Source organism: Strongylocentrotus purpuratus, unplaced genomic scaffold, assembly GCF_000002235.5.
Source record: "Strongylocentrotus purpuratus isolate Spur 01 unplaced genomic scaffold, Spur_5.0 spur5_scaffold_16, whole genome shotgun sequence".
NCBI classification, from domain to species: Eukaryota; Metazoa; Echinodermata; class Echinoidea; order Camarodonta; family Strongylocentrotidae; genus Strongylocentrotus; species Strongylocentrotus purpuratus.
In genome coordinates this window covers 27,683,691-27,803,987 of record NW_022145601.1, presented here as the reverse complement: position 1 = coordinate 27,803,987, position 120,297 = coordinate 27,683,691, and the positions used below count along the sequence as shown (strand labels likewise).

Below are 120,297 nucleotides of genomic sequence, written 5' to 3'. Positions count from 1 at the left end.
CCGTGGGAAGGTAGGACTAAATGTTAATTTTAATGTTAATTTTAAATGTTAATGCAGCAGCGGATCCAGGATTTTCCAAAAGGGGGACCCGAAGCCAACGAATGCGCAATCCCTTCCGGATGGGGTCCAGGAAACCGCCTTATAGGACCCCCGGACGCTCTCGAATGATATCAGTCAAAGCCCCACTGTCCTACTTGTAGCCGACTTGCTCCCTCTATATAGAAAACTTCCCCAATCGGTGCCTGTTTGTCCCCCATGATCCTCCTTTTCTTATGTTAGTTGAGAGCTGAGTTAATGAAATAGCCATCTGTCAGTGACCTCGCTGTGTGGTCTAATCCCTTCTGGCCCAGTAGTGCTGACGGTCTTTAAGAACCTTCTAGATCACCGCCTTGAGCAATAAAAACACGGGTTGCAGGGACAGAGCCAAGCCGGAGGTCCAAGGGGTGGAGCCCTAGGATCTTAGCAATCCAGAATCTTCAATAGACATCTTTAACGATAGAAACTCAAAATTATCCCTTTAAATTTGCACAATTTTCGTTGGAAATATATATTATTGTTGGAATATGTACTAGCACACATACACATTACACACACTATTAATTTTAATGAACAAAGGATTGTCTTGGGAGTCAGTCTTCTTTCTTGACGGATGGGGTCAGAACTTAAAATTTAGAACCTTAAAGATGGCCGTCAAGAGCAACAGAAAATTATTTATTACCCCCCCCCCCCCTTCAAATTTCATAGCCCCTATCGTTTCATTTTAGATTCATCTCTCTTTCTCAATGTTATAGAACATTTTGTCCCCGTACTGTATAGGCACATGTCGATCCATCTCATCGGCAATGTAATCTGTGGGTAATCTGTAGGCTTACAAAAAAGGGGGAGGGCCGCGGACGAACCCCCCCCCCCCCCCCCCCCCCCGCCTCGATACGCCACTGATTCATACATTTACGTAAGAATTTTCTTTTGTAACCTTTTCTCTGTCTTTTCTCCTTTTTTCTTCCGTCGCCCTCTCTTATTTTTAATTAAAAAAAGAAAGAAGATATTTGTCTAGCCGCCAAGGGGGGGGGGGGGGCGGTTCGGTCCCCACCTGGATCCGCCACTGTATTGTACTGTGTATATCTGGCCGTGTCTGAAAAAGAGTTGCGATTGATTTGAATAAATGATATCTCAGGTTGAATGGTTAATATTGTGTGATTTGTGATTGATATGAGGGTCTGCCACGGATTCAGATCAGTCGCAACGAAGGCAGGACACTGGTACAAATGATTTTAAGAGACTTATATTGTCAAATTATTCCCAGATCTCTCTCTCTCTCTCTCTCTCTCTCTCTCTCTCTTTCTCTCTCTCTCTCTCTTTATCTCTCTTTTTAATGCATGTCATTGTCATATGAATTCGGAACACGCAACGCCCCTACCCCCCTCCCCCAACAAAAAAAGCCATACCAAGCCGAGAGAGGGCGAAAAGGCAAACCATGGAATTACACATTGGATTCCCATGGGCTGGTGAGCGTATTTTGAGTTGGATAATTATAACGTCATCTTCGGCGGCTTGAATACGAAGGACTGGTCAGATTCTGGACTAGGAGAGAGAGAGAGAGAGAGAGAGAGAGAGGGAGAGAGAGAAAGAGAGAAAAGTGAGCTTGTGAGAGAGGGAGAAAATTGAGGGAGAGATAAAGAGAGTTAAAGGCAGGGGTTTTAGGCATTAAATTACCGTTAGATGAGCATCCAGGGTGGGGGGGGGGGGGGGGGGGGGAGGGCCCCCGGAAGCTCAGGTTTTAGGCACTTAATTACGGTCAGTTAAGCATATTTTGATACCTTATTTGTGACACTGGTAGGTCACTAATTGGTGTGGGGTCCAGGGGCGGAGTCCCCAGGAGCATGTAGGGCTCTAAATAAGCATATTTCTTGCCTGACCTTAAATTTGGGAATTTCCTATGCCAGGTAGATAAGGATCGCGTGCCCTATCTCGTTATTGAAAACAAGTCAGAAAAAACCTTGGTACCAGCAGGATTTCAACCTGCCATCTACTGCTATCACCACCGGACATAACTGGTCCACGGCACAATCACGACGAACTGGAAACAAATACATCAGCTCTCCTGACTCGTTCTGACTTTTCAATATTCATCAGTCTGCCATTATCACAATAATATTGCTTTGAATGTTAAGGCATCCTAGAAGAGGATTTTTTCAAACTTGTTTTCAATTACAAGATCGAGAATGCGATCTTTATTTTACTGGATGCAAGCCAAACAACAATATCTATCAATTCAATTCAATTTTATTTCGCAATATAAAAATCAAAATATGCAAAGTAACGGTAAATTTTAACTATGTTTACAAAGGTTATATGCGGGGCTTTCCATGAATACAGTACAATTAAAGATAATAAGAAAGATATTAATTTAATTTAAACCTGAAGTGGTATTTTGCAATCCATCCGTGGGTACAAAGTCCAAGTATTGGGACAAATTAATGATTAGTCAAAAACTCGAACCTTTCGCTTTAGATTGTTTGACCTTTGTCATTGATAATGGATTAACACAGGAGTCGAGTGACTCTCAGCAACGTGATAGAATAAAGGTTCTAGTGGGATCAAGAACCTCCTCATGCCTTGCTAGGAGTATGGTTGAATTCTTTATTAGCTTAATCATCATTGTTGGTCGATCGCAAATGTATTTATATTTCAAATTTATTTTCTTTCACTCGATAAAAGGAATGAACATGTACATCAAACCAAAGCATTTACAATATATTAATATGTAAATACAGAGTAGGAAAAAAAATACACGATAGTCCAGGGGGGACCGGCATTACAGAACGAGCCCTAGCAAGCCTGAGAAGAAGAAGAATGAAGAAAAAGAAGAGGGGGGGGGAATATAATTTGAGAAAGTCGTTCTGCTTTTCTAGAACAAGAAAATAGTCAAAGGACTAGAGTATGTGTAGGGCCAGAGAAAAATACACACTTGAAATTAAAAAGATATAAGGAGAAAAGCAAAGACTGCATGAATAACCACATGACAAGACTTATTGTTTGTAGGAAGGCATGCAATTCCCTTTTCCTGTGTTTAAAACTATTTAATGATGAATAGGTTAGCAGGAAGAGAATATCGATGTTTGTTTCATGTATCATAATTACGTTAATGAGTCAGCAATATTTATGTGAGTAAATAACTTATTTTATTTCGATGCAGAGTAGTTCGATTAAAATAGGACAAAGCAGGTTTATGATGATATGGAGGTTATTGAAAATGAACGGGGCACCACCTTACAATCTTTAACTCAACCCACCATCTACCCGGTTAATCTCCTATTACAAACAAATAAACAACCAAAACTAAAACAAACAATAAAAAAAACAAAAAGCAAAGCTATGGTTTGATATAATTATAATGTTGAATTGTGTTCGTTTTTTTTTATTAAACAAAAAAAAATAAAACGAACAAAATACAACATTAGAATAGAAGTGAATATCGTTTATAATTATGCGCACAATACTATGCAAATTTTGCATAATATTACGTGCATAAGTATACACGATATTCACTTCAGGTATCGACAGATAATCATTCCCCCAGATCAGCACATGCTCACAAAAGAATTGCATTTTTTCATAACTATCCTCCACATTACCTTTCTTTTCCTGGTGATGCTACAGCACGTCTGACATGTCATAGCTACTCCTATGTTAGTATTGTATGGTCTATTGTAAACAGGTGGTCAGGTGAAGCTACATACCACTGTCTCTAGTTAGCTCACTTATGATTGACAGATGATGTCACAAGATGAATGAGATCTGGAGCATTTTTCATCGATGAGCCATATTGTGTTTCATTCTGAAAGGAATTCGAGATTTGACATGTAACAAAGGTTTCATCTTGAAACAAATGAATTTGTTTTCAGACTTCAGTATTATCTGTATATTTTTGAAAGATAATAATAATAATAGCTAGTTCTTATATAGCGCTTTTCAGGACCGAAGGCCCTCCCAAAGCGCTTTACAGATATATATATTATTACCCCGGTCATAGGATTCAGGCTTACCCGCACACAATGTATGCACATTCTCCACTCCCTGGGGAGCATTCCAGCCATCATCATCATCATCGCAGTTTATTTCCTTTCCTTCCGTTCAGCAATTATATATAGATTACTTATAGTTTCAATGGATAGACAAGAAGGAAATACCCTTTCGCTAATCATTCGACTCTTCGAGTTTACAATATTTCTGCTCCGTCAAATTATCTGTGGCCCGCTTTGAAAACATATAATGTCGTTATCTATTCATTCTTTTTCCTTTCTTTTAGCCCTAGCCAACATTTTCGTAATGAATTGAAATAAATTATTAGTCAAGATTATGACGTCATAGATTGATGGGGGAGGGAGATCTGAGGACTTGTGTATGTGATGATTATGTTGGTCATCTGTGTGTGCGTAGGCGTGGTTTATGCATGGTAACCAACGAACAGTAGCTGGAAAAATAGCGGATAAGATTATGCATGCATTCATCGTATGGCTTGTGTATTGTGTGAGCGAAGCACTCGTGCGTTTTTAACTTCACCACACCAAGGCACCGTGTACGTTCAAAGTCCAATACCACAACACACTACAGAAGCATTCAGTGTTGAATGCACGCGCGGCGGCGAGACAGTGAAAAATTCGCCGGTTGGATCGGGGTAACCGCCCCTCCATGTTTTAGGATATCATTTTCATCATCAAATGTGGAATAACACGAGTTGTGGACTATATCAGCAAAAATGACGACTAACAATACCAAAAGTACCTACCAGCCTATGACTGCGAATGGCAACGGTACGGTGAAAAACGGAAAATTAGACCACACGTACACCTTGGAAATTAAAAGGTAAGACAAGAAGATCGTAGAAATACCCGAAGCAAAACGAACGCGACCGGCTTCTATTTGTTATACTTCAATCATGTGTATGGTTTTTGTATACGGACCGGGCTTCTTCGTTGTCTGTAATATATGTTGACGAGGCGAGGAAAGAACATTTTCTTTGTCTACCACTATTTCGGGAATTTCCTGGTAGAGTAAATCGGGTTGTACATGTAATGATGTCCTAGCCTAGCGACTATGAATATGATACATAGGGGATACATGAGAGTGATGAGAGTGATGAGACCGAATCAGTCCATTTCGTTCGGTGATATATGTTCCCGCTAAGACTATGTCTCGCTTTACCATAATATCCCTGGAAGGAAAGCTTTCAAAATATTAAAGATAAACATAAAATACATTTTGTTAAACTCCTCCAAGCAGAAGGGTTTTTCTGTCAAGAAACGCTACACTATTGACTACACAATATATGACCGAATATATACACGGCCACCACTGTACCGACGGGGAAGTATTATGCACTCACGATCACACATGTACATGCGACTTATCACGGAGGACAGTGTGCATAATAATATAAACCTACCTGTACACTTATACCATGGACCTATTACACCCATGTACTCTATATTCGCTTTATATTTAATCCTCGTGATAGACGGTACTTTAGCGCACGTGTGATATCGATAATAACATTAAAAAAGAAAAGAAACAAAGAGACGAAGACCTTAAACTTTTGACTGCACACTGGTTTCTGCTTGATAGTATAGTGTCGTTATGATGATGTAGTTTTTTAAATGACTCATGCATGCTTGCTTGTCATTTCATCACATGAAAATACACACATCCAATAAACCTTGTATTTGGTCACTCATTTTTGTGTGGAATGTCATAAATAATTGTATGTAATAACAATAGTTAAACATGCATTAATGATGATAATGATAACAACAGAACCAATAATACTGTTGATACCAATTATAATGATAATGATAAGATCATGACAAATAATGATCGTTAATACTTATTAGACCGTATAATTTTGTCGTTGTTTTGTTTTGGTTATTGTAACGTATATTTAATGAATATTTATATTTACTAATGTTATTACTATTATTATTATTTATTATTTATTATAATTATTGTTGATTTTTTTATTATAGATGGATGTAATCAAAATGTTGAATAATGTTCCATATCAAAACATGTTGCGTATCAATCAACATTGCTGAGAAGTTTCCATTTTTGTATGAACCCCAATCAGGCTGAGTATACGGCATCTGCAAGAATCTTCAGTATTGAAGGAGGCAGATTATCTTGAAGAAGAGAAGAAGAAGAAGAGAATATGTTTTTATTTGTCATATACTAGCCTATATACTTTACATGTATGAGAAAGTCTAAAGTTATACTCGGACTTCCAGAAAATACACAAAACTACAAAGAAATAAGTATTCTTCGTCCACAAAAAAAATGGTATCGTACACACAAAAAAATGTTTTACCAATTTTTCACCCTTAGGACTTTGTCAAGTAATAGTTGTATTTATTATCTCATGACGGTTAATGATGGTATTCATGTTATTCATTCCTGGATGACTTTGTTTACACTATAGAGTGAGTGTGACTAGACACTGATTATTTTATTTAGACCTTGATCTATATTTCATCGGACTCAAGACAGCCCCCCCCCCCCTTCCCTCCTCCGCTGTTAAAGGCATAGTAGCTGAGATACGTGTACTTGGCCTTCATGTAGGAGCACTGTCGTATATTGGTGATAACTTTTGACTCTTCTTTGAGGGGTCCTTGGTTCGATCCTTGCACGGTGCTTAACATCCTTGGACAATGTGCTTTTGGTCCACATTTGTTTCTCTTGACCAAGGTGTACATGTATATACATGTACTTGACAATGCTGCTGCGAATAATAACTCTGGTATGGCTTCCCTGTCTGTATGGGTTACTATTAAGACCAGCGTTATCATCCGGGTTGCACAATTCATTATTAATTTACATAATATAGTTATATGATTAAAAACATTTTTTTTAAATAACGTCGATCTTGTGAGAACCAAATATTAGAATTAGAAACAGATAGAGATTTTCATGAGGAAATGCATTTATAAGATAATAAAATGTCTTTCTTCCTCGCTCTATTCGCTTTCTCGCAACATTTAGAAACATGATGATTGCTGATTTCAGACTGATGTTGAAGTTTGTGGACTGATTACAAATATAATCTAGAATTTGCGAAGAGGTCGCTATGATATGAGACTAATTTTTCAATTTGAAGCACATAAATTGATAAAATCAACAAATTTCACAATTTATGACTGAGCAGACTTTCCATACGGAACTATTAAGTTCTGAAAATTGTACTTTCTTTTGCTTTCTGTTTCACCTAAACCGTCCTTTATTGTTCCATTGTCCTTTAATATTTTGCTTTTTATTTTTTGTTTGTGTTGCGTTTTATCTGACAATGATTGATAGGCTGATTTGATTTACGACTCACGTGTTCTCGTTCAAATAAAGCAAGGGTATTTCTAAACTTACATGTATAAATCGCGGAAATGAAAGTCGACGCAGAGACAGAGTTACTCTCATTTGGTTAATCATTAGCTTGGACGTGATGTTTTTATGAGTTTATTTTTGTGGTAGGTGATAATTATGTACATAAAACTAAAGCAATAAGGAATGTGTTCGCTCGCGACAGTGGGACTTTCGTTTTTCATTACAGCTGTAACAATGCCTCTGCTACCGAAGATAATGCCGGGAGGCATTATAAATTAACATTTTAGTTGATTATTCAGAGATCTCCAAAACGTGTATAATATTATGTACAGCTTTCTTACTCTTTTCATCGAATCAAGGAAGTTTTCAAACTTTTACGTAGCTGTTTTCTGGACTTTTGCTTTTATTAATAATGTCAAATTAGTTCGAGGTGGACTTTCCTTTTAAAAGTCTACTCTTTTGGGGGAATTTTATTGTATAGATTTGTATGAATGCCAAACATTTTCCTTTGCCCAAAACAGAATGATTTTATTGATGTCATGGCGCAATGACCTGTTTGTACCCATTATTCAGTTATAATCTTTGCCCACCAATAATCAATATTTAATGTACATGGTTCAAGTAATGAATGTGCCTAATACAACTATGAGTAAAGATTGCCAGTGATTGCATGAACATGATAAAGTCACTTTTATTTACATGAATTACGTTGATTGTACAGTATATGAATTCTCTGTTATTTGAATGGTAAAATATAGGATTTAGGAAACTTTTTAAACCCTCCTTTTCTAGTAGGATGGTTAATCAAATTGTATTGTGGGATTGTGGGGGAGTGTAGCTGTGATTCTTCAGTTAACTACTTCCTGTGTTGGTTACGTAGTATCTTCCTGTAGGAAAAGGTCTACAGTTCAGATACAATGGTTTCCTACTTTCCTTTTATCGGCATGACCAATATCCGTCCACTTTATTTGATTGTAACTGTGCACTTTTAAGCTTGTTCTGGAACTACGCATTGTGCCTGCATTACACGTTCTTATACAGGTACATACCCATGTATGTCCGGGGCGTCTATTCACTTTCAGTTTTAAAAAAATTGGGGGGGGGGGATGAACTCATTGATCTGTCGCTTTTACGCATACGTTTCCTTGATTTCTTATACCCCAATCACACCCACGAGGCCGACTCCAGACCGACAAGAGACCCAACCAAAAATTACAATACATTGATTACCCCTAGTACATGTAGCTAAGAATTGGTCGGTTCATTTTAACTGTGGATGTGTGAGGTGCATGTGTATAGCATTAGGCTAATAAGTAATAATATTTCACTCAAGTTGACTTCAATTTTCAATGCCTACACTAGAAGACCGTGCCAACTTTTCATTTAGTCTTGAAGTTTCTACTGTGATCTTTGTCAACATGGACAGCATTGAACCATTCAGATGCTATAGTCATGAAGGACATCATTATCATCTTTTACACAGATTCAAGTCGGCTCCGTGTCTTCATCATTATGTGACGTACTTATTAACATTAAATAGTCCTATGCAAGGTTGCGTGCAATATTATCTATTGATCTCAAGAGAATAGCCTGTTATACCAGTCGGATCCGTGTAATACGGTAAAATCACATATTTTGTATGTGTATTGTTTAGACAACACAGAAGGTAAATGTGTATGCAAAGAAAGCACTATGTGGAGATGTTATTAGTGATAAGAGATTATTAGATGTCGAAAACATTATGTACATAAGAATGTATCCCGTGAAGCATTATCCAATGAATCAATGCTTTGAACTTTCGCAAGGATATTTAGAAATATGTTTTTGGCACATTGAACATTTTGTAAGCAAACGTGTGTATAGGGCTGTAGGCTTATTATGCATTAAGTCGTCGGCATATACAACCAACGGGACGTATTTTGAGGCGTAGCTATTGGTTTGAACTTTGAAACGATTTTAGGGCCACGTGGACAGATTATATTGATGTCAACATGTTCCACTATTTAAATCAATATAAACATACCCCCGTTGGCCCGTTTAACTATAGTGGGCAAATTGCTAATATACACTCTAAAAACTGAAATGTTAAATCACCATTTAAAAGGGCCGAGGAGTGACCACTTTTTCAAAATGGTAGATTACCACTTTGAATATGCTGGATCCAACACTATAAAGGTTGAATCTAGCATGTTAAAAGTATCAATCTGACATTTTGAAAGAGTGGTCACTCCTCGGCCCTTTTAAATGGTGATTTAACATCCTCTTCTACCAAAATTAGTTACACTCTCGCATGCCATCATTCAAAGTGCGATCTGCATTATCATTTATAATTAATTTACAATAATAAATCCATATATGTATAAAGGGCATCATATCGCTTACATCCGCAATGCGTGAGGCGATCATCACGTAGACATTATCCTGGATAATATGATGGTCCTACATAATACCTTTACGTCACTCAAACCATTCAAAGGATACCCACACCTGGGTAGAGAGAGAGAGAGAGAGAGAGAGAGAGAGAGAGAGAAGTGTGGAGTCGATATCCTTTCTAAGAATATTAGTACGCCACCACCCAGCGGGCAAACATGATTCAAACCCCTTATTGGATGTAAAGTGACTAAACCATTATACCAAACACTACCAAGTACAAAGCCAGAAAATAATAGTGAGAAATGATTAAAATATAAATAATGATTGTAATTTCATATTTTTAAATTCATTTTGTAAACAGCATAACTTATTATACTAATATCTTGCTCATTTTTTCCTGTATATCCCGACAAAGAAATTACTCCTAAGTCCCAAGACTCCAAACCTCAATATGTTATTTAATATCAATTTTGTTACCAATGACAAAATTAAAATGGATTAGCCTATAGCCCTATATAATTATACATGTATCATAAAATGATATCAAAACCCATCGCAAAGAATGGTGAAGGCGTTTAGAAAGAAACAACTTGTGACATCCAAGCTGTCTGTCTTCTTACCAACAAAGTGCCCATTCACCCGCGCGGAGAGGGGAAAGTGCCACAGAACATTATACACTGTAAAAAAGAATTTGTTCATTGGTAATTTTTACGTATTTTTTCCATGTAGAATTTACTTGAAAACATTAGTTTTGCCACTTACGCACTAAATTTAAGTCTTGCTAACTCAAACTTTCAATTTAGTAGAACATACGTGGAATATTTAAGTAAAATCAAATACATAAGAACTTTAAGTAATTTCAGCTTGTATTAATTTAGTAAGTTTAACTCAAAATCAGAAATTATACGTATTACTCAAACAATTTATGTTGATTATTCTTATCTTTTTAAAGTAAGGACCGATGCAGTGCGTTATAGAAATATTTACATAATTTATGAAAATTCATTAAGACCAAATAAAACTCTTTTTTAAAATAAAACAATTCTTTTTTGTGGTTGAATGAAAATTTAAGGACTTTAGAACATTTATTAATTCATTTAACATGGCTAAGCAAAGACAAGACAATTTTTAATTGTTACCCAGTTCAAAACAAATCAAAACTTGATATTTCAGGAAATTGTCAACCAATTTTCCTTTTAAGATGCTACGATCAAGTATATATAAAATTTGGAGCCTTTCAATATGTGTCGAATTGAAGCGTATGTAATAGTTTGTGATGGTGGTAGATATATATATATGTATATACGGTTATATCTTAAATAGAAGTAGTGTTAGTGATTAGTGATTAATCTTAAATAGAAGTAATGAATGATTAGTGGATGTTACTTGTTAGATTAGATGGGTACCAAATCGTGCAATATGTAATCCTATCATAGCTTTTTTTTAATTATCTAAAATGATTACAATACTTAAATTATTTACGTTAATGTAACTCGATTTAACTGAGTAAAAATTTATTCAGCAAAATAAGTAAATTCTACTTAAGATGCCGTAGGTAATATTTACTTAATAAAAATAAGGCATTTCTTTTCCTCAATTTTATTGAGTTATTTCGACTATTATTTTTTTACAGTGTACACGCCTAATAGATTTTGTAATGAATGGACTCGACATGTCAAGTTCAGTTCAGATCAAAACAAATTGACCATCGATAATGTTTTCTGACCGATGCATTTTGGCTATTATAAAGACATAATTTAAAATAGCAAATTTGATATTTTGATATGCAGCTTGAAGTTTATATTACAACCTTGTGATGTTATTGATTATTTTCGACCTTCAAGGAACAATGAGATTTTGATTAGGTTAGTTAAAAAGTCACTAATTCCACTAAATTGATTAATATACCTGAGATCACATTTGCAATCATAATTATTCATAATGTGCAAAACATCATCACACTAGACTAATGTATTTCAGCTAGGTAGAAAATTAGTTTGGCTAGAATGTAATTAATCAATGTAGACACTCCAGTATACACTGGCGTGATCACAGTCATGAATATAACATTTTATAATTAGGTGATCTGCAGAAGATACATGCATGTATACAGCAGATCTGCAGATCACCTTTTGATCATTATAATCAGAATCTTTATTCCGTGTAAGGTGATCTGCAGCAGATCTGCATCACCATTCACCCAATTTGATGCTAGTTCATTAAGATCATTTCACACTGATTGCATGTCATTACACCGCAAAGCATGCATGTTCACACCGACTCCAAGCCGAAAGATTCGTGGCCTTTCCGTCATTGTCGTTTGGTCTGTCGTCGGTATGGTATCGGTCTCGTTGATGTGACCGAGGAGATAACTCCTTGGTGTGATTGGGGCATTAGTGTTTCTTTATGGCCCCTCATAATTTTGATTGCTTATCCATATTCCATGCACACTGGGTTGTCCGTGTGTTTGAGCTGATAAATATTTCTTGCATTAAGATATGGATAGGCCTATACCTAAACTGATATGACAGCTTCTTGTTACCGAAAATGTTCGTCGGGCAAACTGATTTAAAAAATAAATAATTTAAAGGACCTAGTGACCTACTTCTTTCTTTGTCACGAATATTTGACTGAGACCCCTGGGCCAAAATCATAGAGATTTTTGATATAACTTAAAGAGTAACATGAAGGAATTTAGAATTATCATCATTCATCAGTCATCACCCAATCCCTATTGTTACTCTTAGAACTGACTTTACGACATGCTCATATTTTATAAGTAAAGCAGTATTTTAAAGTACAAAACTACAAATTAATCAGTAGTTTTAGTAACTAGTGGCTCTATACAATTTGATGATTATTTGTTGATTTATTGATTAGCTTCTTGAATTGTTTAACATTGTTGTTAATGGCAGGGTGGGAGTTTTCAGATTTAGCACAACGCAAACAGTTTCATTATTGAATAGCAATTCTTGTACACATTATATTATGACAAAATGATTTGGCCAGAAGAGGAAATGAAACAGTTACGACATTTCTATAGCAATATATTAACCCTCCTCATTCACATGTACATAGTTCTTTTGACATCCATCCTTGTAGAAATAAAACTGTGATATAGGTTTATCTGTAGCTCCATTTTTATGTAAAACAAGGACAAAACAAAACATAGCTTTGTACTGAACAATATGAAGTCCTAAGTCAATTTCTTTGTTGGAGTGTTAATACAAACATTGCCGCTGCGCTTCTCGAGAAATATATTGGTTATGAAATGCTAATTTAAAAAAAATTTGTTGTTTATTCTATATGGCATTACAACGTGCCATTACCATGGTTGTCACGATGTTGAGATAAGTATCGCAATCATGTACATGTAGGTTCAAAGTAATACGGGCCAGACAAATACATTACTTGCTTTACCATTGTTCTCGTTTTCTCACCCCTTCTCTCTCTCCCTCTCTCGAACTTTGATACTAGTTCAAAATAATAATTGCCGTATCAGTATCGCAATCTTTCACTTTCGTTGGCATGATTGTTTCTTGTATCTATGGACTTGCGTTCAAGTACCCTACAATATGAATTAATCCACTGTAGCCTTACAGTGTGTATTTAAAAACAAAATAATACACATCGTTCTATCACGAGGCTATTAGGAACTTAGGCCATGCTAGATTAACCCACTCACTCCTGTTTTCACTATCGGCTAATATTATCTTCTACCTGAAAACGGGTAGGCTACATGGAACCTAATTAGCAAATTAGTACTTGTAAACAAGTCATGTTGAACATGACTTTGTGTTTCCCATCGTATACTCGTGAAAAAACATGTATTCTGCGAATTGACTCTACAGTGTGAAACATAGCTTAAAAGAAAAACGGAAAAGTGTACGGTAGTCCTTAGAAATACTGATAATATTTTACCATTGCGTTAATATTGAACCCCATACTTCCCCCAAAGCTACACAAATACCGTCCCCTTTAATCTTGACTTATTTCACCTCCATACGTCATTCATCACTTTAATGGACTTTCTATATTTCATTCACATTGCATGGGTTATGGTTATAGCTCCTTACTATAAAAGAATTCATTTTTGTTACGGATAAACTTGTCCATTAAGAATGTGTAATGTAAGGTTATAGATGTGCTTTGTTTAGAAGTGATTATACAGTTTTATGTTCAATTTTTATATTCGAGACTTTTTGAATGTCAGTTTGTTTAGCTTTCCCTTGTTGTCCTCGTATAGCATCGTTTGAAGTATTGATTCAATATTCCGTACGCCATTACAACTATTCCATCCATCAACAAAGTTATCCTTTTTGACGTTTGGCGTGCATACATGTATACTAAATTTGATACTGAATGGAAAAGATACGTGTAAATTCATTTGATACTGAATGGAAAAGATACGTGTAAATTCATTTATATCCGTGCAATTCGACCCACCATATTGAATGGTACCTGAAGACAATCATAATATAGCGACTGAAACGCAACAACGAGGATGTGTTGTTAGTCGTAAATATTTACTCCTGAATGATAAACGCCTATAAACCTAAACAACAACAACATTGACCTCAATACGACAATCACGTAATCATTGTGGGCAAGCCACCATGCTGCTCAGAGAGTCCTATAATGTACAGTAATAGTATAGTACAACAATGGAAAACTATCCTAAATGGGAATGTTATTGTTACTGGAATTCATTTATAATTATAATGTTATAATTAACAATTATTTTTTAGTTTTGTCTCTTTAAAAATACTATGTATTTCGAAAATTTCTTCCACATTTAGCTATGAACCAAGTCGAAGCTATCCAGTTTCGTTTCATGGAAAAATAAGTTTACGTGCGCTGCGCAATGTATTTTGGTTTGATAATTTGTGATTCTTGCAGGTTTTGTAATATATATTCTTCCTTGCGAGTGATTATTCATTTTAAGCCCAATGAATATCCGGGAAGAGTTCTTCAAAGCATTCATATTTTTTAACGACTTGCGATCATGCAAAGTATAGTTGGCATATTAGTCATTACTGTCACTATAGCAACAAGCCAAAGTTTTTCTTCTACTTCGAGTCAGCAATAATACGTCACGAAAAGGTTTAGAATCATATGGAGTACAAACTATTGTTGAAGAAACATCTTTTATTTATTTATTTATGCATGCATGCATGTTCACAATTTCACAATTCATTGGAGTTAACATCACATAAAAAATAATATAATATAACAAATCATTTGCAATTTTACAATCCATTTAAATTGACTTCACATAAAAAAGAATATAACAATGTTTTATCAAAGACAGGTCAACTACAGTTTAAAGAATGAACATCCACAAGTGATGAAACATGCATAGAGCTTGAATCGCTACAACACCTTTCAAATATTTAATATATGACAAATAAAATTCCTAAAGGGTTGTTAACTATTTACACCATTTACCAAAACAAAAAAAAGTATATTGTACATGTATATAGTTTTATAGATCATAAGAGAATTACATTTTTGTTCGGAATAAGGGATTAATATGGTGCTTTATAGAAATATTATTACCTTGGTCATTGGATTAGTACATGAATATTGTATACCCACCACACACAATAACATAATAAAGAACATAATGTTTCATTCATTCAATTACTTTCTCCGTCTGTTCTCTGTATATAGTCGACTCATGATTAGGAAACAGAACATCCGCCTTTATTAGTCGTGAAAAGTGAAGGGTAGAAAATGTCTGTTAACAGTAGATGTTAGCAAACACAATGATGAGGGATGTATTACCATATTAGGGACTTTTAGATTTGCGTGGACTGATACGTGTGACGTCCATTAAAGGCAGTGCAATAAAAGGACGTCGGTCGTAGCAATCCACGTTGTCGTTGTGCAAATCTAAAAGTCCCTATTAACTGGTGATCTGACGCGTGCTCTGTCGACGTGCTCTGAGCTATATTCTGTCAAATACAAAACATTAAGGGGTTACAGTCCATCTTTGATTTTCATGTTAGGTTTTTTATACTTAGGTTGAGCTAGGTTATTGGAACCTTCAACCTAATGTAGTGAGAGTTTTTCCACGGTCGCCGGAGCTTGTATCGCTCGTTCACTGTGTTTATAGTTATATCAAGAACTCAGTAAGCTATATAGGTTTCAAACAAGGTAAACACCAAGCGAAATCGGTGTTGTGAATTAATGCGTCCACGAAAGTAATTGTTGATTGATTGATGTTAGTGCAGAAACTCTAACTTCTCATTTATACTGTCACACACACACACACACACACACACAAACATTATCGGCACCACCTTCTATTTCATAATCATACGGAATAATGACTGTAGGATACGATATTTATACGTTATTATTATGGAATGGTTTACTCGTTAATGCCAAATTTTATTTTTGAAAAAACTCCACCAAGGATACACTGAATAATTATGATGAATGAGAGTGACCGTAATGCAATCTATATCTCTGTGAAGAGTGTACATACAACAAATGAGGAAGTGCAAGTAGTAAAAAAGGGTCACATATTATGGCGGGCTGTAAGCTGTGAGCATGGACCTACTATATTTTTTAAATGACAACCTCTGCCTCTCAGCACGTGTAAGATTTATAGACGATTAATGCATGAGAATTTATGTACATGTACCTGATAAGTTATGAACACCTTACTAGCCTACTCTATGTGATGTCTAAATGCTCTTAGCAGACTTAGCTTTATATCATAACAGAAATACTTGGCACCCATTTATTTCAATACTGCTGACGCACATTGTTGTCACTCTAACATTCGCTTATGCAGGGAGACCACCCTGCTTACATTATACACAATGATAAATATGTCTCTTTCGTGATGTATATTCCGTTCGCACCTATATACTCTAGTAAAAAGTTAGGTCCTTACTTTTTGTAATGATCACATAACAAAACAAAACAAAACTTCTTTGAAAGCAGGGTACATGTAGTCCTGTCATGTACCTTCTATTCATAGACCCGTTCTCCTACCACCGATATGATACTTTGGGCATAATAGTATTCTCTGCTTAATTATACTGTATACCTCTAGATACTGGATTATGTTCTTTTAGGAACAAAAGAGAAATTTGGCATATACAAAACGTTTCCGGATTACTGAGAAAAAAACGTAATCCATAAATCAGATATGAACTAAAATGTCTTTAGTTCATCAAGTTGATTGTCAGTGTAATCGTAATGTGTAGGCTACCTGCTTTTTTGTGCATCAGCAATTTTTCACATTGTGATAATTATTGTATGTCACAAAGCTCACGATACACTTATTCTCCTACCCCCTCTCTCTCTTTCTCTCCTTCTCTCTCCCGCTCCCTTCAGTTCACTCTCTTTTTCGTCAGTCTGTATGGCTGTGGTACGTAGCTCATTCGCGGTCGTTTTCTCATCATGCAAATTAAGCTCTGTGTGTGCAAGATGGAGTGTTTCCAGACAATACTAACAAAGCATGTATTATACGGACAAATCAATAATGTACAATCGGCAAACCCAACGTTATTCAGCCCCTTTACAGTGATCAATTATTTACTTATTACATCATACAGCAAAGACTTATTGATTTCTGTAGGGTTGGTGTTTTACCGGTACTGCCATGATTTGTCATGTCAGTGCATTTTGAGAGAGTTTAATTCTACTTGATTCATCCCCCTTCTTTAATACCCTCCTCCCGGCTACACCCAACCACACCCCACTCCACCCCACTCCTTTGAATGGTGGTGGTGGTTATTGTACCTGACTGCTAAGAAAGCATAAAAATGCTTGTAAGCATAACTCCATGTTGTAAGTAAGCAACCAGACGGCCGACGGCTTTAGGTCCTCTCCGAGGGACCTGGTAATGAAGAGTATAACTGCCTTACCAAAGGGCACTGGCGCATCGCCTTGGTTTCGAACCCGGGTCCCCGGATTACGAGACCACTGCTCTATCAAAGCCTTGTTGAATACATGGTTGACTATAATTTCATCAGTTGAATTGCAAAAACAAACTATAATACTGTTTGCGTTTTTAATGCTATAAAGCGCTTTATAAGAAACGGATATTTGTTACTGTTATTTTCATAACATTCTGCAAAACAGGATCAAGTCAGTATTTTGTTCTTGAGTGCTAAGTGCTACCAAGTGCAACTTTATCATATACTCTGTTGTTCTTTATACTGTCCAAGTGTTTCCCGATGTATCCAGTATAACTGCCTTGTGTTACTGGGGCATCTTGAAACCAAGTGCATCAGCGTTTCAGGTACATCCTGCACACCTTGTCATCAAAATCTGATAGTAGGGACCTTTAGATTGATGTTTGTCTATGGCAAGCCGTTTTAAAATTTATTTATATATATCTTGATACCAATAATTCAATTCTTAATATCAAGAATTACCATTGCTTTACAACAGAAAATCATTTCTTGATATCAAGAAATAGGAATAAGTGTTAAAACGGCTTGCCATGGACACTCATGATCAGTGGACGCTAACGCCGTTCTCGTCCACTTAATCTAAAAGTCCCTAAAAAGGATTGATACATGCCCGAGTTTTCTGTTTCATCTTTGAGACCAACAAACTTCAACCATGTATGGGTATCCTTTTTGTTCACAGAATGCCGATGTGAATGTTCCTCATGGTGGCCATCATGTAGGCATTTCGCCTTAAGTTTTTCTTGTTGTTCTTTTTCTATAGAACGTTTCAATTTGACTTTCTCCTTTTGGCGAAACGGTATTAATGTCAGCTCAAGTTTCTTTTCCAGAACCCTTAAGGCTTCTTGACTGGATGAGCAGATATGGTCATGGTCATATTATCATTATTAGAAATATTATCATTGCTGTTGTTATGGGTGCTGCTGTACAGTGCTGTTAAACAATCTTAAAGTATCGAAAAGCTGTTCTGAATATCATTTTTCTTGAAAAATTCGAGTAGGTAAAGTCAGTCAGGATAGTATTCTTGACTGTTGAGTATTGTGTGGGTTATAACTCATCAAAATTATATCAGATTTATTATTAATCTTGCCATAAATCATGAACAATAGAACACAATTTATTGATGCATGAACGAGAAATGAGATGACACAACATACGGTATATTAGGTTGGGATTCATTGAACGTAAACAATTTTTAATCATTTCACGTGCAATCCTTTTTGCTATGGTTTTCTTCTAAGAAATCAAAAAGAGAAAGCTATGCGTTTCACAGAATTTCACCTGCACGAGAACTTGCCCATATACATGTACATGTACATAGGGCTAAAGGTAGGGTGTCGGAGAACATGCTACAGAGCATCTATATCAAAGTTTTATATGCAGAAGGTCATTGAGTACTGCTGAAAGTAGCCGCCTCATTTTGATTAGATTGAGTGGATACACAGTGTTGTGATTGCATTATCCTCATTATTTGATTACCACCAGTATGTCATAGCATGGAGATTCTCCATGGTTATAGTGAATGGTGCAGTGAAGATGCTGAAGAGATTATTGGTTAAGATAATAAAATGGGCATAACGAGGACAGCAAAATACAGAGATATTAAGAAATCGAATTTAGGAAAGGAAAGGGGAGATGAGCTTATCGGAGAGCATGCGCTGCGAAAGGGAAACAAGGATAATGATTATGATATGATATAGATAAAAGATGGGGGAGACAGGCAGGACTGTCGCTGTATAGGGGTGTCACACCTTTCCTTGTAATAAATGATATTCCGCAAACATTAACTGTACAAATCCGAGCAACTTGCAAAGCGTTAAGAGAAGGGGGAAAAAAAAAGGGGGGGGGGGTATACTGAATTGAAAATCGAGTATCACTTAGTGCGGATGGGAGAGGGAGAGTGTCAGGCAAAACCATTATTAAAAAAGTCTGCGAGCAAATGGTTGCATATATTATTTGAAGTGCTCGGTCGCTTATGAAGTTATGACTAATGGCTAATCTACTGTTTGGCTCTAAAAGTAAAATGAAAAAAGTAGTAGTATAGTATAGTACTAGTTAGTAGTAGTAGAAGTTGAAGTAGTAGTAATTATTTTGCTCAAACACTGACCTGTTGCGCTTATTTTCTGCTTCTATCAAAACCAACTAGATATAAAGGTGCATGAATTCCCATTTTACTGATAGACTTTTATTTCGTACATAAATCGTAACTCCCATATTTCTGGAGCAAGACCATATTCACTTCAATTTTCCATGTCAATAATTGCTGACAATTTGCCAATTTTCTAATCCTCCATCCTTATCAAAACAATTTTCCTGTTTTGTCACACGCTTCTTCGCAGAATTTTAAACAATGATAACAGTCATGACCTGCTGGCTCTCTTGTGTATCATTTGGCATGTTAACATGTACTTTGCTTTGGCAAATATCACCCATTATTATCTATAATAAGTTTTTCAAGTGGTACAATACATCAGTGTGTTCAATATCTATAGCGCAGTGCCCGGATGACTGACCAATATTGTTTTCGTATCAATTGCTCAGTCACCCGGGCACTTCAACTATTTCATGTACAAGCATTTATTTTTTTTGTTTACTTCAACAGATAAAGCGTTTATGAAAGGAAAAAAAGGAATGTGAAATGACTAAGTGTTTAATCATTATTATTATTTCTATTATTTTTTTAATGAAGAAGGAAATGTATGAAAGAGTTGTTTTGTTTAGCAATTGATGATAAATAGGAATGATACTTTTGAATTGTATTTTGATTATTCTGAATGTGATGTCAAGTCAGTATGATTTAAATTGCATGCTTTTGATTATAATACTGGCTCTGGTATTGAGAAAATAAACACCTTATAAATATTTTGAAAAGCCATATATTTTTTTTTTTTAATTTTTACCAAATTTTGAAATTTCGCTATTCAGCGTGATATAGATAATAATTATGATAATATTATATGGCTTTGTGTTCGTGTGATATATTGCTCTCGCTATGACAATATTGGACTTGTCTTTGACTCGTCCAATATTGTCATACGTGTAGCTCGAGCATTATATTCTTGTATCACACTCAAAGCCATCTAATATTATATAAATGATCTTATTTTCGATATCGAGGTTCTTTAAATGGCGTACATTAGTCCATTTGATCAAGCCTCTCCCCCGGTCCTCAAACTATTGTATTAAAAAAATGTTGCTCTATATATCTTATTAACGGTCGCCTTAATAGCAGCAGGGACTTTTCTAGATTTTTTTTTTTTATTGGAGGGGGTGGGTGGGTAAAACCAATTGGGCAAAGGGATTTAGCCACACCGATTTAAAAGAAACACAAAATGCTAAAACATGTACGGACTTACCCATATAAATGTTTTTTTCCCTCCCCCTTCCAATGACATTTCTTTATACATTCTAGTAAATTTGTAATTCACAGAGAAGAATGATGTTCTCTGGTTTCTGCGTACTAATCACATATATAATGGTACCACAAGGGAACTTGTAAACGTCGTGTAAAGTGGGAACCGAACGTGTCGTTGCTATGGTTGCACACAGATACTCACGCTTGAGTTGTGCACACAATTATTCTGCAAAGAATAGCGGATGTACTTGCTTGTTATCACAACGAAATGTAATAAGATTTTTGTTTTTGGCCCTGATGATATATGATGTTTGTTTTTGGATATTTACAAACAATCCGTTTAATGATATTGATATTGATTATGATAATAATCATGTCCTTCTCGTGCTGTTCTAGTGGACAATTAACCATACTTACAGTTTTTGGCTTATATATGGAATTATATTATTTTCATGTTAAAAATCTAGCCTCTCTTTTCCATTATGACCCGATACAAGTTTATATCAGTTTGATTAAGCTTTTGCTTTGTGAGGATGTTAGTTTTTTTTTCTTCCAATATCAACAGATAATTCGTTTACAATATGGCGTGCTAGTATTTATGATTTATGATAACTTCAGAAGCTACTCTAGCACTCGGCACACAAGGCTTGCTACTTGTGTTTCCCCAAAACATTGAAGAAATTGTCAATTTAATAATGTTAAGTTTGTTCGATAACCCAAGTTACACGGTAGTCGTACTTGTTTCACGATTCTTATCTTGTACCTGACATTGTTTACATACAGTGTACATGTATACATTCGTTGATTTACGGTACGTTTTTCGCCTCCGTGGCCTTCCGCCATGGTTGTCTTGGTGATAGTACTTGATGTCGTATATTAGAAGAAAAAAACAGTCGATTGTATATGAGAAATAACTTAATCATAGAAAATCCATTCAAATTGTGGTCAAATTATACTCACGTCAGTGAAGCCAAAGCGAATTCATTTGAATAGGGTTTGGAGGCAGCACTCTTTGTTAATCAGATATTAAATTGTTGTTAACTACCTTTAAAAAAAGCTATACTTCGGATAGTGTTTAAAAGGTAGGGTCTATATTTCGGATGTAATTCACTCATGCATAACCCTTTTTAAACAACAACAAAATTAATGTTATGAAAACAAAAGAACTACTTGAATTGTGTCGCTTTCATGTGCACGTGACATGTAATGTTTTGATGATAAAGTAGGCCTAAGTGATCATCTTGCTTGTATGGATTAAGAATCATGTCGCTTGAATGGCACGGGGAAACATAAGACCTGCTTTTATGAAAACGTAAAAGTTGTCATTTCTAATTTGCTAGTTCTTCCCATAAAACACACTTTCCTGCTATTACCTACTGTTGTTTCCTATACTGTAGATGACTGTCTCTATTTAACAACTCGATAATGACAAGGATTCACCCACTCACCCTCCGTTGGAAGGTAGCGTTCAAAACAGTGACTCGCTATAAAGAGAGATTCAATCCTAAAGAAAATTGTAATCACTATATAAAAGATAAAATAAAAAATAAAATAACCTTTAATTACTTTGTTTTCTTTGATTGACAACTTGGTCATTGTAATTTGGATGTAGACGCGACTGGCCTACATTAATTAAACATATTATTAAGTATTCATTGTGAAATATGTCGGTTAATTTTTTTTTTTTAGAATAGATGTTGAGGCTTAAAATAATATGGGCTTTATTTGTTTGACTCACATTTTACATTGTGGAGAAACTACTGCCAATTGATATTATGAGCATCATGCCACGCCCACTTATGAAGCGGTATCCCCCCCCCCCCCCCCCCCCCCCCGTCTAGGTATGGAACAGTTTGCAGGGGAAACCCTGAAGCTACCGACCATTACCGAATTATTATTTTTGCTTTGGTTCTTTTTAATACAATGATTGATTGTAGGCCTAATTAGGTAATATACATATTATGATAAAAGACGGCCTGTTTCAGCACAATGAATGCTAATCACCGGGAAGTGCTAATTGTGTGCGCATGCAGTTCCTATATACTGTTGAAGATGTTATGTAAGTAAAATGCTATGCTTCTGTCTGTTGTATCTTTCCTGCCTGTTTCGCATGCATAGCATTCTAAAGGGCATCACCTTTTTAGAACGTGTCAATCTTATATCACATCTATTCGATCATTATGCTCATTTAGTCTCACTTCCAGGCTGAATTAGGTATGATATGCCGATGAGTTCCAAGGTGCAATATTCTGATAACTTTGGTTATGAAGTGAATTCAAGTGATGATGGTATAATATCACACATCAATTAGTTTAGCCCCTTTATATTGAGGTTAAAAGAATACATCTCTCTCAATATTTATTGTAAGCCAGCCCGGTATATATCAGACAATACATATGGATCTGAACTTTGAAATCAAATTTGATTTATTACAAGATATATTTACTCTGCACAAAACACTGCAGAGTCGGCAACATTTTCAAGAGCCGCCAAGCTTCGCTTTTATAACTATTCAATGCAGTTTAATAATGTAGCCCATCGAACTGTACAAAAGGATTTGTAAAGCTCAAAGAAGCGGTTTTGTTGTTGTTGAAATTTTACCATGCATGTCGTAAAATAATTATGCAACGTTTACATCTTTGCTTCATTCTGATAACAACAAGTATAATTATCAATGACTATTTCATTTTGTTTTTCTCGAAAGATTTTACTTTCTCCTGGGAGTCATGGCATGCATGTCTAGTAATACTGGTAAAGAATTATATTTTATTTTGACTGGACGAATGACATTTTAATTAAAAGACAATACTTTAGATTTGTTTAGATTGTACCGTAGCAATCTGTCTTTGTATCCGTGCATGGCTTTATAACCCATGTAATTACAAGAACATGTATATTTCACATTATACTGGTTATTTATGGCCCCAGATATTATGCAAGTTGTCTTGAAATAATAATTGGTCCTGCTCTCTCTCTCTCTCTCTCTCTCTCTCATATATCTCTGGAATATAATTCATCATGCATGATATACAAAGCCGCGGCTAATTGATTCATCGACACTGCGTATAGCAGCGGGAAATTTCATCCTCACAATGGTTTTAATGTACAATTTTTCTCTCTAGCGCGCAATAAGAGGTTTTATTTTATAATAGCCCCTTCAATGTACAAGGCACAGCAAGACAGATCAATCACAAGGGTTAGCCATTCACACGGTTTCTAAATACACTATGGGTTGTGGTGCTGAAGTGATTATAGAATGTTTTCAAGGCAGACTATTGTGATTCATGTGAATACTGATGAAAGCAGGGCCTGTGAAAGATATCGGGGAAAAGGTGTGTGTGTGTGTGTGGGGGGGGGGGGGGTAATAAACGTTCCGTTTAACCAAAATGGATTGTGGCCCATGCTTAGAAGACTTCGGTAACCTTTAGAAGTACTATACAAATGGGAAAGAATGTTCGGAGTGATATACTTTACATTAATTGAAATGACGATGATACCATTAAAAAATATATATAACTACATGTACAACGTGGTCACAAACTGAGCTAATAATAGCGAAATTGACAAGATATTAGCGAAAATGTATGGAGCTTCAGTATTATCTATAATATCTACATTATTCACCACTTCTCGTTGTAACCCCGGGTACACCGCCACACCGAAAGCGGATTTGTACGTTGTTTTTAGTTTTTTTCATTGAAAAGGGGAAACTTAAATGGAAAACAATGAACGCAATATAGCCTTTATTTTATACTTCGCTTAAGAAATCCAGCCATCTGATTGGTCGAAATTGGAGTCGTGATTTTAGCCATTCCCGTAAAGCAACGAAAATTGCCAAAAGTGAGATCCCTCAAAATTCCGGTTACCATGCAAATAGTTAAATTTTGCTGCGATACCCATTGGTTTACGTGTTAGAATGTTCTTTGAGCGAGCGCGGACACCATACAGTGCCTTTTGTTTGCAATTCCTAACCATTCGAAAATTTCAGTCATTTTTCCAGCAAAGACAAACAGACAGTTTCTCAGATTTTCCGTGATGTATTAACCAATCTTTACTCAATAAAAGGATAAGGTAAGAAATTCTTGGTAGATTTGTGTTTGAATTCGGCATATAAAAGAGGTCTGGCTGATTTATAGGCTCTCTAGAACTTGCACATCTTGCCATGACCCCTCGGCGCGCCTGGGTAAGCGCGTTCTCTCGAGCCCATAAAACAGCCAGGCCTCTCGAAGCAGTCGGTATCTCTATAATAATGCAATGCATGGTGGTCTACAGCGTAGCTTTAGAATAATCACAATATTGTGACTGTATAATATTTTCGTTTTATTAGGAACATCGTTCCAACTTCCCCTTCGCCCTGTTCCCCTATGGTGATAACCTTAAAGTAATCAGGGATGGAAAGAAATATCCAACTAGAGACTCGCATACAAAATCGATGATCAAGATGTGACTATTCCACAGTCACTGTCATGCTTTCCACTGACCTGTCCCTGTACCTACCTTTTAGCAGATGACGCTATGCATCTTGACATAAAATAATTGAGGCAAATATTTGGAAACATTTTATACGGCTGTCAACGTCTGCTCAAATTCACATCAGGGTTTCTTATGGAATTGAACTCTGAAGAGGTCATCACGACAAGCCCTACTTCACCATGAATCGTCTTATAATATAGCCTACCTCAAAGGCTAAGGGAGTGTTTTTTCAACCGAGACATGGAAATTGTTAGGAGTGATAAAGCTTCCCAGGGGCGCCGGAGCGTATTTCAAAGAGGGGGAAGGGTGGCACCAAAAAAGGGGCACTTTCTGAATAAAAAGGAGCACACACAAAGGGTACCTCAAAGAAAAAAAAAAAAAAACAATTTTGTAAGCATTGTAATTAATACATTATGAGGGAGAATCTTCAAGATTTTCTCTTTACTGCCTCAGCACCATACTCTTTGCTGTTGTGTTACAGCACCATACTCTTTGCTGTTGTGTTACTGATGACGATGGTGATTACAATAATAATATTTTTTTAATAATAAAGGGGTCATATTATGTCCGTCGTATGTTCCTTTCCCTTTTTCACGTGTTTCTGTTGATTTGTCTCTTTCTTTCTTTTCATTATCTATTCGAAAGTCTTCTTATAGCTATATGGCTGGTAACAAGGCATCGTTACCACTCGTACCATGACCCTCTATGAAACCTTTGATCATCTTCAACGAGATTGTTGTCCATTGTGCCAGCCAGTTATCTTGAAAACACCTTGTTGGTAGAAATCTTTTCACATACCAACACTTCATACAGGCTTAAAGGATGTGCAATGACATGCGTGGAAAAAAAAAGATTCTACCATATGATTTCAGTAACAACATCTCTTACGTTCTTTTATTATTATAGCAACCACCTGTTTCATTTCAATTGAATTGAATTTAATTGAATTATGAGCAATAGATATAAATGTACATTTCAGAGCAATCTTGTCTTTCATGGCTTTAAATCTCTTTTTGTTTCCCCCAATATGAATACCCCTTCTCTTCTCACCTCTCTCTCTCTCTCTCACTCTCCTCTCCCCACCCCCTCTCTTTTTTCACCCCTCTCTCTCTCTCTCCTTATATTACCCCATTTTCCTCACTCTCCTCTCCCTCTTTCCGAACCTCACATTGCCTCTCAGCTAGTGTCTTTGGTAAGCCGACAGTCATACACATAGTTTTGTTCGTTGTATTATCATTTTGCATCTATACAGGTACCTTACTATGACGAAATGGAGCCATTAGAAAATATAATCATGAACATATTAATTATGGTGGGAGCATATAAAATACCAGGTAGCAGTCATAATACATCATTGTCATACATAAATTATAGAGTATACATCCAATTTCCCAAATTAGATCTATCGCGTATAACGAGAAGAGAGATAATATTTCGACCAAGGAGAGCATGAACAAACCTTAATAGTTGAAATCTAATTAGAGGAGAAATCACATTCATAATGATTGGACTTCCATTAGAACGATATTACAGCAAACCTGCAGAATATAAAGCTCTCCCTCTGCATGCATGTTCTTGTTTGTTTGTTTGTAAGGATTTTAATGTATAGACAAGCCTTCATCAGAAGATTACCAATACAGATGTCATTATTCGTGTTTTCGTAAGTTTTTTTTTAATTAACTAATGAATAAACTCATTCATTTATTCGTTTATTTATTATTATTTTAAAAAGAAACTAAACAACAAAACAAACAATAATAACTAGAATAACGACGATACCTTGGTCATTAGTTGAGTTTTAGTGAATTTCCAGTTTATAAACGTTTTATGTAAATGTATTATATATATACTAAACGAAACGTGGACAATAAGCAAAAAGGAGGAAGAGATATAGAACATAAATGTAGTGAAGTAGAAGAAACATATCGAGGAAGAGATAAAGAGAGAGAGAGAGAGAATAAAAGAGAGAGGGATAGGGAGAGAGCGCGCGCGAAGGGGAGAGAGAGATCGAGAGAGAGAGAGAGAGAGAGAGAGAGAGAGAGAGGTACAAAGAGAAATGTGATTTGTATTGTATTTAAATAAAGTGTTTATACTACCAGGAAAAGTATAGCAGCTGTCACTTGATATTATTTTAGTCATTTTTGTATACAAAAGAGAACGTGACGAAGCGAGCATAGTGCTGTTTAGATCAATAATTTATACAACCATAGTTACAATGTGCAAACAAGCTATTCATTTCACATGAAAAATCTTAAATTTCATGGACCGGAATTCATTACATACATTTACATTAAATTCCCTGACTGTTGTCAAAATCGAATTTAAAATAACTAATTTATAGTAAAGAAAATGGAAAAAGAAGAAAACCTGCCTCTTTTAAAAAAGGACGAGAGATTAAATAGGTAACTTTTGAGAGTATACAACACCTGTAATGTAGGAAATACGTTTTTAAAATTGACTACCTCTTTATATCTTTAGAGTCATTCCTCGCCTTTTTAAATAAGAAAAGTAAAACAAAATGTTCATTCTCCCCCCCCCCCCCTAAAAAAAAGTATTATTCTTCCCAATCGTTAAATGTTCTTGTATTATAGAGACTCTTTAAGGTGTTGAATATTGGCCTTTAAGAAAAAGACGAACTAGCATGCATTAGGCCTACTAAGCATTGATATGATTTTAAAAAATAGGCTCGTAACCGCTTTTTGTTGTTGTGGCTTTTGTAGTGAAACGAGAGTACCCCCTCTTTTGTTACTAACTTTGCAAGAGCAAATTGTATTTATATTTTGTTTTTGTTAATTATATAATAGGCCTAAAGTCAAAGTTTTAATTTGTATTTATATTATTTCATGCCCGGGATTTTATGTTCACCTTCTCTCTCTCGGCGAGGAAGGAAAGGAAAAATGTAGTGTAGCACTGCACAGTAAATGTATTGAGTCTCGCACCCTGTTCTTGGTCGACTCCTAAATTATTGCCCACACCATCGATTGAACGGAAGCTGTGAAATTCACTGAATCAATATTTGAGCCAGAAAAAAAGAAACAGCGCCATCTAATCATCATTGCCAGGCCGAAAAGTAATCTTTTTCATATACAGCCTAAAAACCCAACAACAACTTAGCTGCGATCTTATTTTAAATTTTAACCCCAGCACTAATCTACGTCGTGTCTAATGAAGTTCTTGTTCGAGTAAGGTATGCCAACTAGAAATTGGAAAAATGTTTGCCAGAGATGACAATGCTGAGAGACGTTCGTTATTGGAAAAACACAACGGAGGAGTAAAAAATCAACATGAAGGAGTCGGTACAGGAACCAAATCTGAGAATGTTGATGTTGTGGGAGGGTCGCTGGACCCGGCGAGTTTGGGTGCGGCTGCCGGTAGTGATGGCGGCAGTGGCTCAGCCGTGGCCGTGCCAACTATGGGACCTCCGAGCGATCGTGCTCTTGCCGGCAAATCTGTACTTGTAGACGAAGCTTCAGATTTAGTTATCCATTCTTCTCGGTTGACTGCGGCATTGTATGGTTCACAACGTCCCGATAGGTTAGGTCGAAATCTTTGGTTATACTGTGGGAAGTGATAATGGGTGCAGAAAATTCATTTTGTGATCATTCAATTCAATTCATAACTTTACTTAATGTGATCATTCAATTCAATTCATAACTTTACTTTAATAGTTTGTTCTAACTTTAAGTTTTAACAGCATTACCATTGGATCGATCACTCACTTGTCATACTTGTACATGTAGTCTAGTTGTAGTAGACTACTGCAAGGTCTAAATTTGAACTAAACCGACTATTTACTGTTAATCTCAAAGTAAAAAGTTATTAAATCAATCATTCATTCATCCATTTAGTCGGTTACACATGAAATCATTCAGTCATGCATTAATTCATTCATTAAGAAATTACAGCATAGAAATTAGAATTTGATCTAACTTTTATTTTTAGGTCTTATAGGCCTAGTATATAACATATTTAGATTTATAATTTAAATTTGACATGACCTTTCCATTTTGTGTCTAGAGGTGGATCAAGTTCATTTTATTCATTTGTTACAAAAAAGTTACAAATTATATCAATGTAGGTCTTGAATCTACATGTAGACCCTAGTCTACATTAATTAAAGGTATAGACCAGTTTTGGAATGCCCCCCTATTAAAAAATGAAATGGAAGCTCTTATTACCAATCATAAGAAAGAATATGTTTTTACGTGATGATACAAATTTTGCCAGAAAAACACCTACTAGATCTATTATTGATATGTTTGGTAAATTATCATATCGAGCTAGCCTGCATAGAAATTGCGAATGCACTTTTTTGAAAATTTAGGTTGAAGTATTACCATCTAAACCTCTGAAGGCAATATTTAAACAATATTGAATGGATATTTTGCACCCAAAACCCTTGAGCCGCAATTTTACCACTACAGGTCTACTGTACAGTGTATATCTTTAAAGGCCTTGTGTAAAAGTTTATGTCCAGTAATTATTATCTTTTTAATAGGAACATGCATACTTATCTTTCTGATAAATATTAAAATTAAAAGTTATTGCACTATTGAGCATTTTTGTAATAAATATACAATATTTTCTCATAAACTATTCAGTGATGGGCTCAGGTTAATTTATATCATATCATTCTCAATTTTGGAGCCCCTGAAGAAAATTGTATTCTAGGAAACTAATGTCCTTACCCCCTTCTCCTTTTACCCACTGCAATAGTCTTATTACTTGTAAGTTAAAAATAATGTACAATATTACTTATTAAAGTCCTTTAAAGCATAAATGCACATGTACATATAAATGACTCATTTATAAACATAAATATTGTATACTCATAACATTTGAAGGTTGTAATATACATGTAGAGGCATAGTATGGTTGGGTAAGGTATTGGCTGTGGGATGGAACTACATGTAGTCCAATCATGTTTTTAGCATTCCAAGCCCACATAATTCATTATTGAGTGCTTCAATCATGTACAAGAGTAAATCAATCATCCATATCATACACAAAAGAATTCCATAAATCTTTTCCTCAGAATTGGACATACTTGAGTAGATCCAGTTATTTTGTATGTGTTTGTCAAAACTATGAGAATCCAAACTGAGCTGATCTCAAATGGATTCAGTGGGTTGCTGGCAAGATACATGTAGCTCCAGCAACATTGGAAATGTAATTTATTGACCAAAGTAGGAAAAGCCTGGCTACTCAAATGAAGACACTTCAGTTTTTTTCCACATTAAAAAAAATATCACAGTCTGTGTTTGACTGAATATAATCCTGTTGAAAAATAAATATGGAAATTGGTTGAAATAGCATGTACATTGCACATATAGGTACTGGTAGTTGAAAAAACTTCATGGTTTGAATGATGGATTCTTTTTTTTTTTAAATCCATGCTCATGCATTTAATCCCTTCTTTAAACTAGATCTTTATGTACATGTGTAGCTCAGAAGGATGCTAAATTTCAGATACTAACAATTTATACCTTAAGTATTCAATTGTTTCAGGTACTACAATGTAGCTGGAAAAAAAAATCAAAAAAGCAAAGTAAAATAAAACCAGAAAAAAGACATACATGTATTTGAATGCTTTTTGTAAAAAATTCAAAACTTGTATCAGACTGATATTTACACAATGTAAATTTGAAGAATGTGAAATTTGTGTAGCAATTTGCATTCTTTATACATGTAAGTACTCAGTTTACAAATCAAGGTGCCAAGTGCCACAGAATCTGTGTGTATCAATACTTAATTCAAATTATAACAGTACTATTATATTAATGGTGCTTCTTTAATTATCCATGACTCTAAATTAAGAGAGGTACCCTAATACTACAGCTGCAATGGATGGAATACTTGTTTTTAATTATTAATGGTACACAAAGACTTGTGGCTTGATTGCTTTCAGAAATGTAAAATGTGATTAAAAATTGATGGCATTATTTTAAGAATAAGTACATGTATTTGAAGAAATAATATAGTGTACTGAACTTGAATTTAAGAGAATTGTTAGAAGGGGTTTACATTCTGTGAAAAATCTGTGAAAAATTTGTGAATGTATTAAGGTTGTAGCCAATATTTCTTCACTTTTCTGTACTTGCACTGATAACATCACTACACTTCATCTGACCATATTTTTGTTCATTTTTTCTTCTTTCAGGCCGCAACAAAACAGAACTAAAGTACCTCAAAAAGTTCCCTTTCTTAGTTTGGTAAGTATTCACATTACTTAGCAGTTAAAATTTTTAATTTAAGGCAATGGATAGTGGATAACTTTTAATGAACGATATAACTGGTATTGTGTTTTAGTAGTGATTCTCCAAAGAGGAAATAATTAACCAGTCTTATAGATTATTGTATAAAATCTGAAAATAAGACTGTATACTCATTGTTGTAGTGAGATTTAAAAAAAAGAGTAAATCAAACGATATTAAAATTGTATACTATGTGTATGTTTCCCAAATGTTATTTTATGTTTATAAACAGTTGTGTGATCCTCATTTAAAAGGCAAGAAAATATGGCAAATAGACTACTTCCAAAGATAGGGTTCAAAGAATACATTTACAGATCAAGTAATAACCTTTCAAGTCATAAGGGAAGTCGTTAGTGAAATTCACGATCAAAATCAAAATTCATCAAAATCCATTTCTAACATTTCAGTTATTTCTTGTGAAGATCGTTCATAAAATGAGATTAACTTCAAGTACATTTTTCCCCACAGAATCATAATCCATTGAAATCCAATTAAAATACACATATGTGATATGATTTTGTCCCCATACTCTGGCTTTGTAATTAGATAGATAAGGCTATCTCATGAGACCTTTACATAATGAAAGCCTAATCAATCTGTTGGGTTGACCTCTCTTAGCTATTATGTAACCATTGTATAATTAGAAAAAAAACGGAAATTGCTTTTAAATTATTTCTCTTCACATGTAGTGCAGGTTGCATTTCTGTGAATGTCATTCTTTTAAATCCACCCTTTGCTATCCTGGTATAATCTCCTTAAAATCATATCGTATACCGTAAGCAATTTTGTTGTTGTTGTTGAAATTTAAAGATACATTAAGTTTTAGTAATGGTCATGTAATTCCATTGTAAAAGAGTCTACCGTACACAAGTTATCATGAGTGGTTGATCTTGTTGTGAATAGCAATAAGTGTCTCTGGTTAAAATAATCATAACAATACTGATTTTATTACATCTTGTGAAGATCTTAAGGAATGAAAACTACATGTACTGTACACAGTGCATATCGTTGTAGGTATATTCATGTATAGGACTTCACTAATAAACATCAAAAACAATGTTTGGTCAAGAATTATAGAAGTTTTCTTTTCTTTTCATGTTTTGAATATGAAGACAATTTAATACAAGCCTACAGTAAGACTTACATGGCATAGTGTATGTGGTACAGTTTTACATTGTGGCAGATGAATTGATACATTGGGGCTGGCATTGCTCTGTACAGAACAACATAACAACAAACAAACATTGTAAATACATGTATGTAGCAATCTAACCTATTGTCTATGGGAGCCATTCGGTCCCTGTGTAAAGTCAGTAATCAATGGGTTGAGTAAAGGAGCTCAGTGACTAGTAATCATAAAGTAAAAATTGCTGGTACTCCAGATGAATGGAAGGACATGGACAGGCATGTACATGTAAAGTATACTGGTAGTATACCGATACTTGTAATATACATGTATGTAATATAAACATGCACATCTTTAAAGTGGCCTGATAGTAAGTGACCATAATGGCATAAAACAAATGATGTATGACGTACATGTACAGTATCTGTCATTCTGTCTTTCTTAAAGCCCCATAAATTTCACCAAAGTTTTTTTTCTATCTTGTTCTCATATGTACAGGTTTGTATGTGTCAATATCACTTATCTGTTTAAAGGTACAGTTGAATTCTTGACGTGTGATAAAATCACCATAGAGACTATCTACATGTAGATATAAGTTCTTGGAAAGGTTGATTATAATTGATAGGAAAAATTGTGTTTTGTGGGGTTTTGGAATCATCAAAATGATCAAACATGGACTTACAGTAATCTTGCTGAAAACTGCACACAGATATACATGTACATGTTTATGCAAGAATACTTACACATGTGACATCAGAAATTTAGGCTTAACTTTTGATAGAACTAATATGATGGCACTGTATAGCAAGGGTTACACATTAGCTTTCATGAACATTTACTAGAGTCATACTGATACTTCCATAATGTGGTCCATCTTTATTCACATTATGTACATGATGTAAATAGTATTTGTTTGGTTGTGATCATGCTGTGCTGATATGTATCCCTCATTCTTGTCTCTCACTTGACAGTACCGATATGCTACAGAACAAGACTGGCTCCTCCTCGTCTTGGGTGCTGTAGCGGCCCTAGCCAATGGATCAGCATGGCCTATCCTATACCTATTCCTGGGACTCATGCTCGATGATTTTATTATGTTCAACACAGCCAATGTAACGCTAACAGACTTTGATAATGCAACCATGCACACTACAAGAACGTTATTACAATTTCCTAGTGGTGCTAATGAAGATGTTCTTATAGTGTCAGATACATTTGAGCAGGGCGTTCAGGAGTCTTGTATACGTTTTGCCTTGGTTGGTCTGTCTGTTATGATCTCGTCATACATCCAGGTAAGTTCAGTGAACAATCCATGGGTTCTTTCAGAGTTGCCATACAAAGTATCTCTTAAAATAAATGGATTTTAACTTTAAACTGCATTTTTAAGACTTGTGTTTGGAGGAGTATCCAAATTGAATTACAACTGTATATGTACATAGGTACAGTATGTGTATGTTTGAACCCATTTAAGTCAGAAGCGTATCCATTCCTTAGAGACAGTGTTGACTCATTTTTGTCAAGGTGTGTTTGTTTATAATCAGACTATATTGACTCAAGTCCTGATATAAAATGGCAATGGGCCTAGATGAATGATTAGTACACAGTAAGCAGCCGCCCACATCCTTGTGAATAATACGTACAGCTATACATCTCAAAAGGGTCTTGTGAGGAACAATCTATTAAAACACAAGCATATGGGTGCTTGTGAAATAGAGGTCATGCTAACTTCTTTTCAGTCTACCCTACTCACATAGGTTTGCTAAAAGAGCAAAGTTATGTTATACCAAAAATTAACTTGGTCTACATATTATAAAGTCGAGGTCAATAAAGGTACTTAGTCCTAGATTTTCTGTCCTTCAGAACTTCAGATTATTTATGAAGGCCAACCTTCACCAAAGTCAAGTAGACCAAGCTTAAAACCAGCATAGTTCACACTATGGATTTCCATATAAGTTATTAGTCTCTTACTGTAGATGCAATAAGACATCAAAGGCATGCGTTAACTGGACTTCTATTTTTCACACAATTTTAGTGGTACATCAGATGTGTTCAATTTGTTCTCATCATCCAAAATGACTTCCAAAATTGCAGAATACACTCAGAGATACAGAAGGGCTGTTAGTGGACTGGACATGTATCCATGGTTTCTCTTTTCTAACCTAAATTTCCTTGTAGAGTCTTGGTTAATTCAGTGTTGGCATTTACATGTATAATAATAATATTCTGTGTTAATCAAGAAAATTTGATTTTAGTCTCTGATTTAAAAAACAATATAAAGCCATTAAAACCGCTGCTTTAAACCAGAGTTAGATTTTCTTTTGTGGCTGACCATGGACGGTTTAGCTACAAAAAAGAAGATATTTTTAATATACCTGTTTATGAAAATTCACATGTTAACAAGTAGAGATGGAATCATTGTGAGTATCGCTCACTGTTCATGATAAAGTGTAGCTTTTCATAGCGTTTGCTTGATTGCGAACATGAAACTTTAAAAGTTGATTTCAAATTTATTGGTAGAAGAATAATGTATAAGAAATGGTTTGATAAGTAACTTTTCAATATTAATAACACATCTGTCAACCATGTACATCCCAGGGCTTCACAATTACATTTTAGATGGGGTCCAGATTGAACTTTTTGTGTATTTTGTTTTGTATAGCACCTTGAATAAGTTATTTATATTATTTATATTTATAAGTATTTATTATTATTATTATTATTATCAGGGAAAAAATTTAATATTCATTTTTCGGGGGCTACTTTTCAACCTTGCCTGCATAAAAAATAACATTCTTAAATTTGTTTTGCATTGAACTCTATGCAAATTTTCAGGGGCTCTTTTCTGATTTTCGGGGGGCTCTTTTGGGCATTTCAGGGGCTATTTCGCCCTGAGCCCCCGTTTATTTTTTTCACTGGTTATTATTATTATTATTATTATTATAATGTGTTACAATAAAGTTGATCCTGTATTTGTGTGTTTTATATTAGACTGCATCATTTGGACTGACGGGGGAACGGCAGACTAACCGTCTCAGGAAGGCATTCTTTCATGCTATCCTGCATCAGGAAATCAGCTGGTTTGATTTTCATCAGACAGGAGAAATCACCTCAAAGCTTTCAGAGTAAGATCAAATCAAACAATCACTCTTAAAGTTTAGCAAAAAACATGCAAAATAATTCCTAGAACTCATCTCTTCTAAACATACAACACTTTTCCATCTTGGAACTGTGAAAGATACTTAAAGGACAAGTCCACTCAAAAAATAACTTACCGTACTTTCAATAAAAGAAGAAAAATCAGACAAACCAATCAAAAAAAGTTTGAGCAAAATGGGATAACTAATAAGAAAGTTATGAATTTTTGAAAAAGTATGTAAAACTATGGAACAATGAAAATCATAACACAAATTGCCAAGATGGTTATCAGTTTGTGACGTCATGTCCTCACTATTTATCAATTGCTCTATATGGTTTAATCGCATTAATTTCTCTTTTTATTCCCCAAAACTTGATTTCCCCATGCCTTTGCCCAGGTTATATGATTTGTATCATATTGCGTGCATGACATTTCACAAAATCTTTTATGAACTTTGGAGAATTTATACTCTTTTCTTAGTATTGTATGTTCATAATTATTGACTTTTATATAAAAATTTTATCAAAATTCAAATTTTTCATGATTTAACTGGAAAAAATTACTCTATATTAATGCATCCAGACAAAAACATATTACTATTAATCTAACTCGGATGCTGGCATGAAGAAATATGATTCTTTAGGAGAAAATAGGAGATTTATATCATCAATATAAAGAAAATAATTAGTGGATAGTGAGGACATGACGTCACAGACTCATGAGTGAGTTGCCAATTTGTCTAGTGATTTTCAAAGTTTTTAATGTCATTCAAAATTCATAACTTTCTTATTAGTTATTCGATTTTGCTCAGACTTTTTTTGATTGGTTAGTCTGATTATTATGCTTCTATTGAAAGTAAGTTATTTTTGGAATGGACTTGGGCTTGGCTTTAAGAATCATGAAAGAGTATTTCAAATTCTTTCAGGAGAGAGAGAACAAGGTCAAATCTGGTAAAGAGTACATCACATATATACATGTACATCGTATATGACAGACAATAGTGACTGGAGGCTATTCACCCAAACCGCCTTTGTAATTTCTTTTTCATGATTGTTGCAGATTTAGCAGTTTTTACCACAATGAAGCGTTATGAGCCAGTGAGCATTCTGTTAAACCAGGTCACAAAGTGATGTTTACTCTTGTCTGTAAACCTCCAAGTGCCAATGACTTACAAACTGTACATGTACAACATACACATATATACACATGTAGATGTCAGTGGAATTGACAGTAAAAAAATCACTGCCAACATATAAATCTTAAAATTACATTCTGTGTATAGTTGGAAGAATCTATAGCTGAAATTTATTCAATATCAGTTTTGAGAAAGTTGGGTTGTTCCTGCATTTACTTTTAATGTGCATGGTGCATACAAGCACTTATACCACATTTATACTAAGGACCCATCTGGCTTCAGATGTGGGTCCGAGGCCAAACTGATGCTAAACGGTTTTCAGTTTGAAAGCTCCTCCCCCGCACAAGGGACAGTTCCATCTGGCCTTCGACCTGCACAAAACAGAGGCGGTTTAATAGTCAATCTAGAGAGGCTCCAGTCTTGGTAAAACCGAGACTGGAGCCTCTGTATATATGAGATATCATAGAGTCATAACAAAACAGGATATAAAACAAAGAGTAATCATAGCCGACCATAGGTATTCCCATAGGATTTTAACACAGAAGACATCTCACTATCTGAATGCCTGTTCCAATCCACAGTGTACATCAAACATCTAGGGCTTCTAGGCTCATATTGGGCTGTATACATGTACATGTTTAATTATACATGGAGCTCCTAGAACTACATGTAGTACAAGTACTGTATGCATTAATTCAACACACAGCTAAGAGTTCATTTGTTGAAATTAATGCATGGAGTAAAATGGCAATTCTGGACTTACTGGCAGTGTTCATTTCCAGCAATGCATGAAACCAGAGCGGTGTTTCATTTGTTTTTTTAATTTTCACGAATAAAGCAAATATTAAGTAACTAAAAGTCATTATTTCTCAATTTATTTACCAATCGAAGAGCTGCAGTCCATGACTGTTTTATGATACACATAGGGGGCCTACAAGTCCTTGTTTGTGTCTTTTCTAAAACACACTACCGGTAATCATTTTCATTTTATTGTCTGCCATCACTGTCACCTGCTGGTAGGGTGCAGATCAAATTCCAATTCCAATTATACATACTCATTACTATTTCCAATTTGATCTGTTGAATACCAACTCATAGATAATTCCAGCTGAAGTGCTGTACATACGTGGGAAATGTGTAGTACACTTGTATCAGTTAACTTACCGGTAGCTGAAATAATTGAGTGGAATTTCTATTTAAAAAAATAGAAGAAAGTATAGATGATGTGTACATGTATGAGAACATGTAAATGTATGAAAATTAAAAAAATTGTACAATTTTGATTTTCATCATTAGTTCAATAACTATTTATAACAATCCAAAATGTGAATGTAATGTTAAAGGGTTGCATTCTCTGAACTTTTTCATTTTAAAAATGAACTGTATTTCTTGTAAGAGATATCAAATTGTTTTATCAATACCATGGAAAAGAACACATTGATAATGGAATTGATTTTCCATACCAGTAGTTTGCTCTTTCATTTTAACACATGTACAAATGGTGAACGCCGACTTTACAATCTGTTTAAAACATTACAAGATATTCAAAGTTGCAATGAAAAGTTATCTCCCTCATATATATGATTGGGACATTAATCCAAGAACTCAAAGCTTTGTAGATGTAATTAGAAAGTGCTCTCACTTTCATCTTCTTTTTATCCTCTTTTTCTCTCTCTCTCTGTCTCTCTTTGTTATTCCTCTCTTTTCCTCACTTTCTCATCTCTCTTTGTCTCTCTTCATCCTCCTTTCCTGTACATGTATATGTACATGTATGTATATGTTTCTCATTTCTAAATGTTTTCCCATCATGTAACTATTACTTATCTTTCCATTTTGACCTCCTACAGTGATGTAGAGAAAGTGAAGTCGGGTTATGGAGAGAATGTAGGCATCTTTCTTCAGTTTTTAGGACAAATCATTGCAGGTGAGTTATTTTCTTGAATCTTTAATTTACATGAAATTTTTAAAGACTCTTTGCTTACAGAAATGAAACTTAATAATTGGTAACATATAGCATTTATTTATATTTATCTGGTTATGTTATTGAATCACCATTGACTTCTTCTTTTTGACTCTACCTTTTTCCCTTTGAAATTTGTCCTTTTTCTTTTATAAAACCTTTTTCAATATAAATCATGAACATGTACAAGATGATAGGTCTATGGACAAATAAACTAATAATTTTATCATTTCCGGTATGGTGCTGGTAAAAATATTTATAAATGTATGTTTATTCAAGTCAGCACGTACAGTACACCATATGGCATGCTCTTCATGAATTAAATGAATCCTACAAATATCCTGATTTCTATCCCAGGTACAGAACCTTAACGTACCGTCTGTCTGTCGTCTCAGAGTCCATCTCTATTGACTATCTGTGTTTGAATCATAAGCTAGGATGAAGCCAACAGCTTTTGGTTTGTAGTTTCAATGTGTTTAAATGAACCTTGAATCATTCACACAAGTTTATCATGCACTGTTCTGTAATTCATACATGAACAATTTCATTCTTTAAAAAAAAAGCTACATTCTACAGGTCATATAATTTGAGTAGATGAGCTTGTGTAGTTGTAGGTTTTTTTTTCTAAGTGAGTTATTTTGTACACTGTAGTTACAGTATATCAGGGACAATATTTATTGGCATTGCAGTAAATTTCTTGAAGGCGCCATTGAAATTTTGAAAACAAAACACAAACAAATAGAAACAACACAATAGAACAAAGACCACCATTTTGAGTCCAAAGTCTAAGTTGTTTTGGGTAACAGGGTTTACATGGTTGTGGCTATGATATGAGATTCTTTGAAATTTCTCCTCTAGATATGGTGACATCTCTAATGGTAGAATGATTATTTTGTACAGAAGTTTAAGATTTTGTACTTGTAGTTGAAAAATGGTTATCGATTGTCCCTTGGTATTTAGTTACATTTGTGTTTTTGGGGGGGGGGAAGGGGAGGGGGTGGTATTACTCTTACACAAAGTTATCTACATCTACAATATGACCAGGTAAACTGTTAACTAATACCTTCAATATAATGTGTCCTTTGAATTAAACCATACTTTAGTGTACCAGCATAATTCTATCTCATTTTAGGTTGAACGGGTGTGGCGTCTATGTGTCCTTGTTGTAAGCTAGACATACCAGCCAATACATTAATGTCTAATCAGTTTATAGCATATTGGGTCTAGCATTAAAAGAACTACATTACTGTTTGTGTATGAAATGCTTACACATAGCTACTGTATATGAATACAAGCATTTAGAATAAAGAGTGTGTTGATAACCATAAAATGTGATGTATTTCACCTTATATAAACATTTACATGTATGGCTTTTGTGCCCCATGTGTACATGTATGCATAAATCTGAATAACTGCCAATTTTTGTTAACATTTACCACAAAGTATGGCAAATAATCTTGACATGATTGTACTCTCATACATGTTCATACTGCACATGTACCCCATCAGGGGTAAGCTCAACTAGAACCAGTACTTGTAGCATGTGCATCTTCAAAGATTATGTAATCTTTCATTTTCCAAAATTAAATGAACTGGACAAATATCACTTTTTGGAGTAAAAATAGCAAAGCCTTCTATAAATGCATTGCTTTTGTAATGATTTAAAAACATTTTGACTGTATACATGCATGTATACCTTGGAATATCACAAATAGCATTTCAAGAATGAAGTGATTACATTCATGCAGACGTGAAATATGAATATGACATGTTTCATTTTAATTCATATGGATGATATTATTTTAATAAATTGTTCTGTCTTTTTCCATATCAGGTTTCATACTTGCCTTCAGTGTTAGTTGGGAACTAACTATAGTTATCATGGCAGTACTGCCTGTCTTAGTCCTATCCAGTGGCTTTATGGCTCATGTAAGTATTACTTTCTACCTGTACCATTCCTTCTTTCAGAAATGATGGCAAACTATCTCAAAAACTACAGCAGCTTAAGAACCATAAAGAGATCCTGTCAGAAGTGAAAATTTAAAAAGATGAATCATATATCAATGGAAAGCTTATACGCCATAGATTACGTTGACTTCAATTATGTGCTATTTTAATGTCTGTCGGATGAGTAAGAGTTCTCTGAAAACTAGAAATCTAAAGCTTTGACAATCAGAAGTTGTTGACTTGATGTCATCTCATGTGGAGTCTGCATATTCACAATAACTTTGCACGGCTCATTGCCTCAGCCATATAGGTGAGCCGATCGGGTCCACATGTTACCCGGTATGTTATATGTTTGCATTCCATGTTCATTAAGCTTTCCATTGATATAAGGTTGTATTTTCATCGGATAGGGTCTTTAAATGAATGACAGGTCACAATTTGTTAGAAGAGAACCAAGCATTTATTGAGAAGAGTAGCCATTTAACCTCCACCTCTGCCTGGGTATGTATCTCATCTGCTGAGAGACAGACAGACCCATCTCATTTTACGCAATTAACTTTATTCTGACTTTATGAATTCTTTATTCAGCACACAATATGTAAAATGAACATTGAAGAAACTTTGATTCTGTTTACATTTGTGATGACTCATTTATGGTTCACCATTGGTTTTTATTTACACTTTGGATTTAATTTCTTTGAGTGCATCGTGGAGGTAGTCTGAGATTAACATCATAAGTGCATGTCTTGAAGTCATTGAGAGTTGCTTAGTGCTGTAAACCCCCATAAATCAATAAAGATAAAGACATGTTACCAATGAAAACATGAATGCTGTAAAATGAAGCAAAGTCTGATGTTGTAGTATTAGATATAGGGTTGTTTTGGCTACAATGACCCTTACTCTAAATAAAATCTAAACACATTGCTAGGCTTAAGCTTTTGTTCATAATTGGGTTAAGCAAAGAAAGCTAGTCTGAGATCTAAGTGTTCCTTTGTTGAATCTTAATTAGTAGAACACGGACCATTGTATTTTGTACTTGTGTGCTCTTGTTAGCCAGTACAAATGATGAAATGGTTTTCATAAGTAACCCTTGTTAGCAAGTTTTGAATTAAGTGCTATTCGCACATGTTAAATTTCAAGTCAAATTTGTGTGTAAGCAAGTTTTTGTGCATTGCAGCCCGTTGACAGGAAATGTATACCATGTAAAAGTGGAGATGGTAGGGCATATCAGCCACATTCCTGTTCTATTTTTTTTTTGCTGGTTGGTAGGATTATGGCACATGCAGTTATGGGACTTTTTGGTTTTCAATCAATAGATCTGATGACTTAGATAGGTTAATGGCTCCTCCTGCTAACGTGATAACGTTTTTTTATAATTATTTTTAGTAAATCATAACAATTGTATGCCATTTGATTTGGTTAAGACTAACAGAATATAATCAAAATTAAACAAAATAATATACAAAACCACATTCATGTACTCTGAAAAGCACTATAATGACAAGATAGTTTATTCCTTAATTTATCCAATGCCCTTCTCTTAGATAGAGGTTAAGAACTATTTTAATAATTCTAGGTGGTCAGGTCAGACTTCAAGACTTCTCATGAGCTTAAAGTTACTTCTTTGAATGTGGCAGAAAATGAAGAAAAAACTAACTTGTTGAAATAGAATCACACTCCTGGACCGGTGTATCCATTTGTGAGATATGATCCAGGCAACTCTCAGGACTATGTCTGTGTCCGTATGTATGAAATACTGAATATATTCTTTTCAAAACATTTAGACTCCCAAAATGTCCTAGGAAAGGTTTTCTCTTTGTTTTTTCACTTCACGTTGAATATGTTAAAGTGTTTGAATGCAAATCGTTCAGTTGGGTACTTAGTTCATCTAGATGGTAACCCTGATGATGATCACCTGAAGTGCAAGAGACATATCTTATTAATATTTATCCTGTAAGGTAATACTGTTGTATGGCTTTGACAGGTGATATCAGTGATGACCACACAAGAAATGCAGGCATACTCCCAAGCTGGTGGTGTTGCTGAGGAAGTGCTTTCATGTATACGCACCGTGATGGCATTTGGTGGGCAGAAGAAGGAGCTGGAAAGGTGAGCTCAAACATCCTACATTATATTCCTTAATCATTAGGGACTTTAAGATTCGCGTGGACTGATACATCTGACGTCCATTCAAGGCAGTGCATTAAAAGGACGTCGTTCGTAGCAATCCACGTTGTCGTTGTGCAAATCTAAAAGTCCCAATTATAAGCATCTGACACGACTACAGGGGGGTGGGGGGGGGGGGGGTTGTACCTTTTTTTATAGGTGATCTTACAATATGTGAATGTGTTGAGAGAAAAGGGTAACTTAAATGAGCAATTTAGATTGTGAAGCAGTTATGATGCAATAATGCTACATTATCGTGCTATAAGCAATGAGGTTACAGTCTTTTCTGCACTCATTAAGTGATCATGAAATATAAAAATGATAATAATATGTCTTGTTTAGGTAGGGTAGCCTCATCAGTATTATTACTGTTCTCCCTGAGTGCCCTACAACCATATTATTACCCTGGTTTTAGCTGAACTATCATGATATAGTGCTGGAGCACTCAAGGAATTTCTTCCTACCAGGTACCTATTTGCTACACCTAGGTGGAGAGTTGCAAACTTACATTAATATCTTGCCAAAGATCATTAGTGCCACAGTGGGACTAGAACCACCAACCAACGTATTCACCAGACCACAAAACAAAATATGAATTTGGTACATAGAGCTAAATTATTTTTGTCCTCATATTTGCCTGCTTCTCTTAAGGTTTGCAGCAGCTTTAATCATAAATACATATATAGTACTAGAAATTAAAATCAAGGAAATGTGACGAAATGGATTTGGAGTTCCCTAGAAGTGTTCATGGTCCTTGTGAGTTGTTTGAGGACTAGTATGTATTCTATCTTGGTCCTTGTGAGTTGTTTGAGGACTAGTACGTATTCTATCTTGGTCCTTGTGAGTTGTTTGAGGACTAGTATGTATTCTATCTTGGTCCTTGTGAGTTGTTTGAGGACTAGTATGTATTCTATCTTGGTCCTTGTGATTTGTTTGAGGACTAGTACGTATTCTATCTTGGTCCTTGTGAGTTGTTTGAGGACTAGTATGTATTCTATCTTGGTCCTTGTGATTTGTTTGAGGACTAGTATGTATTCTATCTTGGTCCTTGTGAGTTGTTTGAGGACTAGTATGTATTCTATCTTGGTCCTTGTGAGTTGTTTGAGGACTAGTACGTATTCTATCTTGGTCCTTGTGAGTTGTTTGAGGACTATTATGTATTTTTATCTTGGTCCCTGTGAGTTGTTTGAGGACTAGTATGTATTCTATCTTTGTTGTAGATATGAGAAGGAGCTGTTGACTAGTATGTATTCTATCTTGGTCCTTGTGAGTTGTTTGAGGACTAGTATGTATTCTATCTTGGTCCTTGTGAGTTGTTTGAGGACTAGTATGTATTCTATCTTTGTTGTAGATATGAGAAGGAGCTTGTGACTAGTATGTATTTTATCTTTGTTGTAGATATGAGAAGGAGTTGTTGACTGCGAAGGCTGCAGGAATCAAGAAGGGGATCACCAGTGGATTAGGCATTGGGATGAGCTATCTCTTCTACTCTTGTACTTATGCTCTGTCACTCTGGTAAGTTTAAGCTTAATTCTTACAATTAAAGGAATTTGTTGTAGAGAGTAGTGATCTATTTCCACACTGTATTATCAAAATGGGAGCTGCTACCAATAAATTTTTTGAACAGAAAGTTATGCAAGATTCCATTTTTCTTTATTGCGAAATGTATTATTTTACCTGTGCCTGGCAGATACTGTTGTAACATGTGTAGGCTTTTTATCCTTGAAAAAAATAGGTTTGTTCTGTAATCAGCTATCATGGAGCAAAAGAGTTTTGTTTTTATAATATTTGAAGAAAGAACAAATTCCATTTTTATCAGCATTAATTTCTTGTAGCGCGCTATCTGGGCCACCAAGTTTACAAACATGTATGACAAATTTGATATCATGAAACAGGTTTTCAATCATGTAGGCTTCTGTCATTGTTCATCTTAATAGACAAATCTTTTCATGATTTAACACCTCTTTTTTTTCTTTTTACCGGTAAACCCATATTAAATTTCATGAAGAAAGAATGAAGAAAGACAAGCTTTTCTCTAGTCTCCAAAATTGTATACAACATTAAAATGTAATGGGTTCAAATGGTCACACCAATGAAAGGGTTAGTAATGTAGCGAATGTTGTTTGTTTTTGACAGGTATGGTCCTAAGATGGTGAGTGAAGGTCGTATCTCTGGTGGTGATGTTGTGACTGTATTCTTCTGTATCTGGTCAGGATCAGCGTCTATAGGTAACTTGACGCCTTCTGTTCATGCCATAGCATCAGCTAGGGGAGCAGCCGTCGCCATCTATGATGTTATCGACAGTGTGAGTATTTATCAAAACAACTGACCCGGCCAAGTAGGAATGGAACAGGTTTTTAGTCCCTCATGTAGCACTGTATCATGTGCTCTTAGCACGAAAGGCGCTAACTTGGTTCATGAATATAGTGTTAATGCTCTTCTTGTTTTCTGCAGTTGCTATGAGGATTTTTCCATCATATGGGCAGTTTGCTTAAATGGCATCTTGCTCCATCATTTTTGTTATCATTTATTAGCAATATACATCCTTAGGCCTTGCAGGCTCACTCTCGCTAACAAGGTACTGATTGCTTTTTATAATTTTTTTTTCTTCTTAAGGTATTAAGATCTAAACATATGCATGATTCATCCTATTTACTTCATTTACAGACGTAAGAAAGTACTTTTTAAAGCATATTTGGAAATAATATTAAATTGTCTCCAATGTTGTGTCTCCCACAGGAACCCGAGATTGACAAGAGGAAAGACAAGGGAATGAAGCCCAAGTCAATAGAGGGTAATATTGAGTTCCGTAATGTAAGATTCAGCTATCCAATCAGACAAGATGTACCTGTCCTTCGTGACCTCTCCATGAAGGTCAACAGCGGTCAAAGAGTTGCCGTGGTTGGGTCAAGTGGGTGCGGCAAGTCAACCATGGTCAAGTTGCTGCTACGCTTCTACAATCATGCATCAGGCGAGGTAACTCTCTTCTATTGTATTTTCTTTCAATGGGAATTAAATTCTGTTGTGCTTAAACACACAAGTCCATGAATTATATATTAATGGTTTTATAGAGATGATTTTGAGATGGTTTGATGCCACAAACTGGATCTCCTTGCTTGAAAGGTGCCTTTGACAGTGAACTCTGAATATTTATTATATTGAATTGCTTTTATTGTATTTGCACAGACCCTTTTTATGAATTCAATGTCTGTATTGATCTTTCATATAATATAATATTTTCCTGATAGCAGTCAAAAAGTCAAGTTAAGATGCAACATCCTTTCAGGTGGTCTTACATTGAGATACAAACGATTTACGAGATGTACTGTTCACATATTAGACTCTCAATAGGTTGTAAAACGTATGTGGGGGGGAAATGTGTTATCCTGGTCTGTTGTAAAACCAAACATTTTTGCGAAGTTTATGCGTGTTGCCAAGGGTAAATGCTGTACAATTTACTGTAAAGCTAGAAACTTTTATGAGTGATTAAGCTTTTCAAAAGAGATAATGCCAAAAGACTGCTGAATCACAACAATGAGTTTGACAATTTCTGTCCACGAAATTGGCTGTTAACATTTTGTAAAAGTTTCATGTCACAGGATATTCTGGTTTTACAGAAAATGACATTGTATATTAAACATCTCCATCTCCCTCTGCTCAATTTCTGTACAGATTTGCATAGATGGAATTGACATCCGTGACCTGAATGTGACCTGGCTGAGAGAGAACATTGGTGTGGTGAGCCAGGAACCCACTCTCTTCAACTGTAGTATAAGGCAGAACATTGAGTTTGGACATGAAGGCGTGAGCGATGCTGAGATAGAAGAAGCTGCCAAGAAAGCAAATGCTCATCAGTTTATTTCATCTCTACCTAAGGTATGCTCTATTCATAGAAATAAATAGAAATGTCCACATGCATTCTTGTTCCTGTGGTATCTTACTGGTATGGGCCCCAGGGAGTGGAGAATGCACCGTGTGCTGAGTCAAATGACCAGGTTAACTATACTCTTGTGTAGTATTCTGATCTGAATTGGAACAATACAGTGAAATAGTTTTAGTTAAATATTTCTGTTGAGTCTACAAAAGGATGCAATCAACATGTTCACTACAAACAGATGGTCTTTCCAGACAGGTTCTTTAATACATTTACTACGGGGGGCTAACATTATACATGACCACAATGTGAAATATGTATACCATCATAGGTTTTCTATGTCTGTTCTATGTTTTCTCCCATTCCAGGGCTACGACACCACGGTAGGAGAGCGTGGTGCTCAGCTGTCTGGAGGCCAGAAGCAGAGAGTAGCCATCGCCAGAGCTCTGGTCAGGAACCCAAGGATTCTACTCCTGGATGAAGCTACATCAGCCCTGGACAGTGAGAGTGAGAAACTAGTACAGGAAGCTCTAGATAAGGTAAATAAGATATATGTAGTAACTATTAGATAAAGACATCGTTCCTCCATTGCTATCAGATGTCTGGAGTCATTGTTAACTCAAATAGAAATACAAGTATTTGCATTTGAAGATTGGGTCAATCACAGGGATTAGAGTTAAGCTAACCACAGTTTAACCACCAACAAATATCTAACTTTGATATAATCATCTGGTAGATTACAGAGAGAGAGAGGGGGGAGAAAGAGAGAGAGAGAAAGAGAGAGAGAGAAAGAGAGAGAGAAAGAGAAAGAAAGAAAGAAAGAAAGAAAGAAAGAAAGGGGGAGGGAGGAAGGGTGAAAGAGAGAGAGAGAGAGAGGAGAAATTCAGTGTAGAATGTTAGATTTACTTGTAGCCTTATTTTCCACTGTGTTTAGGCCCAAGAGGGGCGAACGACCCTGGTGATTGCCCACCGTCTCTCTACAGTCCAGAATGCTGATCTCATCTTTGTGATGAAGGAAGGTCATGTAGCTGAGTCAGGAAACCACAAGGAGCTCATGAACAGAGAGAGTATCTACCGGCAACTTGTCACACTCCAGATGTTCAAAAAGCAAGATGAATCCATTCTGAGTGGTACGCCCTTTACATCCCTTTATATAGTATTTTGTAGTGGCCAGTTACAATTGTCTTATTCCAGGGTGTCAAACTTTGAACGACCTAGTCTACGACCCCCACAATGTATATTTATCCTTTAGCATCCTATATGACACATTGATGCAATGTCTCTTTAGTAGCATTGATCCACCATGATAGTATGAATGTAATCCCACTGACTAGTTTAAACGTTCCTCTTGTAGATGGCACTAGAAGAGACATTGGCCGTAGCCATGACAATGTATTAAAATGTTACTGCTAAAGATAAATGTTTTGGAAAGCTTGGTCATTACCTTGGCAAAAGGATACATGTATGTGCCCCTTGATAGTTTTACTATTTCAGATAGAGAGTATGATATTTATAATAGTAATAACTATGACGATGAGGAAGATGACAACAACTGTAAGTTCAACAATAACAGCAAACGATAACAACAACAATAGTAATGTGTATTTATAAAGCACTATTTCAACTTTTCAAAATGAAAACAGCATGGGTCAAGAGAATTGTTTCTTTGCTCCACATGAAGAAAAGAAAAAGGCAGCAAACCTTGGTCATTGCCATGAATATTTTCTTGTTTGTGTTTGGATGTTGTTTCAGATGATGATGTAAGGAGCCTTGGTCGTCAGTCTTCTCTTAATGATTCAGTGCCTTCATCACCATCATCTGACTCTGTTAAATATAGCAGTGTTAATGATGAACTCATTGTTCCAGTGAATGGCAATGGGAAAGTACACATGGGAGAGGAGGAGCCTTCCATTAAAACCAAGAAAAAGAACAAGAAACACAAGAAAGAGGTAAATGCAACGCTGTTTGTTGATGCTTTTGAGTTGCTGCTAAAAAAACCCACAGACTACATAATAGGGACTTTTAGATTTGCACGACGGGATCGTGGACTGCTACATGTGACATCCTTTTAAGGCACTGGCAGTGCCTGGACGTGCCTTAAAAGGACATTACATTGCCTTAAAAGGATGTCACATATAGCAGTTCACGTTCTCGTCATGCAAATCTGAAAGTCCCTAGTATACCTAGGTAATTACATATTTATGAATTTCAACAGAGAAATTTAAGATATGCCTTTGTGTTTGTAATGGCCTTATCAGATATCACAAGCCCTTTGAGCTGTTTTTCCAATAAATATTGATATTTTGTGTCTTAAGAAAGGGCTAATTAAAAAAAATGAAAACATAACAAACATAAAACTGACTTTGAACTAAGGCATAATTATGGTTTTCTGTTTATTCTTGTGTTTGACTATGATGTGTGCTAGACAAAAATCTTTGGTATGTCTTGTTAAAAATTATAGTTTTACTTTGTGTTTTTCCCTGTATTCCATGATTAGAGGTCTACATGCATACCTCTGTGCAATGAAGACTTCTTGCCTTTTTTTCAATATGCCTTTAAAGCATTGGGAATTCCAGTTATGCAAGAGAGTTGAGTGGGTGTAATCTGTTAAACAAATATTGACTACTTTGATAGAGGGGTAAAGGTTGAAACCGTTCCCCTGAGGTGATCTCATAACTGTTCTATACCTCAAGATGAAAGTCAAGTGTCCTGTTAATCAGCAGAACCAAGCAATATTGTGCTTAATATACTGCATCATGCCTGTGTATCCACAACACAGGAAACTGTGGTATGCATATGCCCATTCAATACATAATCATGTAACTGCAGGGATATTGCTTATAATAATGATGTTGCTTACTTTCCTGCACAGAAAACCTTCACAAGTGTGCCTAAGCTCTCGTATTGGGACATCTTGAGACTGAATAAACCTGAGTGTCATTACATCATCATTGGATGCATCTTTGCTGCGTTCCTTGGTGCAGCTCTACCCACCTTGGCTATTCTTCTTACTGAGATCATTAGGGTAATTGTCACCATAAACCTTTTCAAACATAACCCCCTCCCCCCTCCCCCCTGGGATTTGAACAGGGATCCGAATGTCACCTCTTATGGCAGTTCACATGTAGACATGTAGGATACGTGAAGTCAATTTTCTTATCCCACTTCTGCTGTCCTTGGTTGTAATACAGAGTGTTCCGTTGACTTTTGTTATAGCAAATATTCTTTTACTTTTTTCAAAAACATAAACACACAATAGTGCGATTTAAATTGTGATCAGAATATTACAAATTTCCTGAGATTTTCATGTTTACACAGGAAAATATGTTTAATTCTTATCTTGTTTCTAAATCGTAGATTGAATTTAATAAATTGCTTTGTTTGTAAAAAATCTTAACAAAGTACAAGAATCTACTTTGTGTTTTGTATGTAAACATTGATATACATTTGAGCACAGTCTACAGTTTTAAAAGAAGTGGTTTGTTCTTAGCCAAATAGTGAATCAAGCCTTTTAGTACAGGTAGGAACAGAAAGACATTCATAATTGTAGTAAGGAAAGAAAAGACAAAATTGCCTCAACAGTTTTCTGTTTTCTATGCAAGTTCTGAAAGAGTTGCTAGAACCTTTGATTAATTACACTGTAAAAATCATTCAGGTTTCTTGCCTGTGCTCTTACACTTTGGAGTATTTTTTTTAATGTTCAACAAATGTAGTTTCTCTAAGCAGGTTTGATAATTTCTTTTTGTCCGTTTTCCATTTTAGTCCAAACGTTGTTACATGATCAAAAATATCTTTACAAACCCATTTTTAATTTCGAGAAAAGTGATAAGCTGTATTTAGTCCAGTCTTCAAATTTTGGCAGTATTTACCTCCCAAGGTACTTCTTAGAGTTAACTATCAATGGGGCTAAACCCAGATTAAATGGTATTTGAATTCCAGGAATATCACATAAATGCTATACAAGAAGCAGATTATTATAATATTACTAGTATTACCTTCTGGACCTTCTGACCAAGTACCTATATATAATTTGATTCTTACAGATATTTAGTTTGCCACCCGATGAGATGGTCGCTGCAGCTTCTTTCTGGTCCCTCATGTTCATTGTATTGGGTGTAGTGCGAGCTGTTAGTATCTTCGTCAGTATGCTCATGTTCAGTATCTCAGGAGAACTCCTTACTCTCAGGCTCAGAAAGAAAGCATTCTGGGCAATCTTGAGACAAGTAAGTATCCCCTCAATACCTTGAAATACATCTATATAAGTACCGTGTCATTTAAAGAAATCTATCAGGGTGTTTTGCCTTCCAGATTTTGTTGGTCCATACATGAGTTTGTATTTTTAACTGCACTAGAGTGGATTTGATATAATTTCAGCTGTCTGTGCATCATCATATATAAGTAAAGAAATTACATTGTGTGTTTATCATACTGGTATATACATATTCATGAATAAGTTAGACAAAGAACTTATTGGCTAGTTTACTACATGTATTTTATTTCACAGAAAATAGATCAAAACATCATTAACAGTCTATTAGATGTTGGTTTGATTCATATCCTCGCCCCCGCCTTTTTTACTATGTTAATTGTTGAAGATATTTTCACATTTCTTGTCTTTTCTGTTTGTTGTGAATAGGATGCAGCGTGGTTTGATGAACCTGAGCATAACACAGGTTCTTTGGCTAATGTACTCGCTACTGATGCTTCCAATGTTCAAGGGGTAAGATACCATATCATCTTATCAGAATGAAAAGAAGAAAAAAACAATGTTGATGGTGTAAAGAAATTAATGTTGTCTTATTCAAAAAGTGCTATTGTTATTGCTTGGTTTTTACTTTGAGCTTAATTAACAGATGGGGGGGGGGGGAACGGCTTGTGTCATACGTAATTATGATTTAAAAGGGCATGTATTTTTTACTGGCAATACTTGAAATGCTCTTCTGCTTTGATATGTTTTTATTGGATTTAGCAGCCTAGATCATGGCTTGCAGTATGTATGCAGTAAAGACAGCAATCTATGTTCATTCTTCAATTAGATCTATAGACTTATCACAAATTCCCCTTTCACTCAATCCTACCAAAAAATCAATCTCTGTACATACCCAAGATTTATTTTCTTATGTATAAGTGTTGAAATCACCCTTCAATTCCACATATGGCTTTACCTTACAGGCTACTGGTCTTCGCATCAGCACCCTCATGCACGAGTTTGTGACCGTGCTCATCGCTGTTATCATTGCATTTATCTATGGCTGGCAGCTGGCCCTGTTCACATTATGTGCTGTTCCTCTCATGACATTCTGGGGACGTATTCAGATGGCAATGTTAACAGGCACCCAGAAACAAGACTCACATCTTCTCCAAGAAGCATCAGAGGTAAACGAGGGGTGTACAGTTTTCCCCAGTTCAAGCTTAGAATGTATTTCAAGTCTGTTGTTGACTATACCATTAACGTTGAGTTTGACCCTGATACATTCAATGAGGGGATGTTATATTATATTCAAAAATGAAAAGAGTTGTATCGATGTTAAGGTGATCAGTTCATTAAAGAAAGATAAGCTTTAACAAATTATACAATGTATTACTAGGAGGTGAGGGCATATTGGTAGAATTTTAATTTCTAAGATTTGCGTACAGTATTACATTTGTCATACATTGTAGGTACATGTATGTATATGAACAGAGTAAATTTATGAAACCATTTCCCTTTTAGAACTAGAAGATTCCTGTATAAAGCGTAGGTGATTGGGAGAATCAAGTAAACAGGTTAACAAAATCTCATCCAGCAATGTTCAGGGTAAGAAGTAAATCATATGTTGCATTCACATATCAAAGGTGTTATTTCTGTGTTTCCTAGATTGCAAGTGAAGCGATAGAAAACATCACAACGGTATCATCCCTCAATCTGGAGGAAAGAATATATCATTTCTACTGTGAAAAACTTCGTGAACCTCTCAAGTAAGTTATAACAATATATACCACCAATCTCTTATAGTTCTGTTTTCTTGATCGAAAGTTGTATACTAGAGGAATGATGTCATTGGTCTGTAATAAGATTGGGAATATCTGATAGATGAAAACAAGTGTTGATTCTTAATATCTATGGACTCTTAGCCGTGTTTTCTACAACTTCCATCACTGACTATTTGTCAATCTGTAACATCATGTTTGTGCTCTTATTACCACAGGAAAATCCAGAAGCACAAGTTCTTCTTTGCCTTTGCAGTTTGTTGCTCCCAGGCATCAGTGTTCTTCCTCTTTGCAGGGGCCTTTAGGTTTGGTGGTCATCTAGTAGCTATCGGTCAAATGTCCTCAGATGCTATGTTTAAGTAAGTGTCACTGACCCACATTATAGAAATATTGCATGCTCTGGCATTCAATATAACAAAATATATGAACCAAAAAATTCTACATTTTCCTGATTGATATTATATTTCACCCAGGCTGCAGGCCAAGGTTGAAATATAATGGCACGAGGAGCATGCGGAATTTGGAGGTTAATATATGTCTTATTGAACAGCATGCATGTATTATTTTGTTATGTACAGTTGTGGGTATTTACGATCTCATTCCTTGATCTTTTGAGTTAGGCTCTGTTGATTATTTGCCTTCATGATGTTTGTATGTGTTTGACCATGCCAACAGTATTGTTCAACGTCACATGAAACCCTTTTCGTCAATAGGATACTTGCTAGCAAATACCATTCATGATATCATATAGAGGTATCATGGTTGAGTGGATACATCATGGACTGTGGATCACAAGGCCCGCGGTATCGAGTGCCGCAGCGGCACTAATGTCCTTTGGCAAGACATTAATCTACATTTGCCACACTCGACCCAGGTTTTTTTGCATTGCAGGAATATTTCATACCTTATAATACCATGATGCAAAGCCAACTTGGCACTTTGTATGATCATGATCATGTTTGTCTTTGCTTTTTGTGCTGTCCATAACACTCTGGATATATTATACAATTATATTTAATCAAGCTTATCTTTAGAACTAGTTTGCAAGCAAGCAGAATATTTTGATCTGCCATACCTTGTAAAGATATCAACAATGATTGAAGGAAAACACAATTTTGATAGCAAACGATTCTAAAAAGAAATCAGAGAATCAAATTGGTGAAAGTTTGAAAGAAAACAGACAAAAATATAAAGGTTACACATTTTTGAAGGTTGTAATCACTTTACGTATGGGACCTTCATATTGGCTAAATCTTTTATGTCACTGTCATGTAGTGCTGGACAACTTTCCCATTTGTTCCAAAACACAAAATGTAATTTTATTTTCTTCAAAATGTATGACTCTAGAAGGTTTTTCACTTTAGAAGACCTTCAATAATATACTATCCATAATGTATTTTGAGTAGTCCCCCTGAGGTAGAAGGCCCTTTGAGGAGAAAAAACAATTTCATGTTTTTGGTGACCACGTCGCAACCCACTGACAGAATTGCCTCTTTGAGATTTGCATAGCTCTAGCGATCTCATATTTCAAAGATTCATAATTTTCTTATTATTGGTCTGATTTATTTCAAACTTGTGCCTTCTGTTTCTCATATTTTTCTGCTTTCATATAAATGAATTCATTACATGGGCGTAGTTTCCTTTTAAGATAAGGGGACTGTATATTGTGAAATGATGCTATCAGCTTTATATTTTTGCATGAATTTCTCTGTACTTGAAATGTAATATTTTTCTATAATTTTATACATTGATATTTAAACATTCCTTCATTATGTAGGTATGGTTTTCTTTTTCATATTGATATTTGTGTATAATTGTTTTCCCTTTTGTGTCTTTGTCCAGGGTGATTATTGTGATCACCTATGCAGGTATTGCATTAGGCCAGGCAGCAGCATTCATGCCAGACTTCAGCAAGGCTAAAATGTCAGCAGCTAAGCTCATCACACTGATTGGTCTCAAACCAACCATCGATAACTACTCCACAGAAGGACTCAAGCCAGTAAGCAATAACCATAATAATGGGCTAACAGACATGTAGTAAGAAGGAAATAAAGAATAATATAAACCCACGTGCACGGAATATAAAGTTGGACTTGGATTCCGTGCAGGTACTATTTTATGCAAGAGTGTATGGGTGTGTCAGGTAGTCTACTCACAAGTCCTCTTTTTTTTGGGGGGGGGGGGGTAATTGAGAGTGGATTTAAATTTGCAATATCTTCTTATAGAAGTCATGTTGTTTGAAGTTCTTATTTTTGAATATAGTGTAGGGACTTAAAACCATTAACATATATAGAACGCTATACTTGTTGGTGGTTGGTACTCTTTGATCTTGAAGATATTCAGTGGCCCACTCAGCAACTAAGTGTTTACTAACCCCTGAAGTTCCTCCATTTGTTCTTATTTAAAGACCAAAAGCAGCCCTTGAGACCTTCATTTTAGTGTCTTTATAAGTCAATATTATGTGAGGCATTTAACCTGTTGACTACTGAATTATCTTATCCCTATAGGCTTAATACAGGGAACACCCGGTTCTAGTAAGCAATGGGTTAACATGTACATATATGCACATCATCATCACATATGAACACATAACTAGTCTATTAGCTTTGATCTCTCAATAAATACCAAAAACCATTGTTTTGATTGGACAGCTAAAGATTGATGGCGCCATCAAGTGCAATAACCTGACCTTCAGATACCCCAACCGTCCTGGTAGCACTATTCTGGACAGTCTGAATCTAAACATAAAACCTGGTCACACAATGGCTTTGGTTGGTGAGAGTGGATGTGGGAAGAGCACCATGGTTGCGCTGATGGAACGCTTCTATGATCCTAACTGTGGATCCATTGTGAGTACACATTTTCTCCTTAAATTTTCTTTGTGTAGTCCCCAAACCAAGTTATCATGCTTAAGTACCTCTAGGTTTTGATGATGGAGTATTTCATTGTTTTATGGGCAATTCCAAGGTATTTTGTCCCATATGCTACTGATTACATCTAAGATTTCAGAATTTCTGATGACCAGCATTCTGATAGCCGTACTAGAGCTCTAATCAAACAAAACATCAAATGAAACAACATTCTGATGTCAATTTGTGTTTACAATTCCATAAAACAAACAAGACATGCCATTTGATTTTGCATAATATTTGAAATATAGAACATCACACCTTTGCTTTTTTGTTTTCTAGCAACTTGACGGGAATGACCTGCGTGACCTGAACATCGGGTGGCTTCGGTCTAATATGAGTATTGTAAGCCAGGAGCCAGTGTTATTTGCTTGTTCTATCCGTGATAACATTGCCTATGGTGTGGAAGATGAGCTCCCTCAGGACGAAGTGGAAAGGGTTGCTAAGATGGCTAATATCCATGATTTCATCATTTCTCTGCCTTTGGTATGTAAACAACTGCACTCATTTTCTGCTTAAAGTTATTCCGCATTGGTTATCATGTATAAAGTAGTGAGTTTCTTTACACTAGCAAATTACCAACAAACAACAAAGTTACATTCATCTATTAGCATATTTTACATTTTCACATCTTTATTTTGTAGCTAGAATTTCCTTGACTAGCTTAATAATAATGATGTTCTGCATTTATATAATGTTTATGAATCAACGATGTCTCTAAGCGCTTGACAGAGATATAAATACCCAATCGTTGGATTCAAGCTCGCCCGCACACATTGTGTGCACATTCTCCACTCCCTGGGGAGTATTTCAGACAGGCACCATTTTACAGATGCTCACAATGCTGAGCATACTTCATTAACGTTCGCATCCTGCCGGGTACCCATTTAGCACCTGGGTGGAAAGTGGCAAATGTCTTGCCAAAGGACGTTAGTGTCGGGCTGAGATTTGTTTATAAACTAAAGTATCATGCAATAATTTTATGAACGTTTAACTTTTTAACTATTTGGTAATAGATAACAATGAAAATACTAATACAATACTAAATGACTCAATATTTGATTGTTTGCAGGGTTATGATACTCTAGTAGGAGAGAAAGGAGCTCAGTTATCTGGAGGTCAGAAGCAAAGAGTAGCCATCGCTAGAGCTCTGGCTAGAAATCCTCGTATCCTTCTGTTTGATGAAGCTACATCAGCACTGGACACTGAGAGTGAACAGGTAATGATACTTTTTATTCCCTTAAAATTATCCATACACCACTTGTATCTGGTAACAATGCCACTAACTTTTACAAAAACAAACTTTCAATTGAAATCTCCCAATTTCATGCTTTAGCTGTGGAAATTGGTGCACTTTATACTCATCTGTACTAAAATGCAAGGGAAAACAAAATTTGAATTTCAAGAAAAGTAACCAATGGTAGGATTTGAAAAAATATGAAGAAAAATAATGTTAATATTTAGTAGGGAATCTATATATACAACTGTACGAAAACTACCATATTTGTGCTACCTTATATCTGTAAAGCGCTTTGAGAGGGCCTTTGGTCCTGAAAAGCACTATATATTAACTAGCTATTATTATTTTTTAGAGGCAATAAATAAGTAAATATATATATATATATATATATATATAGAGAGAGAGAGAGAGAGAGAGAGAGAGAGCACTAAGCAGGATATGATAAGGAGCTGATTTCCATGTTCATCTTGCTACAGATTGTACAGAATGCACTGGACAATGCCATGGATGGACGAACCTCGATTGTTGTTGCCCAGCGTCTCAACACCATTCAGAATTCTGACCAAATCGCTGTTATTCGGGATGGAAACATCGTGGAGCAAGGACGTCATCAGGAGCTGGTCTCAAGAAAGGGCCACTACTACACCCTCACAATGGGCCAACATAGCTAGACACAGCACTCTCTTTCTTTCATCTTTCACCTCATTATCATTGATGTGTATATTTATTTACCTGACTGCAAAGATAAGAAATGTATGCTTGTAGATGTAATCTATATCTCGAAACCCTGTCATAGGGAATTCATTATTCAGTATTGTATGGCTCACTTTAAGAGCTTTAAAACAGCAACTCAGTTCTGAACCGTAGGCGGGCGGAGGGGTTACGAGACTAACGTTCTATTCACTTAGCTAATACAAAGCAAGCTGATCACCTTATTTGTGCCTTGGATGAAGGCTGATGAATCCTTTGAGAAAGCTACAGAAAGAACAATACTACTTCTGAGAGACTTCCTTAATTACTTTTGATGTTTTTCTTTACTTGGACTGAGATTGTTATTGTCAGTCTTAATGTATCCAAAGAGCACACCTTCGTAGCGAATAACCTAAATGTTCACCATATTGTAATAAGTAGGATGTCTTTGTAAGGTGTGATGCTTGTTGATGATTCATGCTAATACATGTATTGTTGAAATGCATCCGCATTATTGATGTGGCAGTATGTACCTTTTAGAGACCAAGCCATGAAGCTACAGTACTACATTGAGGTACTTCTGAAACAGCTCCCAAGATCATATAAACATATCCGTGGTATATCACCAATATCTGGGATCTGAAGCATTTGGATCATCATCTTATATCGAGACCATTTCAATAGTACTACAGTGATAATGCACCATTGGCACCTTGTCATATTGTGACCTTTGATGCTCACGCTCACAATGTTCAACATCAAAGATTTTCAAGCATACACCCTATCAACTCTGGATATTAGAACAATTGTTAATTTTGTCATTTTGACATTATTACAGCAAATTTGAGTTGTACTTCCAAAGCTCTCATTATTAATATTTGACTCGTATGATCAAATGTCTCTACACAAACACACACACAAAATAAAATTTCTTATTTTAAGTTAAGAGAGGAAAACATGGGTGATGGATTTTTAAAAGATAATTAAAACTGCTTGATGAATAACTGAGAAATGATATTGAGTTTGGATCTACAGATAAAGATGAGAGGGGATTTTAGTTATAAATTGAGAGTGGAAGAAAAGAATGAAAATTCTAGGACAGATGTGACTAGAGCAATATAATTTTAAAATCTGAATATGTTTTTTCTTCAGTTCTAGAAGATGGTGCAAATTCTCTGTGTAAATATGTGTTTCTTTGTAATGTGCAAATAGATCATAGTACAAATATCACAAGCTGATTTCAAACATGATTATGAAAATGATTTGTTATATGAAGCCTGTGAATTCTATCTATTAATATTGATATATATATACCAATATGTTGTTTGTGATTGTCTATGCACCAGGTATTATGTAATCAACTAATCAGCCATGAATCTGCTTCATTGTTCGCTGGCTTAGAAGACCTGTTTTAATGATAATAATCTTATAGGACCAAGAGGTTGCAGATGAATTGTGGCACTATGGTCATCCTTGTGGGTACTACAAATGAAACTGCAGGGAGATACAATGATGAATGGTTTCAACTGATGTCATGCACAATATCTTTACAATGAATCCTGTCCAACTTGTATAGATATACTCTACAACTCAACAGAAAGAAAAATTTGATGTTGATTCTGTTTTCTGTTTATTGTTTGTTGTTGTTGCTTCCCGGAAGCTGTTACAGAGAAATGTTTCAGAGGAAACCAAGAAAAGAGACTGGGGTTACTAGTTGAAAGGGGGTGGATGATGGGGTTGGGTTGCTACATAGGTTCTGACTGAACAGGCCACTAAAGGTGAAATATTATGGTAAAAAATGTTGGTTTATTCCTTAGGTTTGATTGTATAGCGGTCACTTGAAGAAAAATGAGAAAGAAGTCTATTGCTGACAACCAAGAAGGTTTGAGCTGTGCATTAACAGATATGGTTTAATACCTTTCTACCTTTTCAACATTCATGCATGTTAGGTAACTCTCTAGCCAAAGATATTAGTGATATAGTTGGTTTTATTTGCTGATTCTTTTTCTTGCAAGTGTGCACATTCTTCCCTTTTGAAAAAGCCTTACCATTTGAATGTATGAAAGTTGTATGTTTTTTTTTTCTATCATTGAATTATGTGTTCTAGCACTTCCTGAGAGAACTTCTCAAGTTAGATTATTTATACATACCACATGTAAGAATTTATTTCTTGATTAATAGATTCATTAAAGATTGAAGATTGAACAACTAAACTTCTGTTTTTTTCTGAACATTCCACTGTAATTAATCAGTAATTCAGGGAACATTTCAGTAAGCTGTTAAGTCCCATGTACTTCATATTGTGTTGGTAAATATCTTGATGTTTTTGTGGTTTGAACAGCAAGTTGATTCAGGCTTTTTCTTGGTCTGAATTTATCAGTAAAATGTTTTCTCTGATGATCAAGCCATTACATACACAATACGTACTTGTTATAAAATTTGAGCTTAAAGCAGTATTAAGATGTTGCCATCTTCTAGATTTATTGTGGTTCCTTAGATCAGAATTTTTCTGAGGTATGTTTAAATAGGACCACTCATTTGTATGTTCAATCTTCTCTCGCTTCTCATTGTTCTCTAGAGTTTTGTATAGTTGCTGTTGTTTTGCTTGCATTTCTCTCTATTTCATGATAACAGTGAAAATTACATCAGTATCTGTTAACGTTCTATCTCAACATTATCTGTTAACGTTCTATCTCCGTCTTTAATAGTACTATCTCTTAAACATTTGCTTAGTTTGTAAATATTTGACAACATTGTAAATATCTTCAAAGCAGAAGTATTTGTAGGAAGTAAAAATATGGTTTAAGTTTTATAATTTGAATCGTCTTGCTATGTATCTCGATGCAATGCTTAAAGATATATGCTTTATTATCATTTTCATTATTATTGTCATTCACCAACAGTTTGCCAATAAAATATTTCATATTACTGCATTGATATTAGACGTGCATGTAGATGTAGTTCTTTTGAAATCACATCTTTATACATCACTTTTAACTATACTGACTACTGCTATATGATTTTATATTATTTCTCAATCGTTAAGTATGCATGCAATGTAATTAGTTAATGATATTTATGTTTTGTTTTTGAATTACTCTCAGTTTTGATTACCAGCTGCTGTAGACTACACATACAAGTTAGACATTGCTCAACTTAATGTGTTGATTTGTAAAATACATGTGTGATCAATATATAAGTGTGTGACACAGATATCTAGCCAGCAATTGTGACATAAATTATGAAATGGGCATTTATTTTAATGGTCTATAAAGGGGTCTGGTAACTTTGTCTTAAATCCTTTTGAAAAATCCTTGATTTAGCTCATGCTGCAATGATAATTATAAACCTTCAGGTCAGTCAGGAACCCCATGACTTTTACAAGCCGATTGCCTGTCTGATTACCAAGATATTTATGATTGAAAATCAAAAAACAACTTTTGCGTTTGCCAAACGATTTTCATTACCCTCCAGTCTATTGGGGAAAACAAGTATGGTAAAACCGGTCACTCAAAGTGTTTTTCTTTTTTGATGCACTTCTTGATCATTTTGAAGCGCAATTTTTTTAGGGCTTCAATATAACACCATATCACAGACACTAATAACACGTAGGGCCGTGCATCTCAAATTTAACATTGTTAACGATTCTAGCATGAAACACAATATGGTAATACATGTACAATAAAAATGGACATGGTGTGCAGAAATACTGCCCTTTCTTCTCATGTATCTGGTATAATTTTTAAGGCTCTGAATCAAAAGTTATTGAGCCAAACCACAAAATGTGAAATGATTAGCGCAAAAAGGTTCAACTGCAAATGTGCACCACAAAAGGGATTATTCACATACATGTAAAATTGACCTACATTCTGGTGAGGACAACGATTGCAAGTCCCAAAAACTTTAAGAGGCGCGATAGCTCTGTCGGTAGAGCATTGGTCTCGTTATCCGGTGACCCGGGTTCAAAACGAAGTTGATGCGCTAGTGCCCTTTGGTAAGGCATTAATCCTCATTACCAGGTCCCTCAGAGAGGACCTTAAGCCGTCGGTCTTCTGGTTGCTTACTAACGAGCATTTATTGCTTTCTTAGCTGTCAGGTAAAATAACCACCACTATCTGAATGTTAGAAGTAGAAATGAATGACATAGACGAAACAAACAGTGATAGAAGGGGTATGTACTAAAGCAAGCAAGGTAAAGTACTTATGATGCACGATGGATGGAAACTACAATTCAGACTGGTATACTCTTGCTCCATTTCACAATGTTTTTATAATTTAATTTTGTGTCAATTTCCCTGTAAAATAAATCAAAAAGGCATGTAAAGCTTCAAGACTGTAATTACTTTCTACTCTGTATGCATTTCATGTTTTGAAGTACCTCTCTTTAAATTATTATGGAATGGATGGGCTCCATGAGTCCATGTGTAACATCTGTTCCTTTTATTCTATTTATGTGCATGAAATTTGAATGTGAATAAGAAAGTTTCCAGATAGACTTGTAATGGATACAGTAACCGTGAAATTACTTGTACATGTATGATACTAATTATCTTCCATTTTGTGGAAGTCTGTTTTATGAATTTGTTTTTATTATTTGTAGTATTGATAGTAGTATTATTGTTGTTGATATTATGATATAGAATATTTAAAAATCAATCAATAATGAGAAGCTGAATGTGTTTGGGATCAGCTTTGAGATGTAATATTGTGAATTATTGTATAATATTCTGTGACAAAATTTTAAAAAGCCAGCATAATGTTGAATGTAAAATATGATTTAAAGAATGAACTGAAAAATGCGAAGCTGCAGATTTTTAGATGATTGGATGATCAGGGGTATTTGTGACTTCAAAGGATGAAGGGGTGGGGGATAGCAATCATTAATTTGCTATTATTCAACAAATATAGTGCTCTTGTGTAGCTTAATGGAACAATTTTAACTGTTTAAAAAAAATCAAACAACTTGTGTATGATGTAGAGGACAATACTGAAAGAAGTATCAATGCAATATATGGTGTGATTCTCAGCTAGGTGATCAGCTGTTGTGTTTCAAAATTTCATATGCAGCACAGAACAATTGTAGTTGTTTTAAAGCTTTATTTTGTGTTTCTTTTTCATAAGAAACTGTGTGCAGTGATACTTTAGTTACAAATATATAACAAAGGATATTATTGCAATAACAGTACCAAAGACACTATTTGTGATTGCATTTGATCTGGAAGTGGGAGATTTGATTTATATACCTACAGTGCTTATACAAGAAATTTCTTTTAACCCTATGAAGTTTTTGTGCATGGTCGCTGTAGAGTGACGGTGTTTTTTGGTGATTGTCAAACTATGAAATACAAGAGGAATTTTCAGAATTGATTAATGTGATCCACTAAAACGCTGATTATCTGTACCATGCCAGTGCCTTATATGGAGAATATCATGCATTCCAAATTTGGAATATGCAAGAGAGTCTTTCACTTGTGTGAATGACTTGGCCAATTCCATTCCAATTAAGGGGGTGTTTATTGAGGTTATTGTGTAATTATGTTAGTAATTACTTGACTTTTGAAATGAATGCTTTGATCTTCAATCATGGCTTAGCTTGGTATTAATTATCATTTGTGTATAGCATGAAACATTGGAATCTACCATTAAAATGACGGTTGTGTGTTTATATTTAAAGGGCACTCAATCCTGATTGATAGGGAAATCTATGTAACAAATTTATCTTTTTGTGTTTTTGTTGTAATTGATATTTTTGCACCGGTCCTGCCGATTTTTCTTTGTGTGTTAGAAAACAGTTTGATTATATTACTAAGCAGGTTTATATATGTATACATGAATATGAGATGATATGTACATAAAATAGTTCAAGGACATGCTCATATGCATGTTCAAGTCTAGTATGCATATGCTCGTACATGACGTTATATTAAAATGTTACTTAACCATTCTTTCTAGTTGAAAAAAAAATAAAGAAAATGGAATATTATAGAAAAGCATCTCAGTTTGTCAGATGTGGAATACTTTTGAGATCTTACTCCTCTTTATATCTCTTTCTCTCTGTCTCTCGCTCTCTTTCGCTCTCTTTGTATCATTTTGTGGAGTTAAAAGAAAAGGAACCCCTATCATGAAAGCCTATGGTTTTTCAAATGCACTTGTATTATCTTCTTCATCAACAAACATTGATAAAACATGTATAAACAAACTCAAAGCAACATTCATACAATATTCTACTCTATAAATAGTAAGGTATAGTCCTTCGCGAGGTGGGAGAGCTGTAATTTCCACGATTAGGATCATTCAGCCCAAAACATAGATGATAGATTAATATTTATATCCAGTTACAACTGAATATAAGTGATTTAATTTAAACTGGAATATACACCTGATCACATCAGACTTTGATTTGGCTGAGAGATTAATCCACTTAAAAAAGAAATACAAAGAATAACAACTCAATTACATGTATTCTCGTTGCACTATGACTCCTAAGATAATGAAAACGAGGTTGACACATTGATGAAACAATTTTGCTATAGGTATACATTATAAGACTAATAATCTGATAGAATGTACATTGATATCATGCTACGGTGAAGTGTGACCATTCGATAGTGAGGTTTACTGAAGCTGATATATGTAATTAAAAGAGATAAGCATAATATTTATAGTATCCTTTTGTTGCAAAAATCCTTGTTAGAAAAGGTTATAAATAGGGTATGCCACTAGTGTTATATCAAGTGACAGCAGGCAATTACTGTTTCTGTTTTTTATTCTTTTGATATCGTCAGTGTTTAACTACATGTATAACCAAAAATGTAGTCTAAAATTAAATTTATCGGATAAATAATCGTGTAACATTCATGTGCAACGCCACGTACACCAAACTAAGTCGGCTTAGCAAGTAAGATCGAGGCTTTATTCAAATCAAGACATGAACCAAGTGAGTGTAAACTAACATTACAAGAACCCAATATTATTATTAATATTAACAATAAATATATAGATTTCGCATTTCATACAAAATAAATAATCTGTCATACTTGTATGTCATACATTGTCATAATTACATAGGAAATAGTAATAATAAAATTGATAACAGTTATGTACACATAGGGTCTATTATTTGGTCTACATTAGTAATATTTGCACTTTCTTAAATTTGGTAAGATCTAAAGAGAAAATTCAATAAAGTCCATATAATGTTATCGTGTCGTCCCAATGAATTTGACTTCATGATCGAGATCCGAATTCCCGATCTTCTTGTTTTACATGAGAGAAATATTTTATGTCTTTACTTATAATGACCATTACCACCATCCTGGTCATCATCGTCGTCACCCATGCAGGATCTTTTCTAATTACAAAGAAGTTAACAGGAGGAAAGTCTGTATTTAGGGATCCCAAATCTTGTCATGATCTATCAAGGAAGTCGACAAGATCTGGTCATCTTGTAAGACGTGTTGGTGTGACAGGAGCTGCATGTCTTAATGCATTCTTAAGATCTTGTCTGTCATGCATTCTCCTTCTTATACTCAACATATTTCATCTTTCATATATTGATATCATTTTGTGTAGAACTTCTTCATGTGCATTCTTGACAAAGTTGTTTCCATGGTTACGTTTCTATAGGCTTCCCATCTGAGCTGGTTCTCCAAACTGCGCTGAATTTCATCCTCTTTAGCAAACGGCATCATCTGAAGAAAAACATAATAACACAGGAGATTTGAGAATAATAATGATATTAAATATTGATAATGATAATACATGTTGTAGTATTAGTAGTAGTATGGTAGTACCAGAAGTATAATGATAATAATACTATTTATATTGATAATAACAATGATAAAAATGACAATAACTACAACAATAATAGTAATAAATACAAATAATAAAATTATCATAATGATAATAATAATACTAATACATTCTTTAAGCGCTTTACAGGCATATTGTTATGCCGGTCATTGGATTCAAGCTTTCCTGCCAATGTACTCCACTCCCTGGGAGCATTTATGTCGGGCGTCACTTATTCAGACGTTTACGTGGGGGGGGGGGGGGGGGTACTCAGATTTGGTTTGGAAGGGGGTGTGCCGCTCAAGCCTCGAAAGCCCTACCCAATTTCAAGGGTCACTATGGGGGATTTTTCTCTAAAGAAAGCCCATTTTTTACACAATTTTCAGGTGTTTGCCATCAAACACCCAAATGAATTCTAAAATTTTGAAAAAGCGGGGGGGGGGGGCAAAACGCATTTCCGCTCTCAAACGCCCCTCCCCCCGAAAAATTAGCAGTAAAGGAGTAAAATGGTTTGAAAATAATAAAACCTGATTTGAATCACATACAAATTATATTCCATTCAAAGAAAAGTAGAGTAAACAGGAATTAAATTTCCTAAACATTCTACACGCCCCTATACTTATCAATGAAGGATAATAGTGATACGCCCATATCGTGGAAATATTGTGCGAGGATAGGAAAGCGTGTGTGTTTTTTTTATTATAGGGGTGAGATGACGTAAGCCCCTGAACACTGGCGTACTGATACGAGTCAAACATGGTTTATTTCTAATTCGATACCAATGACTTACAAATGTTAAAATGACATGATTAACTGGGATATTTTTTCAATTTCTGTTGTAAAATATTTTTTTATGCGTTGGAAAATTACAAATTCCCCAATTTACAGTCAGGCAAAAAATATGCTTTTTTTAGAAGCCTGCACGTCAGGGCCTAAAAAAAAACGGCGGGTCTCGGGGACTCGAGCACCCCTCACTTTTTTTTAAAAGTATGTAAAAGATAAAAAGAAAGAAAGACAGAACGAAAGAACGAGTGATGTTCCAGTGTCACAAATGAGGTATCAAAATATGCTCATCTGACCGTAATGAAATGCTTACGGGGGCTCCGCCCCCTCGACTCCACCAAGGGCCCTAAGGCGGGCACCTGCAGGTTGCTCATCTGACCATAATTAAATGCCTAAAACCCCTGACATTCATGGGGTTCAGTCCCCTGGACCCCACGCCAATTATTGACCTGCCAGCTTGTCACAAATAGGTATCTAAATATGCTTATCTGACCGTTATTTAATGCTTAAACGACTTGAGCTTACGGACACACGCCAATTTATGCTCAGCTCGTTTCGCTCGCTATACTCTTCCTGATCGTTAATACCGTTATTATCGTTCCGCGGGGCCTGCATGTAACATGTAAGAGTGGTTGTGATGCAGATTTTTCTTCTGCCCCCAAACGTTTTTGCTCATTACGCCACTGCGCCTGAAAGGTGAGCCCCCTGGAATATTTGCCCCCCAATCCCAAACTGCCTCAGGCGCGCCTGTCCTCGCACCATCATATCTGCTCGGAATGTACATTCGATTTATCAATAACAACTATTCCTACAATACTATATAAGTTCCTGGAAAACTGTAACGATACAGCTTAACTTCATTTTATAATGGTAACCAACTTTAAGATTGAAATAAAGATGATATTTTTGTCGGTGGTATGATGATGAGGTTAGTTGTGGCGGTTAAGCTCATGTGAAGATAATGATCATGAAGGTGATAAGAGTGATGATGATGATGATGTTGAAAACAGGCCTACTGATTAAACGATGATGATGATGATGATGATTTAAGATTTTTAAATGGTGCCAATTTAATACCACATGGGTGTTTTGATGATATAATTCCCTTAACATGTCCAATGTTGGCAATGTACATACCGATATCTTGACCCTATGTAGCATATCATCGTTGGCGTGTTGAAGGAAGAAGTGTTTAGACATGACCATACACTCTGCTCCATTACTTATCAGGCTCAGGCTTGGTTGTTCACTGAACAGAACATCTACCAAACCCTGCAAACAAGTATACAAATAAAATTAAAGAAATTACAAAAGACGATCCTATAAGGGCTTTAGGGAATGAAAAACGTAACAATACAACAATTCTATAATTTTTATAAGAGTTTTCCAGAACAATTATGAAGCTATTCGTGATTTTTGAACTGCGTAATTCTTGCACTATATATATATTCACACTCAAAGTTTAGCGAACTCGCCGAAGTAAATGCTATCTTGAACTGCTTTCGGTCCTTTGGTGCTATAAAGGACTATCGGCTGATATTCATAACAAATTCTAACTTTAGATTGATACCCAAACTAAGTAGGTAGATAGCCTTCAATGTAAAAGGTCCTTAAGGTATTAAGCATTTAGTCGTTCTCGAAAAAGAATTTCTGATCAATTTTCTAATTTTGCATACATTGCATTAAAAAAGGGAAAACAATCCTAAAGTTTTGAATAACTGAATCGACAATTAATAGGGGATATCAGAATGTTCACTTAGAATGATGATAAGAATTATTTTGTACCAAGATTTTAATATAATAATTTAAAAATATAATCGTAGACCTTATAGTAACTAAGAATGTGCAGCCATTGCTAGAACCTACTTAATACTGCTAGGCCATTAGATTTTGGACTGATATTTTAAAGAGAGAACATGGCATCTGTTTTGTTAACGTTTTATTGAAATAATTGTCATACTGTGGAATAAAGATTCTACCAACAAAATAGCAATCATCATTCTTACGTTAAGTAGACATCTAAGAAACTTCCTGAAGTAGATCCAGGCCGGGACAGAACAAGATAATGTACTTACAAAGACTCCTCCTTTTTGCAATGTCTGGATACATACGAAGACAGGACGTGAATCGGTCGTAATATCTGAGCTCAGTCTAGTTGACTCCTATCAAACGTACCATGCGTCATCAAAAGAAAATATTACAAAATCGAGGCGTCATCAAAAGAAATATAACAACATCGAGACATATTATATGAGCTATAATAATAATGGATTGCGCTATTATCTACGTTAACGAAACCTGAAAAGGAAATTAGTGTATGCGCTAGTTTAATTCGACACAATGTTTACACTCATCATTTTACATTCACTTATTGTATAGACTTTCCCAAGGCGCATCAAATACCACATCAGTCGCTGGCGCAGTCCTACGTCAACAAAATGACGCCTCGTGCACGACAATCCTAATGATTACAGAATAGAGCAAAATGACGCCTCGTGCACGTCAAGCGCTACGATAAACCACGTGTGACAAAAATAAAATATAACAACGTAGACGTTCACGATTCAGTGCCGATCAATCAATATTTCTCTCAGATTAGATAATTAAAGCCTTGAAAAATATATTCCTCCGACGCAAAAGATATTTTTTTAGACTTTATAAACCAGCCTTAAATCCCAATTCACTATTTTTTTCACCCTGTACATAGAACAACTTGAAAAATTAAAGAGAGTGCTGGACACTGATGGCATTGATAATTTTAAATTTTCCCAATCTAATTTTTCCCAACTTAAATTATGGCATTATTGTATGGGGTAATTTACACAATCTTATCTTCATAGAATACTACTTCTACAAAAGAAAGCTATGCGTGTATCTGTAACACTTCCTGGAGATCCCATACTGATGTTTTGTTTATCGAAAATGATATGTTGAAGATAAATGATTTATATCGTAATAACCTCGATCAGTTTATGTACCAGTTAAATAATAATATGCTACCCTCAGTCTTTATTTATTATTCATCATAAATATAACTATACACAAATACCCCACGCGCCAATCTGACGAATTCCATCTGCCATTAAATGGAACTATACTCGCTAAATCCATATTTATGCAGGCCCAAAGCTTTGTATTATTCTCGATGTTAGCATCAAGAATGCCCCTAGTTTAAAATTCTTTTAAAATTCTGCGTGATTGTCAAGCGTCAGCTCTCCCTCACTAAATTTTATTTCACTCAATAATATATATAATATTTTCATTCATTTTGTACTGACATCCGTATTCCGGTCTGTCCGTGTTTTGTTGTGTGTGTTATAAGTAAGAGTCCTATCCTCTCTCGCTCCTTGTCTCCCTTTTCCCCTGTCCCTTTCACTCATTTTATCAGTGGCGGATCCAGGGGGGGGGGTGCGATTTTTCAAATTTCCGAGGGCCCAAAAAAATTAGTGCTCACTACCGCCACCCCCCCCCCCCCGCCCCCTGCACTGAGCGAATTCTCGGCCGACGCAATTTGCAAATTTTCGGGAGAAATTAAAAGAAAAAAAAATAGTGCTCACTACCCCCCCCCCCCCCCCCCCCCCCCCCCCCCCCCCCCTACTTACCGAATATCCAAATGTCCTATGTACAATGCAATTCCATGTACTTTATTTTATTTTGTTGGAAATGGAAATAAAACGAAACGAAATGGAAGCCATAATATTTGGGCAATTATCTTGAAGAATAGTTTCTGAAGGGCAAAACTATGACCTACCTTTCTTCGTAGAGCACGCTGATTAAGGTCATGGGCGAATGTTCGCTGTGGTCCATATCTCGGGATAACATCATCTAAACATAAAAACAAGTTGCTATTGATGGGTGTATCATGATTTATTTATCGGTCGATCTATGTTTGTATGTAAGTGATTATGTACGTTATGTATTTTTAAATAAATGATACGCATGCGCGTAAATCTGGAGCCTGCATATCGAGTATGGCTTGCCCTAATGGGGGGGGGGGGGCTAACTATCCAAAACGAATACAAAGAGTACTAACATATGCGAACCGTAGAGGGCTGAGATATGTTTCAATTCAGTTTAATATCTATAACCAGGCGCGGATTCAGGGGGGGGGGGGGCCGAGCGGGCCTTGGCCCCCCCCCCCCCCCCCCCCCGCAAAAAAAAAAAAAAAAAAAAAAAAAAAAGAGAAGAAAGGAAAAGAAGGGAAAGAGAAAGAAGAGAGAAAGGGAAAGAAAGAAAAGGAAGATGAAAAGAAAAGGGGGAAGAAGGAGATCGGGGAAGGCGAAGGGCCTTGCCTCCCAGGCTGTTGACCCCCCCCCCCCCCCAACCTCAATCAAAAAAATAAGAGAGAAGGAAGGAAAGGGAAAGAAAAAAGAAAAAGAGGAGATACTGGCGTACTGATAGGGGGGGGGCTTGGGGGAAATCAAATTCAAACGTGGTTTATTTCTAATTCCACAACGTTGGATTACAAATAATGCTGAAATGACATAATTTCCGAGATTTTTCCTCACTTTTTAGTAGATTCCTACATGTCAGGGCCCGAGGTACGGCGGGGATCGGCCCCCCCCCCCTACTTTTTTGAAAAAGTATATTAAGAGAAATAAAATAGAATGAGAGCAAGAAAGAAAGAATAGTTAACGGCGGGCCCTTAGATGCTCATCTGACGGTAATTTAATGCCTAAAACCCCTGATTTTTTGGGGCTCCGCCCCCTGGACCCTACGCCAAATAGTGACGTGCCAGTCTCATTTCATAATAAGGTATACAAAAAAATGCTCATCTGACCTTAATTAAACGCCTAAAACCCCTGAGCTTCCGGGGCCGGCTCCGCCGCCTCGACCCCCCCCCCCCCAGGGGCCCTAAGACTGGCCCCTGATTCAGACAAGGATTAAGAGTATAGAGAACGATACAACGCATCGTCTTCTTTCTCTAATAATATAATGAAACGTCAAAGCTTCGCGCAGGAGGGGAGGGGGGGGGGACTGAATTCAGACAAGGATTAAGAATCGAGAACGGTACAACGAATCGTCTTCTTTCTCTCATAATCTTATGAAACGTCAAAGCTTCCGCGCTTCGCGCGGGACGGGGGAACCTGAATTCAGACGAGGATTCAGAGGCGAGAACGATAATACGAATCTTTAATGATTTAATGAAACGTAAAAGCTTCCGCGCTTCGCGCTGGATGGAGGGGGAACTAAATTCCGATGAGGATTATTTTCGAGAACGGTACAACGAATCGTCTATTTTCTCTAATGATTTAATGAAACGTAAAAGCGTCCGCGCTTCGCGCGGGAGGAGGGGGTTGGGGGAGAATCTAAATTCAGACGAGGATTATTTTCGAAAACGGTACAACGAATCGTCTTCTTTCTCTAATGATTTAAAGCAATTTAAAAGCTTCCGCGCTTCGCACGGGAGGGGGGAACCTAAATTCAGACGAGGATTAAGAGTCGAGAACTCGACAACGAATCGTCTTCTTTCTCTAATAATTTAATAAATCGTAAAATTTTCCGCGCTTCGCGCGGGAAAGGGAAAACTAAATTCCGATGAGGATTAAGAGTCGAAAACGGTACAACGAATCGTCTTCTTTCTCTAATGATTTAAGGAAATTTAAAAGCTTCCGCGCTTCGCACGGGAGGGGGGAACCTAAATTCAGACGAGGATTAAGAGTCGAGAACTCGACAACGAATCGTCTTCTTTCTCTAATAATTTAATAAATCGTAAAATTTTCCGCGCTTCGCGTGGGAGGGGGAAAACTAAATTCAGACGAGAATTATTTGCGAGAATGGTACAACGAATTTTCTTTTTTCTCTAATAATTTAATGAAACGTCAAAGCTTCCGCGTTTCGCGGAGGAGGGAGGGGAAAATCGCCCCTCCCTGCACCGATCCCCCCCCCCGCATTACGTCACTGTTGGTCACCATTACGTACCAATATTTGGCTCGCAAAATTTCAAATTTGGACCCCCCCCCCTAAGAAATCCTGGATCCGCGCCTGTCTATAACCAGGTGTGTTTATTCTGTAAGCTTATAACTTTAATAATCTATTTGTTTAATGCATGTATATCGCATCATTCGAATCCTCTATTAGGTCAAGGAGTCATATCTAGCTCATTCCATTCGTACTATGTTCGATGCCGCCAGGAGAAAGTATGTCAGGCAAGATGTGCTTAACTGGATCTTCCTTGCGGATACGTAGACATGCGATTCCTTGGGCCCTAATCTGACATATAACATCATAAACATGATCATGAACAAATTCATTTTTTTATTTTCGTGAGCCGGATGTGATCGGAAAAGTGTCAAATAATTGTAGGTTTTAGGATTGTCAATTTTTTTTTTAAAACTCCTACTATAAAGGTAAGCACATTTCTTGACACAATTAGGCTTTTGTATTCATATTTCATCCCCTGTTCGATATTCCCTTGTTAGTTCAAATAAAAAGTGAAATATTAACGATATTTCTTTGTGAACAAAATCACTATACTCAAGCTTTCCAATGATACTTGGCGGCTTCGAACCTCGGACATGTAGATTATATGCTGCAACCTTAGACAACGGCAGCTGCTTGGATTGATTTGTTGCCAATTTGGACTCCAGCTCTTAAAACTACTTTATCAGGTTAACGAAGAATACGTAGTCTTTAAACATATGTTTTATCAACATAATGATATTATACAAATAATGAATGGTTATGGAAAAACATTCATTATTTGTTTTATACAACATCGAAGAAGATATAATAGAACGTTAATCAACAAATTATGCTTTACTCCTTATATTAAAGATAAATTAAAGTTGGAGTCAAGCCTTCTCGATTACATTCAGATTGCCTTCGCGTCAGATACACGCAGGGATACGGCAGAGAGGTACGCAGTCTGCATATATAACCAAAAATGCACGGCGAATATTACCAAAATCACGCCCGTGCAATAGAACATCTATTGAATATCATGTGACCAACAATCCTCCAATCAAATGACAAGGATCCACGTAGGTGTTGTATGAAATAGTTTAATTGTGTATTCTTTTTCTACAAGACTAAAACATGTGGAACTTCTTTATTCATGAGTGACTTCACATCACGTGATATTCCTAAAATAGTGTTTTTTCTTCTTTCTTTCAAGAGTTACATAGTGAGCGATTATCATACCTTCGTCTTTCCTCTCAACTTCAATCAACGGATACAACAAACTCTCCTTCATGTCGTTGAGGGCGCCACCTTCTTCCAGCTCTTCCATCCATCTCTCCTCTCTCTTTTGCTCTTCGATATTGTCCGTCCCATCTTCACCCTATAGAAAGGGGAAAAAAGAGGTGTTGAGACTGTCTATCTCAAAATGAGTTTTGACACCGATTGTAAATGGAGAGAGCCTATTTCCACTGGAGAAAAAATAACATATATTTCTAGTTTTATGAAATTAAATTATGCCTATAAAGCTAGTTCCTATACGTGTAACATGTATTATATGGTCACGGGAGGCGGTACTTAGCCTACAAAACAATGTCTACATGGCCTCTTGCGCTATTAAAGTCGCGTTTTTAAAACAAATCTAAGGCTCGCATTTTACTAAAAATTAAACCCGATTATAATTTTTTATAATTTTGTTCAAAATCGGGTTTAACAACGGAAGGTATTCTGCAATCTTTGTTTTCCTTGTGATCACGTGATCACAGACCAAAGGTGGGATTTAACTGGATTCGTAGAATATGGACCTTTGAGCCAGTGCAAGTAAATTTTTAGCCCACCATGGCTCAAAGTGTATTCACGATTTGCCTTTGATTTTGGAAGTTGCGATTAATTGCGGCTTTCAAGCAAAAGTTCAGACAGGGATAGATAGAGAGACCGTGTAACACGTTGCCGAAGAGGGAACCGGAGTCGGTAAGTTTCTTTTTATTAAAATATGACATGAGTGTACTCACAGCAAGAATGGTGGTACTCCTATTCCTGTTTGGTGCAAGTCCTTCCGTCAGCTCCTCGTTCATCATGAGATAGGGTAGATCCATTCCTCGATTATACAGTGATTCCCTCTGCGCACGCGCGGCAATCATCCGGCGATTCGTGAATGAACGTTCTCGATCCAATAGGAGTTGCTTGTGCCTTGATGACGTCGCTCTCTCATCTAAATATACGAGAGAGAGAGAGAGAGAGAGAGAGAAATGAAATTCACATCAACCAGATTATTCTATACATAGAAACCTCGAAACTATCATAATATGTATATGGCTTTCTTTGACAATGGTGTCCAGTTTCATGTACTGTAATAGCATCCCCTACTCTCTTATTGAATTATTTATTTATTTATTACAGTTGATAACAAAAAGTGGAGGGTAGTCCGATTCAGTTAAAAGAAACTGCTTTCAAACGGAGCCCTCTTAGAAACATTAATACAATAAATAAGTTTTTTGTCTGCCTTAATACAAAAACACCACTTATTCCAAATGAAATGAACTCGGTAATATATTTTTTTTCTCTTTGCTTTTCTTTTGTTTTTCTTCCCAAGCGCATAGCGGCGCTATTATCATAATGATGATTATTATTGTTATCATCATCATTATTATTATTATCATTTTAATTCATTATTGTGTTTTGAAAGTCTTTGCCTCTTTTTCCCCTTTAATTGTTCTCTCAAATAATTTAGAAAAAGCATATTATAGATGAGGGAAGATCTTTTGATCGGGGGTTTTGTTTTGGAAATGTGATATTCCAACCACTTTGGATGGATATTTCATAATAACCAAAAATCACCCCTAAAATAAACAACAACATAATACAGGGCAATGGCCATTCCTGACCCAAGTTTGGTTGGAATAGTATAGAGGGTTACTAGTCAGGAGAGAGTCTTGAGGTCAAATACTTTTAACCTATTAACGTAAAATGATCTAAGTTTGGTCACATTAGGACTAACGGTCACTAGTCACTAGTCACTAGTCACCAAGTTATTTGTCACTAGTCACCAAGTTATTTGTCACTAGTCTTGCAGGTAAATTAAATCATTAGTGAGGGATAGCAGACGGGAGGACGCCATTCAGATCCTACAGTCTCGATCACACCTTCAGTGGGGAGGGGGGGGGGGCAAAGGAATAATCAAGTAAAAGTGATATCAAACAAATACAATTTTTGTATCCTCGAGATAGACCGCCTCATCAATTTCCCTTGGTATTGTAAATTAGTTTAGATTTAGATTTAATATCGTGAAAGGAATTTAACAACAAAAAATCATCCATTTCAGTTCATACAGTAAAATGACATACCTATTTATAGTGGTTTAAGAACAAATGGAAACGGAGAAAGAAAAGCACTGAGCAAAATGAAAAAAACCTAACCTTTACTTGATTCCCGCTTCTTAGGATAGAGTTCGGGTTCGACGTTCTTTAGTTGCTTCAGCACAGAACAGCTTCCCTAGTAAAACAAATGTAATGTAAGAAGAATAATAGAAGACCCAACTAAACGGTATTTATGTTTCTGATTGTTTAGGCCTAGTAATCATTACGCACACCATTTAGATTCAAGTACAATTTCAACACTATTAAGGATTCCTGTATCGTTATATTCAGAATTTTTAATATTTTGCTACTTTTGTGAATTATTTAATCCTTAATTTCCGATAACTCTTAGTGAGGTTAACCTTACAGAAGAATTTCCTCGCTTTAGTAATGGATGTGATGAATAGATGAAAATTACGATAACTAAGAAGCTGTATGAAAATTAACAGTCATCGTATAGTATACATAATATGCATTGACACACCAATCACTTAGGGCCTATATCCATTCAGTTGACAGTTTAGTATTGGTTATCGTAGGGTGTATTCGAGTAATATCTTTATAGTTCGTAAAGATTTATAGCAATCGCATAGGACCATGGATATAGAATTAGATGTCAGGTCACATCAGTCGATATGAAATATATTCTAAAACAACACAATAGTCGCCCCTAACTATAATAAGGAATATCATGATTGAAATTAGTAGAGTGATTGTATGATGGATAGAAACACATATTAATTCAATTTCCTACCGATTTGACGACATAGATCCATTCAGACAACTTGCTATCTCTTACGAGGACCGTGTCTTTCCTGTAATGTAAATCATCATATATAAAAATGCATGTACTACTAGACATCATTACACTAAACAAAATCACCATCAATGTACAGGGAACATGGATTCTTACATTATGGTACAAGTACAAACAGCAATAAAAGACAAATATGTAACATTCAAGAACATATGATATCATCACATATAAAACTTACAATTGGACCAGCTGATGCAATGACTTAAACAATCATATAGTAATAGTACAACAGATCAAATACAGCAAAATCAAGTAATTAGGAGCTCCTTCTTGGAGGGCAGCATAAGCATGTACATGCTCGTACGCTCGACCCCTTGAGGTTGTTGTACAGGGGAATTACACAAGATGTCTGCTTATTTCTCTGGTCATTCCTTCAATGAGTCCCAATCACCCTTGAAGATGTTGTACAGGGGAATTACACAAGATGTCTGCTTATTTCTTTGGGCATTCCTTCAATGAGTCCCGATCACCCTTGAGGTTGTTGAACAGGGGAATTACACAAGATGTCTGCTTATTTCTCTGGTCATTCCTTCAATGAGTCCCAATCACCCTTGAGGATGTTGTACAGGGGAATTACACAAGATGTCTGCTTATTTCTTTGGGCATTCATTCAATGAGTCCCGATCACCCTTGAGGTTGTTGAACAGGGGAATTACACAAGATGTCTGCTTATTTCTCTGGGCATTCCTTCAATGAGTCCCAATCACACTTGAGGTTGTTGAACAGGGGAATTACACGAGATGTCCGCTTATTTCTTTGGGCATTCCTTCAATGAGTCCCGATCACCCTTGAGGTTGTTGAACAGGGGAATTACACGAGATGTCTGCTTATTTCTTTGGGCATTCCTTCATGAGTCTCAATCCCCCTTGAGGTTGTTGTACAAGGGAATTACACAATGTCTGCTTATTTCTCTGGGCATTCCTTCAATGAGTCCCAATCAACCTTGAGGTTGTTGTACAGGGGAATTACACAATGTCTGCTTATTTCTCTGGGCATTCCTTCAATGAGTCCCGATCACCCTTGAGGTTGTTGAACAGGGGAATTACACAAGATGTCTGCTTATTTCTCTGGTCATTCCTTCAATGAGTCCCAATCACCCTTGAGGATGTTGTACAGGGGAATTACACAAGATGTCTGCTTATTTCTTTGGGCATTCCTTCAATGAGTCCCGATCACCCTTGAGGTTGTTGAACAGGGGAATTACACAAGATGTCTGCTTATTTCTCTGGGCATTCCTTCAATGAGTCCCGATCACCCTTGAGGTTGTTGTACAGGGGAATTACACAAGATGTCTGCTTATTTCTCTGGTCATTCCTTCAATGAGTCCCAATCACCCTTGAGGATGTTGTACAGGGGAATTACACGAGATGTCCGCTTATTTCTTTGGGCATTCCTTCAATGAGTCCCGATCACCCTTGAGGTTGTTGAACAGGGGAATTACACGAGATGTCTGCTTATTTCTTTGGGCATTCCTTCATGAGTCTCAATCCCCCTTGAGGTTGTTGTACAGGGGAATTACACAATGTCTGCTTATTTCTCTGGGCATTCCTTCAATGAGTCCCAATCAACCTTGAGGTTGTTGTACAGGGGAATTACACAATGTCTGCTTATTTCTCTGGGCATTCCTTCAATGAGTCCCAATCACCCTTGAGGTTGTTGAACAGGGGAATTACACAAGATGTCTGCTTATTTCTTTGGGCATTCCTTCAATGAGTCCCGATCACCCTTGAGGTTGTTGTATAGGGGAATTTCACAAGATGTCTGCTTATTTCTCTGGGCATTCCTTCAATGAGTTCCAATCCCCGTTAGAGGGGGGGGGGGGGTTGCGACACCCCCATCTATCTGGATATTGTCGGTAAAATTGCGCTGCCGTCGGGAAAAATGAGAAAACAGGGATGGAAAAAAGAGAGGGAAAGAAAAAGAAAAGAAAAAAAGGAAAGGAAAAGAAAGGAAAGGGTAAAGAAGAAAGAAAGAGAAAAAAAGGAAAAGAGAAAAGAGGGCCAAAAAGGGAAAAGAAAAGAAAGGAAAAGAATGAAAAGAAAGAAAAGAAAGAAAAGGAGAAAAGTAAAAAAAAAAAAAAAAAAAAAAAAAAAGAGAGAAAAATGAAACAAATGAAACGGGGGATAAAAAGAGGAGAGAGAGAGAGAGATAAAGAGAGAGAGAGAGAGAGAGAGAGGGGGGGGGTAAGAGCACGAGAGAGAGGAGCAAGAAAGGTACGCATAGATATTTTGCCGTGTCGGGTCAGCTGTTTCGGTATTTTCGCTCGGTCCTCGTGTACTATATCAATGCAGAAGTTTTCACTCGGTGAGATGTATAATGTCGGTCGTCCAGCGAAATATTGTTTCTTACGAACTGTGACTTTCCATCCGCTGTGACGACTTCGAGAAAGACTACAACTATAAATACTTCAACATTAAATAAAAAGCTTAATTTTTAAGAATCCAATTTATCCAAATTAATATATTTAAAAAAGTAAATCTAGTTTAAAAGGAAAGAATCCTAACAGAAGAGGCGTAAATATTCACTCCTGAATGATAGACGCCTATAAACCTAAACCTCGAAGTTTCACCAGCAATCATGAAAAGTATTGTCAATTGTCATTGTCAACCTAACTATAATATCAGCAAAAAAAAAGATGGGTTCAAAAATCGCCCCATCGAGCTTCGCCCTTTCCGATTGCGCCACACCGAAAAATTGAAGTACAGGTTGCACATTTATGTATGTAGCAACGATGCTGACTAGGTCTTGTCTTGACGAAATAAACCGTGTATTTATGAGGTCAAGAAAAGAGACCATGTGCGCATGCGCAGGTATAGAAAATTTCGTAGGAAAATTAGCCCCCGGCCCCGGGTTTATATGTTTTAATTTATTGGCACGTTGGCATTAATGTATTTGTCGGTAATTGATGGCTAGTTTCGTCGGTAATCGGTGGCCTCTACACCCCCCCCCCCCCACGAAAAAAGATCTAGCGACGCCCCTGCATGTGTGCAGTCTACGATATTACATTTGTTCATGTATATCTCGCAATATGTTATTGTCACACGTTAAACATTGTTTAAAAATCATACCTGAAGAAGTTGAAGACGCATTTCTTTGGATTGTTTTCGATTTTATTCAGCGGCCATTCCTTCAAGAACTCAACACTCCTTCGGAGAAAACAAAAATATGAAATAGGTAAGGCTAAGCGCAACTTGTCATCATTATTAAAATGCAGAGGTGTCGTGGTATACTGAGAGGTTCATTCACTTGACTATCAACCCAAGGGTTGAGGCAAGGGTTGAGGCAAGGGTAGTCCAGAATCGGGCCGGTTCTTTATATTCCCTACACACTTGATTCAAACCAGAATCGGGCCGGTTCTTTATATTCCCTACACACTTGATTCAAACCAGAATCGGGCCGGTTCTTTATATTCCCTACACACTTGATTCAAACCGCCGAAGATGGCGGTATCAACGAACTCATAATTATGCTCCTGAGAACCTTTTCGCCTGGTGTCCTAATTTAATGATCACGCCATCTTCGGCTGGTAGCAAGGAAGTAGGGGGAGGTAGCGTGTGGACGTGGTGGAGTTCAAAATTAAATAGGCCAGATTCTGGAATAAGGCAAGGGCGGCGGAGCGTCTTTCAAAAAGGGGAACACCAACAAAAAAACACTTTATAAACAAGAGAAACGCTTTCGGCGGTCTCGCATGCATTACGCAATTCGACATGATGAAAATTTGAGGTTGGGATATTATTTATAGGCAGGGTGGCCCATTAGCAGCCCCCCCCCCCTAAAAAAAAAAAATACAAAAAAAAGAATTCTTTGTATATAATCAGCATTTTGAAGTGAGTATTGGCTAAGAATCATCAGAAAAATTATTTATTATAATTTGTACCAAGATTTATAACTTTAATGGAATATGAACAAATATTAAAAATAGATTTATTAATTCTCATATTAAGTTGTGAAAACATAATCCAAGTCTACTGACCTAAAATGACCTTGGACCTGGAACTTGTGACCTGGAATTTGCGCCATATGATTTGTGATACTTGATAAACTTGATAACCCTTGTGAACAAGTTACATGGAATTTGAACAACCGCTTTTGAAATAATGCTAAAAATTCAAAATCTTGAGGTTGATACCACAACAAAGTCTAAGTTTGCAGACCTTAAATTACATTTGACCTTGACTTTGTTACCTAAAAGACTAATCAAATGATTTATGATACTTGATAACCCCTATGTTCAAGTTTCATGGAATAGGAATCTATACTTTCAAAATGATGATAACAATTCAAAATTGTAACCTTTCGTTAAGTTTTGATGTCGATGCTACAACATAGTCTAAGTCTAAGGTTCGAGTCCCGCCGCCACACTAATGTCCTTTGGCAAGACATTGATCTACATTTGCCACACTCAACCCAAGCGAGGTAAATGGGTACCTGGTAGGAATTTATTCCTTGAAACGCAGCGCGCGTAACAGATGCACTGCTAAAGCCAGGTAGAGCGCTTAGAGACTTCTGATAAAGTAAGTGTAAGGCGCTATATAAGCAAGGATAATTATTATTATTATAAATCTATCGTTTCGGGGAAGATGATAGTGATACAATCATGTTGTCAAAGTTATGGTAATCATGTCTCTTTTTAACACGAATGACATTTGGTCAATATTGTAAGTGCAGTTACTACATGAAGCTTTTTCGATTTTTTGAAACTAGATGTGGTAGGGCGCACTATGGGAAATATAGGTAAAAGAGGGCACTTAGCAGAGGGCAATTTCTAGTATGAGAAAAAAATGGGCTCTTATAAGAAGTAAGAAGGACACTTATTAGAATTGAAAAGGGCACCTGTAAGAAAAGGAGGGAGGTTTTATTTGAAAAGAAAAGGAGCACTTGTCAAAGTAAAAGGGGCACCTATGAGATTTGAATAGAGGCACTTATCCGAAGTGTAAAAGGGCACTTATGAGATGGAGGAAAGGAAATGGCTCTTCTTAGACAGAAAGAGGGGTTCCTAATCTGAAGTGAACGCGGCACATCTCCTAAGTAAAAGGGGCACTTTAGGGTTACTTGACAGGGTTTGGGGGCACTGTTCCCCTGCTCCCCTTGTAGCGCCGCCTCTTGGTTGAGGGTTCAAATCCCAGCCCGGCACTAAGTCATTTGACAAGACATTAATCTAAATTGCCACTCTCCACCCAGTTGTAAATGGGTCCCAGGCTTTTGCTTGGTTATTAATTGCAGTGCCCTCATGAAGAATTGCATTTATGCGATGAGGCTTCCCTAGGTAAACTAGTATTACGTTGACAACGGTTTCCTTTGGTTCCACAGCGAACTTAATTTCTCCTTACAAAAAGGGCCTAGCATACTTCTTGAGTGTGATATTCTTTGGTATATAGCCACACAATTTAAAAAATGGGAACAGAGATACTAGAGTTTTGTTTAATGGTATGTGAAAGAAAAAGAGACGTGTTAAATGAAATTAGGCTATACCACATGCACATTTTCCTTTTCCGTGCAATCTGCAACAGGTCACTTATTATCACCATGAATATGCTGATAATGTAGAAGTAAGGATTTTATCATTTACAATTATGTTTTGGTAGTCATGCATACCTCATAAATGTCGCTGTTCCCGGATCTTGAAGCATCTTACTGTTTCCAGACATCACGATATTAGTAAAATCCTGTTCAACAAGTCAAAAATCAACTAACATAACATTATATGTTTGAATCTTTAAACGAAAATCCAACCTTATTAGACAACTACTCTAAAGGAAAGCATGAAGTTCTGCGGATCACAGTTATTTGGTTAACTTTTTCCATACCGGGGCAGCTCGACCGGATGCAACTGCTATTGCAATATTTATATATGCTCGCTATTGATTTTATCTCAATTTTTGTTTGTTATATTGTTGTATTTATGTGACTTGATTTGCCAAATAAAATAATAATAATAAAAGCAGAAAAAGCAGAAAAGCAGCCTGTCAAAAAGTTTGAATGAAATCGGGCAAAAATAAAAAAATTATTATTTTTTTTTTTTTTTTTATCACTATACGCATAATAGTTAATACGTATATGGGCACTTCAAATCGGCTGAATCGGTAATGAATCGTGACGTAGTGCTGGACATTTATTTAAACGCACAAAATGACTAAAATGTCAATTTAAAAAAATGTATGAGTCAGGAGAATCTTCTTTTTAGAGGACCTATAACTATAAGCAATGCATAATATATTTTGAGTAGGAAGAAGGCGCCAGCGAGAAAAAAAAAGAAATTAATAATATTTTTGTACACGGCAAAAATGTAATTATTTAGAAATTAGTCCACCATCTGTAAAAGCTCTTAACGAGGTTGTAATTCCAGGGAAATTCCACCTGGTATTTAGTTGGGTTCAAAATAGACAGAGAAATAGGTAAAGCAGATAATAAACTTTGAGCAAATCCGATGAAACATAAGAAAGATATTATGTAAATCAATGAAACACAGAATGACAACTAGGTGACGTATCCTTCGGGGTCCTGTCCCGTTCGGTCATTCTGAAAATTTGATATTCTTTTCTTTTTATTGATAAAGGAATATAATTGTTTCTTCTATATTTGAATGGAATAAGCTAAGAGAACAATTGTTTCAACAAAGTTGTAATGTGTAAATAGCTCAGCCGAAAAATAAACTGTGTTTATATTCTGTGATATTAACGTGACTTATTCACATAATTGCGACTTAGTCAATACTTTTCTATTGGCATCACAGTTGAACTAGGTTACTGATACATGATTGTTTTGCAAACGAGTATTCGTTTGTTCCACGTCTATTATTGCTGTATTATATCTTTCTGAATTTACCTTGGAACTCTATTTTAAAGGCAGCCTGTACTAGTTTGGCTAGGAGGGACTAGACCACCTGGGTGGTGGTCACTGACAAGTGGCTATCTCATCAACTCAGCTCTCAATCAACATAAGAAAAAGAGGATCATGGAGGACCAATGGTCACCGATTAGGCATTGTTTTCTATATAGAGGGAGCAAGTAGCTTTAAGTAGTACAGTGGGGGCTGTAAGTGTTCTGTATAAACGTTATGCTATTTGATGTAAATATGTTCATGTTTATTCAGGGCCCCATGGAGAATAATATACTTATTGGTGAATGGGCTACCCAGACAAAAGATTTGAAATAAATAAATACAATGATTATGTGCAATGATTATTTCGAGGGTGTATGTGTGATTGAAATTCAATTTTAGAGAAAAAATAAATTTATGAATATTTAGCGAGAGGGCCTCGTAAGATAACATCACAGAGTTGCCAGTTTGTATTTAATCGATTGCAACTTGATAAATTCATACTTTTCTGATTTCTAATGCGAATTTGTTCAAACTTTCACTGATGGGTTTTTCTGATATTCTGCATCGATTAAAGCGAAAAGGTGGAACTCCTTTTTTAAGTGTCCTAATGGTAATAATTCTAGATGATAATTTGTCCTGGGATGGAAGTCCAGTAGATATTTTCCTGTATAATGAAAATAATTTACTTACCTCTACAGAAATGACGAACATCTCGACATTCTCCCTAGTGGTAACTGTTGATGTACGCTTGCTTTGATTCAGAATAGCTAATTCCTGCAAATAGACGAAAACATCGGAATTATACTTTCAAACAATATGTGTAAACTTGTATGTTTTTTGTGCCGGAATGTTAGATTCTTTATTAATGTTGTGGAGAAGGGAATGACGGATACGAGATTTTATTCAAGCTATTACTGTGTTCCAAGACTGTGAAATAATATAACAGTTATTTATTTTCCTTTTCAGAACAATCTTACAAATGTACATTGTATAAACAGTATCTCAAACAGATATTGATATTTCAAGAATTCGAGATTTTGTAGCACTTATGTCTAAATTTCGATAAATATTTAGATTCGATTTGTACGAAACTCACCCCGAAACTGTCACCTCGTAGTAAGATGGCCAATATCTTAGGTTTGACTTCCCCGGGCGTGGGTACACTCACCAGAGCTGAAGGGAACAATTATATCTACACTGATGATTGTTTTATCATATTTACCAGTTAATTAATTTGTTACAAGTGACTTTATAACACGTTTAAAAACGTGCGTAAATATAATGTACATTTTTATTGATCGTGCTTTCAAAACTTGTGATACTTATATGGTTAATAAGATGAGAATTAATAAAAGGAATCAGAGAGGATGAATGAGACAATTGCAGGTTCAAAAGCTATTTTTAAAGCATTATGCTCAATTTGTATCAAAATAAGGGAACCCCGGTCCCATCGCTCTATAATGCTTGTGCTCTATTATATTCATATTGCATTACATCATATAAATCATATGATATAAAATCATAAGTTTTATCAAATATCATATCATGTCCTGAAATCAAATCATATAACAGATCACATCATATCATAGCACATCATATTTTATCAGAGCATACCATAGCATAGTACACTGTCGCTCATAAAGGTGGAATATTTTAGTTTTACCCCAATTTATGGAATTATTTTAAAAATTATTCAAAAATAATAGATATAGATAATAGTATACATGCTTAGATTCTATTGAATAATAACTTGCCAATGTGTGTTTTGCGGAACTGCTAAGCATGTGTATGCTACTATGCTTATTAACTAGGGGACCTACGCTCTCAAGTCATAAATGACAGTAATGAGGATTAATGCCCTACAAATGGCACTAATATAGCACATCGACACGGTTTTAATCCTGGGGCCTCACAGTTACGAGGCCATTGTTTTGTCTCTGAACCATGACTGTACGCAGCGGGGGCTAGGGTAGGGGCAGTTTCCATAAATTAAAAAAAATGCACAAAATGCAATAAATTTTCAATAATTTATTGCATTTTACCCCGGTCCCCAACATAAACAAATCCTCTGGTCTGCCATGCATTATGACTCAAGCATGGGCACACAGAATTTTTTTATGTCAGGCACCGGGGTTAAATGCAATAAATTATTGAAAATTTATTGCATTTTCTGTGTTTTTTTAATTTATGGAAACTGCCCCCTACCTTAGCCCCCGCTGCGTACAGTCATGGTTCAGTGACAAAGCAATGACCTCGTAACTGTGAGGCCCCAGGATCGAAACCGTGTCGATGTGCTATATTAGTGCCCTTTTGTGGGGCATTAATACTCATTACTGTCATTTATGACTTGAGGGCATAGGTCCCCTAGTTGATAAGCATAGTAGCATACACATGCTTTAGCAGTCACGCAAAATACACATTGGCAAGTTATTATTCAATAAAATCTGAGATGTATACTATTATCTAGATCTATTATTTTTTAATTATTTTTAAAATAATTCCATAAATTGGAATAAAAAAAAATATTCCACCTTTATGAGCGACAGTGGCTCTCGGGGACGTTAAATCCTGCTTTCACCCCTCGGCACGCCTTGGGGTGATAGCAGGATGTAACGTCCCATTGAGCCTATAAAAACAACTATCCCTCTCATAGCAGTCATTATATCTATAATATCATATGATATATCGAATATCCAACATCGATATCATATACAATTAAATATCATCTCATCACATCTCATATCATACCATATATCATATTATGATACCCATGTAAATTACCCATATATATATATATATATAAAACTGCGAGAATTCAGAACCTGAAGAAGGCCTCACAAGCCGAAAGCTCGCAATATAATGGTAAAGTACAGCTACGTCTCACTTTCCTAGACCATTTTCTTCACGCATATATAATGTTTCGAACTTCATTTATACACAATAATGTTGTTTGCCATGTCAACTTACCCGAACCGGATAGAATGAAGTAGAATGCATCAGGCATATGACCCTCTCTTACTATGACTCTATTAGGTCCATATGATTCATACCAGCCTACTCGAGCTATACTCCGTTGCATTGACGCCGGGTATTCCCCTAAAGCTGACATCTCGCGTAGTGTTGTCTCTATCTAAAAAGGAAATTCATGTATTTTATTATTATTGTTATTTGGGGGTGGAGGAGTGTTGTCGAACCAACCAACAAAAATAAATGGTTCTTGAATCCACTTTTGCGATTTGTGGAAATACGATGACGTTAATTGTTTCACTGAGATGAGTGTGTCATCACCCCACGGGTCGAGTGCCCCCCCCCCCCCCCCCCCCCCCCACTCAGAGGTCGGAATGGCCGCATGCGTGTTACCAAAATGTCCGGTAAAGGGGTACTTTTCGTGCGACAAAGTCCGGCCCGAGAATTGTAAAAAAAAGGGGTGTATTTGACTCTTCACCCGGAGATTTCTTTAAAAAGGGGGTGTTTTTCTTCTCATCTCTTTGGACTCCTGAGAAATTATTCCGAATTTAGGGGAGTACATTGAGCATTTTTCCTGATTTAGGGGGGTCTCCAAGGCAGGAAAAGCCCGCGAAAGGGGGGTTCGGAAATGTTGGCAGTCCTCAGATAGGGGGTGCTTTCAAAAAGAGGGTACGAGCATATGCGTACCCTAAATAACACTGAGTGGGGGGGGGGGGTCGAGTGATACCATTTATACTTACATGTTGTATATCATGTTCGCTTCGGGTAGACTTCTGTAAAATGCGTTTAGTTTCTGACATCAGCTGCCACTAATATAGAAGGAACAAAGTCGGGATTTGAAATCATACCTAGATAGTCCATTAACCTAATGGCTCTGTTCTTCAATGGAGCACTGATAAGTGCCCCCTTCACTTCCGATAAATGCCCCTATGAAAATCTAGTCCGTACCTCTTTTTTTCAACTAATGCACATTTACTATTGTGAGCGCCCTTTTTCATTCCCGTAAGATGATAAGTGCCCCTTTTCATATCTGATAATTTCCCTTTTAACAATGATACGTGCCCCTTTTCCTTTATAATAAGGGCCTTATCCCATTTTCACCTCTTATAAATGCCCCTTCCACAATCAGATCGGGCACCTTTTCCGTCGACAAATGCACATTTCCTATTTTCATAAGTGCCTTTTTTCATCACTGGTGAGTGGAGTCTTTTTAAAGGTGTAAAAAGTGCCCCATTTTCACCTCTGATAACTACTCTTTGTATTTTGACACGAGCTACTTTTCTTTTCTGATAAGTGTCCCCTTTACCTCTCGTCATTAAACGCACCTCAATCGCATTTATTGATGATATACTTATGTTACTTATTAAAGGCATTTTCAGTCTTCCGTTATGAGAATGTGCTTAAAACACCAACAAAACAAAAATTGATGACGTCACACTTCACCACTCCCCTGCGCAAGAGTGGCAAATGTATATAAATACCAACTGGCATTAGTCCTGTTCCGGGGCCCGAACCACGGATCTTCGCATCTCCAGTGAATCACTGGTCGAGAGAATATCTAATAACTGACCTTCTTCTTTGCTTTGTAGTCTGTGACGTCAAACATTAGGTCTGTTCTCTGCCTGGTGGAGACTAGCTTGGCAAACGATATATCGACTTCCTCTGTCCTGCTAGTATTAAACATAAAGGTTATGAAGGTTGTTCGGACGGTGGTGGTCTTAATATACTATACGGTTTCACAATTTACTAGTACAAATATATATATATATATATATATATATATAATATCTAAAACACCTCATAAGAGTTTGAATAATTATATTGATATACCTGAATACTAATTATTGTTTAAACATGTTTAAAGTAAAGATTGGCCACTTATGTCTTTTAGTTTGTTTGGGAAAGGTTAATTGCTGCCAAGTAAGCTCTTAACCAATTGGCATTTTCTTTTCATGTATGACGTCAAGTACATCTGGTAACAACAATCAATTTCCTATACATAGTAAATATAATATCCATTTTCAAAAACGAAAATATTTCTCTTTTCACGAATTGGTATTAGGTCTAGTAATACTTTGAATATCCCCATAACACAAACAGTTGACATTATATCTTGGCACAATATTCAAAGACTTGTCGTTGTTGTCGTTGTTTTTCATAACCACAAAGTTATACAAGATGAGGTCACAATGCGAGTACACGAAGAAATTTTAATAACCCAAAACCTGCTACATCATATCAGGCTAAGTCACATGCAGTAATAAGAACATTAATGTATGCGTAAGGAATCCGATGAAATAGTGTTATTTTCAATTATTTTCTCCATGTTCGTTATGCATATCCCAAGGAAGCAAGTATGAACAATAAATACCAAGGATTACTTGTTTAACTCTGTTGTGTAACTGCGTGTTTGAAGGCGTAGATTAATCACGTTGATAGTCATGTTGTCTAAGTATGATAAGACGAACGTGGATAATGTTGACGTGTTTCTAGACAATTTCCTACATAGTTTAGGGAATCTCATGAGACAAATGAAACATATATCTAAAAACCGTGTTGTTCTCTCATAATGGCTCAAATTCATATCTTATTCAAATTGGCTTAAAGGAGAAATGTTACCCTCTCTCGACGAAATGAACCTCACAGATACGTCTGATTACCACAACAAGACGGGCTACAACCCTGAACAGTCTGGAGAGACGAAACTGTAGGGGTAGATAGACACAAAACAAAAACTTGGTATCAATGATTGTAATACTGTTTAGGAAAATTTAACTCAACTTCCTCGAGGACTTTTTCTTTTCGAACCCGATTTGTTTTTTCCTTTTTATACTTTTTATATCATATTTACTCAGCCCCCCGCGTTTTCGCTAAGTATATACCTTGTGTTCACATCTTTTACACAGACTCGACTTTCATTTTCAGTTTTTATTCATTTAATGTACAATGATGATAAGCACAAAATATATACTTGGCTTTTACCGCATAGGCATAGTATGAATTTTGATTACAACGTAACAAATTTAATTTAATATTAGGTAGTTGTTCATATTGTGAAATAAGTGTACCATGTGTTCATGATGTGTTTCTTCCAAATATAACCTGAAATTTTATCAGAAGAAAAGAGAAAAATAAGTTAACAGATAAAATAGATGAATAGAATGTAGAATATAATTGAAAAATGAAATTCAATTTCCCCCATGTCTCGTCCTTTTATTCACTCAACAAAAAAGTAAGTCTAATGCATATATATATATATATATATATATATATATATATATATATTGATCATCAAGTAATGTAAGCAAAATTGTATTACCAGCATTTTGAGTGGCTATTTTTGACCCGATTGATAATGATTTCATAATGGAATCCTGGTGTTTCTTGCAGTTAATGCTCGACCAAAAATGTGCATTTTGCCTTCCATGATGCAATACAGGGTGGTCAAAGCTTCCGCTAACTTACTAGTTGAGTGTAGATTCCGCTTTGCGCGGGAGGGGAGTAACTAAATTCAGACAAGGATTAAGAGGCGAGAACGGTACAACGAATCGCCTTTTTTCTCCAATAATTAAATGAAACGTCAAAGCTTTCGTGCTTCGCGCGGGAGGGAGGGAAACTGAAATCAGACAAGGATTAAGAGGCGAGAACGGTACAACGAATCTTCTTCTTTGTCTAATAATAAATTTAATGAAACATAGTCATTCCGCGCTTCGCGCGGGAGGGGGGAAACTGAACTCAGACAAGGATTAAGAGGCGAGAACGGTACAACGAATCGTCTTCTTTCTCTAATAATTTAATGAAACGTAGTCAAAGCTTCCGCGCTTCTCGTGTGAGGGGGATGGGGGTGGGGAAACTGAATTCAGACAAGGATAAAGAGGCGAGACGGTAAAACGAATCGTCTTCTTTCTCTAATAAATTAATGAAACGTCAAAGCCCGTAGGGAGCGCGCTACGCGTGCTTACTACCGCCCCCTAAAATAAAATCCTAGCTACGCGCTTGACTTAAGTCAGTCCCGTTTCTAGTTGCAAATTCGCTTCTACATTAAAAGACCCCCCCCCCCCCCCTTAGAAGACAAAAAGATTTATTTCGTATATTTTGACAGTAAGTGATTTGTCTTGCCTTCAAAGATGTTACAGGATATGTCCGTCGTGATTACAAACCTTTCGTTCTTCTCGTAGTATTTTGAGTTTTTTTCGTTTGAAGGCTACTGTAGCACCGATCACAGTTGATAGATGATTATGGAAACCACCATTTTCTTTGTCCTTATCCAACTCGGATGAGCTTTTCCTGATACGACGAGCCTTCATCTTGGTTTCGACGACTTCTGCGACTCTTGGTGTCGTGGCGTCACTGACTAGCTTCAGAATCAATCGCGATTTCACAACTTGCTGCCATGTTGAAGTTTTGCTGGAAGTAGTATTTTCCGCGATAAAATCCATCTGTTCGGTTTGCTCAGGGTTTTGCTTGGAATCACTATCATTTTCTGTTCGTAAAATGAAAGGTTTACAGTGCTTCCGATCTAAAGATGGTATCAAGTGCTTTCCATTTTGGACAAATTTTGCATCTCTAGGTCGTCGAGTGTCTCCTGAAGTGCCATGCTGATTTTCAGTAAACTTAAATGACATTGTATCACGTCTTCTTTGAAAGTTTGGCCTGTCTCCTCTCAAATTATCTTGATCGAAAATAGAATCACTGTTTCTTTCTTTTTTCCAATTTCGTCTTTCTTTACTGCTGGAATCCGTCACTATTTGAGCGAGGAAAGTAGAGTATTTTCCCACCATTGTCTCGTCATTTCCTCTAGCGAGTATTTTGGGCACCATCCTCGTTTCTTTGTCACAGGACAGGGAATGATGTGTCTTTAACGCTGATGAGTAGGTCGGGTTACGCAAGGATTCGCTTTGCCTCTTCCCCAATATCTTCTTCTTGTTCTTATTTTTTCCATCTAATATTTCGAGAGTGGATAAGATACTCTTAATTCGATTTTCACTTTCGATTTCAGTAGCCATTATTCATTTTAAGGGTTATTGCAACCGGAGCAATGACAGTTTGACTGGTTTACTATTTTAGCCATATGCTACGACTCTTCTCTCTCGTCAAAAACTACATCACTAGTATTAGAACTACAGGGCAAAAAAAGTATGGCCCTTAAATATAGTTCTCATAAAATAGAAATTCCAAGTATAAACTTGACTGAAATCATGTGCGACCATGAAAGTACCATTTTCGGAATCCTTTTTCTTTAGAACTTTGTAAACGCATTCCACTATATTTCCAGTTCTCCTATTCGTTTTCCGCACAAGTTACTCCATACACACCAGGACATTATACTCTTACACATTGTTAGCTCAGCTCACAACTGGAGTAATAATGACATGTTTGTATCTTTAAGAAAAACGAGAAAAGAAGTCTCAAAACTATCCTCTTAGCGAACAGATTAAGTTGCACGTTGTTTTATTGATGTCTCCTCCTTGCTCGTAACATGTTCTCTAAATCGAATGAAAGCTATGATATCAGCTGTTTCTATTAACTGAATATCCAATAACCGATGTATTTTTAGGGGGGATTAGTAAGTGGTTATCATTTGACCTTTAGAAGCTAACGTATACCGAGATAAACTAGCACAGGTTAATTTGATTTAGGGTTTAAGTTGTCAAATATAAACAGAGACGGGATTTTAGCGATAACAATTTTGTCGTAATTCATTAAGATGCCAAAATTAGTTATCGTTACATATTACGTAATAGTGTAGCAATGATAATTGTTCCACTGAGTATGCAACATTCATGTGATTTGCACTACACTCGAGATGTCGTAGTCGAGTGGTTTAAGCACTCGGCTTGAAATGCAAAGGTCGTGGGTTCCATTTCCGACAAGGCACTAATGTCCTTTGGCAAGGCATTAATATACATTTTCCACTCCATACCCAGGAGAGAAACGGGGACCTGATAGGATGACAAAAGCCTTTGTGTTAGAAAATACCCTAACGTCGACCTACGGTAGGAATACTCCCCAGGGAATGGGGATGGTACACATTGGGCGTGAATGAATCCGATGACAGGGGGGGGCGTCATAACATCTGCAAAGCACATATAAATCCAGACTATTATAACTATTCTTACACTCCATTTACAATATATTAAAGATAAAGTTGAGTTCTGGTCATGCGATTGTGTTGTGAAAGAAAAGGTGTGGAATGGATCAAAAAAAGTTGATCATGTACACAGTTAAAATTTTAGTGAACATGTTGTTTAAAAGTTTAAACAACTTTGGATTAACGGGTGACCTGATCTAAGAGTTGTTTAAAATGTTAAGCAACTCGAGTTGTTTAAAGTTTAAACACTTAGTTGATCAACATTTTGAACAACTTGTTTAAAATCACAATTTAAACAACCGGTGTTGTTTAAAGACGGTTGTTTAAAACGGAGCTGTTGTTCAGTGGGGTTGTTTACACCAACTGGGTTGTTTAAAGAAAGTTGTTTAAAAAGGAGCTGTTGTTGAATAATAATAATACTATTGGATTCTGATATAGCGCACGTACCGACCTTGCAAGGTCCTCAAGGCGCTCCAACATTACCCGGCTATGCTAGGCTGCCAAAGGACATTAGTGCCACGGCGGGACTCGAACCGTGGACCTTGTGATCGACAGTCCGGCGACGTTTCCACTCATCCACGACACCTCTACAGCTTGGTCGGCCATGATGTGAAACAAAGCTTTTAGCCAACGCGCACTTTACTGGCACGTGACACATGACGTCATATGTAAACAACACTGTCTAAAAGCTCTCGTGTAGTAAATATAGCAGTCATTAAATTTTAAACAGCGAATGTTTAACAAAATTACTTTCGTTTCGAGCAACATTGTTTACAATTTGTTCAACTGTTGTTTAAGATAGTGTACAACTGTAAGTGAACATCACTTTTTTAAGCAGCGTTTTTACTGTGTAGCATGTAAGTAATGGTGTGTACTGCAAGGTTCTGGAGTCATCAAAATCATAATAAGTTTGGCCCAGTCTTGGTAACAATTAGCACTGTACAAAGAAAGATGTATATGGGACTACACAAATGGTGTCGGGCCTACTTACCTTGATTTCCTTATCTTTCTATGCTCATTACTCAGCCAGTAAGCAATGCCTCTTCATGCGATGTCGATGACGGCAGCGAAGATGAAGCCTCCGACATTATCTTTGGAATCACCCGAGTTGCCAACACGCCGAGTGAAAGATGATACAGATAAGCGTAAAAAGAGGAAGAGGAAAATAAAAGAGGAGGATCTAAGCTTTCCAAATAATTATGTGCCATTTATTAATTATAATTGTGATTAAGTTATGATAAAACATCGATAGTTCTCGGTTTCGTTTTTTCTGGGACGCACTGTATATCCTGTGCAAATTGAAGAGGAATGGAGTTCCAACTGATCTAATGTGCTCATTATACACAATATTGTGAACCAGTGTGGAGCAGTAGCCTGACAACACAGCAGTCAGATAGCATAGAGCGGGTACAGCGTAGGTCTCTCAGGATGATATCATACCCTGATCAACATCACTATGAGGAACTCCTGAGCAGTTTCGGCATTCCATCCCTTGCCAGGTGAAGACATGACTTACTTATCAACTTTGCCAAATCAATCCTTGTCTCCTCGCGACACCGTGATTTGCTTCCGGCTGAACGACAGCATCTCTCGCGAGGTGGACTTAGGAATTCTAACCAGGGACTTGTTAGTTAGTCCCTGTTCTAACCACCTACACATTCCTTATGCAAGAACTGAATGATACAGAAAATCAAACTGGTCAATGCTCAGTTGTAGACCACACTATGAACATGACTGACAAAGAAAGCGGACAAAATATACAGTTCCTCAGGTAGACAATGGAACATCCCTTCACTGCTATTATGTAAAAATGTGTAGAACAGGTGTCACATGCATATTCACCCTTTTACATAATAGCAGTGACGGGATGTTCCTTTGTCTACCTGAGGAACTGTATATTTTGTCCGCTTTCTTTGTCTGTCATGTTCATAGTGCCATCTATAGTAATGTACCCTATTTTTTTTCTTCTTTTTAATAATATTAGAGTTATTGTTTTGTTACTTTGTTTAATTGAACTCAAGATCGATCCCAAAATCAAATTTTCGTGCACATTATTGAGTACTCTTCATTTATCTTATAAAGTTGTTCTTAAACCACCGTGTATAATTCTGCTGCAATAACATAATTTAGCTCAAATTCAATTTAAAATGTAATGTGCATGGAAACTCAACAATTATAAGAATTTGTGTATGCTCATAGGCATTATACATCACTTTATATGAAATGCTTTAATGATATATTTTTAATGTAATAATTCCATTCAACATAATTTGACCTTATATACCTGGCACACAACAGACACACCTGCATTTATACTTTTTCAGTCTATGGATCTCATTTTAACAATTGCAATATAATAATATCCTCTCTCTCTCTCTCTCTCTCTCTATAATTATAAATATATATATATATATATATATATATATATATATATGTGTGTTTTAATAAAATTTGTATTTAAAGATTATTTTTACTTGCAATAATTAGTTCAATATTTTAAGTTACTGTTATAGGTTGTCCATCCATCTATTATCATTAATATATGTATATAACTTTAGGTACGAACAATAATGTTAACTTTATCTTTTACCATTTTTATTGATCATTCCTGTTTTATGCACATTTATGTAAAACATTGCATTATTGGTCCCTGGACTACTGCATTGTACATTGTATATGTTGATATTTATAAACCGAAATTAAATTGAATTGAATTGAATTGAATATAAAACCGTTTGAGTCGCTTCTCTGCACAGTATGTATTGTGTAGAATAATTTCCATTATGAATTGTAATAGGATATCTCATAAAGGTTCAGAATTGATTAAGGGTGTAAATGAATAAGCGTTAGCTCCTCATTGGCACAAATTCTCTTCTCATCAAATCAGTCAAAGTCCACTCTGTCAATGTACACTGTCGCTCATAAAGGTGGAATATTTTAGTTTTACCCCAATTTGTGGAATTATTTTAAAATTATTTAAAAATAATAGATCTGGATAATAGTATACATTCTCAGATTTTATTGAATAATAATTTGCCAATGTGTGTTTTGCGGGACTGCTAAAGCATGTGCATGCTACTATGCTTATTAACTAGGGGACCTATATGCCCTCAAGTCATAAATGACAGTAATGAGGATTAATGCCCCACAAAAGGGCACTAATAGCATATCGACACAGTTTTTATCCTGGGGCTTCACAGTTACGAGGCCATTGTTTTGTCACTGAACCATGACTGTACGCAGCGGGGGCTAGGGTAGGGGCAGTTTCCATAAATAAAAAAAAACACAGAAAATGCAATAAATTTTCAATAATTTATTATTGCATTTTACCCCGGTCCCCAACATATACAAATCCTCTGGACGGCCATGCATTATGGCTCAAGGATTATGGCTCAATGATGTTTGAATAAAACAATCGGGATTTGGGTATTAATTCGGTCTTTGCAGATCTAAATAACATCCCTAACAAATTTAATCATGCCACACATGAATATCGAATATCAAATATCAACGAACATTTTGTGCGCGTGTGTGTTGTTGTAGGTAATAGTTTAATGGCGTTCATTCAATATTGAATATATACGCCATATCTTTAATTTTATAAGAAAATCAGTGTGTTTGTGTTTGTGACTTTGCTTCTGCAAAAAGCATTTATTATGCAATCAGTACCGGTATGCATTTCATTTGATACATTCAATTAATTCTCTCACTCTGCTAATCCCAACATAATACATGCTGTAGGCATCACTTTGGCGCACTCTCGCAAACAATTCCTCATGTTCATCCAATCGTGAACATATACTACACAAAAATGATACCAAATGATTTGGGATAAAATACTCTTTCATAAGATGTATAATAATTTACTGTTTATAGATGATTTTTAAAATAATTAGCAATTTTCTAGGTGTAGATTTTTTGTTGACGGTATAATAAAGTTAAAAGATAAATTAGAAGCAAATTATAAAGATAAAGATAAAGTGGATTATATAATTTGCATGCGGCCCGTACATAAGAATCGATGTATACTGTGAATATATTTACCCCCCCCCCCCCCCAGGCACTAGACAATTTGGACTACGGGGGGGGGGGAGAGCCTGAGAGAGAGAGAGAGAGAGAGAGAGAGATTGGTTTTATTGAAAAATCATTTGCAGCCAGAATGATGGCTGAATTGCAGAATTTTGTACATTGCGTAAAAACATAAATAAACTACAATAAAATTATCCAGCAAATCGTAGACATATCACACAGTGAATGAATTTTCTAAATAAATCAGTGTGCACCTATACAAATTAATACAATTCGCTAAACAGCTACAGTTGCTTACGTCCACTCCAAGAGAGAGAGAGAGAGAGAGAGAAAGGAGGGGGGGGGGGGTAACATTTCTCACAAAGTCATGTTTTGCAAAGTTTGATACACCCCCCCCCCCCCCCCCCCCCATTCCCATTCCCATTGACCATGACATGACCTTTATACTGGTCAGTCATGATGATAAAAAAAAAGGTTTTTCTTTGTTCTCCAACGAAGACGTGAGATCTTTTGTAGTTCGCTCAGTCTTACATTTCTTACAAGCATTTCCAAGGGAAATTAGAGAACATTCTGCCGGGTTCTCTTTACTAACACTCTTTTTCACCACTCTGAACTCTTCAACAAGTCGTAACAAATTTGATAACATATCGAATCGGTGTCCAATGGCAACGGATAATGATATCATCGCACATTATTAGCAGCAGCAAGTCACTACTAGCAAAATTTATTGTCAGTCTCCGAAAACCCACGCGCCCGCCTTTTTTGTAATTCTACATAAATCCATATTCATATCCTCAATGGACCAATCGTCAGTGTGAATCGAGGGATAATGAGCCAATCATGACGCGAGTTTGCTTTGCGTCAGCTGCATATATTTACATACAGCTGAACCGCGAGTACGGGTTAGCACACGTCTGTCATAATAGATTGTACATTGAAAGAGGATTGGAGTGTTGGGTTTTCAATGACGTCATAGAAATATTGTGCCTCGGCTTCGTTTATATTTTACGATGGTTTAGGTTTCTTTAACGGTGATAAATTATAAAGAAATCTAAATAAATGAGAATTTATAGAAGCAAAGGGGACATGTTATTGTTGACAATTCATACAAATGTCACAAATACAAGCAATGATGTAGCGGCAAAGGTTGATCTGTCGCTGTCTTGACTGACCAACGTCGCACCTCTTCACTATGGAGCACTAGCTACAAAGTGATCTATAATAATAACCTGTTACTACAGACAATTAGTGGCGTAATGAGCAAAACCTTTTGGGAGGGCAGAAAAATTAAACCCTTGAAAATCATGTAATTTCAGCGACATTTGTAAATCTCTAGTATCGAATTAGAAATAAAATGAATTTTATTGGGAGGGGGCTGCCCCCAAGCCCCCCATTTTTTCTGGTTCCCCCAAACTGCCCCTTTTTACATAGGAAAATTGCCCTTTTTCTTTTCTAACCACTATCTGTTCCCCCTTTAAGTACCATACTTCTCTAAGTACCATATTTCATTCAACGGATAAGTGCCCCTTTTCCTTACTGATTGTTATAAGTGTAGCCCAATTGTTTCTTCCATATTTGAATGGAATAAGCTAGATAATTCATTGAGAACGGCTTCCTCTGTCAATTCATTTAAGAGATTGTTTAAACAAAGTTGTAATTTGTGAATGGCTCAGCCGTACATACACTACGTGCATGTTCTGTAATATTTACATGACTTATTCACATAATTGCGACTTAATTAATATTTTCCTATTGACATTACTGTTTACTAGGTTAATGATTATATTTATTTTGCAAACGAGTATTATTTTTGTAACTGTTCTGTATAAATGTTATAAACGATGTAAATATGTTCATTCAGGGCCCCATGGAAGACCACTACTTGTTGGTGAATGGGCTACCCTGTCAAAATATTAGAAATAAATAAATAAAAATAAATTTATATGAGTACTACCCCCTTTTAAAAAATGCCTCTTTCAACATCTGATAAATGCCCCTATTAAAGTCTGAAAGGTGCCCTTTTCCATCAACAGAATCCCCATTTCGATTCTCACACGTCCCTCTTTTCATTTCTGTTGAGTCTCCCTCTTCAGGTGCAAGAAGTGCCATTTTCACCTCTGATAATTGCCCTTTTTACTCAGACACGAGCACCTTTTCTTTTCTAATAACTGTCCTTTTCCCTTTTGATAAGTGCCTACTTTTGCTTTCTCCATAACATGCACCTCTAATTCAAACGACTTAGAGCCCTCTTTTCTTTAATTTCCCCTTTAGAGCTAGCTCACATATTTTGTAGACTGATGTTCTTGTCTTACTCATAAAAGAACTTTTCAGTCTTTCTTCATCAGGGTTTGTTTTTTTGTCTTCTGTATAAGATGTGATTTTTAAAACTTGGACCTCACATATCTTAATATTTTTGCTCGCTCGAAAATTAATATTCAGGCCATCACAACCAACTGCGAAGTATGTTGCTTCTTGTACCACGTAAAGAAAGAATATTGATGTCAGCTCTATAGAGTAATCACAATCATGACGCTGTATAGGGGTAGGCCTATATACCAATGTCTTTTTAAAAATAAATTTTCCCTTTGTAGGTGCCCCCTTTCCCCAGAAATGGCCCCTTTTTGTTGGTGCCCCCCATTACTCTGGAAGAAGGCCCACCGCCCCTGCATTATGCTACTTGGTGGTGATGCGGATTTTGTTCTGCCCCCCGAAAGTTTTTGCTCATTATACACCACTGCGTATATATTATACACAACATCATTCATAGTCTGTGTTTTTTCCTATATACTCCCTGGATATTTCATGGATACTTGGATAGCAAATTGCTATAGGCCCTCGGAAAGCGGGAAAGTTCCTCAAGAATGAGTCACTTTTCTGGGGAAAATGACATTTTTTTATCTGATATTCACTGTTTGTGTTGAAATGAGAAGGTTTGTGACATTACCGAGTCGTGTAGTCTAAAGTGTGCCACTAAGCCCACTAAAAATTTCAAATATTTGTGTTTGTTCAATTTTGTTCAAACTATATAGGCAGTCTGCTGCTCTGATTTTTGTCTTCAGTTTTAGATTTCTCAAAGTTCTTCCTTGAAAAGTGACCAAGCTTGAGCTTGCGGGGCATGTTTCGAGAAAGCGAAGAAGAAGAAGAAAGAAGAAGAAGAAGAAGAAGAAGAAGAAGAAGAAGAAGAAAAAGAAGAAGAAGAAAAAGAAGAGAAGAACCCAAAGCTAGAAAAGGGAGAGTGACACTGACGAAAAGGATGAAAAAAATTAACCGAAAAGGGGGAGAAGAAGAAAGAGGAGAATCAGCATCAGACTATGAGGCTCCGCCCCCCCCCCCCCCCCCCCCCTCCGAGAACGGACGGACCCCATGCGTGTTACCAAAATGTCCGGTAAAGGGGTACTTTTCGTGCGACAAAGTCCGGCCCGAGAATTGTAAAAAAAAAAAGGGGTGTATTAACTTTTCACCCGGAGATTTCTTTAAAAAGGGGGTGTTTTTTCTTTTTTTCTCTCATCTCTTTGGATTCCTGAGAAATTATTCCGAATTAAGGGGGGTACATACTACATTCAGCATTTTTCATGATTTAGCGGGGTTTCCAAGGCAGGAAAAGCCCGCGAAAAGCCCGCGAAAGGGGGGTTCGGAAATGTTGGCAGTCCTCAGATAGGGGGTGCTTTCAAAAAGAGGGAACAAGCTGCGTACCCTAAATAACACTGAGTAGGGGGGGGGGGGCGGGCTCCGGCGGAAAGATCGAGAGAGGAAGAGAGAGATATGAAGAAGAACCGGAGGGGAGAAGCCTGCATGTGAAGAATCAACAACATAAAAATAAAATAATAAAAGAAGGAGGAAGGGAAGAAGGAGAACAAGAATAAGTAGGAGATGGAGAAGAAGAAGTATATGGAGAAGAAGAAGGAGATGGTGAAGAAGAAAAGGTGTAGAAAGAGGAGACCCCCGAAAAGGACACAAGAAGAACTGAGGAGCTAGGCCTGAGGACACCTGAGTACCGAATCCTACTATTGACTATCCTGTCCTGGCGAGGAGGAAACTGTGTGTTCATTCATTCTCATTGACAATCCTTTGTGTGTGACTGCTGTGCATCTCTGGAAATATAAAGATTGCCTGTTCTTGACTTTTTACTCTTTAATTTTCTCTTGTCTTACTTATCGCACATCACAAAATATGGAAGTCAATCCACCAGAACTTAAGCGCGATGGAACTATGCAAGTCACAGCAAAGGTAAGAATTTGGATGCATTTTATCTCCTTTTTGTGTTGAGATTTAAAAAAATCGACATGTTCAATGTTGTTTTGCATTGCCACTGTCGCGAGCTAGTACACACACGTGTGTAAGTCTCCGCCGATGTGCCTTTGCTCCTTACCAATACAGTGAAGCGGCCTTGGTTTGTAATTGTAGGGCAACAGAAAAAACAGGGCTTTGTTTGAAAGAAAAAGTAGAGGGAACTTGTGGCCTTTGTTTGCAGTACAATCTACAGGAGATGTAATAATATCAGTAAAATAGCTTTGTAATTGTAGATTCTACTTTCTAGATCTAGGCTACATTTCTTGATCAAACTAGATCTAATCTAGATTCTAGACTCTAACTTCTAACTTAATCTAGTCTAGGGTCTAGATCTAGATCTAGTCTAAGTTGTCAACTGATAATGATATAGATCTAGACCTCTAAAGTGATATTTAAATAATTTCTACACTTTGTTTAGACTAGTTTTTTTTTTCTAGATCTAGACTCTAGATCTAGAAAGTCTAGATTTCTAGACTCTAGAGTGACAATCAAGTGATATGAAGTTATTTAGAGACTAGCCTAATTAAGTTTCAGGTCAATTTATTGTAGTAGTAGTAGGCCCTAGGGGGTCTAGATCTAGACTAGATCTATGTTGTAGTACATGTAGACTAGCAGCCTTTTCACACACAGCTAAAATTCTATAAACATGATTAGACCTAGTATAAACGTGTTTGAAACGTGTTATCACGAGCCTTTCACACACAGAAATTTTGTTGCGATCGTTCATAGTTTCGTGATTAACTAGACTACTGCTCGTAAAATGCACAGTAGTGCCATTGCGCATTGAAGGTCATGTCATATCAATCAAAGCGCACGCTCGCGCTCCATCCAGTTTAAACACGTTTAAACACAAATTTCCTTTCACACACAAAATGTCAAGCTCTCTAGATACGAACTTCGTATCTGCAGCCTGCATTTAGGGGCGTATGGATCGCGACTTCGGATTCTATCCCAACATCGTATAAACAATGTTCACACGTGGAAATTTTGTCTATAAACATGTTTAAAACTGTTGAGTGATTCTAATCATCTCTAGATAAGATGAATTTTAGCTGTGTGTGAACAGGCTGTAAGTCTAGATCTAGACTCTAGGTCTGTAGTAGTGTAGAAGTACTTAGACTAAGTTAGAAAGTTAGACTAGAGTGTTGGCCCTAGAACTAGTAGGCCCTAGTAGAAATAGAATAGATCTAGAGTAGACTACTAGATCTAGACTCTACATCTATTCTTGAGTCTAAGTTAGATCTAGTCTATATCTAACGTAAACAAGTTATAATATCTAACAAAAATATTATTATTAACAGCAACGTACCCTTTCACTTTTTCAGTCTCTAACTTGATCTTTGACTGAAAGTCTAGGGTCTAGTATTGTTGGACTAAAAAAAAGACTAAGAAATATCTAAATTTCAGGGATGTAATATAGGTCTAGATCTAGGTCCAAAATAGACCTAGGCCTAGTTCCATTGTTCAACCAAGACTTCACTGTGTGTGTGTGTGTGTGTTTAATTGGGTTTTTACAGATGTGCATCAATCAGATAAATGTATGTATGTATGTCTGTAAATGGTATACCGTATTGTGTATGTGGACATTCCGAGTGTCCTACTGACTCTTTATGTACAATGGCAAGCTGAAATAAAGTCACATTACTGTCCACCACATGCAAGTTAAGATTTTGATTTAATATGTCCACCTAAAATGTAATCACTTTACAGACAAGATTTGGAATCTATCCATCAATAAGTTATCAACACTTGAACAGGAAGATAAGCCTACTACGCTTTTCCATGTGACAACGATATTAGTGTTCTAAACACTGCATTCTCTTTGCTATTTGATATGATCATTCCATTTCCCGCCAAACACTGTTTGCCATTTTAATAGATGGGTATCGACTTTATTGAGTAGTCAAAGTCCATGGTTCATTCGCTTGCCTGCACTTGGTAGTTTGAGGAAATGAGCATGTACACGTACACTACAGGCCATGTGATCTTTCTTTTTATCAAGTAGTTCATGGAGCATGAAAACGGCATTGATACTTCAGGAATGTAGAAGGAATTTGTTTTCATTTTCATTTGCTTCATTGGGAAATGGGAAATAGTGGTCTCACATACACAGTATATTTTAATATCAAGGAAACTGGTGTGTGATTACATGTAGTATTTTTAAAGGCTTCCCCTTTTAGTATCATGTATGAAGGAAGCGTTTTTAGATTGACCACATACTTCTTTTCAGGGAAGACATAAGAAAAATAATCCTAGTGTATATACTATATAGATAAGCTGATTCATTTACATTTTGACTGGGAGTATTCACAATGAAGTACATACAAACAAAAACTTTTGCAGATTAACTGATGAACAAATAATCATAGAAATATCAACATGCAAATTACAATCCTATTTCATTGGCTTTTGCCTGATTTCAGGCCCTGTCACCTTTCTGCTTCAGACCTTTTCATGTTTTTGATTGTACAGGAAATATGGGAATCCACTATGTCTAGGTTACTTTTCAGGCTAAACAGGAAAACCAACTGATGGTATTCTTGTGTAATGAGTTCATACAGGTTTGTCATTGGTACTTTTCTTATGTTGGATTCCTTGCAATTTAAATGATCCATGTATTTTCATATCATACTGGAAAATGCCTTCTTTAGGGTAATATCACTTGGAACTGTGAGGGAAGTTGATGATGAAAATGGATATTAATAGTGTAGGCGGTACTAGTGAGGTACAGTAGGCTATAATGGAGGCTATTATCACAGAAATTATCCATGCAACTTGTTTCAGTTTTAAATTTAGCAGGTGACAAAAGTGAAAGTAACATAAATACTTTCACATTAATAAGTTAAAGTGTCTTATGAAGTAGTTTGATATTCCTCATTTGATGACTTTTTAGCACAGCTGATTAACATCTTTATGAGTGTCACTGTTATGTTGAAGATCACAGTAGATTGGTAGTACATGTATTGCAATAATTGCACAGATTAATTTGAGTTTCAAAAAGGTTCTAAACTTTTGGTTGTTTGGAGAAATACTCACTGGTATTGTTGGTGTCTGATTGTGTCCTCAGTTAGTCATAAAAGAATTGAAAACTTCCTGTTCCATTTGCACTTTAGTCACACAAAGAGCCCCTAAGCTCCCCAACTTGCCATGAGCTCCCTCTTGTTAATTTACATGGATTGTCTCCTGTCCTATCGAATCAAGAGTCATGACATTGGATGGGATACAAACCCAATCTACAGGTGGAACAAGTGTGTATATGATCTAGTCATCCAACCTGCAAAGAACTACAATCACTACATGTATGACATTGAGAGTAAAGTCACAGATTTGTTTGGATTTTCTTATACACTTGAGTACTTGACCCATCCTTTTTTCAGAGGGGTAGTAGGGTGTAGCCCACTGCTACAAACAGTAATTGTGGAAATGAAATTATTTGATGGAATGCAGCACTGTACCGATGTATCAGGAGGGGTCCAAATAGATCAGGAAGCGTATTAAATGCAGTGTAGGCCCGCTCAAGGAATAACTAATTACCCAAATTGATTGAATGACTGTTACAATGTGCCTTTCCAAGTAACAAGAGTTCATGTTCAAAATGTCAATTTTTCTAGGCCTTTTTCAGTCCCCTTTGATCTTTCATTACGGCACACTGTTTGTATCCCTAGTTGCCAGTGCCATATAAGGATGTACAGTAAGTGTCCTGTTTGAAATGTGCACAGACTGAATTATTGAAAAGGGTCTTGCCCAAGAAAGCAAGCAGCATCTAATGGGAATCCATATCTAGCAGGCATGGACCGAGCTTCCTGGAAGCTGGAGAGGTCAGTCTCCTTCCAGACCTTTCTTAACCATTAATTGAGTAGGGGTCCAACTTCCATCCTTTGTGTAAGTTCATGGTTTCATTAAGTGTCAATGACCAAGAGCTTGTGAAGATGTCACTGGAAGTGTATATGATTACAAATACAATATCCATGTTGACAACGATATCTGAAATACACAGCTGTTTTCCTCATCCTCTGTCTGGTAGTTCTACCTAGCTAACTAGTCTACAAAATATAGACTGTAATTAATGTAAAGTGTAAACATGTACTGCCTTGACCAAAGACTAAGAATTTTGATGGTCCAAATCATATCAGAACAATTACCCCTGGACAACCACACCCACCCCCCCCCCCCCCCCCCCCCCCGGAAAATCACTTCCCAGAAAATTACCTCCCTGTTCATTAAAGGGAAAGGCACCCTGATTAAGTTTGTTTTAATAACAACAGGGGGGTGATTGTCTAAAGGGGGTAATTATCGGGGGGGGGGGGTCATTTCTGGAAGGGTAATTGTCCTTGTGGGTTTATTTTCCAGGGAGGGGGGGGGGGGTAGTTGTCCCGCAGGTAATTGGCAGGGGGTGATTGTCCAGGGGGTAAGTGTCCTAGAACTGGTCCAAATGACAGTAAGGTAATACACTTAAATTTATGTTTTAAAAAAATATTTAAAAAATAGGAAAGTTGTTAAAATCTTAATAGTGTATACAGTACACTGGGTTGAAAAAACAGAACTCCACCCTAACTTTTCTCTTTTATTTTTGGCTTTGAGCATCTACAGCAATGCATATAATTTGAAATTTAAACGGTCCAGACTCCAAACTTGAATTTGGGCCACCCATGTGCAATTGTGCATCATGTCTGTTAGTGTTGAACCCTGTTCTAACTTCAAACACTGATGGGGCAATGTGACATTGCTTGAAACTTCCAATTCGTTTTTTCAAGCTTTGGACACTTTCTTTTTCCGTAAGAATGTCAAATAAAAGCCTCCTTTGTGCACCCATAGATAAATACATGAAATCTAACACAGTATTCATCAACATTGATGTAAATACTAAAGATGCGAATGAGTCCATCCAAGCATCCTCAATCAAGGCGATGATACACACGAACTTACTTATTTGTGAAGAGATGCACATCATTAGTTAGAAGAAGAAATCTATTATGGAACAAAGAAAGCTTGTTTGTAGTACATGTACATGTATGTACTTGATATCCTCCTAAAGACAATATATAAAGGTATACACTCAGTTGTGATGTGTACAATGTACTCTTTAACATAGATTTTAGCCAGGCCACTAAAATGTGGTACAGTATTTATTTTAAATACTTGTCTTTATGACGCATTTGTTTCTTCTACTACCTGTACACGTGTACACAATATTGGCTTGAATGTCGCTTTTGTCAACACACAGCTTTATGGGCACTACACGCTCCAGACTTTGCTCTCATACATATTTTATATCCCTTTCAAAGTGTGATTTATCATTACATGCCAACATGCTGGCCAATCCTAGCCTGAATGTTAAATCCTGCAGCATTAGCTCATCACAATAAATGTATCACCCGTAGCTGTGGGGATCACAGACATTTAAGTATAACTTCCTGATACAGTACCTGCAAAATTGCTAGAGAATAGGGGTGATGACAAGATATTGGTGTGCTGTGAATACTATCTTGAGGGGTCATAATTTTGTAACAGGAAACTATTTTTAGTATTCAGGCACATCAATACGGAATAATGTTATACCGGTACCTATTCAGACCCATCTTGGAAGTCGGAGCTGTACTGAAATGTTTTCACTTATCAAAACAGGATCCCGGATTGTCCTGTTGCTAATAGTCTTGTTTATATGTATTTACAAACTCCCCTAGCCCTGAAATGGTCAAAGCTGGCACATCTAGGGCCTAGCTAGCTCACTACCTTGTACATGTAGGTTGTCCTAAATTACTGTATGATAAAGAGATATTGACTTATGCAAGTAATTTAACAGTGTGCCAGGAAATGTAACAGAAATAATATTCGACTATCTTTGACAAGTTACTAGTAACTACTGTAGTTGGTGATAAAATCATGAACAAACAGTCAAACACACACATTTAAATTGTGAATTTATTCACGATTTAAAATGAGATCATGATGAGCACGTGAAGAAGGATGGTAAGATGTACAATGCTTGATGTCAGTCAGCCAGGAATCAGTGTAACTCGACTTGACAGAACTATGAAGATTTAGATGTGAACAGGGCGTGTGATGGGTTCAATGTCTGGGCCATCTCTCCCTGTGCATCTGCATTACTTGAGATGAGCGGCTTCCACATTCATTATCATACATTATACGCTCTTCCCCAGGTTCATCATGCCTTATCAATATTGCATGTGTGCAAGGAGAAAGCTTGTGTCAGTTGAATGTTGATGATTTCTGTTTTGAATATCACCTTGCAATTGCATCTCTGCACATCCTCCATCTTTAGATGCGCTCCATGGCACATGCGTTACACTTTGTATGACTATGAGCTCAACATTTCTTTTTGCTACATCCTTGAAGTCTAAGCTTTAGAGGTTAGTTTGCAGTTTGAACATTTGTGGAATATATAAAAAAAAGATTTCAGGAAAGAAGTTTAATACAATATTTGGGAAATGCTTAAAAAATGTTTTCATACTTCTGGCCTTACTTGTTAAAACACTGAACTATTTTCCAAGCACTTTGAGAGAAGTAAACAGAAAATAGAAAGAGAGAAATGCAGAAAATCTGCCAGTTAAAAAATACACAGGAGCTGTTGTTGAAGCAGATACATGTAGCGTAACAGCTCATAAAAAGCTCAAAAGAGCTAGGGTAACTGGTGAAATAAATTTAGCATTGCTTATCGGAAATTTCACTTTTACAATACTGGTAACTCTAAAAAAGGGCACCCGAGAAATAGAAAAGAAGGATTTTTAAAACTGGTATGGTATATGTCCATAAGTCCATACTCCCTATAAAGTTATGAACATGTCAATTTCAAATGACCTGCATGTAATTTAGTTTAATATGCCTTTTGAGAATAAAAAATGTCATGCTCATAGAGACTCAGAGACATAGAAGGAAAAAATGAGAAGATTTTCTCGAAAAATATATTGTCATGGCGGATGCTTGTATTATAACTTTGCACAGTGTGCATCACCATTAGAAAAGCTTCTCTGTTTATGAAAGACTTACTTACCCTTGTTGAGGTTTATATCGCAGCCTTATAGTTCCATTTTCTCTTCATCCTGACATCGTTTTGAATTGAACCATACTTCTTTCAAAAGAAGGAAAGACTGTCTACTGCTTGATGTATAACAGGCCTTCTAGGCTTGCATAGTGCCATGGTGACTGCCACTGTACATTGTGAATGAAAAGTTAATTGCTATATTCTAAGCTGAGCTTTTATATTGTGGCCCAAGTCTATATGTACATGTACATGTATGGTTGTTTTGTTGTCTTACTGGGAATCATTTGTAGAGTTCCAGATAAATTTCTGTTTTGAATATCACCTTGCAATTGCATCTCTGCACATCCTCCATCTTTAGATGCGCTCCATGGCACATGCATTACACTTTGTATGACTATGAGCTCAACATTTCTTTTTGCTACATCCTTGAAGTCCTTGAAAATTAATTCTTGCTCAGAATCCTGACTTGGAATCAAAGTCAGTGTAATAAAGATCCTGAATTCTCCATACATGTATGCAACACTGCATTTTATGCTCATATTAAAATAATGCACATCGTTAGCTGTTTGGAAGGATGTTACTGCCATAGAGAATTCATAGCTCCCAGGCTATAGCCTTCTTGAGGACAGCCGACCGTCGACATGTATATTTACAATGCATGAAGTACTTCAATATGTTCATGTGCATGAAATGAAAATGACTTTAGTAGTGTTCCAAGGATGGAGCGTTGAGCAATCATTTATTCATTGTGAACCTCTCAAGGCATACATGCAGTATGGATGCATGCCTGCCTCCCTGCCAATTCCTCTGTCAAACCTACATCGTTGCTGTCCGATAAATCAGCATACAATGCACCCATCTGTACAGGCAGGTTACCATGCATGTAACAAGCTATTCGTCCACGGGGAGTAGGGAGATGAAACCCCATCGAGGGGCTTTTCAAGGCACTATTAATCTCATCAGTGGTAATGTGTGTTGATGTTCATTTACAAGATTAGCAACTAGGTTCGTTGCTCTAGAAGTGCAGAAATGTGGATGTACATGTACATTACATGTACATGTAGCTAAGATGATTACTGATCATATCTCCCATGTTAGTTTGGTTATTCTGTACATGTGTCAATTTATATTGAAAAGGAAGAAAAAACTTCATATACTTCTGCAGATTTATTGTCAATTAAAAGTGGACATAATACATGTACCTACATGTACATGTAACATAAGGAAAGACAGAAAGAGAAAGTGATAGAATGATAAAAACAAAGAATAACATATTAAGAGAAGGTGATAGAAGGAAGAAACAAAGGACAGCGTATTAAAGGAAAGATAGGAAGAGAAAATTATAGAATAGAATAGTAAAAACAATGAATAACATAAGAGAAGGTGATAGAAGGAAGAAACAAAGAATAACAATAAAACATAAGGAGGAATGATAGAAGGAAAACAAAAAAATAACAAAATATAGCAGGAGATAGGCACTCTATTCAGTTTTAAATTCTGCGCGAAACATATGACTGCTGACCTTCGCTACCCCAGCAACAGTAGTGGTCTGGCTCCTTCCCGCTATACCATAGCAACAAGAGCGGTCTAGCTTGTGAGTGTGAACATAACGAAGCGTACCTCTGGAACGATCCAGTGGTCTAGGAAGTTAGTGCGAATGGGGTCTAATACTTTGTATGTTTTCTTTTATTTTTCTCTATCTCAGGAGGGAGCTGAATTCTTGAAGAGGTCTGGAGCAGAGGATCTTATTCCAGCAGTGGATGGTGAGGGAGATGCTAAACCAGATCTCAAACGAGATACCACAATGGCTGCCACGCTAAAGGTATGACTTCCTAATTGTATTCTATTTTTCCTTTTATCCTCAAGACTCTAACCAGTGAAAAGTATGCATGGGTGTGGTAAGCGATACATACAACTCTAGAAGTTTGGAAAAGATGATCAAAATTCATCATTTTTATGCATTCACAATGCAGAGTAGAGAATATAGACTCGTAGACCTACCGGTAAGTGTACATTAAAGGTAATACAAAGTTTTGGTATGGGGTCATGAATTTGGTTGAATTGAACATATTGGAAGCATATGCATCCTAAAATATTTAGCGATCATTGTCGCGGTTGAAATCGAGTCTAAAGTTATGAAATTGTAAATAATACACTTTTATGTTGTATAGCTCCCTCTCAAGGTCAAGATATTAATTAAGCTATAAAAACATCTTTCTTGACTAAAATCGACCGATTAGCTATTCTGAGATTTTCAAGGTCGCAGTTACCATTGTACGGCCGTAGGCGCTATTTGAAATTTATCAAAATTTACCGGGAGCACCGGTAAATTTTTATATTCAATTTTGCTCGAAAGCAGAAGCATTTTAGGTGCTAAATTTTCTAGTGCTTATAATACATCCACAGGGGCATCCAAATATATCAAAATTGTTAAGAATCACTATCCACCCAGTTTTCAAAATTTCCCAAAACTTTGTATTACCTTTAGGTTCTGTTGCAGTGTAACCCGATAAAAATGAAAACAGGAAAAGAACAAAATATAAAATGAAATTTAAGAAACTCAGACTTGTGCATCAATTTAATACTACAACTGATGTTCAGCAAACTAAGCTCATAGATATGTAAATTTTTAGTTTTTTGAAATATTTCTCCCATCCTCCACATTTTGTCCTTGGTTTTTAGTAAATACTTCCTCTTTGCACTCTACTGCAACAAAGACTATATATTTTTATGATACCCTCTACATTGTTCCTCACAGACCAACCTTGGCTTTGTCTGAGGTCACACACAGTTGCTTCTCAGTCCATGCTACAACCAGTGACCCCTAGCAAACCACAAATGTAAAAATAGATTTCATTTTCCAGCCTTCTAACCCTCAAGAGACATAGTTAAAACTGTTGGGGGCTTTCTTGAAAAAACATTGTCAACATCATATGACTGCATTTGAAAAGGTGTGAAAATGCAAAGCCAAAGAAAAATATTATAAATTGCTAGATCTATTAATTTCTTATTTATTTTCATAAATAGAGAATTTTGTTGAGGTTAAAAGTGTCACTTGGGTCTGCAATTGCAGACTACAGTTCTCAACCCACATGGTAAAATGAGGTCATGTACAGATGCATACTCCTTTCTGTTTTCAAACAAAGACCATCCAGTGTGTGTGTGTGTGATTCCAATTCAAAAGGTCAAAGATGGATTGATAAATCAGCAGCGGGACACTCACTGAATAGGGGTCAAAAGTGTGAACCATTTTTTGGCGGGCATTTTGTTCCAGTTTCTGGTTCCTTCGTTAATCAATGTGCTTCTAGGACACATATTTAGCATGCAGAGTATGAAACATGAAGAAGAGAAGGAAGGGGGGGGGGCAGAGAAATGGCAATAAGTGACATTATTACTGTATATGCTACAAAAATGCATTGTGCATCAAAAATCAAATCTTAGACAGAATTACAGAAAATCAGACTCTCATACTGCACCAAGCAAAGATTGCACTGAAATCATAATAGCATGTTGGAAGGACCAATATATATATATGCTAGCGCAAAGGGCATAACAAATGATTAAACATTATTGCATTTATTGCATTCTTGTGACGTAGACGTGCCCCCAATGATCCCAATTGGAGGTAGCATATCATTATTGTTTGACTTTGACTTTGACCCCATCTATAAAAGGTAATTACTTTGGACTTGGTGTGTAGACATAGACAAGGTTTCTTTAAAGGTAAATCAAACCTTGATATCATACTACATGTACTCTACAGACTAGAGGAAAGCAGAAACATCAGAAAAGTAGACTGGTGACAGTTTGGATTAAAACTGACAACAAAAAAAAAAAAAATTGTTAACACTTTAGATAATTAGGTATGGGATTTTCAAATTGTTAGAATCGATAATGTGTCTGTGATGTAGTGGCGGACAACTTTGCTCTTACTTCCAATGCACAAAATGACTAAATTTCAATTCTTCAAAAATGTATAACTCGGGACCTATGACAATATTATTATTATTATTATTATAATATAATATCCATAATTCTGTTTAAGTAGTACTCCAAGGGAGTATGTATCAACGAGAAAAAAGAAACTAATGATATTTTTGTACGCGATAAACGAGAGAGTTATCCACAACTACTGTATGTCACAATCCACTGACCAAACTGCCAAATAGAGATTTGCATAGACTTAAAGAAAGATCTCATATTTCAAACATTCATAACTTTTTTATAAATGGGTCTGATTTATTTAAAACTTTGCTGTTCTGTTTATCGCCTTTCCTTTTTTCTTTCATGAACTTATTACAGGGGTTAGATTGCCCTTTAAATATCATTTATGTTAAAAATAATAAAGGTACATGTATGTAAACTACATATGAAACTATTAAAATAAATATTTGACCAGATTATAGACAGGTAGAGTACTGTACAATGTGTACATGTTATAAAGCAATTATGACTGAGCGATACTGGAATTATATTATCTCTCACAGAGTTTCACCTCTTTTGATTGATACATTAAATTGCATATGATGCATGCAATGTACAATGTACATGTACATCCTAATTAGTCCATGTCATCTTGTTCAAGTACAAGTATTGCTGTATGTCTTTCCTAAATTGAGAATGCATCATCTTTCCCATGTACATGCATGTACATAACATGCCCACAATATGTACAATGTATGTACATAGCAATTCCCTAATGTCTCATTTCCACTGTTGGTCATATCAATAAGCTCATTAGTATGATGGGTGCAAGTACAATGTTGGTCTACATCTGCATTCAATTTTTAATGATTACAAGTGAGCTGAACTGTGTTGTATATGAATCATAACGTACCGGTAGGCATACACTTATATTGTACCGATATACAGTATGTCATATTTCGTTTGAAAAGAGAAGTTATTTACAACTTATGTATTGTTATCACAGCTATCTATTAACAAGTACAATGTAAATAGTTTGTTTTTGATTTAATTTATAATGATGCTAAAAAATGTGCTGTTGTCTTATTTGATTAAGAGAGGTCCAGAATCAAAGTGAATTGTATTAAACTTAAAAAAACCTTAAATGTACTTCAGGATTGAAGAACAAAGTTTGGCCTTCTCGGTCTGATTTAAAGTAACATCTTCAATAATATGGGAAGAGTGACCTTATCTTATAATGGAGGGAATGGGTTTGAACAGTCCATGGTTACATGTATAACAGCAAGAGAACAGTGAAAAACTCAATCATTTGAAGCGGAAATGCATTAACACCCCTAAACTCTAACAAAGGAAACTCCTAAAAGTAGGTAGGGTGAGGGAATGCAGGCTTGCACACTGTCATTGAGAGTTCGGAAATGCCCACTCTCTGACCACTCTCTGACCAGTCACTGACTGCAGGGGTCCATGGTAGCTTTCAATTACTGGTCATCTGGTCAAAGAACTGACTTAGTTCTTTAGAGGTCATGAACTTGCAGGTCAATATTGGCAGTTTCAGCTTGGTATGACAAGGGTCATCAGTTATTGTACACATGTAGTTGAATTCTGAGATATTTATCTCAAGCATTACAGCGAGTTAAAAAGGCTTTTACTTTTTAACACCCGTGGCTCAACATGGAAAATTGTCCTGTAATATTATCCTCCAGGGCCCATATTCTTCAAACCTTACTAAGCTAGTAGTCAACTAACTAAATACTGAACATGTAGTTAGTTGAAGAAAGCTAGGCTTACAGTAGTAATAGTATAGGTTTGAGGAATAAGAGCCCTGATCTTGATATATATTTTATTAAGATATTTAGGACTCCGTTCAGATTTTGCAATATCTCGAAATGACTCCTTGTTAAAATTGTAAAGCTAACAACTTTTTGTTACATTGTCTGCTGCGTATGCATGATTTATACAAACCTCTACAGGTGAGTTTACAGTGTAGGAATATCTTACCTATAGCCTCAATTTGGCATTCCTGAAAGATATAATTATTTACTCCAACATTCATTGGAAGTAATAGATCAAACATCAAAATTTCTTGCATATACCAGTACATGTGTATGTATGTGAGACTATATTCACTGTGATTTATTTCTATTTTCCTTTAGATTACTACATGTATCATTTCTACAATTAGACACCATTTTCAAGTTCTCAAATGATCTTTCTTTATTCAGGAAGGAGAGGCATTCCTAGAATCGAGTGGCAAGCCAGACGAGACGGCAAGGACGAGAGGAGAGCAGGAGCAGATTGATGAAGCTCTCGCTGCCAGTGAGATCCCAGCCATCCCTAGGGATAACACCATGCAAGTCACAGCAAAGGTGGGCAAAACCAGAGCTACAATTACAAAGCTTCAATCTTTCATTCTCGGGCAACCTCAAAACATCTGCCTTTTTTCCATTTATTTCTTCCAAAAACTTACAAATATCTTGTTATGACCTTTTTAAAATATAAGTGATACCAGAACTAACAGAAAGAATCATTCGTTAATAATTGATAGTCGTATCAAGAGATTTTCATTTTTGATGAAATAGGTGGATAAATTTTGTTATACTGCACATGTTGCAAGGAACAGCCCTCTTGCATGTGAGAAGAATAGTGAAGGTTTCATGCACTGATGCACAAAATGGATTAGGAAAGGACAATCAAACCCTTTTAGCAAGTTGAATTGTTCAAAAGTCAACAACTTTAACAAAAAGTTTGGCTGAAGAAATTTGAAACAAATTGCATGTAAAATGATAGGAAAGTTGTGAATGTTTGAAAGCCAAGATCTCTAAAATTAATCACATACCCGGTAAATCTCAAATTTGCAAATTGATTATTCGACCAAGACATAATTCACAAAAACTCTCATTTGCTGCACCTTCTCTCAGGGCTATATGTGAGGTATATTTGAGATAGCATATTGCTTTACATTCTCAAGTTCCCCAAAATCCTGAGAGGTAATGTAATCAAATGTAGAAAATGATTGTTAATCCCAACCATTCATGCTTTATGTTCAATTATTGTGGTTGTGTGTAGGAGGGTAAGGAGCTTTTGGGAGATGAACCGATCGGATCAACACGAGCAGAAACAGAAGCCCTCAAGGAAGTAGCAGATGGTAAGAATCAACTTCCTTGGCTTTCAGTGCAACCTGTATATAAAGACCCACTCAAGGGAGACAAGGATAGAAGAATCAACTCCCTTGGCTTTCAGTGCAACCTGTATATAAAGACCCACTCAAGGGAGACAAGGATATATGTTATTATCAATAATTGAGAAAGGAACAGATTCATTTAGTATAGGTTTCAATAAGAAACTCTTGAGCAGGGGAATTTTTTTTTTAAATTGGTCTTTATAGACAGTTGGTCTATTTATGAAGGTGGTTACTGGAGCAAGTTTCACTGCAGATACAGTCAAACCTATTATAGTGACCACCTGTATACAAAGGACACCTGCCTATAGAGACCACTTTTCCTGTATTTCTTGTGTTTTACACAGGTTTCACTGTAACCTCAAGTAACCTCATTATCATCATCACCAGATTATAGACCATCCCACACTCAGAATTATGAAGTGTAAGATTTATGAACAAATCATTACTTCCCATACTTATCTGTTGGTTCCTGTGGTCATAAACCATTACAGTAGTATCAAAAGTTGTATAGGCAATAAAAATCAGATAAAATCTGAATTTTTATGTCAAGCTAGGCTCCAACTGATATTGCACCCTCGAATTTGATGTAAATCTCTCCTCCACCCGCCCCTCAAAAAAAAATCCTGATGTCTCCCATATACCAAGAAAATATAGCGGTAATGGAAAAAAAAATTGCACATTTGTAATTATTTATTAACCAAATCATATCATATCGATCATGGAATGTGTATTAAAACTTTGAATTTTTGATATTTGTTTGTAGATGCAGAAGTTGTAGAGGGTGAAGACGATGATGAAGACGACGATGAAGGTGATGAAGATGAGGAGAACGGTGATGAGGAGGAAGATGAAGAAGAGAAGGCCAATCTCAAACGAACAATTACCATGGCAGAGACTCTTGCTGTAAGCATCACTAAAACAAATCTGGAGGCAAGGAGGACTGGGGGGGGGGGCAGATTTTAACGGTTTGACCAAGTTTTGTAGACTGAGAAACTGAATTTTCAAATAAGAATCTCTCATATTAAGAATTTTCTCTATTATTGTAACAAACTTAATTAATGTGATGCTGAGTGTGTTCTTCCATGTTAAGATAAGAGCCCATAACTAGTGTATGAAGTGCATTATGTTAATACTTCTCAGAAAGGGAGCAGATGGCCCCCCCCCAAAAAAAAAAAAAAAATGTAGACGAGAATATTGTAGTTGCTGTAAAAAAAAAAAGAAAAGAAGCTTAAACACTTTTAAAATGTAATCGTCTATTTTGTTGCATTCCACTTGTCAACTTGCAGGAAGGTGAGGAGTTCCTGAAACGGCAGAAGACGAATGGAGATGCGAAGGAAGAGGCACCGCAGGCAGAGGCTGCGTCTTGAAGAGCGCCCTCTACCCAACGATGGATCGGTACCTCAGTCACACTATGGCCTTCATTGTATATTCCCCGGCCAAGAAGCTATTACGAGGTCACACACACACACTTGTACAGTCTATACAAATTTACAAGAACGAAACAAGAAAACGTAGTGTAGTTTCTTGACTTCGGTTCACTAACAAATTTAACAAAAAGACTCAGATGTTTTAGATGTACTGTATTTGTAGACATTGTTCGTTTTACGTGTTTGATGAATTTTTTACTTGTAATTTGTATATTTTTTCACTAGAGTGGAATTTGCAAGCTTTCTAGTTAATGGTAGTATTTTTCAATTGAAACTGTTTGATTTGCCTAATCCCTCATGTATAATATTCATTGTTAAATTGAATTGGTATCTCCACCTATGATAACTTATATTTATCATGATATTTTGAATTACATGTGATAGTTAGATATGCTTGATTTGTTTTCTTTCGTTATGGACAAACCTTGTATCGTCTTGCTAGATGCAAGATGCAGTCCCACAGTGCAAGTTATGATTTTCTAAGAATTTCCCTTCCCTTTTTGTATTTTTTATCTGTTCAAAGGCTTTGTAAATTAGCTCGGCTTTGTAGATGAGCGCTGGTCGATCATTGTGTTTGAGAATCAGAATATCTATCCATGTACAAAAAAAGAAATAAAAGAAAAAATTGCATGCCCAAGTATAACATGTACGTGTATGTGCACAGTGTTTGTATACCATGTCGACTGCAAGAACATGAAGGGTATCGTCAAATAGAAAATCAAACTTCAAATCATCTCATTTTTATCCATCATCTCACTGTATTTATTCTCTGAAAAATCTTACGATTGTAAGGAAACAGATTTAACCAATGCTGCATTTTCAACTGAAATGTTGAAAAACAAGAAATTTCACTCGTCAATTCATTGCCCATGTGATTATGGTTGTTTGCATGGATTTACATTACAATGATCCTATTGTACATACTGAAAGCCAAGTTTGTCTTGTGATATGTGCTCACTTTTTCCATCGCTATCAGTATTCATTTAGGAAATGTCGTAATGTACAAACTGATCCATATATAAGAAGTGCTCATTATCATATCAGTATTTATTCACACGTTACATGCTCTCAATTCTTACTTCTACCTTGAAAACCAAAATGAAACCATTTTTGTACAGGTTTGACATATATTTGGAAGTATGCAAATCTATGAAAAGAAACCAATGCATAGCAAGAATGATGCCCCGATCGTTCTTGGTCAACTTTTGTGTACCTTGCTTTTACTTTTATCCAGTTTTGTAGGTAAGCAAATTTTAAATGTTGTAGATTTTCATGAAATATTATCAAACTCAATTTTTACCTACACATAATGTGAGTTTGAGCTCTTATGCTGAAGGTGTATTAAGAATTTGTGGTGCAAACATTTGGAGAGAGTGTATGTAGGAACCTTTTATCTGTACAATTGTATGCATGAATGTAATATATTACTTGCCAAAGGTTTTTCTTCAAAATGAAATATAATTTATTTTTATTCATTGTATTTGAGAGAAAGAGAAGGACAAGTCAAAATTTGACTGACAAGAATGAGAGAGAGAGTAGAGTAAACGTATTGTAATTTTATCTGTTCATTTAGCCCTTATATATCCCACCAGGCAATCATCTTATGTATTCTAACTTAATTTATTGATAAATTGTATGATAAATTTTGTAAAAGCTCCATGCCTTTCATGTAACTATTATCATATATCGCGAAGAACTAACAATTTCATGTATGTGAATGCCATATTGGCATATTGTTTTTAAAAGTAGAGCAAGATTAAGAAGTTGATCAAGAAAGAGTAGGGCATCGTTAAATCAGCACTCTTTATTCCATGGATCTTTTTGTACATTTTATTGCACTTTCATGTTCTGTTACTGTGAATTTTTATGTGAACTGTGTCCTTGAATTCCAATGAAAGCAAAATATCCTTATTCCAGTTAGTATTATCAATGCTTTAGCAGTTGTAAAACTTTGTATGATGAAAAGTTGTCAGTCCTGCACCGTTTCTTATGTGGATGTGGATTGTTAAATGCTTTTTTTTTTCCTTTGCAAATTTGTCATTGTTTTTTCGGTCACATGGTTTGTTTACGGCAAATCTTTAGAAATGGCAAATTCAATGATTACAGAATTCATAAATGCGACGGTGATAGTGAAATAAATGCAAACAAAATTTTGATGGTATTAGGCACATATGTAACCCACTGTACGACTCTTTTATTGAAAGGACGTATTGTGACTTGAATGTAGGTCATGTGACTTGATGATGAATGGTCGATGATGTTAATCAAGATAATGATTGTAATAATGCTGACAGCAATGGTGATGATGATTATGAAATAAGATAAATAAATTCGCAAAAGCAAACTGTGTTACGTTGAACTATTCAATTAGTGGATCTAATAAGCACAGCCAAATTAATGTTTTTATAATAAACAAACTTTGTGAGACGGTCCTCCCCACCTCCTCTGTTGGACCATTCTCCACAAGATTTTGTCTTATTTTTATTCAGTTTTATGGCAATGAGTTCGTAAATGCTATAAACATGGAGGAGGAGAATATGAACACTAATCCTGGCTCAGAAGAACTTTAAAAACTTTGTTAAAGAGCTCTCTTGAACGAAAGGGGCACAGGCTTGTTTTGCCCTACCCCTAAATTCCAGTGTTTACTAAAAATTGTTAGTCCTTTCATTACTGTACGAAAGGATTCTACACAATGTTTCGTAATTTGCTGCATCATAATGAATATGTTTGAATGCTTTATCGTTTCCTTTGAGGTTTAGTATGTTACATGTTATTGCTAAACCTCAAAGGAAACGATAAAGCATTCAAACATATTCAGTAGGATCATTGATGCAGCAAATTACGAAACATTGTGTAGAATCCTTTCGTACAGTAATGGATAGACTAACAATTTTTGGTAAACACTGGCATTTAGGGGTAGGGCAAAACAAGCATGTGCCCCTTTTTAAACCAATGGGCATACTTCAGTATAGCTCAAATATTCGTCCTAAATGCTCTTGAATATGATGACAATCACATGGTTCGGAAAACCTTTACAAACTTTATTACTATCTTTGAAGCTCAAAAATCCTGCTATGCCTGGGATATGTATGAGTCATGCATAGGGTGACTTCCTGCCTCCCCTTCTCTATCTCCTCTCCAAATGTAGGGTTTCAAAACGCAAGGCTTGTAGGGTTTCCGTGTGGTCAACTCTCACAGGGATTTGACATACATTCGGAATAATATATCATATTTTTTAAAAATCTGCTCCAGATTTGGGAAACGTGCTTATCAACGGTTCTTTAGTAGTGGAGATTGTTTAGCTCAATACTGTCTTGTATACGTTTCAGTAGAACATTGTTGACTTATATAGAGTGGCATACTTGTAAATAATCTCCTGATAGATAAAGTAGTCAGTGCTTCTTTTCACTTGTTTAACTCTTCTCTAGATTTAGAAACTGTCACACTGATCAATGATTCCTCTTGTATTGGAGATTGGTTAGCTCGATACTTTCGGTAGAATATAGTCGATTTTATGAAAGACATCAATTGAAACAACTTTTGCAACCTTTATTTTCTCAGTAATTTGTGTTATTTCATGCAAAGCTATGAACTCTTGCATGATTTGAAAAAAAATCCTGATAGATTTAAGATGTAGTATTCAAAGCTTCTTTGAATTCTACATCAGCTTTGCTCAAGATTTAGAAAACGTAATTCTGATCAATGTCAATGTTTCTTAGAATCGGAGTTTGATATCGAGCAATTCTACTGTTTAACATTATTGAATTAATAGAGATGCGTTCCGTTGTAAATAATCTCATCAAAGATGTAGAATTTACAACTCTTTGATCTCATATAAATTCGCTCTATGTTTGAATTCAAAGTTGGTGTACAGCGTTGTCCATGTTTGTTTAAATGAACATTACATTGATTTAGCCAATCACTTTTTTGACCAAAATAATCATTAGATTTTCTGCCCACTTGATATCATTCGATATGTTCAGCAATGAAAACGTTCAATTTGGGAAGTGG

At 36.1% G+C, this 120,297-nt stretch overlaps 3 protein-coding genes across 5 annotated transcripts; 2 read left to right on the top strand and 1 right to left on the bottom strand.

Annotated features, from left to right (window-relative positions):
* Positions 1–4,600: 4,600 nt before the first annotated feature.
* LOC587897 (ATP-dependent translocase ABCB1) lies at positions 4,601–63,900 on the top strand. Of its 2 annotated transcripts, none has more exons than XM_030987209.1 (25): positions 4,601–4,866; positions 31,661–31,712; positions 33,852–34,172; positions 35,869–36,002; positions 38,999–39,075; positions 40,946–41,040; positions 43,043–43,167; positions 44,623–44,739; positions 45,361–45,529; positions 45,964–46,200; positions 46,897–47,100; positions 47,467–47,637; positions 48,033–48,228; positions 48,851–49,047; positions 49,971–50,123; positions 51,142–51,321; positions 51,735–51,818; positions 52,271–52,474; positions 52,956–53,056; positions 53,287–53,427; positions 54,911–55,067; positions 55,720–55,917; positions 56,260–56,463; positions 57,050–57,196; positions 57,694–63,900. In XM_030987209.1, exons 1-25 carry the CDS (start codon positions 4,760–4,762, stop codon positions 57,886–57,888), a joined length of 3,966 nt encoding a protein of 1,321 aa, XP_030843069.1. In that variant the 5' UTR covers positions 4,601–4,759; the 3' UTR covers positions 57,889–63,900. The 2 variants fall into 2 exon arrangements, with proteins under 2 accessions (XP_030843069.1, XP_030843068.1); XM_030987208.1 differs by lacking the exon at positions 4,601–4,866 and adding an exon at positions 28,607–29,034.
* A 314-nt stretch (positions 63,901–64,214) lies between these two features.
* LOC587954 lies at positions 64,215–91,471 on the bottom strand. Of its 2 annotated transcripts, none has more exons than XM_030987210.1 (17): positions 90,502–91,471; positions 88,961–89,046; positions 87,912–88,011; positions 87,082–87,150; positions 86,342–86,504; positions 84,471–84,547; positions 84,065–84,148; positions 82,148–82,218; positions 79,621–79,698; positions 76,490–76,550; positions 75,796–75,871; positions 74,392–74,591; positions 73,625–73,763; positions 70,233–70,306; positions 68,557–68,643; positions 67,619–67,753; positions 64,215–65,598 (listed from the first exon to the last, which is right to left on the bottom strand). In XM_030987210.1, exons 1-17 carry the CDS (start codon positions 91,345–91,347, stop codon positions 65,467–65,469), a joined length of 2,478 nt encoding a protein of 825 aa, XP_030843070.1. In that variant the 5' UTR covers positions 91,348–91,471; the 3' UTR covers positions 64,215–65,466. The 2 variants fall into 2 exon arrangements, with proteins under 2 accessions (XP_030843070.1, XP_030843071.1); XM_030987211.1 differs by having other exon boundaries at positions 87,912–88,008.
* Positions 91,472–100,512: 9,041 nt separating this feature from the next.
* On the top strand, positions 100,513–118,458 carry LOC115918700 (nucleolin-like). The gene is made up of 6 exons (XM_030987207.1): positions 100,513–100,688; positions 109,460–109,576; positions 113,901–114,044; positions 114,745–114,823; positions 115,623–115,762; positions 116,146–118,458. Exons 1-6 carry the CDS (start codon positions 100,632–100,634, stop codon positions 116,224–116,226), a joined length of 618 nt encoding a protein of 205 aa, XP_030843067.1. The 5' UTR covers positions 100,513–100,631; the 3' UTR covers positions 116,227–118,458.
* The last annotated feature ends 1,839 nt before the right edge of the window (positions 118,459–120,297 follow it).

Coding starts and splice junctions, on each gene's coding strand:
- LOC587897 (XM_030987208.1), top strand. CDS start 28,712: ATGTTTGCCAGAGATGACAATGCTGAGAGACGTTCGTTATTGGAAAAA. Junction 45,530..45,963: donor TCTATGATGTTATCGACAGT/GTGAGTATTTAT, acceptor TGTCTCCCACAG/GAACCCGAGATTGACAAGAG. Junction 55,068..55,719: donor CCACAGAAGGACTCAAGCCA/GTAAGCAATAAC, acceptor TTGATTGGACAG/CTAAAGATTGATGGCGCCAT.
- LOC115918700 (XM_030987207.1), top strand. CDS start 100,632: ATGGAAGTCAATCCACCAGAACTTAAGCGCGATGGAACTATGCAAGTC. Junction 109,577..113,900: donor CAATGGCTGCCACGCTAAAG/GTATGACTTCCT, acceptor TTCTTTATTCAG/GAAGGAGAGGCATTCCTAGA. Junction 114,045..114,744: donor CCATGCAAGTCACAGCAAAG/GTGGGCAAAACC, acceptor GGTTGTGTGTAG/GAGGGTAAGGAGCTTTTGGG.
- LOC587954 (XM_030987210.1), bottom strand. CDS start 91,347: ATGGCTACTGAAATCGAAAGTGAAAATCGAATTAAGAGTATCTTATCC. Junction 89,047..90,501: donor TACTACGAGAAGAACGAAAG/GTTTGTAATCAC, acceptor CTACCCCTACAG/TTTCGTCTCTCCAGACTGTT. Junction 74,592..75,795: donor GAAGCGGGAATCAAGTAAAG/GTTAGGTTTTTT, acceptor TCGTATATTTAG/ATGAGAGAGCGACGTCATCA.